Here is a 144179-nt window from a genome sequence, read left to right on the forward strand (position 1 = left end):
TATTTGCTAAGTGCTTACTTTGTGCCGAGCACTGATGATAACTGCGGTATTTGTTGAGTGCTGTGTGTCAGGCACCGTACTATCGTACAAGATAATTGGGTTAGCCCGCTGTTGCGCAGGGACCGTCTCTAGATGTTGCCAACTTGTACTTCCCAAGCGCTTAGTACAGTGCTCTGCACACAGTAAGCGCTCAATACATAGGATCAAATGAATGACACAGTCCCTGTCCCACGTAGGGCTCACTGTCTTTATCCCCATTATACGGATGAGATAGTTGAAGCACAGAAAAGGGAAGTGACTTGCCTAAGGTCTCCCAGCAGACAAGGGGCAGAGCTGGGATTAGAACCCAGGGTCATTCATTCATTCAATCGTATTTATTGAGCGCTTACTGTGTGCAGAGCACTGGACTACACGCTTGGGAAGTCCAAGTTGTCAACATCTAGAGACGGTCCCTACCCAACAGCGGGCTCACAGTCTAGGAGGGGGAGACAGAGAACAAAACAAAACATATTAACAAAATAAAATAAATAGACTATCTACAAGTAAAATCAATAAAATAACAAAATAAATAGAGTAATTCTTCTGATTCCCAGGCCCATTCTCTATCCACTGGGCCACGATGGGGCTCACACACTTCAGGAGGAAGGAGAACAGGTATTGAATCCCCATTTTGCAGATGAGGGAAGTGAGACACAGAGAAGTGTAGCAACTCACCCAAGGCCACATGGCAGGTAAGCGGCGGAGCAGGGTCTCTGACTCTCAGGCCTGCTCTCTTTCCATTCATTCATTCAATCGTATTTATTGAGCGCTGACTGTGTGCAGAGCACTGTACTAAGCGCTTGGGAAGTCCAAGTTTGCAACATATAGAGACGGTCCCTACCCAACAGCGAGCTCACAGTCTAGAAGAATCTAGGAGTTTGCTAGATTGCCCCACACCAAGCCCTACCTCCTTCCCCTCCCCACAGGACCTGTATATATATTTGTACAGATTTATTACTCTATTTATTTTACTTGTACATATTTACTATTTATTTTGTTAATGATGTGCATCTAGCTCTAATTCTATTTGTTCCGACGATTCTGACACCTGTCTCCATGTTTCGTTTCGTTGTCTGTCTCCCCCTTCTAGACTGTGAGCCCGTTGTTGGGTAGAGACCGTCTCTATATGTTGCCGTCTTGGACATCCCAATCAATCAATCAATCAATCGTATTTATTAAGCGCTTACTGTGTGCAGAGCACTGTACTAAGCGCTTGGGAAGTACAAGTTGGCAACATATGGAGACGGTCCCTACCCAACAGTGGGCTCACAGTCTAGAAGGGGGAGGAGACAGAGAACAAAACCAAACATACTAACAAAATAAAATCATCATCATCAATCGTATTTATTGAGCGCTTACTATGTGCAGAGCACTGTACTAAGCGCTTGGGAAGTACAAATTGGCAACATAAAATAAATAGAATAGATACGTACAGGTAAAATAAATAAATAGAGTAATAAATCTGTACAGACATCAGTAAAATGGGGATAGAGACAGTCCCTACCCAACAGTGGGCTCACAGTCTAAAAGCGCTTAGTCCAGTGCTCCGCACACAGCAAGCGCTCAATAAATACGACCGAATGAACGAAGGGATGAAGAGTAACTGTCCTACTCTCCCGAGTGCTTCGTATACGCTCTATAAATACCCCCGATTGATTTGGCCTCGCTTCTGAGAAACGGTCTCCGGTTACTGCCAGCTCTAGAGAATTTCCTTAATGAGGGAGAGAGAGCCCGGGAAGAAAGGGAGGAAAATGAGGAAAAAGGAAGGGCGGGAGAGGGAGCGGAGGAGATGGGAAGGCAGAGGTGTCCGAGGACGGCTGTCAGTGATAAATGGAGAGAGGAAGAGAGGGGGACGTCACCTTTAATCAACGCGGTCTCCAAAATGACCCAGCGCCTGCCCTGTGGGGAGGTGCCAGTGGTCCAACGGAAAAAAAAAAAATCCCTCGAAACCAGAGCTCATAATAACCAATTAGGAGGAGCTAGCGACTCAAATTATTTAATGAGCAGAACTAGCAACCAAGACAGCCCTAATGACTTAATCGCGGGATCCAGGGTGGTTTAATGAGGGCCCGGCGTAATTAGGCCGCGATATTAACGGAGCACGAGGGGCCAGTGCGGCTAATGGTCTCTGCCCCCGGAGAGCCCGGCTTCTGACCTCTTCACCCCCTGGGAGCGGCCCTTGACGACCCCGAGCCCACGGGCCTGAACTCTGGGCTCTGTTTTCTTTTCTGTTGTTGTTGTTAAGAGCTTCTTCTGTGGCAGGCACTGTATTAGACGCTGGGGTAGATGCAACTTAATCAGGTTGGACGCCGTCCGTCCCCTAAGAGGTTCACAGGTCCCATTTTACAGAGGAGGTAACTGAGGCCCAGAGAAGTGAAGTGACTCGCCAAGGTCACACAGGAGAGAAGGATCTGGGTTCTAATCCCGGCTCCACACTTGTCTGCTGTGTGGGCAAGTTACTTCATTTTTCGGGGCCTCAGTTACCTCAGCTGTAAAATGGGGATTAAGATTATGAGCCTTATGTGGGACAGGGACTGCGTCCAACTCAGTTACCTTGGATCTATCCCAGCACTTAGTACAGGGCTTAGCACATAGTAAGTGCTTAGCAAATGCCACAATTATTATTCTTAGGTGGCAGAGCAGGATTAGAACCCAGGTCCTTTTGACATCCAGGCCCATGCCTTACCCTCTAGTCCGAAAGCTCTTTTGTGGGCAGGGAATGTGTCTGTTGGATTGTTATATTGTACTCTCCCAAGTGCTTAGTAGAATAATAATAATAATAATGATGATGATGGCATTTATTAAGCACTTACTATGTGCAAAGCACTGTTCTAAGCGCTGGGAAGGTTACAAGATGATCAGGTTGTCCCACAGGGGGCTCACGGTTTTACTCTCCATTGTACAGATGAGGGAACTGAGGCACAGAGAAGTGAAGTGACTTGCCCAGAGTCACACAGCCGACAAGAGAAGCAGCATGGCTCAGTGGAAAGAGCCCGGGCTTGGGAGACAGAGGGGTCATGGGTTCAAATCCTGACTCCACCGCTTGTCAGCTGTGTGACTTTGGGCAAATCACTTCAGTTCTCTGGTCTTCAGTTCCCTCATCTGTAAAATGGAGATTGACTGTGAGCCCCCCGGGGGGACAACCTGATGACTTTGTAGCCTTTCCAGCGCTTAGGACAGTGCTTTACACATAGGAAGCGCTTAACAAATGCCATTATTATTATGACTGTTGTTATTAATTGGCAGGGCTGGGATTCAAACTCATGACCTCGACTCCAAAGGCTGGGCTCTTCCCACTAAGACACGCTGCTCTGCACACAGGAAGTGCTCGATAAATACCACGGAGGCCAAGCTGCTCCTTCCTCTCCCCCTCGTCCCCCTCTCCATCCCCCCCATCTTTCCTCCTTCCCTTCCCCATAGCACCTGTATATATGTATATATGTTTGTACAGATTTATTACTCTATTTATTTATCTTACTTGTACATATCTATTCTATTTATTTTATTAGTATGTTTGGTTTTGTTGTCTGTCTCCCCCTTCTAGACTGTGAGCCCGCTGTTGGGTAGGGACCGTCTTTATGTGTTGCCGACTTGTACTTCCCAAGCGCTTAGTACAGTGCTCTGTACGCAGTAAGCTCTCAATAAATACGATTGATTGATTGATTGGTTCAAGGGACCAGCCCCTCTGGGACACGAGGCCTCACGGAGAAGGTGGAGGGAGGGCGGATGGGGCTGCGGGGAGGAACCCGGCAGAAGATGATGGCTCCGCCACTTCACAGCATTATTTCCCAATGCCCAGATGGCAATCAATCAATCAATCAATTAATCAATCAATCAATCGTATTTATTGAGAGCTTACTGTGTGCAGAGCACTGTACTAAGCGCTTGGGAAGTACAAGCTGGCAACATATAGAGACAGTCCCTACCCAACAGCGGGCTCACAGTCTAGAAGGGGGTGACAGACAACAAAACCAAACATACTAACAAAATAAAATCATCATCATCATCATCATCAATCGTATTTATTGAGCGCTTACTGTGTGCAGAGCACTGTACTAAGCGCTTGGGAAGTCCAAATGGCAACATATAGAGACAGTCCCTACCCAACAGTGGGCTCACAGTCTAAAAGGGGGAGACAGAGAACAAAACCAAACATACTAACAAAATAAAATAAATAGAAAAGATAGGTACAGGTAAAATAAATAAATAAATAGAGTAATAAATATGTACAAACATATATCCATATATACAGGTGCTGTGGGGAAGGGAAGGAGGTAAGATGGGGGGGATGGAGAGGGGGACGAGGGGGAGAGGAAGGAAGGGGCTGAGTGTGGGAAGGCCTCCTGGAGGTGGTGAGCTCTCAGCAGGGCCTTGAAGGGAGGAAGAGAGCTAGCTTGGCGGATGGGCAGAGGGATTGGGGGCATTCCAGGCCCGGGGGATGACGTGGGCCGGGGGTCGATGGCGGGACAAGCAAGAACGAGGTACGGGGAGGAGATTAGCGGCGGAGGAGTGGAGGGTGCGGGATGGGCTGGAGAAGGAGAGAAGGGAGACTCTCGGGAACGGAGTCCCGGGCGTCGATGGCAAAAACCTTACCGAAGGCCCATCTCCTCCAGAAGGCCTTCCCTGACTAAGCCCCCCTTTCCTCTTCTCCCACTCCCTTCTGCGTCATCCTGAATTGCTCCCTTTATTCATCCTCCCTCCCAGCCCCACTGCTGTCATTTATCTGTCAATAATCTGTCATTTATTTATTTATATTAATAATAATAATAATGGCATTTATTAAGTGCTTACTATGTGCAAAGCACTTTAATGCCTGATCCCCCCCCAAGACCATTCGTTCATTCAATCATATTTATTGAGCACCTACTGTGTGCAGAGCACTGTACTAAGCACTTGGGAAGTACAAGTCGGCGACATATAGAGATGGTCCCTACCCAACAACGGGCTCACAGTCTAGAAGGGGGAAGACAGACAACAAAACAAAACACAAGGACAGGTGTCAAGTCGTCAGAATAAATAGAATTAAAGCTAAATTCATTCATTCATTCATTCAATTGTATTTATTGAGTGCTTACTGTGTGCAGAGCACTGTACTAAGCACTTGGGAAGTACAAGTTGGCGACACAGAGATGGTCCCTACCCAACAAGGGGCTCACAGTCTAGAAGGGGGAAGACAGACAACAAAACAAAACACATGGACAAGTGTCAAGTCGTCAGAATAAATCGAATTAAAGCTAAATTCATTCATTCAATCGTATTTATTGAGCGCTTACTGTGTGCAGAGCACTGTACTAAGCGCTTGGGAAGTACAAGTAGGCGACATATAGAGACGGTCCCTACCCAACAACCGGCTCACAGTCTAGAAGGGGGAGACAGACAACAAAACAAAACAAGTGGTCAGGTGTCAAGTCGTCAGAATATGTAGAATTAAAGCTAAATGCATATCATTAACAAAATAAATAGAATAGTAAATATGTACAAGTAAAATAGAGTAATAAAACTGTACAAACATATATACAGGTGCTGTGGGGAGGGGAAGGAGGTAGGGCTCATTGTGGGCAAGGAATGTACTTGTACTTCCCAAGTGCTTAGTCCAGTGCTCTGCACACAGTAAGCGCTCAATAAATACGATTGAATGAATGAATGAATGTGTCTGTTATATTGTACTCTCCCGAGTGTTTAGTACAGTGCTCTGCACACAGTAAGCGCTCAATAAATACGATTGAATGAATGAACGAATGAGCCAACAACGGGCTCACAGTCTAGAGGGGGAGACAGACAACAAAACAACAACAACAAAACAAAACACGTGGACAGGTGTCGTCAGAAGAAATAGAATTAAAGCTAAATTCATTCATTCATTCATTCAATAGTATTTATTGAGCGCTTACTGTGTGCAGAGCACTGGACTAAGCGCTTGGGAAGTCCAAGTTGGCAACATATAGAGACGGTCCCTACCCAACAACGGGCTGAGTAGGGGCTGAACTGCTCCTCGGGGGCTCTCTGGGTCTCCAGCCCGAGGAACCGTGGCAGTTCCCGCTTTCGGGGGGATCCAGGACCCCAGAAGCTGCCAGGAGGACAGAGCACAGACCTGGGAATTAGAAGGTCACGGGTTTTAATCCCAGCTATTCATTCATTCAATCGTATTTATTGAGCGCTTACTGTGTGCAGAGCGCTGGACTGAGCGCTTGGGAAGTCCAAGTTGGCAACATCTAGAGACGGTCCCTACCCAACAGCGGGCTCGCAGGCTAGACGGGGGAGGCGGACAACAAAACGAAACATATTAACAAAATAAAATAAATAGAATAAATATGTACAAGTAAAATAAATAGAGTAAGCTATGCCACTCGTCTGCTGGGTGACCGCGGGCAAGTCACTTGACTTCTCCGTGCCTCAGTTACCTCATCTGTCAAATGAGGATTAAGACCGTGAGCGCCATGTGGACTGCGTCCAATCCGATTACCTTGTATCTACTACCCCAATGCTTGGAAGCCGCCCCCTCAAAATGCATCATTTTGCATTTTGCATGCCCTCCCTCTGCCCCTCCGCCAAGCTAGCTCTCTTCCTCCCTTCAAGGCCCTGCTGAGAGCTCACCTCCTCCAGGAGGCCTCCCCAGACTGAGCCCCTTCCTTCCTCTCCCCCTCGTCCCCGTCTCCATCCCCCCATCTTACCTCCTTCCCTTCCCCACAGCACCTGTATATATGTATATATGGTTGTACATATTTATTACTCTATTTATTTTACTTGTACACATCTATCCTATTTATTTTATTCTGTTGGTATGTTTGGTTCTGTTCTCTGTCTCCCCCTTTTAGACTGTGAGCCCACTGTTGGGTAGGGACTGTCTCTATGTGTTGCCAATTTGTACTTCCCAAGCGCTTAGTACAGTGCTCTGCACATAGTAAGCACTCAATAAATACGATTGATTGATTGATTGATCATTCCCAGATCCCGGCTGCAAGGCAGGCCCAGGCCACTCCCAAGCCGGGCGGATTCCCCTTGGCTCCCGGCTCGCCGGCTCGGATGAGCAGCGATGGCCCGGGTTAGTATAAAACTCGTCAGGCAGCTCGGGCCCCTCGGGCCCTACTATGTGGGACACGGTACTTAAAAATACATTTAAGCACATCGGCTCTGGGAAAACACGCGCCGGGCTGCCGAAGGCGGCCTGAGCCGCCGAAGTCCGGGAGTTAATCTAGATGGCATCTGGGCCTGCCGCGGATTACGTACTGAGGGGGTGGCGGCTCGCACTGGGCCCGAGGAAGCTTTAAATAATAATAATAATACTTGTAATTGAAATAATAGTCATAATTTAAAGGACAGGCGGCTGCGCTTCAACGGCAGAGGCGGGGCGGTGGGCTGGGGAAGGATTTGGGGCTGGCTCCTGGCGGAAAGTATTGTGGCCGGGTGGAAAAAGCCCGGACCTGGGTTCTAATCCCGCTCCGCTGCTTCTCTGCCGTGTGACCTCGGGTGAGTCACTTCGCTTCTCTGGGCCTCAGTTCCCTCATCTGTAAAATGGGGATTGAGATTGGGCGTCCCACGTGGGACAGGGGTTGTGTCCAACCTGATTTGCTTATACCCACCCCAGTGCTTAGTAAAATACCCGCACATAGTAAGCACTTAATACTATCAATCAATCAATCAATCGTATTTATTGAGCGTTTACTGTGTGCAGAGCACTGTACTAAGCGCTTGGGAAGTACAAGTTGACAACATATAGGGACAGTCCCTACCCAACAGTGGGCTCACAGTCTAAAAGGGGGAGACAGAGAACAAAACCAAACATAATAACAAAATAAAATAAATAGAATAGATATATACAAGTAAAATAAATAAATAAATAAATAGAATAAAATATGTACAAACATATATACATATATACAGGTGCTGTGGGGAAGGGAAGGAGGTAAGATGGGGGGATGGAGAGGGGGACGAGGGGGAGAAGAAGGAAGGGGGTAGTAGTAGTAGTACTACTACTACTATTATTAAGAAAGGGAAGTGGCTCCCACTGCTGGGTAGGGACCGTCTCTAGATGTTGCCAACTTGTACTTCCCAAGCGCTTAGTACAGTGCTCTGCACACAGTAAGCGCTCAATAAATACGATTGAATGAATGAATGGCCGAGGGGGTGGCCATTCTGCTCTGCCAGTGGTTTCTCTTCCAATCTTTTGAAGCGTCACGGATTCAAGATCTGCTATCCGTGAGATTAAAATTGCACAGAAATCAATCAATCAATCGTATTTATTGAGCGCTTACTGTGTGCAGAGCACTGTACTAAGCGCTTGGGAAGTACAAGTTGGCAACATATAGAGACAGTCCCCAGAAAGGCAGTGTTGGGTAGGGACTGTCTCTATATGTTGCCAACTTGTACTTCCCAAGCGCTTAGTACAGTGCTCTGCACACAGTAAGTGCTCAATAAATACGATTGATTGATTGAGTGATAATAATGTTGGCATTTGTTAAGCGCTTACTATGTGCAGAGCACTGTTCTAAGCGCTGGGGGGGGGATACAAGCTGATCAAGTTGTCCCACGTGGGGCAACATTTTACAGATGAGGGAACTGAGGCGCAGAGAAGTGAAGTGACTTGCCCAAGGTCACACAGCAGACAGGTGGCGGAGCCGGAATTTGAACCCACAACCTCTGACTCCAAAGCCCGGGTTCTTTCCACTGAGCCACGCTGCTTCTCATGAAGCATAGTCAGTCACCATCGAAGACTACGGCTCGGCAAGAAGCAGCGGAGCCGAGAGGAAAAGAGAGTAAGTCTGGGAATCAGGGGTTCAAAACCCGGCTTTGTTCTTCACCTCCTGTGTGACCAAGGGCAAATCGGCCAATTTTTGCTGTGCCTCAGTTCCCTCATCTATAAAATGGGGATTAAATACCCGTTCTCTCGTTTAGTCTGTGAATCCCATGTGGGCCTGGGAGAGTTCACCTCCTCCAGGAGGCCTTCCCAGACTGAGCCCCTCCCTTCCTCTCTCCCTCGTCCCCCTCTCCATCCTCCCCCGTCTTACCTCCTTCCCTTCCCCACAGCACCTGGACATATGTATATATGTGTGTACATATTTATTACTCTATTTATTTATTTTACTTGTACCTATCTATTCTATTTATTTTATTTTGTTAATATGTTTGGCTTTGTTCTCTGTTTCTCCCTTCTAGACTGTAAGCCCACTGTTGGGTAGGGACCGTCTCTATATGTTGCCAACTTGGACTTCCCAAGCGCTTAGTACAGTGCTCTGCACACAGTAAGTGCTCAATAAATACGATTGATTGATTGCTCCTCTATTTGCCCCAGCGCTTAAAACAGGGCTTGACACCTAATGAGTGCTTAACAAATACTGCAATCGGTATCATTGTTCTCCTCCCCCTCTCCATCCCCCCGGCCTTACCTCCTTCCCTTCCCCACAGCACCTGGATATATGTATATATATTTGTACATATTTATTACTCTATTTATTTATTCTACTTGTACATATCTATTCTATTTATTTTATTTTGTTAGTATGCTTGGTTTTGTTCTCTGTCTCCCCCTTTTAGACTGTGAGCCCACTGTTGGGTAGGGACTGTCTCTCTATGTTGCCAACTTGGACTTCCCAAGCGCTTAGTTCAGTGCTCTGCACACAGTAAGTGCTCAATAAATACGATTGATTGATTGATTGATTGCTCCTGTATTTGCCCCCGCACTTAAAACAGGGCTTGGCACCTAATGAGCGCTTAACAAATACTGCAATCGGTATCATTATTCTCCCCCCCCACCTTACCTCCTTCCCTTCCCCACAGCACCTGCATATATGTATATATGTTGTATTCATTCATTCATTCATTCATTCATTCAATCGTATTTATTGAGCGCTTACTGTGTGCAGAGCAATGTACTAAGCGCTTGGGAAGTACAAGTTGGCAACACATAGAGACAGTCCCTACCCAATAGTGGGCTCACAGTCTAGAAGGGGGAGGCAGAGAACAAAACAAAACATATTAACATAATAAATTAAATAGAATAAATATGTAGAAGTAAAATAAATAGAGTAATATCTACGTACAAACATATATACACATATACAGGTGCTGTGGGGAAGGGAAGGAGGTAAGGCAAAGGGGATGCAGAGGGGGAGGAGGGGGAGAGGAAGGAGGGGGCTCAGTCTGGGAAGGCCTCCTGGAGGAGATGAGCTCTCAGTAGGGCCTTGAAGGGAGGAAGAGGGATGTATGGATTTATTACTCTATTTATTTTACTTGTACATATCTATTCTATTTTATTTTGTTACTATGTTTTGTTTTGCTCTCCGTCTCCCCCTTCTAGACCGTGAGCCCACTGTTGGGTAGGGACCGTCTCTCTATGTTGCCAACTTGGACTTCCCAAGCGCTTACTACAGTGCTCTGCACACAGTAAGTGCTCAATAAATACGATTGATTGATTGATTGATTGACTCCGGAGTTGAGACAGATCATCTCCCTCTCTCGCACCCGAGTTATAACGAGATTCTCAGAGGAGCCGACGTTGGATCCTTAAAAAAGAGTCTTCTGCCATTTTTTTGTGTTAAAAAAAGATGAACACCAGTCATAATTCAATTATAACTGGCTTGTTTCCATTACACAATGTGCCTGCCTTTCCCATAGGTCTTCTCTCCAAAGAAAATGAAATAAATAAATCTTTGAATATATTATGTTCCTGTAACCTTTAAAAATAATGAGGATGAGGGGGGCTCCTGGAGTCTGAACGACCGAACAGCCCCCTTAGGGAAGGGAAGGCGGGGGGAAGGGCGTGGGCTCAGCCCATCACATTAGGGAAGCAGCGTGGCTCAGCAGAAAGAGCCCGGGCTTTGGAGTCAGAAGTCATGGGTTCAAATCCCGACTCTGCCAATTGTCAGCTGAGTGATTTTGGGCAAGTCAATTCACTTCTCTGGGCCTCAGTTACCTCATCTGTAAAATGGGGATTAAGACTGTGAGCCCAACGTGGGACAACCTGATCGCCTTGTAACGTCCTCAGCGCTTAAAACAGTGCTTTGCACATAGTAAGTGCTTAATAAATGTCGTTATTATTATTATCTGGGGCCAGAACGGACTCAAGAGCGAAGCAGCGTGGCTCAGTGGAAAGAGCCCGGGCTTTGGAGTCAGAGGTCGTGGGTTCAAATCCCAGCTCCGCCAATTGTCAGCTGGGTGACTTTGGCCTGCAGAGTCGGGGGGACGGCAGGGGGGGAGAGAAGAGGGTGGGTTACCTTTGGGCAAGTCACTTCACTGTGCCTCAGTTCCCTCACCTGTCAAATGGGGATGAAGACTGTGAGCCCCACATGGGACAACGTGATCACCCTGTATCTCCCCAGTGCTTAGGACAGTGCTTTGCACATAGTAAGCGCTTAACAAATACCATCATTATTATTACATCCACGGGAAGGGAAGACCCTCCCTTTCCCACGAGCCACATTAGAAATGAAGGTTTTTCTCTGGCTCTCTCAACCCCGTCCCCCTGGAAAAGTCTCAGGAGGGAGTGGACTCTTGTGGGGGCTGCAAAACGAACGAGTCGGGAGACGGGCCGGGACAGAGGGAAGCGGTTCGAGCATCGAGGTCCGGGAGGCGCGCCGGACGATTCAGACAGACGAAAAGGAACAAGGTTAAAATGAAGTTTATTAGGTTTTGTTTTTTTTTTTTTGCTTTTTTTAAAGTCGTTTGTCTTTTTTTTTTATATATAAAACTGTTTGTGAAACAGCTATCTTATTCCCATGGCCGAGTGACCCCTGAAAGATGCACTAACCCCCTCTTAAGGCCTTAACAAGAATTGGTCTTTTTTTGTAGCTTTTTTTCCCCCCCTCTTTTTTTTAAAACTCAGATGTTTAAAAATCATACAATTTACAAAACGAAAACGACAGAGAGAGTCCACACTGACGTTGCCCCCTACCTTTATAAAAACGAAAGAAAAAGAAGAGAACAAGGGTCGGCTGGGATTTCTCCACCGGCCTTGGCCCCCAGCGTGGACTCCGCCGACCCGAACGCGCTCTCCGTCTCTTCCCTGTCCCGGCCCTGGTGATTCCAGAGGGGGGAACAGCTCCCAGGGACCCAGGATACACAAGCTTTAGTGGCCTGCGGAGTCGGGGGGATGGCAGGTGGGGAGAGAAGAGGGTGGGTCCCCCCCCCCCCACCGGGACTCAGGTCCCCCCCACTCGGGCACCTGGCCGTGAGGATGCACACGGGCATATCGGAGAGCTTGACACCCGCGGGCGACACTCGAAATCTCAGCAGCTTTCCTCTGGTTTCCCCAGTCTTGTGACCTAAGAGATCGCTGTTCTTTCGGGGAAGCTCTCCCCCCTCCATCAACTTTACAAAAAACGAACCCCAAACCTAAAAATAATAATAAATAAATAGTGTTCCTTGAAATGAAAAATTTATTTTTTTTTTCGTTTAAACAACATCCCCCACGCATGGAAGCCTGAACCCTCCCTCCCCCATCCCAAACGCCCCCCCTCCCCCCCCCCCCCGCACCACACACACACACACACACTCGCACGCACGCGCGCACACACACACCGCACACTCGAGACAAAATTCATCATGAAACAACGGTTTCGATGTGTTTGGTTCCTGGTGTTTTGCTAAGTCTTTCCTCTTTAAATCTTGGGTGTAGTGTTACAGAAATTGGTGGGGGGGGGGGGGGGGGGGGACGGACCAGCCTCGCGATCCACCCCGCATCCCCGTTCCCTAACAAAACCGGAGCTCTTTCGGGAGCCTCGGTTGGATTTCGCCTATGTCAATTTCACTGCGGTTGGAGCGAATTTGGAGTTCCGGTCATTTTAAAATAGAATCGATGGATAAAAAGGGATAGCGCACCTTTCCATTTAAACAAAGTCTTTCCAGACTAAAAATAGATTTATATATATATATTTTTTTATCCCTCCCCTTTTAACTCCCCCCCCCAAATGCCCTGCCACCCTTCCCTCCCCCTGCCCTCCCGCCCCACCCCACCCTCCCCAAACATTGTCACTATGGAGATTGTGTCCATGGAAACAGCCATTCCGCCTCCTCGGGCATTTCCTGTGATGTCACCAGTCAAGTGTGATGAAAGAATTTATGAAGGAAGTGCTGGCATGGGCAGGCACATCAGGGGTGGGGGTGGGAGGGTCGTGGCTGCACACAGTGGGACAGAGATTCCATTCAGTCACGAGCGTCCACCACCTTCTTATCTCAACAGCCTAACCTGCAAGACAGAGAGGAGACGGCCACGTGAGGACACGGCTGCGGCTGCCGGGGACCGCCGGTCTCGTCCCCGGGGGGAGACCGAATCACTGCTAACGCCGGGCGTTTTCCCGTGTTGGGGAAGCTGGACCCGATGGACCGAGGTGGGCGGGGTGGGTGGGAAACAGAACGCGTACATAAATAATAATAATCAAAATAAATAAATGTTGACATTTGTTAAGCGCTTACTATGTGCTAAGCACTAAGCAATTAGGTTGTCCCACGTGGGGCTCACAGTCTTAATTGCCCAGCGTGGCTTAGTGGAAAGAGCCCGGCACATCATCATCGTTATTATAGAGAAGGCAGCGCGGCTTAGCGGAAAGAGCCCGGGCTTGGGAGTCGGAGGCCGTGGGCTCTAATCCCGGCACTTATCAGCTGTGTGACTTTGGGCAAGTCACTTCACTTCTCTGTGCCTCAGTGACCTCGCCTGTAAAATGGGGATCAAGACTGTGAGCCGCAAGTGGGACAACCTAATAACCTGTATCTGTCCCAGTGCTTGGCACATAGTTAGCGCTTAACAAATACCAACATTAATTAATTTACAGATGAGGTAACAGGCCCAGAGAAGTGAAGTGACTTGCCCAAAGTCACACAGCTGACAAGTGGCGGAGCCGGGATTAGAACCCAAGACCTCTGACTCCCAAGCCCGGGCTCTTTCCACTAAGCCACGCTGCCTTCTCTATAATAATGATGATGATGGTACTTGTTAAGCGCTTACTATGTGTCAAGCCATGTTCGAAGCGCTGGGGTAGATCCAAGTTCATCAGGTTGGACACAGTCCCGGTCCCACACGGGGCTCACACTTCTAACTTAACATACACAACTTCTCTGAGCCTCAGTTCCCTCATCTGTAAAATGGGGATTACGACTGTGAGCTCCACGTGGGACAACCTGATCACCTTGTATCCCCCCCAGCGCTTAGAACGGTGCTTTGCACATAGTAAGCGCTTAACAAATTCCATTATTATTATAATGGATAATGGATTATCTCCATTTTACAGATGAAGGCACTGAGGCCCAGAGAAGTGAAGTGGCTTGCCTGAGGTCATGACGCAGACATGGGGTGAAGCAGGATTAGAACTCGGGTCCTTCTGACCCCCAGCCTGGGGCTCTATCCCCTAAATTACGCTGCTTTTCTATAATCCCTCTAAATTGAGGGGCTTTTTCCCCTTGATGCCTCTAACCATCCTCACACGGATCGATCCACCCGCTCGCCCACCCATGTACCCACCCAACCATCGACTCATCCCTCCATATGCTCAATCAATGGTATTTACTGAACGCCACAAGAGGGGAGGGGTTTAATCAGGGAAGGCCTCTTGGAGGAGATGTGGAGTGGGGGGGTCAGAGAGAGGACAAGGCCAAGGGATCGGCGGGAAGAAAGATGAGACTGGGGTACGGTGAGCGGATGGCATCGGACGAGCGAAGGGTAGGAGTTGGGCCGAGGGAGAGCGGATTAAGTGCCTTAAAGCCGATGGAAAGGAGTTTCGGTTTGAAGTGGAGATGGGTGGGCGACCACTGGAAGTTTTGGAAGAGAAGGGAGACGCGGATCGAGTGGCTTCGTAAGAAAAATGATCCAGGAAACAAAGGGAAGTACGGACTGGAGAGGGGAGAGACGGGAGGCAGGGAAGTCGGCGAAGAGGCTGATGGAGTAATCAAGGCAAGATATAATTATTTGGATCAGCACGGCAGCCAGCGATCTGGATGGAGAGGAAGGGGCGGATTCTAGAGATGTCGTGAAGGTAGAACCGACCGGATCCGAGACGGATCGGATGTAACGGGTCGGATGAGAGAGAGAGATGAGTCGAGGAGAACGCCAAGGTTGTGGGCTGGTGAGACAGGGAGGAGGGGGGTTTGTGTACAGTAATGGGAAAGTCGGGGAGAGGAGAGGGTGTGGGTGGGAAGATGAGGAGTTTTGTTTCTGATCTGTTGTCTGAGGTGGCGGGCGGGACATCCAAGCAGAGATGTCTTGGAGGCGGGAGGATATGTGAGACCACAGAGAGGAGTTGGGCCTGGAGAGGGAGATTTGGGAATCATCCGCGTCGGGGCAGTCGTTAAAGCTGTGATGAGTGAATAAGGGAGTAGATGGAGTGTAGTAGGGGGTGTAGATGGAGAACAGAAGGAGACCCAGAACTGAGCCTTAAGGGACTCCCCCAGTTAGGGGGTGGGAGGCAGAGGAGCCGGTGAAAGGAAGTGAAAAGGAGTGGCCAGAGAGCCAAGAAGAGGACCAGGAGAGGACAGTGTTAATAATAATAATGATGATGATGATGGTATTGAGTACAGTGCTCTGCACACAGTAAGCGCTCAATAAATACGATTGAATGAATGAAACACTTCCTATGTGCAAAGTACTGTTCTCAGCACTGGGGAGGTTAAAAGGTGATCAGGTTGTCCCACGGGGGAGCTCACGGTCTTAATCCCCATTTTACAGATGAGGTAACTGAGGCCCAGAGAAGTGAAGTGACTTGCCCAAAGTCACACAGCTGACAACTGGCAGAGCCAGGATTTGAATTCCTGACCTCTTTTACTTGTACATATCTATTCTATTTATTTTATTTTGTTAGTATGTTTAGCTTTTGTTCTCTGTCTCCCCTTTTAGACTGTGAGCCCACTGTTGGGTAGGGACTGTCTCTATATGTTGCCAACTTGTACTTCCCAAGTGCTTAGTCCAGTGCTCTGCACACAGTAAGCGCTCAATAAATACGATCGATCGATTGATTGATTGATTTCCACTGAGCCACGCTGCTTCTCTGCTGTTAATACACTGCTGTTAATAAAGCCAATCCAGAAGAAGGGGCTGCTGAGCGAGCCTAGTAGATTAGGATGGAGTAGAGGCCATTGGATTTGGCAAGGAGGAGGTCACTGGTGGACCATTTTCCACTGAGTGAATGGGCGTGGGAAGGTGGATTGCAGGGGAGCAAGGAGAGAACTGGAAGCAGCAGGTGCAAACAACTTGCTAAGGAACGGCAGGACGGAGATGGGGCAATCGAAAGCTGGAGGGTGATGGTGGGTCAAGCGAGGCTACGTGGACATATTTGAAAGTATGAGAAAGGAGCCACTGGAGAGTGGGAGGTTGAAGATACTAATAATAATGATGATGGCATTTGTTAAGCGCTTACTATGTGCAGGGCACTGTTCTAAGCGCTGGGGAGGTTACAAGGTGATCAGGTTGTCCCACGGGGGGCTCACAGTCTTAATCCCCATTTTACAGATGAGGGAACTGAGGCCCAGAGAAGTGACTTGGCTGACAAGTGGCGGAGCCGGGATTTGAACCCGTGACCTCTGACTCCCGAGCCGAGGGGGCACTCGGCCATCCAACATCCCACCCACATCCATATTCATCCATCCACCCACGTGCCCACCTGCCCTTCCAGCCAATGCCCCTAAAAACCAGGAGAGGCCTAGCAACAGCAGTCAAGCCAGGTTAGCTCTCAGGGCCCGTTTGAACGCAATTGGGCAACTGCAGTTTGGACACGCCTACGCGGTGATGTGAACTCCTTGGCGCGAGGTCCTATTTGTGAGGAAACATGACCCAGAGCAAGGCTGGAGTTACACAAAGGGTTTAGCTTGCCAGGCCTGCCGCTAAGGCAAGGACCCGCAACTAGAAGCTCCTTTGTCCCGGGAATAAATGTTTTCTCTCCCGCTCTCCGTGTTCTGGGCAATCGATCTGAAACCCCGATTTTTCCACGGTTCATCGGAATACGCCGGCGCCTCCGGAGACACGGCGGGAGGATCGACCGGCCAGGAGTGCCGGGATCCGTGCCTGGATTTGACGGTTTAATGGCGGGATTGTGTGTGAGATTCCCCCGAGGCAAAACGGTAAAAATTCCAAGGAATTCTGGCAATTCGAGAAGCCTCAAGCGAAGGAGCCAGAAATACAACCCGGGCCACACCCTCCTGCCAGCTTTCTAAAAACACTTCAATCTGCTGGCAAGTGGCCAGTGCAGAAATCACTCCCCGGTACTCCTCCTTCCCCCTCTCTCAAAGAGTGTGTGCGTGTATGTTTAAACTAATACTCTGGAACAACCCTCCTGCTAAACTAAGGTGCAGCTCTGCAAATGGTAAGCGCTTAATAAAGACTATTATAATGCACTTGGGACAATCCCTCCTGAGCACTTTGGTCCACACCCCACCGACAATCACGCACTTTCCTTATATTCTGTTGCTTCCCCTGTTTGGAATACATTTCAATGTCTCTCTTCCCGGCTAGATCGTACGGCCTCTAGGGCAGGGATCGCGTCTCCTTTTTATTATTCCAGTGTTCCCTTCCAGTACAGCGCTTAGTACAGTCCCATGGACCCAAGAGGTGCTCAATATATAGGGCTGAAAGAGTCTACTTTATGCCCGGTGGGAGGAGCGTGTGGGGCCCCAGATAACTAGAGAATGGCGCACAATTCCCACTTGTGACCAGAGAGGTGGAATGATGGAAAACTACCGGCTTTTCCGCTCCCTCAGCTCTAGCCTGGCTCCCGAGATGAGCCCACTACCGATATTCACGAGCCGGAGGCTGGCGAGAAGGTGGGGATCGGAGGGGCTGAAACCCTTCAACTTCTTACGGGGAAAGGGGGTTTTTTTTGACGGTATTATCGAAGCAGAGCGGCTTCGGGGCTCCAGGGCATTTCCATCGGGCCGGGCGCCGGGAGCCACGGATTCAGGCTCTGGATTCTCCCCGTGACCTGCTGGGTACCTTTGGGCACCGTCTTTTGGGTCACGTCTCCGTCCCCGTTTCTGCCCGGGGAAGATGGAGAGAAGGCTTGCCCTTTCCGACCTCCCGGAGTCAAATGAGACGGAGGGTGGGGAGGTGATTTGGGAAGAGTGATTTATACACTCGCTCAGGGAACTGTCGTGATTTCCGTCATCAATTTCAAAGACTAAGGCACCTCAGCGGGACATGTGACAAGCCCACTGTGAAAATCCTTCAAGGGGGCAGTAGGATGGATGGCCAAACCCTTGTCTGGAGCAGAGTATGACTTCATTCATTCATTCAATCGTATTTGTTGAGCGCTTACTGTGTGCAGAGCACTGTACTAAGCGCTTGACATCAGGATAGAGCCAGACTATGCTCCTTGCGATGTGGATGACGATGCAATTTATCCAGTGCTTACTGTGGGCCAAGTACTGTGCTAAGACCTGGGCCTCTGTCCCTCAGGGATCTTAAGGTCTCCCAAGGAGGGAGGGTGGGCTTCTCACCCCCATTTTAAAGAGGAGGAAACTGAGGGCCAAAGGTGAAGTGACTTGTCTAAGGTCCCACGGCAGGTCAGGGGCAAAGCTGGGAGTAGAATCTGGGGCTTTAAACTCCCAGCCCCCGGCACTCTTCCCACTGTGAACGTCACACGTCAATCTAGTAGCACAAATCATCATCACTACTTCACGGCATTCACTGTCTTTAAAAAAGGAGATGTCCGAGGAGAGGAATTCGGTGTCCTGTGCCGTCTTAAGCCATTACGGACAATAAAACACCCTGATCTTGGTGTGGCCACCCCGCTCGCTGACCTCAAAAATCGCCCTAGCGCGAGCTCTGTCTGGACTGTGACCCGGCTGGGCTGGGAGGCGGCTGCTCCACAGCTCAGCCACTCCTACTAGCCCACACCGGTTACTCTCAACTATTGTGCTGGGCATTTCAAGTATATGTAAAAAAAGAACACGTTTCAGAGAGATTATCCGCAAGCCCCGGTTTCTGGACCATTTCTTGCTCCTATTGGGCCTGCTCCCTCCATTCTGGCCAGGTCAGCCCATTCCCTCTCTATCCCCAGTTCATCTCCCGCCCTTCCCCCTCGCCGTCGGCCCCCTCAGGCTGGCCTAGTCTGTCTCGCTTGGCACCAGGGGACGGCGGGCTCGTTGCCAGCTGCCCAGACCCCGCCCTGAGCTTTCCCATTCCCAACTGGCCTGAGCTCTAGCGCTGGGTAGATACACACCCAACAGATACACACCCAACACCGTCATTTTCTCTATCTCCAAACTCTACCCTCTCTCTCTCTTCAGGGCCCTTAAAAAATAAAAAAAAATCCCACCCACAGGCTACTGAGGTATCCTCCTACTGGGAGACGTAAGGGGATGCGTGAAGACCAGTTTTGAATCTCTTCTTACCCAATCGAGTGAATCCCCGGGGCTCCCAGGACCCTGGGAGTGTCTGCCAAAAGCAGGGAGGGGTTGTTGCTCTTCCCTTTCCCAGGGACTGGAAGTGAAGGAGGGGAGAGCAGGGGTGCTGTTTAGAGCACAGACCACAGGTGCCCTCTGGTCAATGTCCTCTGCCAGGATCCTCTGCTTCCAGAATGGTGGGATGGGACGGCGGGTCTTGGGCCTTGCCCCGGTGAGGTCCCTGACAGCGGGCTGGATCCTGGCCACGGGCCCAACTTTAGCCCTACAGGTCCAAAATCACCACTGACCTCTGGGTCGCTTCCGCGACCGATCACCGTGATACGAGCAAACGCGTTCCGCGGGGAACTCACATTTCCGGAACAGCAAAATGGCCAAACCCCAACAGAGCGACAGGCCTGTTTCCCCATCGGCAGGCAAAAACTCCCGGGTTGTCCAAGGAGATGCCTTAGACAACCTGCAGAAGGGAAAACGCCTGACCCCTAAACTGATCTTCCTGGCCCACCTCCACAGAAGGTTTGTCGGGCTAGGGGAAACGGCAAAGCCCTTCATTTTTATTTACGTAACCACCTAACCTTTTTCTGAACCTGCCGGAGCCTCTTGCTCTAAATTTCAATCTGCAAGGGCAAGTTCAAGTTGTACAGGTTGCATTTTTGCGATCAAGGTGTTTCCTTTATTCACTTCTCGACATTTCGCCGTATCCCTCAGCGCTTTCGCTGTCGGGGAGGGTGGGGTCGGAGCCGCCCGCCAGTTCTAGCTGCCACAGAAACAAGTTCGGGCAGCTCCGGGCACAGGACACACCATCGCGGATAATGCCTCCGCCCGCTGAGAACCTGAGGGGTAAGATGAGGTCTCTAACCCAGTAAGGCTTAGGTTTTTAAAGAAAGAAAGGAAGTTGTAAAAAAAAATTCTACTCAGTGGGAATAGACTGGGGCTTCGGGAATGGGCAATTAGTAGAAACTTGTCCCAAACAGGTGGCCGCAGGGCTTGGAGGAAGAGGGGAATTTTTCAATGTACTAGTAGAGGATTTCAATCTACCAGCCCTCTCCTTAGAGGGCTGAAAGGCCCTGGGCCAATGGCAGATCCTTGGAAACGTGCCCTCATTTCCTGGCGGGAAGAGCCACGGACATGAACCACTCTCCTGGGTGGGGAGTTTGGACCTCACGGAGGGCGCAGCCCACACAATCGGAGAAGCTTGACCGCTCCCTCGCAGAAGGCGGCTCCTCTCTGTGCCCCCGCCAGGCTGAGGTGCCCTTCAGGGTTGCCTGAGGGTCAGACGACCCCCCCACTCTGGGTCTGGACTTGCTCCAAGCTAGCTCTCTTCCTCCCTTCAAGGCCCTGCTGAGAGCTCACCTCCTCCAGGAGGCCTTCCCAGACTAAGCCCCTTCTTTCCTCTCCCCCTCGTCCCCCTCTCCATCCCCCCGTCTTACCTCCTTCCCTTCCCCACAGCACCTGTATATATATATATATATATATATGGTTGTACATATTTATTACTCTATTTATTTATTTTACTTGTACATTTCTATCCTACTTATTTTATTTTGTTGGTATGTTTGGTTCTGTTCTCTGTCTCCCCCTTTTAGACTGTGAGCCCACTGTTGGGTAGGGACTGTCTCTATGTGATGCCAATTTGTACTTCCCAAGCGCTTAGTACAGTGCTCTGCACATAGTAAGCGCTCAATAAATACGACTGATTGATTGATTGATTGCTCCAGGCTGGACCGGCAAACTGGGGAGTAAGTAGGTCCTCCCTTCTCAGCCAGGCCCGAGCCCCCAAAAGCCCCGCAGCTCCAGCCGGACCTCCCTGGAAGTGACACCCTGAGTGACCCCTCCTGCCCCCCTGGCTCTCTGCCGGGCTGGAAAAACGGGTCCGGCCGGTTTGCGGGCAAGGCGGATTCTGTCACCTTGTGTCCCCCACCTCCTCCCCGCTCGAGGGACAACGGATACGAAGAAACCCGAGGGGAAGTTTTTTCAAGGGAAGGAGTGCGGGGGCTGACAGAAGGCAGAGCAACAGGGGACAGAGGTCAGTTGGGGAAGGTTGGGAGAAGAGAGCAGCCGGTCTGTGGCTCCCCGGGGCCAAGTGGAAAACCCGGGCCCCGATCAGATCCTCCGCGTGCTCTCCCGGGGCCCCGGCCTCTCTCCCTGCCCAGGAGAGAGAGACAGAAAGAGAGAGAGACCTGCTGGGGCAGTGGGGGGGAAACTGTCCGGGTTCCCCCAACTCACCTGTGCTTGCTTTTATTTCCATTCCCACGAGCACACTGCCCCCCTCACCCCCGCTCCGACTGCTCTGTGCTGAGGCTGCCTTTGACCGTCTTGTTCTGCAAGGGGGGAAGAGGGCAGGGGAGGAGAGGCTGACGGGCGGGGAGCCGACGGGAAGCAGGGGACAGCAGGCGGAAAGCGGAGGGAAAAGCACACGGAAAATGGAGGAAAAAGAAGAGAAAGTCAGTACGGGGAAGAGGCGCTCACGTTCGCGGGAGGTTTTCCGACAGGGTTTTCCAGGAGAAAAAGCAAGGTTAAAAATCCGAGGCTTGACTGGAAAGGGGAGCTGTACGAGGCCCGCGGCACAGGTGCCACCCGAACGCCTGCCCTTCGGGTTTTCATTGTGGGCAGCAAATGGGTCTGTTTACTGTTCCACTGGACTTTCCCAAGTGCTTGGTACAGTGCTCTGCACACAGTAGAAGCGCTCAATAAATACGACTGAATGAATGAAGGTGGGCAGAGACGGGAGCGGTTGACCTGGCCGGGCCCGACTGCTACGAACGAGCCGCACGAGGACCACCAGGTGTCAGCACAACCCTGGGCAGGGGAACACGGACCCTCGTCAACACCACAAGATCCCGGGAGTTTGGGTGAGCGGAGACACACGGAGACACACACGCACACACACTCCAGAAGACAAACCTCTCCCCCTCGATATCCAACCTCCCCTCTTCCGAGAGCTAACCCCACCCCAGCCAGCTCCTCTGCCCACCAAGGACCCGGCGGGCGAGTCCCACTGCCCCTCCCCGACTTCCTGGAACTCCAGGGTGCGGAAGTCGAGCGCTCCCATAATAATAATAGTAATGATGGCATTTATGAAGCGCTTACTATGGGCAAAGCACTGTTCTAAGCGCTGGGGAGGTTACAAGGCAATCAGGTTGTCCCACAGGGGGCTCTCCATTTTCCACATGAGGTAACGGAGGCCCAGAGAAGTGATTTGCCCAAAGTCACACGGCTGACATTTGGCAGAGCCAGGATTTGACCCCATGACCTCTGACTCCAAAGCCCGTGCTCTTTCCACTGAGCCATGCGGCTTCTCTGCTTCCACGCTGCTTCCCATCTTGGGGTCGCCGAGGCGGGAAAAGGATGGAGCTTTCCCGGCGCTCCAAATCCGCTCTTCCCATCTTTTCCCTCTCCGGCCAACTCAAGGAGGCCCTGGGCCCAACCTCAACGGCAAAGGCCGGTCCAGCCAGGCGTCCCCCGAGCCCCCGGCCCATCCGCGGGGAACGCTACCAGCGGCAAGGACCCCGGCTTCCCGTCTCAAGCTCAGCGGAAGAAAGGATTTGGGGAGGCAGGAACCCCAGTTCTCCGGATCTGGGCCCCGGGCTTGAGCCGGAGCCGCCAAACCCTCGCAACCGACCGGGTCGGGAAAGGAAACCTTAGCGGGGGAGGAGAGCAGAACTTTCTGAACCGGGTCCAGCCACTGAACCCCTCCTGGCTCACTTATTCTTCCACATCCAGGCAGGAAATGAAACTCACTCCCAACTCTCCACTGACAAGACAGCTCCCCTAAAACCAGTCTGCTGCAGGACGCCTAATCCCGGGAGGGAGCGGGGATTCCAAAAGCGGGAGGAACTGGGCGAAGAGATCTTACCTTGTGCTTGGGGCACCTCACTGAGAAATTCTCTTCGTTTAGTAAACAATCTGCAACAGAGAAGAGGCGAGTTAGCTGGACACTCGGTCCCCGTCACGGGAGTCGCGTGCGTCGCTTCCCACCTCTGGAAAATCAGAATCACTCTCTGGAAAATAATGACGTCGACGGGTGTCACGCTCCTAGAGCAATTCGGAAGGCCAAATCCAGGCCTTCTTCAGCCTGCACATTTCACACCAAAGGAAAGAATGAGACATGCTCCTCTTTATCCACCTTCTCCCCCGCCCCGCGTGGATTATCAAACCTATCGGGAAAGATCTGCTCCGATCTAGGGTCCCGCTTTCCGGGCCGAGCAGACTGGTCCCGTGGGACAAGCGCATCTAACACGAGACAGGAAGGTGAAGGTCCTGTTACTGTTCCTTGAATGAATCGATTGATCAGTGGTATGTACTGAGCATTTTACTGCGTGCAAAGCACTGTACGGAGCCCATGGGAGAGTGCAATAGAGTTGGCAGACCTGATTCCTGCCCTCGAGGAGCTTACAATCTTGTGGAGATAAAACACGACTAATTCCGACTTCCAAATTCGGGGATCGGCTTAGTTTTGTTCTTATACTAGCAGTGAGAACTCCGGGGGGCTGCCAGGCGAGGTAACAAGGGAACTTCGGCGAGCCAGACTCGGACATGGAATGAACGAATTCCCTTTGAAGATGATATCTGCTGGAAGTGATTAAGATCCAGCGGTCCCATCTGATTCCTGTCTGTTGAACTCTCTCCGGACGTCCGGCACCGTACGATGCTCTACCCCGCTGGGAAGCAGAACGGAGACCACGTGGTCCCTGCTCTCATGATGCGGACGCTTTAATCAGGGTTCAACCTGGAGCCTAGCCCTGCAACGATGCACTTAGTCAATCGATAGTACTTACTGACTGCTCGCTCTGTGAAGGGCACTGCATTAAACGCTTAGGAGAGTACAAAAGAGTATGGAGACAGATCCCCGCTCTCATGGAGCTTATGATCTAGTGGGGGAGACAGACGCTAAGATAAATTCCTAGCACATCTTGGAATCCCCCAAGGCGCGATAAAGTCGTTAGCACCCATAAGGCCTTAGAACACGTCGACTTAAACCCGTACCCTACTGTTTAAACGCTAACTCAAACACTGGTGCCCTGCCCCTTCTTCTTCCTAAGTTACCTTAGGTTTTGTCTTCCCCACCAAGCCATAAGATCCCTGAGGGCAGGGATTATACCTACTAACGTAATCTTCCAAGTGCACAGAACAGTGCTCTGCACACAGCAGGTGTCCAATAAATACCGATAAGGTTCCCAAGACTCTTTCTCTAATTTGGCCTTTACTGTTGGGTATCCAACCTGAAAAAGTCAATTTGGCCAGGTCTTTGACAGCTTCCCATCACATAACAACAATAATTATTGTGGCATTCATTAAGTGCTTATTGGATACCAGGCAGTAGGGTAGATACAAGATTATCAGGTTAGATGCAGTTCCTGCCCATAATAATAATAATAATAATGATATTTAAGCACTTACCGTGTGCCAGGCACTGGGGAGGATAAAAGCAATTTGGGTTGGACACAGTCCCTGTCCCAGGTGGGGCTCAGAGTCTCAATCCCCATTTTACAGATGAGATAATTGAGGCCCAGAAAAGTGAAGTGACTCGCCCGGGTTCACAGAGCAGAGACGTGGCGGAGCTGGGATTACAACCCAAGACCAGGCCTGTGCTCTATCCATTACTCCAGGCCGCTTCCCCCTCTTGGGGCCTTTAGTCTAAAGGGGGACAGAGAACAGGGATTTCTTCCCCGTTTTACAGATGAGGAAACTGAGGCTCGGAGAAGTGAAGTGACTTTCCCATGGTCACACAACAGGTAAGTGGCGGAAATCCACCAGTGGGTTCCAATCCCGGCTCCGCCAACAGTCAGCTGTGTGACTTTGGGCAAGTCACTTAACTTCTCTGAGCCTCAGGTCCCTCATCTGTAAAATGGGGATTAAAACTGTGAGCCCCCCGTGGGACAACCTGATCACCTTGTAACCTCCCCAGCGCTTAGAACAGTGCTTTGCACATAGTAAGCGCTTAACAAATCCCATCATCATCAAGTGGCGGAACCAGAATTTGAACCCGGGTCCTCCTTCTTCCACGCCTGTGCTCTTTCCACGAGGCCAAGCTGTTTCTCTAACCTCAAAATATCAACGCTACCTGGGCCGGCCCATCTCCGGGCCAGGGGCTCACAAAGTCAGCAAGTCCCTGCTAAACTCCAATCCCACCCCCCCAAGAAATAGCACGGCAGTAAATAACATGTGTTAATTTTAAACCCTCAAGTACGTAGCGTGACCAAGGTTTCCTGCTGTTCCAATCTGCCGGAAGAGTTTACGGAACAGCAGGAGACAGACAACCACAGCTCCAGGGACGGCGAGGCCAGCCTGGTCCCAAGTCGGGTTACTCGGAGCGAGGCGAGGGATGCTTTATCGTTAAATTAGCCAGAGACGCTGTCCTTCCCCAGGAGGTAGGAACGGATCGCTCGGTTCCCCTTCCACGACTGGTTCCCGTCACACCACTCAAAGGCCGCTATTCGGAATCAATCGGAATAAGCCGAGGAAGCTTCTCATTTGCTGCCGCTCCCCAGGCCGATATGAAGGAAAATTGAACCGGATCCAGCCCGACAGCTCTGGACACCCGTGTCTTCCGGCCGGAAGGGCAGCGTTAGCTTTTCTTCCGACCAGTCTCACTCCGTGAGGATCTGGGCAGGGAGGTCTTTCCTGCATCTTTCATTTCTACATCTCCGGTCTACGGGAGTCTGCTGTTAATACTACTGCTACTACTAATAGTAATAATAATTACAGTCTTTGTTAATAATAATAATGATGATGGCATTTGTTAAGTGCTTACTATGTGCAAAGCACTGTTCTAAGCACTGGAGGGGATATGAGCAGCATGGAGAAGCAGCATGGCTCAGTGGAAAGAGCACGGGCTTTGGAGTCAGAGATCATGGGTTCAAATCCCGGCTTTGCCAATTGTCAGCTGTGTGACTTCTAGACTGTGAGCCCGCTGTTGGGTCGGGGCCGTCTCTATAAGTTGCCAACTTGTACTTCCCAAGCGCTTAGTACAGTGCTCTGCACACAGTAAGTGCTCAATAAATACGATTGAATGAATGAATGACTTTGGGGAAGTCACAACTTCTGTGCCTCAGTTCCCTCACCTGTAAAATGGGGATTTAGACTGTGAGCCCCACGTGGGACAACCTGATCACCTTGTAACCTCCCGCTTAGAACAGTGCTTTGCACATAGTAACCGCTTAATAAATGCCACCACTATTATTACAAGGTGATGAGGTTGTCCCACGTGGGGCTCACAGTCTTAATCCCCATTTTCCAGATGAAGTAACTGAGGCCCAGAGAAGTTAAGTGACTTGCCCAACGTGCTTACTATGTGCCAGGCACCGTACTAAACTCTGGGGTGGGTACAAGAAAATCGGCTTGGACAGAGTCCCTGTCCCACTTGAGGCTCACAGTCTCAACCCTCTTTTTACAGATGAGGGAAATGAGGCCCGGAGAAGTGAAAGTGACTTACCCGAGGTCACACAGCAGATAAGTGGCGGAGTCGGGATTAGAATCCATGGCCTTTCGATTCCCGGGCCCGGGCTCTGGCGACTAGGGCAGGCTGCTTCCATCTGTACCTTGTCTGTGGGCGGGCTCTCGGCCTCCACATGTGAGGGGGAAGCCAGAGGCGAGGCGAGGCTCGCCCCATCTCAGTCAATACCGCGGAAATCAGAGGGTGGAAGGGGTGTGGCCCAGTGCCTAGAGCCCGGGAATCAGAAGGACCTGGCTTCTAGTCCCAGCTCCGCCACTTGTCTGCTGTGTGACCTTGGGCCAGTCACTTCACTTCTCTGGGCCTCAGTTACCTCATCCGTAAAATGGGGATTAAAACTAGGAGCCCCCCATGGGACAACCTGATCACCTTGCAACCTCCCCAGCATTAGAACAGTGCTTTGCACATAGTAAGCGGTTAATAAATGCCATCATCATCATCATTATTATTCTCTGGGAGAGTTCACTTAATAATAATAATGTTGATACCAACATTAGTTAGTTGATACCAATCTCTAGATGAAATTTCACATCTCTTCGCACAGTAATAATAATAATAATGATAACAAGCTCATCATGGGAAGGTAACATATCTAAAGAGTCTGTGGTACATATTTACTATTCTATTTATTTTATTTTGTTAATACGTTTTGCTTTGTCGTCTGTCTCCCCCTTCTAGACTGTGAGCCTGCTGTTGGGTAGGGACCGTCTCTATATGTGGCCAACTTGGACTTCCCAAGCGCTTAGTACAGTGCTCTGTACACAGTAAGCGCTCAATAAATACGACTGAATGAATGAATATTGTACTTTTCCAAGTTCTAATGTGCTTTGCATACAGTAAACACACAATACCACTGATGATGATGGTGATTTTTTTTAGGGTTTATTATGTACTCTATTATTATTATGCTTATATATTATTGTAATTATATCAATCATCATTAATATTATACTTATTATTAATTAATTATAATTATATTATTATTATTATCTTTATTATGAGAAGCAGCGTGGCTCAGTGGAAAGAGCCCAGGCTTTGGAGTCAGAGGTCATGGGTTCAAATCCCAGCTCTGCCAACTGTCAGCTGTGTGACTCTGGGCAAGTCACTTACCTTCTCTGTGCCTCACTTAACCTCATCTATAAAAGGGGGATTAAGACTGTGAGCCCCACGTGAGACAACCCGATTACCTTGTATCCTCCCCAGCGCATAGAACAGTGCTTCGCACATAGTAAGCGTTTAGTAAATGCCATCATTATTATTATTACTCTAACTAGCACTACTGCAGGGCTAAGCACTTAGTACAGTGCTCTGCACACAGTGAGTGCTCAATAAATACAACTGAATGAATGAACACAGGATAACCAGGTTAGACACAGTCCCTGTCCCACATGGGGCTCACGGTCTAAGTAGGACATATTTAATCCCCATTTTGCAGATGGAGAAGTTGAGGCAGTGAAGTGAACTTGCTCAAGGTCAAACCATGAGTAAGTGGTGGAGCTGGGATTGGAATAATCATCATCATCAATCGTATTTACTGAGCGCTTACTGTGTGCAGAGCACTGTACTAAGCGCTTGGGAAGTACAAATTGGCAACATATATCCAGGTCCTCTGACTCCCAAGCCTGGGTTTTATTATTTTTTTTAAGTAAACTCCTTAAGGGCTGGGACTTCATGCTTATTTTAATTTTGCCTTTCTGTTTAACTTTGTCTCATCGTCTAGGCTGGTGCTGAAAACCGAAGGGCTCAGAGAATGTCTTTTGATGGAGGAGGCCGCCAAAACTGGGAGGTGAAGGCTGGAGGAAATGAGCGTGAGTAGTGGTAATAACAGGGGCAATCATTCATTATGCGCTTTCTTTGTGCAGAGCACTATACTCAGCACTGGGAAAAAGTACACAGGTGGGAGTGAGATCCCCGTCCGCCTGAGCCGGTGGCCCCCTCTGCCCCCAAATCCATAAACACGTGGACACCGACAATCCGCAGGCCTCTGCCACGTGACGTTCCTGGGGTGATGGAGAAGGATTCGCCAGGAATAGTAGAGAGGGTGGTAATACATGCCCACTGAGTGCCCACCGTGGGCAGGGAACGTGTCTGCCAAATCTGTTGGATAGTACTCTCCCAAGTGCCTAGCAGGGTATGCTCTGCACATAAGAAGCGCCCAATAAATACCACCGACGACGATGAGTGCCCACTAGGTACAAAGCACCTTACCCTGCCCACCGTGGGCTTCCACTTTAACGGCCGAGACAGACGGACTGTTGAGCTGCCAGCGACTGCCTGGGGAGGGGAGAGGGGAGGAGTCAGTGGACTACGGGCCTGGATCGCCCGGGCCCCAGTAATAATAATAATGATAATAATAATGATGGCATTTATTAAGCGCTTACTATGTGCAAAGCACTGTTCTAAGCGCAGGGGAGGTTACAAGGCAATCAGGTTGTCCCTCGGGGGACTCACAGTCTTAATCCCCATTTTACAGGCGAGGTAACTGAGGCCCAGAGAAGTGAAGTGACTTGCCCAAAGTCGCACAGCTGACAATTGGCAGAGCCGGGATTTGAACCCATGACCTCTGACTCCGAAGCCCGGGCTCTTTTCTACTGAGCTACGGCTAAGTCCCAGCCAGCTACCCAGAGACCAAAGGCCCTTCTGTGGCCAGGGAAGTTTTAAACGGATCTCTGCGAGACGGCCGTACCAAGTACGATTCCCGCCTGGGTTCTTTCGGGATGGAGAGAGACAGGCTAGATCTTCCCTTTCTCCCGCCAAGGAAGACTCTTCATCTGGGGCGGAATTGTTCGTGAAAAACCACCTTTCTCTCCTTTTTCTCCTCCTCCTTAATCGGTACGGGAATCACAAGAAAACGGATTTTCACTGTCCACTCCTGTGCCGGTGACAGGACCGCCGTCGCGACAGTAACCAAACACACTACCAGGAGCAGGGGACCCTCCGCATCAGAGAAGCAGCGTGGCTCAGTGGAAAGAGCCCGGGCTTTGGAGTCGGAGGCCACGGGTTCAAATCCCGGCTCCGCCAATTGTCAGCTGTGTGACTTTGGGCAAGCCACTTAAATCCTCTGGGCCTCAGTTCCCTCATCTGCAAAATGGGGATTAAGACTGTGAGCCCCCTGTGGGACAACCTGATCACCTTGTAACCTCCCCAGCGCTTAGAACAGTGCTTTGCACGTAGTAAGCGCTTAATAAACGCCATCATTATTATTATTATTATCAGGCAGAGAAAAGAAGCTGCAGGAGCCACCAAATCCTCATGCGACAAAGACCCTGTTTCCATAGAGACATCCCTAGTAATAAAAGTTTTCCCCGAGATATCGGCAGCCCTTTAAAGGTTTGGGCGGGGGACGAAAACGTTCGCCGGGCCCAGCTCCGCCTAGACGCCGGAAGCCCCGTGGTACCGTTAGGTTTCGGAGACCCACTGATCTTCTAACGGGAGGGTTAACCGGAGAGCGCCTTGCCTATGGATGTGGTACTTGAAGAATAACTCCCGCACACCCTACAATAGAGGAAAGGCTCCCGCGGGAGATATGGAAACATTCAGTGGTCCCCGTGAAGCAACTCTCAGGCCCAACCCGAACCACGTGATCTAACAAACCAATAAACACCCAGGAGATCGTAATCTTCCTAAGCCGCCTTGGTTGGGTACGGCTCCCGGGGCGCCCAGGGCGGTGAGGGAGAGTCGTTGAGCAATCCGAGCACGGGACGGAAGCCAAGGATCCTGGGCTCTGCATCCAAGTTCTCCCTACAAGAGCCAACGTGGGGCGGGCTCTCTGCGGTTATAATAACAATAATAATGATGGCATTTGTTAAGCGCTTACTATGTGCAAAGCACTGTTCTAAGCGCTGGGGAGGATGCAAGGTGATCAGGTTGTCCCACGTGGGGCTCCCAGACTTCATCCCCATTTTACAGGTGAGGGAACTGAGGCACAGAGAATAATAATAATAATAACAATAATGACGGCATTTATTAAGCGCTTACTATGTGCAAAGCACTGTTCTAAGCGCTGGGGTAGATACAAGGTAATCAAGTTGTCCCACGTGGGGCTCACAGACTTAATCCCCATTTTCCAGCTGAGGGAACTGAGGCCCAGAGAAGTGAAGTGACTTGCCCAAAGTCACACAGCTGACAACTGGAGGAGCCGGGATTGGAACCCATGACCTCTGATTCCCTAGCTCGTGCTCCTTCCATTGAGCCACGCTGCTTCTCTTCTCTTGCACTCTGGTTATGAGTGCAAGCTCCTCGTGGGCAGGGAACGTTATCACCAGCTAATGTTCACTGCACCCGGGGGGGGCCTGTATTTCCTATGAGAACCTGTGGGTGCTCAATAAATGCCTTCTATCTACGACTACTAGCACGGGTGAAACGCCAGGGTCGAAATTTCCTTTTTTAACCCCGGGGGCCGTGGCCACTAACGGTCTGAATGGGTAAACTTACCATTATTACTGTGAATTCTGTGAAAATTGCCCCGATTAGTCTATGGGAGATGGGTTTAGCCTTCTAGGCCGGGCTTAGAACCAAAGAAAAATCTTCGTTTTCCCCACCCCTAGCAAAGGACCAGTCTTTCTGCCTTTAGAGGCCCAGCAGGCCAGGCGGAGGAGACTAGTAAACCAGACTGTCCGGCTCGAGTCAGAGGCCCGTAGGAGGTCTGCCATCCCCTTTCCTTTTGACTGACTGTTCTGGGGAGAGGGAAAGAGGCTGCTTGAGGGAGTTTCTATCCATTTGCTGCAATTTTACAAAATTAGCTTTCAAGGCAAAGTGCACAGGAAGAAGAGACACAGCCCAGTGTTCTTGCATTCTGCTCCTTGCAGTGCTGAGGCCGGAGTTTTTCTGATCGCTACTACGTTCTTCCGGCAGTGACGTCAGATTAGGAATTCTATCCCAAGGAGTGACGATGACGACGATGATGGAGCTTCCTGTTGAAAATGACCGTCGAGCGGTGGCCCCTCGGGCCCGTGCCGCACCTCGGTGTGACCCAGGCCCGGAGGACGCTGAGGGCTCTCACGGCCGAAGCGACCGCTCCGGTGCCATAGGGCCGCCCGCGTTGGCTTCTCTTGGGATCCCCGCCGGGTCTTGCCCGCTCGGGGCCCAAACCCAGGTCTCCAGCCCCCAGGGCCCTGCTCTTTTTCCACCGAACCAACTAAGGACCTACCCTGGGCAAGCTTAGAAGAATCTGGAATCTGGTTGGGCTCGACTCACCTTTTCGGCTCCTCCCCACGGGCTTGCGTGGGCCGTCTCGAGGCTGGGGATGGGGCGAGCGGGAAATGACCACCTTGAGGCTCTAAGGGGACCAGGCCTCCGGGGATAAACCCATCTGAGGGGACGCGGCGGGGTGAGTCCGCGCTGGAGAATCAGTCTCAAAGGCCCCGTGAGGGGAGGGAGGCGGTGATGCCCGCGGGTCCTCCTTGCTCTTACCTGCATCGATGGCACACGGGTAATGGTATCGGAAGGAGCAACCTTTGTTGTAGCAGCCTAGGGTGGCTCCCGGCTCCTGGCAGTGGGAACATTTCTGAAAGGAACAAAGGTGAGACGTCACTATTACTACCATTATAATGATCATTACGGTAGAAGCACGGGTCTGAGAATCAGAGGTCGTGGGTTCTAATCCCAGCTCTGCCACACGTCTGCTGTGTGACCTTGGGCAAGTCACTTCTCTGTGCCTCAGCAACCTCATCTGTAAAAACGGGGATTAAGACTGTGAGCCCTATGTGGGACAGGGACTGTGTCCAGCCCCATGATCTGTATCTACTTCGGGGCTTAGAACGGTGCTTGGAACATAATAATAATGGCATTTATTATGCGCTTACTATGTGCAAAGCACTGTTCTAAGCGCTGGGGAGGTTACAAGGTGATCGGGTTGTCCCACGGGGGATTCACAGTCTTCATCCCCATTTTACAGTTGAGGGAACTGAGGCACAGAGAATAATAATAATAATAATAATAATGATGGCATTTGTTAAGCGCTTACTATGTGCAAAGCACTGTTCTAAGCGCTGGGGGGGGATAGAAGGTGATCAGGTTGTCCCACGGGGGGCTCACAGTCTTAATCCCCATTTTACAGATGAGGGAACTGAGGCACAGAGAATAATAATAATAATAATAATAATGATGGCATTTGTTAAGCGCTTACTATGTGCAAAGCATTGTTCTAAGCACTGGGGAGGTTACAAGGTGATCAGGTTGTCCCACGGGGGGTTCACAGTCTTCATCCCCATTTTACAGATGAGGGAACTGAGGCACAGAGAAATGAAGTGACTTGCCCAAAGTCACACAGTTGACAATTGGCAGAGCCTGGAGTTGAACCCATGACCTCTGACTCCAAAGCCCGGGCTCTTTCCACTGAGCCACGCTCGCTTAACAAATACCACTATCGTTATTAATACCATTATGCCCTTATGTGGCAAACACCGTTCTAAATGCTGCGTAGATAAGATACCAGTTGATCAGGTCAGACCTGGTCCCTCTTATATGGGGCTCCCAGTCTACGCGGGAGGGAGGACAGGACATGGCAGCCATTCCGGGAAACCTGACTCCTTTTTTCCCGCTCTTTTCCCCCTTCAAGGGCCTCGACTCTCAGTCCCTGCACCCTGTGACTTCGTTCCTACGGGGGCCATCGACCGGGGCAAAACACGCCAGTCGGCTTCTGCCCGCTAACCACGGCTTAGACGTGACAATGGCCCACAGGTCACCTCCCTGGCGCTCCCCTCAGCTGACATTTCGGACCTCTCTCAGTCGCGTTTCCTGTGGGGCCTTGGCTGCCTCTGCCTCCTGGGCAACGCTCAGGGCTGGGGAGAGTCTGGGGTGGCAAGACAAAGACAAGGCAAAGAGTTCTAAGCCTGGCTCCGCCACTTGTCCGTTGTGTGACCTCGGGCAAGTCACTTCACTTCTCTAGGCCTTAGTAATCACAACTGTAAAATGGGGATGGAGACTGGGAGCCCCACGTGGGACTGTGAGCCCACTGTTGGGTAGGGACTGTCTCTATATGTTGCCAATTTGTACTTCCCAAGTGCTTAGTACAGTGCTCTGCACACAGTAAGTGCTCAATAAATACGATTGATGATGATGATGATGACCAGGACTGTGTCCAACCTGATTTGCTTGTATCCGCCCCAGCGCTTAGTCCAGCGCCTGGCACACAGTAAGCAGTTAACAAACAGCACAATGATTACTAAATACGACGGAGGGCCTGCACGGTTGCGGGAGGAGTGGATCAGTGGGAGGGTGACCCGAGATGACCGAGGCGGTCAGGTTAAGGCAGGGCATCGGGATGGAAGCTGACGGACCCCATAGGGTCAGTTTGGGGCACTTGTCCACTTCTTTCTCTCCCCACTAGCTTCGCTTTCCGGGGCCACCTGTGAGGACGGTGAGGCAAGGGAACTCAATTCACCACACTACACCGACTTCTAGCCCGCTGTTGGGTAGGGACCGTCTCTATATGTTGTCAACTTGGACTTCCCAAGCGCTCAAGTACAGTGCTCTGTTCACGACTGAATGAATGACTGACTTGAAATCTGGCCCCGTGTAGGTGTACAGACACTTCTGGGTGGCCCTAACAGCTTGTCCCCGTAGGTGCAACTAAGGCAGCTGCGCACTTTCCAGCACTTTGGGCCTCAGCCCAGCCCGATCTTGGAGGCCGGGACCAGCTCCGTACAAGGGTGGGGCTTGAAAAGCTGCCCAGGAGGCTGAGGTCGGGGGAGGTAAGTACTGCGAGGCAGCAGAAAGAACCCCTCTTCCCTCCCCTCTTCTCCAATCTTCCCTCTTCCTCCTGCCACCTTAATAATAATAATTATGGTATTAGTTAAGTGCTTACTAATGTACCAGGCACACTGCTCTAAGCTCTGGGGTAGATACAAGATAATAATAATAATAATGGCATTGTTAAGCGCTTACTATGTGCAAAGCACTGTTCTAAGCGCTGGGGAGGATACAAGGTGATCAGGTTGTCCCACGTGGGGCTCGCAGTCTTCATCCCCATTTTACAGATGAGGGAACTGAGGCCCAGAGAAGGGAAGTGACCTGCCCAAAGTCATACAGCTGACAAGTGGCAGAGCTGGGATTTGAACCCATGACCTCTGACTCCCAAGCCTGTGCTCTTTCCATTGAGCCACTCATCAGGTTGGACGGAGTCCCTGTCCCAAGAAGCAGCGGGGCTCAGTGGAAAGAGCCCGGGTTTGGGAGTCAGAGGTCGTGGGTTCCGATCTCGGCTTCACCACCTGTCAGCTGTGTGACTTTGGGCAAGTCACTTCACTTCTCTCTGCCTCAGTCACCTCATCTGTAAAATGGGGATTAAGAATGGGAGCCCCATTTGGGACAACCTGATTATACCAGTGCTTGGCACAGAGTAAGTGCTTAACAAATACCATCATTATTATTAACTCCCATTTTGCAAAGGAGGGAACTGAGGCCCAGAGAAGTGACTTTGCCCAAGGTCACACAGCAGACAAGTGGCAGAGTCGGATTCCCAGGCCTGCGCGCTAGCCACTACACCACGCTGCTTCTTCTTGCAGAGGGTCCTCTTTCACGTTACCCTCCGTGGCTTCCTTTTGAGACCGAGGACACGTAGGAGAGAGAGAGGAGAGCAGGCGGGAGAACGACTAGGGCCGGAGAGATGGGGTGGAATACAGACCAAAGGGAACCCCGGAGATTCGTCTCCAACGTAACAAGCCAACCACCAGAGAACAGGGCTTCTACACATCTCAGCTGGGTTTCCCTGGAACTCATGGCCTTCCGGAGTTAGCTACAGTTCTTCCCCAAGGGTTGTGTGTTAATCCGGAGCCTCCTCTCATTAGGTGGTTTTAGTTACTTCAACTGGCTCACAGGCAAGGGGCCACATTGGGGAGGAGGAAAGAGGGAGACAAACCAGAGCTGGGAGAAAGGCCAGGAGCCTCCCAGCTCCGCAGCCCCTAACCCAGGAAAAACCGTTAAGTGCCCAGGACTGCAGAACGGTCAATCAATCAGTGGTATTCATTGAGCGATTACGGTGTGCCAAGCACTGAACCAGGTGCTTTGGGAGAGAACGATACAGTCAAGTTGATAGGTACGCTCCCTACCAACACGGAGCTCGCGATCTAGAGGGGGAGACAGATATTAAAATAAATTTCTGATAGGGGAAATGGGAGTGTATAGGGTGTGTACTTCAGTAAATAAATTCATAACTACAAAAATAGCATTGATTGATCAATTAAGAAGTACTTTGGGGCAAATAATAAGTGTACAGGTGAAGCGGCATGGCTCAGTGGAAAGAGCCTGGGCTTTGGAGTCAGAGGTCACGGGTTCAAATCCCAGCTCCGCCACTTGTCAGCTGTGTGACTTTGGGCATGTCACTTCACTTCTCTGGGCCTCAGTTCCCTCATCTGTAAAATGGGGATTAAGACTGTGAGCCCCCCGTGGGACAACCTGATCACTTTGTAAACTCCCCAGTGCTTAGAACAGTGCTTTGCACATAGTAAGCGCTTAATAAATGCCATTATGCAGACGGAAGGGTGAATTAGAGAAATGAGAGCCTAGACAGGGCAGGCTCTCATGAGGAGGGATTTGAAAGTGGGGAGAGTAGTGGTGATTCATTCATTCACTCAATCGTATTTATTGAGCACTTACTGTGTGCAGAGCACTGTACTGAGTGCTTGGAAAGTACAACCCAGCAACAAATAGAGACAATCCCTACCCAACAACAGGCTCATGATCACAGTAACCTGACCCGTACGGTCAACACATGCTTTCCCACCACCCCACAACTTCCAACCCGCCCCATTTGAGACCCGAGGCTCTAGAGCCAAGTACAGACTTCTAGACTGTGAGCCCACTGTTGGGTAGGGACTGTCTCTATATGTTGCCAACCTGTACTTCCCAAGCACTTAGTACAGTGCTCTGCACACAGTAAGCACTCAATAAATACGATTGAATGAATGAATAGGGGGAGTGAGGCCTTTGCCTGCCAGCATTCACGGCGCTGCCCCACTGAAGGAAGGAGAAAGATGTGTGTACCCGGCTCACTTCAGCTGGTGACACTGTAATCAATCAATCAATCAATCACATTTATTGAGCGCTTACTGTGTGCAGAGCACTGTACTAAGCACTTGGGAAGTACAAGTTGGCAACATATAGAGACAGTCCCTACCCAACAGTGGGCTCACAGTCTAGAAGGGGGAGACAGAGAACAAAACCAAACATATTAACAAATTAAAATAAATAGAATAGATATGTACAAGTAAACTAAATGAATAGAGTAATAAATATGTACAAACATATATACATATATACAGGTGCTGTGGGGAAGGGAAGGAGGTAAGACGGTGGGGATGGAGGGGGACGAGAGGGAGAGGAAGGAGGGGGCTCAGTCTGGGAAGGCCTCCTGGAGGAGGTGAGCTCTCAGTAGGGCCTCGGGGGGTCGCGTAACTAGTTAGCATGCCAGAGTCTCGTTCGTTATCGGAATTAACCAGACAAATCGCTCCACCAATGAAGAACGGCCATGCACCACCACCCACAGAATCGAGAAAGAGTTACCGATCTGTCAATTCGGTTGAACATTCGGTTGAACCAGTGACGTTCTTTTTCACTGGACACTTGCTCGCCTTGACATCCCACTTGGCTTTAGAAAGCAGGGGCTCCTCCCTATCTGACCGCAGAACCGGTACCGGCATCTCAGAGCGGGCGAATCAGTAACAGAAAGTACATCTTGTCTTAATCCGCGTGAGAAGAATGCAACGCCAGTGCCTCTCTAACGAAGCAGCTGTTCCCCAGGATCCGGGATTTCCATTTGGCAAATGAGTCTCTCCCAAGACGGAGATCAAGAACTAAGGGTCGCCTGAACAGCCTCTGTGCAAAAAAAGCGTTCTGTGTTCTGGTTTTGGATGACAGCAGAGAGGCTGGGGTGGCCTATCATCTCCTCCCACGGGGTGAAGCCCAGCTAATTAAGGAGCCGGGGCTCTGGACGGGACTCCCAGGGGGCCCGGGCTCTGGAGGTGGCGCCTCCTTGGCCTTTTTGTACAAAATCTAAATCCATTTTGGAACTATTTCCATCTCGTCTGTCTCGCTGCCGACCCCTTGCCCACATCCCCACGGCATTTATGTACAGATCTTTAAATTATATATTATAAACTACCCTTAATAACGTCCGTCTCCCCCTCAAGATTGTTGTGGGCAGGGAATCGGTTAGCGTGTTCGGCTGTTAACTGAAAGGTTGGTGGTTCAAGCCCATCCAGGGATGATTTTCATTTCCCAGACTGAGCCCCCTCCTTCCTCTCCCCCTCCCTACCTCCTTCCCCTCCCCACAGCACCTGTATATATGTTTGTACAGATTTATTACTCTATTTATTCTACTTGTACATATTTACTTTTATTTTGTTAATATGTTTTGTTTTGTTCTCTGTCTCCCCCTTCCAGACTGTGAGCCCGTTGTTGGGTAGGGACCGTCTCTAGATGTTGTACTTCCTAAGCGCTTAGGACAGTGCTCTGCACAAAGTAAGCGCTCAATAAATACGATTGAATGAATGAATGTTGCTCTCCAAAGTGCTTAGTACAGTGCCCTGCACGGAGGATCCTTCTGACTCTCAGGCCTGTGCTCTAACCACTAGGCCACGCTGCTTCCGGAGAAGAAAGTTCCCACTGTGACAACCATATAGGCAACTCACTGAGTACTTTGGCCCTCTCTCCTCACCCCTACCCTCAAAGCAATCCATTAATCGTATTTATTGAGTGCTTACTGTGTTTAATGTTGGGAGAGTCCAATATAACAGAGTTCGGAGACACGTTCCCTGCCCATGACGAGCTTACAGTCTCGATGGGGAGATGGACAATAATATAATATCTGATCAGCTCACTCAGCTCTCTCTGCATTTGACGAGTCTAATGGAATCCCCTCCGGTTGAGCTGGGCAAAGGGAGGGCTACCATTTGCCCATCCCAACCCTCACCCACTCCCCACCCCCACAGAGCGAGGATAATAATAATAATTATAATAATGGCATTTGTTAAGCGCTTACTATGTGCAAAGCACTGTTCTAAGCACTGGGGGGATACAAGGTGATCAAGTTGTCCCACGTGGGGCTCACAGTCTTATCCCCATTTTCCAGATGAGGTAACTGAGGTTCAGAGAAGTTAAGTGACTTGCCCAAGGTCACACAGCAGACATGTGGCGGAGTTGGGATTCGAACCCATGACCTCTGACTCCAAAGCCCGGGCTCTTTCCACTGGGCGGAGGGGAGGAGACCCCCTCCACCACAGTTAGCCCTGAATGCTACAGCCAGAGTGAGCACCCCGCTTTCAACAAGTCACTCCCCCGAGAGGCAACGTGGCTCAGTGGAAAGAGCCCAGGCTGGGGAGCCAGAAGTCGTGGGTTCTAATCCCGGCTCTGCCACTTGTCAGCTGTGTGACCTTGGGCAAGTCACTTCTCTGGGCCTCAGTTCCCTCATCTGTAAAATGGAGATGAAGACTGTGAGCCCCATGTGGGACAACCTGATTACCTTGTATCTACGCCAGTGCTCAGAACAGCGCTCGGCACATAGTAAGCGCTTAACAAATACCAACATTATTATTATTATTACTATTATTATTGTTATTACCCTACCCATCAGGGGCAGAATCAAAACCCAATCTTTTGGAGCCTTTCCTAGACCACACTTGGTGCCTTTACTCCCTCTCCACTTTCCTGCTTTGCTCAAAAAATTCTTGGAATCTCACACTCCCTAGCATTCGGCCTTTCCCGGTTCTATCTTCCTCTTTCCACCTACTCTCCCCGTGCAATTAACTCCCATTACTCTCCACCGCACCAAACCTCTACGCTGTAATGGAAATTCAGGGGACTGAGTCTGGGGCCCAAGTTTGCCTTTATATGCGCGACTATCGGCCAAACGTAATCTTTCTGTGTTTCAGTTCCTTCACGTATAAAATCTAATATAAATAAAACCTTGGGCTTCTCCCCCCGAAATCCATTTGCGGCCAACTGTTTGGGGTATTTCCCGAGGCACCGCGGGAAGGGCATGGAGAGGGGAGAAATAATTGTTCAAGGGTTGGGATGAGAGTGGGAAGGAGAGGGAGAGAAGACGTGAGAAGACAGAGGAGAGAAGATGGGGGAGGAAGGGGAGGGAAGGAGAAAAGGAAAGAAGATGGACGGGTAGGAGGAGAGGAGGGAGAATATAGAATGGAGAAAGGAGGGAGGGAAAGGAGGAGAGAGAAGGGGGTGGGTGGGGACCGTGAGAAGAAACCGAGCAGCCAAATCTGAGGTGGAGAAGCTGGTCTGAGGATGAGCATGGCGTAGTGAATAGAGCACGGGCTTGGGAGTCAGAAGGTCATGGGTTCTAATCCAGCTCCGTCACTTGTCTGCTGGGCTTGTGTGCCTCAGTTACCTCATCTGTAAAATGAGGAATAAGACTGTGAGCCCTATGCGGGACAGGGACTGTGTCCACCCCGATTTGCTTGTATCCACCCCAGCGCTTGGTACGGTGCCTGGCACATAGTAAGCGCTTAATAAATACCGTAATTACAATTACGAGAAACAAAAAAGCTGGGCTGGGGTACAGGAGTCTCCCCTCTTGCTCCCCCGACCCCAGACCCCCGATTTCTTTTCTTGACGTCCCTCGCTGGGTAGGGACCGTCTCAGTATGTTGCCAACTTGTACTTCCCAAGCGCTTAGTCCAGTGCTCTGCACACAGTAAGCGCTCAATAAATACGACTAAATGAATGAATGAATCACTGATGCCTGGCTCCCAGAGGAGGGGGCCTTTCTCTGAAGCCAGCCTGCCCTTTTTGTTTATTTACTTCTAAGGGCAGGCTTATGTGATTATATGCTTACGTGGTATTTACTAGGGGCTTACTATGTGTCAAGCATCATTTAAAGTGCTGGGATACAGACACAGTCCCTGTCCCCCCCAGGGCTCACAGTCTAAATAGGAGGGAGAACAAGTATTGAATCCCCATTTTACAGTTGAGGAAACTGAGGCCCAGCAGGCAAGTGGCAGAGCTGGAATTAGAAGCCAGGTCCTCTGCCTCCCAAAATCTGGGCTCTTTTCACTAGGCCAAGCTGCTTCCCTCAAAAGGCAACCTCCTCTTCCTGGACACCAGCCAAAGGAGGCCAGATGATAAGACAACACAAAACTCAACCTCCACAAACCTCCTTAATAATAATGATGGCATTCGTTAAGCGCTTACTATGTGCAGAGCACTGTTCTAAGTGCTGGGGGGGATACAAGGTGATCAAGTTGTCCCACTTGGGGCTCACAGTCTTAATCCCCATTTTACAGATGAGGAAACTGAGGCTCAGAGAAGTTAAGTGACTCGCCCAAGGTCACACAGCAGACATGTGGTGGAGCCGGAATTCAAACCCATGACCTCTGACTCCAAAGCCGGGCTCTTTCCACTGAGCCATGCTGCTTCTCTGAATGGAATGCTTCTCTTCCTTAATGGAAGAGTAAAAATAATAATAATAATGATAAGATTGATATTTGTTAAGTGCTTACTACGTGCTGAGCACTGTTCTAAGCGCTGGGGGACACCACGTGGGGCTCACAGTCAATCCCCACTTTGCAGATGAGGTCACTGAGGCCCAGAGAAGGGAAGTGACTTGCCCAAAGCCACACAGCTGACAAGTGGTGGAGCCAGGATTAGAACCCATGACCTCTGACTCCCAAGCTTGAAATGCTGAGGGGAATTCACTCTGGGGACACCTGGAATGCCCAATCCCTTGCGTGCACTCAGCCTGGCGATGAGACCATACACTCCTCTGCTTCCTAGACCACAAGAAGCAGCGTAGCCTAGTGGATAGAGCAAAGACCTGGCAGTTAGGAAGGCCTGGGTTCTAATCCCAGCTCCGCCACTTGTCTCCTGTGGGACCTTGGCTAAGTCACTTCACTTCTCTGGGCCTCAGTTCCCTCATCTGTAAAATGGGGATTAAGACTGTGAGCCCCATGTGGGCCCTGGACTGTGTCCAACCTGATTACCTTGTATCTTGTACCTTGTACATATTCATATTCATATTGTACCTCGTATCTTGTACCTTGTACATATTCATTACTCTATTTATTTATTTTACTTGTACATATCTATTCCATTTATTTTATTAGTATGTTTGGTTTTGTTCTGTCTCCCCCTTTTAGACTGTGAGCCCACTGTTGGGTAGGGACCGTCTCTATATGTTGCCAATTTGTACTTCCCAAGCGCTTAGTACAGTGCTCTGCACACAGTAAGTGCTAAATAAATACGACTGATTGGTTATCTACCCCAGTGTTTAGAACAGTGTCTGGCACATAGCAAGTGCTTAACAAATACTATTAAAACTCCATCCCCCCAACCCTGATTACCTTGTATAATAATGATGGCATTTATTAAGCGCTTACTATATGCAAAGCACTGTTCTAAGCGCTGGGGAGGTTACAAGGTGATCAGGTTGTCCTGATCACCCTCCACAGTCTTAATCCCCATTTTACAGATGAGGTAACTGACGCACAGGGAAGTTAAGTGACTTGCCCAAAGTCACACAGCTGACAACTGGCAGAGCTGGGATTTGAACCCATGACCTCTGACCCAAAGTCCGTGCTCTTTCCACTGAGCCACGCTCTACCCAGTTCATTCATTCATTCAATGGTATCTACTGAGGCGCTTATTGTGTGCAGAGCACTGTACTAAGCGTTTGGGAAGTCCAAGTTGGCAACATATAGAGACGGTCCCTACCCAACAGCGGGCTCACAGTCTAGAAGGGGGAGACAGACAACAAAACATATTAACAAAATAAAATAAATAGAATATGTACAAATAAAATAAATAGAGTAACAAACATGTACAAACACATATACATATATACAGGTGCTGTGGGGAGGGGAAGGAGGTAAGGCAGGGGGGATGTGGAGTGCTTGGCACAGTGCCTGACACACAGTAAGTGCTTAACAAACACCATTAAAGAAAAGCTCTACAACCCTGATTAGCTTGTTTCTATCCCAGCGCCTAGTATGGTGCCTGGTACATAGTAAGCACTTACTAAATACCATTTTTTTTAATGAAAGGGGAAAAAAAAGGAGCAGGTTGGTTTAGTGGAAAGAGCTCGGTAGACTTCAGTAACTTTTCTTCCTCCTATTTTTTTTTTTTTAATGGTATTTGTTAAGTGCCCATCTAGGGGTACAAGAGCACTTGCATGTCTTTGTCCAATAGAGGGGCAAGGTGATTATCTAAAAAAAAAAAGAATTCAATCACTGGTACTTACTGTCTGCAGGACACTATACTAAGCAATTCTGCCAGATATGTTCCCCACCCACAAGGCACTTACAGCCTAGGTGGCAAAAGCCAAAGAGCAGGACAGTGAGAAAAAACTGAGTTTCAAAAAAGGTGTGAAACGGGAAGGGGTAACTCTGAGACAACGTATTTGACAATCTCGGGAAATGTTTCATGGGTCTTGGCTAGACGGGTCGATGCCTGTGTTCTTTCCAAAGTGTTAAGTTTGTTCAGTTTGACAAAGGCTGCTTTAGACAGTCAGGGCCTTAAGGGAGTGGCCCAAGCCGTTCAACCGCAAGATTGCTCCCAATGTGGGGCTCTGCACCCCTGGGGGTGCCCTGATAAAGGGGTGCTCCCCTCCCCACAGTGGCACATCCCTACCGAGAACCCACCTTCCACTACCCACCAATTATCACCCAGGTTCCATTCCCAGCTCCGCCACTTGTCAGCTGTGTGGCTTTGGGCAAGCAACTTAACTTCTCTGTGCCTCAGTTACCTCATCTGTAAAATGGGGACTACGCCTGCGAGCCCCCCGTGGGACAACCTGACGATCGTGCATCTACCCCAGCGCTTAGCACTGTTACAAGCGCTGGGGAGGTTACCAGGTGATCAGGTTGTCCCACGGTGGGGGGCTCACAGTCTTAATCCCCATTTTTACAGATGAGGTAACTGAGGCACAGAGAAGTGAAGTGACTTGCCCAAAGTCACGCAGCTGACAATTGGCGGAGCTGGGATTTGAACCCATGACCTCTGATTCCAAAGCCCAGAGCGCTTGGCACGGAGCAGGTGCTTTCCAAATACCACAATTATTACTATTAATAATTATTAAGTACCACAGGATGTTTGAAGTCCTCAAGTGGCTCAGAAGGGCCAGTTTGGGGGGCAAGGGGGAAGATTCGACCTCAGTACCGCTGAAGTGACGACGGGTCAGCTTCACATGACAGGCTGGAACACTGACCCCTAGAAGTTTCAGTCCGGGCCGCTTTGCCTCCCATTTCTGAGTCTTTTAGGTATATAAAACCCTGGATGTTTTGGGTTCCTGTCACCTTCGAGATAAACAATTTCCTCACGTTCTCTCCTAACAACTGAGATCAGCTGCTGCGTTTCTCCGCGCAGCTAATAAATTTCTCCGCCAAGGAGCTCGCGTCTGGAACTGCCCGCCACAGTTCCTGTTTGAGCTTTGGGGCCAGAAGGGGATTTAAAAAACCCCCCAAAACACACATACCAAAAAAAAAAATGGGGTGGGGTGGTGTAACCTACGAGGACAAGGCAGCAAAATCACGGCTCCTGTTTTTGTGGATTGCTTTATTCTCATTTTTTTTTTTTAAGAATCAAGGATGCGGCAGAGTCTTTCATCAATTTTAATGTTATTCCGTTGTGCTTGTCCCTGAGGCTGTTTTAACAAAGGGTGCTGTTTCAGAAATTATGTAAAATCTACACGCACACTAATGTGTGCATAAATTATACATATGGGGCGAAGGGTGGGTGTATGCAGGCGTGCCTACTCACCCAGGGGAGGGAGCTTAGAAACAGGTCTCCCCGACTGGTGGTCCAAGGGGGCAGATGTTATTAATAATAATAATGTTAATAATAAGTGTGGTATTTGTTAAGTGCTTACAATGCGCCAGGCGTCGTACTAAGCACGGGGGGATAACAGGCAAATCAGGTTGGACACAGTCCCTGTCCCACATCTGGCTCAGGGTCTTAATTCCCGTTTTGCAGATGAGGTAACTAAGGCCCATATAAGTGAAATGACTTGCCCAAGGTCACACGGCAGACAAGTAGCGGAGCCAGAACTAGAACCCGTGACCTTCTGACTCCCAGGCATCAAGGAAGAGGAGGGATCTGGCTCAGTGGAAAGAGCCCGGGTTTGGGAGTCAGAGGTCATGTGTTCAAATCCCGGCTCGGCTACTTGTCAGCTGTGTGACTTTGGGCAAGTCATTTCACTTCTCTGGGCCTCAGTTCCCTCATCTGTAACATAGGGATAAAGACTGTGAACCCCACGTGGGACAAACATCACCTTGGATCCTCCCCAGCGCTTAGAACAGTGATTTGCACATAGTAAGCGCTTAACAAATGCCATCGTTATTATTATTATTATCTTTTTCCACCCGTAGCTTCATCACCTCTTGGCCAGTCCTGGGTCTGTAGCCGGCTCGTCAGCCCCCACCATTCTCCATTGACCCTCACTGCCCCTGACCCTGAAACCCCGCCTCGGAGAGGGAAATTCTTTTCCAGGTTTGGAAGAGGCCCAGAAGCTCCTGGGAGGAAAGATGCGACGTAAATGGGAAGCGGGACAACGTGCAGATGCCGTATGCCGTTGGGTGAAAAGCCGCCGAAGCCCTGCAGGCTGACCCTGGCCACGAGGGGAGGGGCCGGAGCCCAACTGTAACCGCCACGAACAAGACCAAAACCAGGGCCGACACGCAAGGCTGCATTTGGGAAAAGGGTCCTCTCCTAAAAGCGGAACCGACGGGAAGGAGTCGGATGTCCAGTGAGTTGGGAGAGAAGTCGGATGTCCTCTCCCAACGGGCCCTGTCCCATCCTGGCACCTTCCCGCTTTTTTACGATCCCTCCTGTTTGGGTTGGAAAAAAACCGCCGTGTTGCCACCGGATCCCCAGTGCCACGTTACAGAGGCTGCTGCTTTTTATAATCCACTGAGAGCTTAATGGACCTATCCCCTCTGCGTCCTGCGATACAATCATCTGCTTCCCATCAAAAGGAATGAACACACGCACGCACACTAAGCAAATCTCTCTCTGCTCCTTTCGATCCTCCCCGTCCTTCTGACCTCACAACACAAACCGTCCCCGTGTGAAGCCAGATGCCGCGACCAGCCCCTCTTCCCGGGTAGATTTTCACTCCTAGCGACGGGTGGCCTTGGGTAACGATGCCCCACCAACGGCCAGGGCGCGGGCCGGCTTCTAGAACTGGTTCGTTGGCCCCAGTAAGAGGGCAACTTCCCATTGGGCAGAACCCCCCTGGATGGAGCCGACCTCTTCGGTCAAAGCGCGTGGCCGCACAACTGGCCACTCTGCTGGACGGGACGCGGATGGAGAGTGGCTGACGGCGTGGGGGGTAGGAGGGCCAGCTGCGCACTGACAGCCAGGCGGGGAGAAGCAACAACTCGCGGACCCGACCGGATTCAGCCTCAAGTAATGTGGTCAGGGGAGGATTCGCAATGGTGGTATTTGTGAAGCCCTCACAAATGAAGGTGGCCGCGGCAACTGAACCAGGGCTGGCGGCCCAGATCGGGCTTTCTAACGCTACCGTCCTCTCCCTCTGTGTCTTTTCTACCCCAAAAGATCTCCCCCAAACCTTCCTCTAAGCCCGTTTTGATGTTCCAGCCCCGTGACCGCTCCGGACGTCCTGCTCCGCTAGGCTGTAAGCTCCTCGATGGCCGTGACCGCTCCAGACGTCCTGCTCCGCTAGACTGTAAGCTCCTCGATGGCAGGGATTGGGTCCGCTCAACTCGATTACACTGTCCTCTCCCAAGCGCTCAGTACGGTGCTCTGCGCCCAGTGAGCGTTCAATAAATACCACCGACTAGCTGGAAGCCCAACAGGAGTCCTTCCTGTTGAACTGAAGCTCGCTTCTTCTTCCCCCCTGTGGCTCTCCCAACGAGAGCCCTTCATTTCATTCATTCAATTCATTCACTTAACTGTATTTATTGAGCGCTTACTGTGTGCAGAGCACTGTACTATGCTCCTGGAAAGTACAATTCATAGAGGCAAGCCCTGCCCACAATGGGCGTACAGTCTGGAAAAGGTTGTATTTCATTTCCTGGTGTCGGGCCTTGCGTCCTAGGGGGTGCTGCCTTGATTGGGCCTTTTCATTTATTTATTCACATTTTTTATTCCTATTAATGTCCGTCTCACCTTCTAGACCATACGCTCATTACGAGCAGGGAATGTGTCTGCTAATTCTGTTATATGGTACTCCCCCAAACACTAAGCCCTGACTCTCCCTGACTAAGCCCTCCTTTCCGCTTCTCCCACTCCCTTCTGTGTCGCCCTGACTTGCTCCCTTTATTCATCTCCCCTCCCAACCCTAAAGCACTTACATACATATCTGTAATTTATTTATATTAATGTCTCTCTCCCGTTTTAGACTGTAAGCTTGTTCTGGGCTGTGACTATTGTTATATTGTATTCTCCCAAGCGCTTAGTCCAGTGCTCTGCACACAATAAGTGCTCAATAAATACAACCGAATGAATGAACTTAGGACAGTGTTCTGCACATAATAAATGATCAATAAATGCCATTGATTGATTGATTTTAATAGTCACCCTATTTTCAATGGACTGTTCTTCCCAACTTTGAATTTTCTTCCCAACTCGCCAAGTACGAGCAACCCTGTCCAGTCACTCTCCTCTGCAAATAGGCGCAGACCTTCCAATCCCTTGTTCAGGGAGCTGATAGATATTAAATTAAAAACAACCCCAAGATCAAGCCCCGTGACACCTAACTCGATACCAACCTTTCAGGATGTCCCGGAGACTTCCAGCTCACCAGGTGACCTTTTAACAGATGTCAATAATTTCAATTTCTGCTGGGAGCGGCCCTTTCCGTTAATTCTTTCAAAACTGATCGAGTGTACGGAGGCGCCTGACTTCCACTCCAGGAAGGCATGGCGAAGACACCAGATACCTGAAGAGAAGGAGTTCCTGACTAAAAGCCATCTGTGGAGCTACTCCATCCCACTGGGATAAGAAAGGGCTGGGTGGTTTTCATCTATTAAATATGGGCATATGCCCTGCTTTCTTTTGATTGCTTCTAGGTACAATAACTGAATGAGGAAACACACACCTTTTCAGAATCTACAGCAGCCGAAGCGGGCCACTGGTGCTTCCACGGTTAATGGCGGAAATCAATAATACTTAGCCATTTGGCCACTTTTTAAAGTGTGGTTTAAACTGTCCAGTTATACCTGAAGAGGAGGAGGTAGCTGGAAGCTGAAAAAGCTCTGCCCCTCCTTACCCGCCTCCCTGATGGGAATGGAGCCAACGACAACTGTGGCAAGCTCCCACCTCTGCTCTACCGAACTCTTCCAAGTGCTTAGTACAGAGTTCTGCACATAGTAAGTGCTCAGTAAAAGACGATGATGATGGTGGGAAGGCTGGGCGGTTTGGAACCAGCCTGGGTCAAGAGGTGTCTGGGAGCTTCCCCCATTGCGGCCTTGCTTTAGCTATTTGCACGCTACTCTTTCTCGTCAGTTGGGTTTTTAACATCTGCTCTGACTGTTCTCGATTCACTTTGGAGCTTGTCCTAGGTGCCTCTCCCAATCAGAGAGTGAATCCCATGAGGGATGAAGCATTTCCAGCTATCTGCCCTAGTGCTTAGTGTGGGGCCTGGCACAAAATAAGCGCTAAATAATAAATGAGGAGGAGTGAATTTAGGAACTGGGGAACCGTGGTTCTAATCTCTCTAATGGACTCAGAAAATGTTTTGCTTTTTTCTGTATTTGAACCTTTAGACAACACAAGAATTATATCTAGCTTGACTAGCCCCAATTTTTGCCCATGAGGAAAGATACTTCCCGATAAATGTCCCTTTTCCTTCCGTTCCGCCAGCAGATGGTAGCCTGCCTGCAGCCTGTGTGGAGTTATGTTGCTTGGAGCCCAGGGAAGAAAGAGCACGGAAGAATTATTTTATTTTTTTTTTAGGGGGAGGGGGGTCCGGGGGGTGAAGAGACAGGGAGTGGGGGAGATGTTTCCGGAGGCTCCTGCTTAGCTCTGAAAACCCACAGGCTGCACTTTAGATACAGGCCTGAGTGTGTGACGAATTGTAATCGCAGTCAGATATCTAACTAGCCACTGGCTGGCATTAAGCAAAGACAAAGTGGTTAATTCCACGCTTCCCTTCTCTGCTAAATTAGAGAAATGATGTACTGGGTAGGCCTGTGGAAAAAGAAGAAAATCATCTGTACCCCCAAAATGAGTGGCTCTTTTCTAAAAGTCACTGCCCTTATCACAGAGGCCAGTCCATTAGGCCTGACTCTCTGGGTCCCGGCCAAGCCGAGCTCGTGAAGGGGAAACGGGGATGAACAGGAAGATGACCGCAAGGACTCAAATTTGGCTTTTTCCCATCAATATCGCGATCTGGATAGAAGAGGATAGGAGAATTAGGGGGAATTTTTACTACAACGCAGCTCCCAACCTTGCTCCTCTATAGCCAGCTTGTTCACTGCATCCCGACCTCTTTCCCACGTCCTCCCTGGAGCCTGGAAGCAGCGTGGCTCAGTGGAAAGTGCCCGGGCTTTGGAGTCAGAGGTCATGGGTTCAAATCCCGGCTCCGCCAATTGTCAGCTGGGTGACTTTGGGCAAGTCACTTCACTTCTCTGGGCCTCAGTTCCCTCATCTTGTAAAATGGGGATCAAGACTGTGAGCCCCCATGGGACAACCTGATCACCTTGTAACCTCCCCAGATCTTAGAACAGTGCTTTGCACATAGTAAGTGCTTAATAAATGCCACTATTATTATTATCTCCCTCAGTATACTCCAGACCACCACTCTCCCCACATTCAAAGCCTTACTGAGATTACATCTCCTCCTTCCCTGCAAATAAGCCCTCTTTTCCTTGACTGCCCCCTCCTTCTGTGTCACCCATGAACTTGAATTTGTACCCTTTGGGCACTTAATATTCACCCCACCCTCAGCCCCTATGTGCATAACATTTATATTAATGCCTGTATGTCTGTAGACCATAAGTCCATGTGGGCAGGGAACGTGTCTGTTTTGTTCTTTTTATTTTTTTTAAATGGTATTTTTAAGCTCTTACAATGTGTCAAACGCTATTCTAAACGCTGGGGTGGGTACAAGTTAATTAGGTTGGACACAGCCCCCGTCCCACGTGGAGCTCACAGGCTCAATCCCCATTTTACAGATGAGGCAACTGAGGCCGAGAGAAGTGAAGTGACTTGCCTAAGGTCATCCAGCAGAGTCCTGCTGAATCCCAGGCCTGAGCTCTAGCCACTAGCCCACGCTGCTTCTCAATCTCTTAACTCATGCATTTCCATTCAATCCACGGCTGCTGATGTCCTTCGAAAAGCCAACCCCCTCCTCGGAGAATTCCTTGAGCATCTTTCCAATTCCCCTGGAATGTTCGCCACCAGACCTGTAGAGACCCTCCCATCTTAACGGACGAGCGCCGCTCCATGGGTGACCACCTGCTGCCCAGGGAGGCCAAACGGCTACAGGGGATTTTTACGGCAGAAAGAACCCAGACGATGGACTTGCTGATTTTTTTCTCCCAGACAACTCCAAAGCGGCTGGAGACCAGGCGCTTAGGCGAGGTGAGAGAGGCGAGGGCCCGCAAAATCATCATTTACCTCGAAAAATCATCTTCCACAGCTGGGCAAACGGGGAGACTAAAGCCTTGGACAGCCAAGGATTTATACGGGCTTCGTGGGCACATCCCATTTTAGCTTACTTCTACAGACTCTCAATTTAATTTAGTATTTGTGGGCATTTACCCTGTGCAGAGCGCTTGTAAAATTAACCGTACAAATGGACAGCCAAGGATTTGTGCGGGCTTCGTGGGCACATCCCATTTTAGCTCACTTCTACAGGCTCTCAATTTAATTTAGTATTTGTGGGCATTTACCCTGTGCAGAGCGCTTGTAATATTAACCATACGAATGGACAGCCAAGGATTTGTGCGGGCTTCGTGGGCACATCCCATTTTAGCTCACTTCTACAGGCTCTCAATTTAATTTAGTATTTGTGGGCATTTACCCTGTGCAGAGCGCTGTAATATTAACCATATGAATGACAATAACCGTGATAATAAGTGTGCTATCTGTTAATCAATCGCATTTATTGAGCGCTTACTGTGTGCAGAGCACTGTACTAAGCGCTTACTATTTGCCAGGCACTGTACCAACCGCTGGGGCAAGATACAAGATCATCAGGTTGGACTCCGTCCAAGTCCCACATAGTACTCGCAACATTAATTTGTATTTTACAGATGAGGGAACTGAGGCCCAGAGAAGTGAAGTGGCTTACCCAAGGTCACACAGCTGACTAGTGATGGAGTTGGGATTAGAACCCATGACCTTCTGACCCCCCCAGGCCTGTGCTCTATCTGCTAGGCCATGCTGCTTCCCCACTAAGCTGTAGTAAGCACCTGACAGTCCAATAGTGTTAGTAGACATGATCCCTGCCCTCAGAGAGCTTCCAATCCAGTGGTCGTTTGGCACACCTGCTGCTGCTGCTAGCCCAGTGAGAGTGGCAGGAGCCACCCAACACAGAGTTTATTCATTCATTCATATTTATTGAGCGCTTACTGTGTGCAGAGCACTGTACTAAGCGCTGGGGAAGTAAAAGTTGGCAACATATAGAGATGGTCCCTACCCAACAGTGGGCTCACAGTCTAGAAGGGGGAGAAAGACAACAAAACAAAACATATTAACAAAATAAAATAGGATAAATATGTACAAGTAAAATAGAGTAATAAATATGTAAAAACATATCCCCTGGTGGAAGGGATGGAGATTGGCTGGGCCGAACAGAGCTGTGTGGACGCTGCTCAAACCAGCAGAAAATGGGGTTGCTCTGCTCGCAGCCGGGGACACCTCATCACCCTAATTTAATAATAATAACAATGGCATTTATTAAGTGCTTACTACATGATAAGCACTGTTCTAAGCGCTGGGGAGGTTACAAGGTGATCAGGTTGTCCCACGTGGGGCTCACAGTCTTAATCCCCATTTTTACAGATGAGGGAACTGAGGCACAGAGAATAATAATAATAATAATGGTATTTGTTAAACGCTTACTAGGTGCCAAGCACTGTTCTAAGCACTGGAGAGTTTACAAGGTGATCAGGTTGTCCCACGTGGGGCTCACAGTCTTAATCCCCATTTTACAGATGAGGTAACTGAGGCCCAGAGAAGTTAAGTGACTTGCTCCAAGTCACACAGCCGACAATTGGCAGAGCCGGGATTTGAACCCATGACCTCCGACTCCAAAGCCCGGGCTCTTTCCACTGAGCCACACTGCTTCTCCTGGTGGAAAGAGCCCAGGTCCGGGAGTCAGAGGACCTGGATTCTAGTCCCGGCTCCGCCATTTTCAGCTTGTGTGCCCTTGGGCAAGTCACTTCACTGCTCTGGGCCTCAGTTTCTTCATCTGCAAAATGGGGACTAAATCCTACGCCCTTCTACTTAGACTGCGAAGCCCGTGTGGGATGGGGATTCTTTCCAATCTGATTATCTTTTGTCTATGCCAGTGCTTAGTACAGTGCTTGGCTTATAGTAAATGCTTAATACCAGATTCATGTACATAGCTGTAATGTATTTACTTATTCATATTAATGTTGGAGAAGCAGCGTGGCTTAGTGGAAAAAACACAGGCTTGGGAGTCAGAGGATGTGGGTTCTAATTCCAGCTCCGCCACTTGTCTGCTGTGTGACCTTGGGCAAGCCGCTTAACTTCTCTGTGCCTCAGTTACCTCATCTGTAAAATGGGGATTAAGACTGTGAGCCCCACGTGGTACAGCCTGATTACCTTGTATCTACCCTAGCGCTTAGTATAGTGCTTGGCACATAGTAAGCGCTTAACAAATACCATTATTATTATTATTATCATTAATGTCCGTCTCCCCCTTTAGGATCCCAGTTCATTGTGGACAGGGAATGTGTCTCTTGTTGTACTGTACTCAGGCACATAGTATGGTGCTTTGCATCATCATCATCAATCGTATTTATTGAGCGCTTACTGTGTGCACAGCACTGTACTAAGTGCTTGGGAAGTACAAATTGGCAACATATAGAGACAGTAAGCTTGCAATAAATATGACTGAATGAATTATTATTATTATTAATAATAATAATAATAATAATAGTTATCTGGCTTTTTCGGACAGTCGGATCCTACCCTACAGAGCTTTCTCCAGCAGGGACTGAGGCGGTAACAGGCTTTCCCTTCATCCCTGATGGCTGTTTCTCTTTCCCTTTGCCAAAACCCCCCTATATCCCTCAGCTGAGTTACCCCGTACAGACGTGTGATACACGAGGCCCTTCTATCCTGCTGGTTCCAGCTCAGCTCCCATCTGTTTCCCCCACGGTTTCCCAAAATTAAAATCTGTCTCGGGCCTCTAGTTCCATCATCAGATAATATTTATTGAACACCTCCAGGTGTGAAGCAGCCCCTAGCAGGGTTGACAAAGACAGGTTCCCCACTTTCAGAGGCCCTGCACTCTTGATATCTTCCTCCTCCTTCTCCACCACCCTCCCTGCGGCTCCCGGCCCCTGGTTAAGTGACGAGCGTGCTGCAGACGCACGCTCCGCTGCTTGCGACCTGCTTCCCCTCCACAGAAAACTGTGAACGACTCCTTACAGAAAAGCAAACCCGATTCCCTGCTCTTAGTATTGGAGGAGAGAAGGGCTCATTGGGAAAGAGGGACGTATCAGCGTCATAATATGGCTTACTTTAGGGAGGCGAGGTGCTCGAGTATGGGTACGGAGAAGAGGGGGGCTTACTTTGTAGGGTTGTGAAGTTGTATTGTATTTACCCCTGGGCTTAGCACAAAGCCTGGCACATACTAAATCCTTAGATACCACAGTTACCATTATTACTCATTCAATTGTACTTATTGGGCACTCTGTGTGTGCAGGGCACTGTACTAAGCACTTTATTATTATTACTACTGTGGTTGTTGTCCTAAGCAGGACATCTCAGGAAGCAGCGCGGCTCAGTGGAAAGAGCACGGGCTTTGGAGTCAGAGGTCACTGGTTCAAATCCCGGCTCCACCAATTGTCAGCTGTGTGACTTTGGGCAAGTCATTTAACTTCTCTGTGCCTGTTACCTCATCTGGAAAATGGGGATTAATAATAATGTTGGCATTTGTTAAGCGCTTACTATGTGCCAAGCACTGTTCAAAGCGCTGGGATAGACACAAGGTTATTAGGTTGTCCCTAATTAAGACTGTGAGCCCCCTGTGGGACAAACTGATCACCTTGTAACCTCCCAAGCGCTTAGAACAGTACTTTGCACATAGTAAGCACTTAATAAATGCCATCATTATTATTATTATTATCTCAGTGGGATCAGTGGGGCCTTTGAGAGCAAGGAGGGAGCTTGGCAGATGGCAAACGGACAGCCGCTTCCAAGGGGACAGGCTCAGAAATCCCAAATAGAAACTTTAAATCCTTCAAGCGTCCTTCCGCCACCGGGCTTTCACTGCAGGGAAAATTGTGACAAGTTTGGGGCTTGGAAAGGTGTCGTCCTGACCCGGCTTAGAAACCGACCGCTTTTCCCCATCAGGGTCGGTCCCCCAAACCAGACTGAGGCGGCGAGCCGTTGGGGGATTATTTTGAGAGGAGAAATGTGTGGCGCGTGAAGCTTTAAGAAAATGATCCGTGCAGGGGCAGGGATTTATTAGCTCTAAGGTCGAGGTGTGTGACGCAAATATTTCAACTGCTGTCTGTTCAAACGTAGGTCCTTTTGCAAGCTGGCTCACTTGAGATTATAAGCTTCTTGAGGATCAATGCATGTGGTATCCCACAAGATACCACGGACTCTTGGGGACTTGATGTTTTCTGATTATGTATTTAATACAGTCTCTCTCTCGGAGTTGTGTTCCACAACACCCCTCTAGCCTCCAAAGCCAAAAGTCTCCAGGGAGGAAGCGGGGCAGGGGAGAAAAGGAGGAGCCTCCAGCTCATAGCCTCCCCAATCTTCAACCCAGCACCAAATGGGAGAGGGAGGGAGGGAGGGATGGAGGGAGAGATACTAGCCACCCCCAGGTCTGAAGAGCTTTTCACTGGTCCCAACGGCTCTGCCACCATTTCCTCCCTCTCCCTGGATTCGGCACCTTTCCAACAACCTAGTTTTTACTCCTCCATTCCAGCCCTGCTTAAAATGCTGCCCTATCCGGTAGTCTCACTTATCTCCCCAATCCCTGGGAGGGAGGGAGAGAGAAGGAATGCTTGATTGCCTTCTGGCGCTGGGAGTGGAGTGCTGGGGTGGGGGGTGGGGACCCCAGAGATTTGCCAGGGCTCACATCAAATTCGCTTTGGAAAGAGAAAATCAAATCAATTCAAGGGGGAAAAGACACAGCTCGGTCATTCGACAGAGAAACAGCCCGACAGGGAAATGCTCCTTCAGTTGAGCTGCTGAATTTTTAAAGCCGCCTTTACTTCGGTGAGTTACCCTAGAGTATTCCGCGGTAACGGGATGGATTCTCTTCTACGGTGGCGGAGAGTGATATAAGAAGAGGGAACTCGCGATAAACGGTACTACGTGCCCAACGTTGGGCTAAGCCCTGGGGTCGATAAGAGACGATCAGTCGGGACAAGGTCCCTGGGCCGCACCGGGTTCTCAAACAAAGAGGAACGGAGAGCGGGTGTCTCATCCCCATTTGACAGGGGAGGAAAGTGAGGTCTGGAAAGATGAAGCGACTTGTCCAAGGTCACCCAGCTGACCAGGGGAAGAAATGGCATAATAATAATACTAATGATACTTGTTAAGCGCTTACTATGTGTCCGTCACTGTTCTAAGCACTGGGGTAGACATGTTAGTCAGGTTGGACACAGTCCCTGCCCCTATGGGGCTCACACTCTTAACTGTCATTTTATGGATGAAGTAACTGAGGCCCAGAGAAGTTAAGCAACTTGCCCAGGGTCACACAGCAGACGAGTGGTGGGGTGGGGATTAGAAGCCAGATCCTTCTTATTACCAGGCCCTGTGCTCTCTCCACTAAGCCACACTGCTTGGTAATAATAATAATAATAATGATGATGGCATTTGTTAAGTGCTTACTATGTGCAGAGCATGGCTCTAAGGGTTGTGGGGGGATACAAGGTGATCAAGTTGTCCCACGTGGGGCTCACAGTCTTCATCCCCATTTTACAGATGAGGTCACTGAGGCTCAGAGAAGTGAAGTGACTTGTCCAAGGTCAGACAGCAGACATGTGGCAGAGTCGGAATTCGAACCCATGACCTCTGACTCCAAAGCCCAGGCTCTTTTTACTGAGCCACACTGCTTCTCTAAGTAGAGCTATGGTCTCATGGAGCTGAAAGGAAGTGGTACAGGCAAGGGGGGAACGTGCCGGGAATCGTATCGTAATAATAATGATAGCATTTATTAAGCGCTTACTATGTGCAAAGCACTGTTCTAAGCGCTGGGGAGGTTACAAGGTGATCAGGTTGTCCCACGTGGGGCTCACAGCCTTCATCCCCATTTTACAGATGAGGTAACTCAGAGAAGTGAAGTGACTTGCCCAAAATGACCCAGCTGACAATTGGCAGAGCCAGGATTTGAACCCCTGACCTCTGACTCCAAAGCCCGGGCTCTTTCCACTGAGCCATGCTGGGAAGGGTGGAAAGGGATTGTACCGTCCCCAAGTCGTTTAGTATAGTGTTCCGCACATAGTGCGGAATAGTCTCTCAATAAACACCACTGACTGACTTCCCTGTCGATGAGACATCACAGCTAGTTGAACCCAGGTTTTGGGAGAGGCCTTTCCTGACTAAGCCCTCCTTTCCTCTTCTCCCACTCCCTTCAGCAACACCCTGACTTACTCCCTTTATAATAATAATAATAATGGCGGCATTTGTTAAGCACTTACTATGTGCCAAGCACTGTTCTAAGCGCTGAAGCACTTTATTCACACCCCCCTCCCAGCCCCACAGCACTTATGTCCATATCTGTCACTTATTTGTTTCTATTAATGTTTGTCTCCCCCTCTAGACTTTAAGCTCATTGTGGGCAATCAATCAATCGTATTTATTGAGCGCTTACTGTGTGCAGAGCACTGTACTAAGCGCTTGGGAAGTCCAAGTTGGCAACATCTAGAGACGGTCCCTACCCAACAGTGGGCTCACAGTCTAGAAGAGGGAATGTGTCTGTTTACTGTTACAGTGTACTCTCCCAAGCACTTAGACAACGCTCTGCATGCAGTGAGCCTTCAATAAATAGAGAATAAATAGAGAAGCAGCATGGCTCAGTGGAAAAGAGTCAGAGGTCATGGGTTCAAACGCCGGCTCTGCCAATTGTCAGCTGTGTGACTGTGGGCAAGTCACTTCACTGGGTCTCAGTTCCCTCATCTGTAAAATGGGGATGAAGACCGTGAGCCCCCCCCCGTGGGACAACCTGATTACCTTGTAACCTCCCCAGGCGCTTAGAACAGTGCTTTGCACATAGTAAGCGCTTCATAAATGCCATTATTATTAATAAATATGGCTGACTGACGGGAAAGAAAAGAGGGAGCTTCAATGACCACAGGAAGAGGCCAGATCTTGGGGGGAGACCTACTCCTGAACAGTCAGCCGGGGCTAATAAAGGGGGCAGAAAAACCCACAAGCCTTTTTGACAGCCATGGGTAGACTTGCATAGATTATCACCTCATAAAGCCACCTCTGCCATACCCTGCCAGCAAGCTGAAGAAAGCTTTAATTTGGGTTACTTAATGAGGTGATAATGGTTTGAAGGGGGGGAAAAAAAACAACCCCGCACCCCAAACTGTCACAGACCACTTAAAGGCAGTACTGTGCGGCATTGTTTCCTAGAGACAACACACATGCTGTCGGCTTTCCTCCCACAGACCAATCGATTGAAAGAACAGGAGGGCTGGGATGCGGTCCGATTTTGCCCCGAGCAAAACTTCTGCCACGGATCCTGATGGTTGGCTTGGGTCTCAGTTGAGGGTCACTTTCCCTCCCACGCGGGTGGGGCTGGGTTCCCCCAAGGCCTGAGCCAAACCCCTCACTGGGGGAAGGCTTGTGTTCCCTCCTTAGAATTATATGGAAAAACCGTGCTCTGGCAGAATGGACTAGCTCTTAATTGTTATTTGTTTATATTAATTCACACAATCGTATTTATTGAGTGCTTACTGTGAGCAGAGCACTGTACTAACGCTTACCTCCCCCTCTGGACTGTGGGCAGGGAATGTGTCCCTTACTGATACACTTGTTGATATACTGTACTCTCCCAGATGTTTAGTAGTGTTTTGCACACAGTATGCGCTCAATAATTTTTTTTTAGGTATTTGTTAAGCGCTTACTATGTGCAAAGCGCTGTTCTAAGCGCTGTGGGGATACAAGGTGATTAGGTTGTCCCACATGGGGCTCACAGTCTTAATCCCCATTTTACAGATGAGGGAACTGAGACACAGAGAAGTTAAGTGACTTGCCCAAAGTCACACAGCTGACAATTGGCGGAGCTGGGATTTGAACCCATGACCTCCGACTCCAAAGCCCGTGCTCTTTCCACTGAGCCACGCTGCTTCTCTAGATGAATGGATAAATACGACTAAATGAATGGATAGCTCTTCTCTGGGCTCAGTCCATTCCCTGCCACATCAACTTCTCCACCTCTAAACTGTATATATGTTTGTACATATTTATTACTCTATTTATTTATTTATTTTACTTGTACATATCTATTCTATTTATTTTATTTTGTTAGTATGTTTGGTTTTGTTCTCTGTCTCCCCCTTTTAGACTGTGAGCCCACTGTTGGGTAGGGACTGTCTCTATATGTTGCCACCTTGTACTTCCCAAGCGCTTAGTACAGTGCTCTGCACACAGTAAGCGCTCAATAAATACAATTGATTGATTGATTGTAAACTCATTGTGGGCAAGGGACATAATAATGATGGCATTTATTAAGCACTTACTCTGTGCAAAGCACTGTTCTAAGCGCTGGGGAGGTTACAATGTGATCAGGTTGCCCCACGTGGGGCTCACAGTCTTCATCCACATTTTACAGATGAGGTAACTGAGGCACAGAGAAGTTAAGTGACTTGCCCAAAGTCACACAGCTGACAAGTGGCAGAGCCGGGATTTGAACCCATGACCTCTGACTCCAAAGCCCGTGCTCTTTCCACTGAGCCACGCTCTCATTCTATACTCTCCCAAGCGCTTAGTACAGTGCTCTGCACACAGTAAGCGCTCAATAAATACGATTGATTGATTGATTGAATAAATACCACTGAACTGATTGATTGATAGTACTTCCGAGGCCCTGTCAGCATTTTTCTCCCACCTATCTAAATTAGACTGTGAGCCCACTGCTGGGTAGGGACTACCTCTATATGTTGCCAACTTGGACTTCCCAAGCGCTTAGTACAGTGCTCTGCACACAGTAAGCACTCAATAAATACGACTGATTGATTGATTGATCTAAATAATTAGGGAGATTCATATGTGGAACTTGGAGAAAACTGAAGAAGCAATTAAGAACAGTTTTACGGTTCCATCTTCAATCAGTGGTATTTATTGAGTGCTTACTGTGTGCGGGGCATTGTGCTAAACAACTGAGAGAGGATGATATAACGTTCCCTTCCCGCAAGGAGCTTCCAGTCTAGTGACTTGAACGTCCTTGAAGAACTGGTCCACGTTTTAGGCTGAAACCACTACTTGGTGGTGAAATGGTAGGACCTCTTTGTTCTTGTCCTTCTGGCCCCCCAGAGAAATTTGCCTTTTGGGGCTTCACCTTCAGGGCTCTCATTGGTTCTTGGAGTACTGAGAAGCAGCGTGGCTTAGTCGAAAGAGCATAGGCTTGGGAGTCAGAGGTCGTGGGTTCTAATCCCGGCTCCACCACTAGTTTGCTGTGTGACCTTGGGCAAACCGCTTAATAATAATATTGATGGCATTTGTTAAGCGCTAACTATGTGTGAAGCACTGTTCTAAGCACTGGAGGGGTGGGGTGGACACAAGGTGATCAGGTTGTCCCATGAGGGGCTCACAATCTTCATCCCCATTTTACAGATGAGGGAACTGAGGCTCAGATGTGAAGCGATTTACCCAAAGTCCCACAGCTGACAAGAGGCGAGTCGGAATTAGAACCCATGACCTCTGACTCCCAAGCCTGGGCTCTTTCCACTGAGCCACGCTGCTTCTCTGTGCCTCAGTTCCCTCATCTGGAAAATGGGGAAGAAGACTGTGAGCCCTACATGGGACAACCTGATTACCTTGTATCTACCCCAAAGCGTAGTACAATGCCTGGCACATAGTAAATGTTTAACAGAAACCATTATTATTATTATTATTATTACTTTTGGGACTCTCTGGTTCTTCGAGTACTACCTTCACAGCTCTCATTCGACCTTGGGCTTCTCCATGGGTTTGAGCTGCAGATCTCATTTGAGCCCTGATCCCTTGGTCTAAATCACAGCCCCAATTGTTCTTAAACTACCCCTGTCAGCCTCTGCTGACTAGGATTGAATGCTTTAAAAATGTTGCCTTCCCCTCTAGACTGTAAACTCCTTGTGGGCCGGGAACATGTGAACCAACTCTGTTGTACTGGACTCTCCCAACCGCTCAGCACAGTACCCCGCAGACAGTCAGCCCTCTCGAAATCCCATCGATTGACTGAACAATTGATGGCGTTGCTTACGTTACGTCATGAGGAATCACTCTATGCTTGAAATCGCTCCCCCACCGATACTCTTCCCTCTCTAAATCCTCCTCCCCCATCTCTCTCAGATCCAGTTTTAAAATATAAGTGTGGGGGACGGAAATCAGATCCAAGCCTCGTAGGGCCTAGAGTTCTGTACAATTCAGACAGTAGAGGTGAAGTGTCATATTTTAAAAAGCTCACATTTCTGAAGTGCGCTCTCTTTCCTTGGGAGATCTTTTAGAATCCAGCCAAACTACGGATCATGTGGAGAAAAGGTTTGAGGTCTAAGTTTCCACTGTGAGGGGAGGTGGGGGGGAAGAAGTCGACATTAGATATATTTTCTCTCTCACATTTCTCCTTTCTGCTGGAAGATGGGTGTTGACAATTTTATTTCCCAAATGCAGAAACATAACTCAAAAAACAGATGCTCGCTTAGAAGTCTCCCCACCTTTCACGGTAATGACATCTAGAAGGTGTCTCTTGGCAAAGAGAGGAAGCCTGCAAGCTCAACTGTTCCCCACAGCTTGGCCTCTGTCTTTCCAGGAGTGAGGAGTTTTTGTTTATACAACTACCCTCTCCACAAATGTCCTTCTTGGGCTAATAATAATAATAATTGTGGTATTTGTTAAGTGCTTACTATGTGTCACCAGGCACTGTACCCACTGTAACATTGTGCTCTTGCAAGCACTTAGTAATAATAATAATAATAATAATGGCATTTGTTAAGCGCTTACTATGTGCAAAGCACTGTTCCAAGTGCTGTGGGGGGGGGGTACAAGGTTATCAGGTTGTCCCACGTGGGGCTCACAGCCTTAATCCCCATTTTACAGATGAGGGAACTGAGGCTTAGAGAAGTTAAGTGACTTGCCCAATGTCTCACAGCAGACGTGGCGGAGCCGGGATGCGAACCCATGACCTCTGACTCCAAAGCCTGTGCCCTTTCCATTGAGCCACGCTGCTTCTCTAGTACAGTTCTCTGAAACAGTAAGCGCTCAATACATAATAATTATAATAATAATAATAATGATGGCATTTGTTAAGTGCTTACTATGTGCAAAGCACTGTTCAAAGCACTGGGGGGATACAAGATGATCAGGTTGTCCCATGTGGGGCTCACAGTCTTCATCCCCATTTTAGAGATGAGGGAACTGAGGCTCAGAGAATCAATCGTATTTATTGAGCGTTTACTGTGTGCAGAGCACTGTACTAAGCGCTTGGGCAGTACAAGTTGGCAATATATATTGACAGTCCCTACCCAACAGTGGGCTCTACATGTTGCCAACTTGTACTTCCCAAGCGCTTAGTACAGTGCTCTGCACACAGTAAGTGCTCAATAAATACAATTGAATGAATGAATGAAAACCAAAGAGAAACGGTGATTAACGAAGGCTGCAGAAAACTCCAAAGGGCCAGAACAAGGAGCAGGGAGACAAGCAAGAGGGAAAATGCATTAATTGGGAATGGTTGCTTTTAACTAATGACTGGCCAAACTATAAGTGCTTACTACAGGTCTAGCATGGTGGTAGATACAAGCAGCAGCATGGTGGAATGGATGGAGCTCGGGACTGGGAGTCAGAAGGTCATGGGTTCTAATTCCGGCTCAGCCACTTGTGTGCTGGGTGACCTTGGGCAAGCCACTTAACTTCTCTGTGCCTCAGTTACCTCATCTGTAAAATGGGGACTAAAGCTGTGAGCCCCACGGGGGACAACCTGATTACCCTGTATCTACCCCAGTGTTTAGAACAGTGCTTGGCACATAGCACTTAAATACCATTATTATTATAATAGGAAGGTCGGACTCATTCCCTGTCCCACATGGGACTCCGGGTCTGAGCATGCTCACTGTGGGCAGGGAATGTGTTTATTATTATATAATAATACTAATAATAAGGATGGCATTTATTAAGCGCTTACTATGTACAAAGCACTGTTCTAAGTGCTGGGGAGGTTGCAAGGTGATCAGGTTGTCCCACGGGAGGCTCACAGTCTTAATCCCCATTTTCCAGATGAGGTAACAGGCACAGAGAAGTTAAGTGCCTTGCCCAAAGTCACCCAGCTGACAATTGGCGGAGCCGGGATTTGAACCCATGACCTCTGACTCCAAAGCCCGTGCTCTTTCTACTGAGCCACGCTGCTTCTCTCCTCTCCCAAGAACTTAGTACAGTGCTCTGCACACAGTAAAGCCCCCGATAAATACGCCGGAATGAAAGTACGAGGGAGAGGCATTTTTTAATCCCAGTTTTACAGAAGAGGAAACTGAGGTACATAAACTAGGTAGGGTCAGAGAGCTCACCTCCTTCAGGAGGGCTTCCCAGACTGAGCCCCTTCCTTCCTCTCCCCCTCGTCCCCCTCTCCATCCCCCCATCTTACCTCCTTCCCTTCCCCACAGCACCTGTATATATGTTTGTACATATTTATTACTCCATTTATTTATTTTACTTGTACATATCTATTCTATTTATTTTATTTTGTTAGTATGTTTGGTTTTGTTCTCTGTCTCCCCCTTTTAGACTGTGAGCCCACTGTTGGGTAGGGACTGTCTCTATATGTTGCCAATTTGTACTTCCCAAGCGCTTAGTACAGTGCTCTGCACACAGTAAGCGTTCAATAAATACGACTGATGATGATGATGATGAAAAGAGATGACAAAGTGAAGTTGGCTAGGCCATCTTTCAGTTCTCATTCACCACCTCTAACACAGAAAGGCGATCGATAACTCAATTACAGAAGGGAGGGGATTTGGAAAAAAAAAAGTGCAAGGGACCCACTAAGGAAGTGTAAGCCGAAGCCCAAAATCAAGACTATTAAGGCCCTGGGTTACTTTGAGATTTAGATTCCTACCGACTTCTGGCATGAGATCCCGCTTCGGGATCCCTCCAAAGAGAAGGGGCACCTCGGTTTGTGGTTGCCTCTGTGCCCAGAAGGAAGTCTTGGCACCTTGTTGCCGGGCGATAACCCAATCCTGCTTCTCGTTTCAGAGTTCTTGACTAAAACTAACTCCGATGGCCTCTGCCAAAACTGGGAGGGCAAAGGCAACGCAAAACATTTCAGGATCACTCCCGATTTCGGGCAAGAGTCTACCCGAGAATTACGGTGGAAAACGAGGGGTTCAAGAGAGTGCCACAGCTGCTTCCTTGCCTGGCTAATCAACCAACCGATTGTGCTTAATGAGCGAGACTTGGGGGCAGAGCACTGTATTAAGCATTACGGGGAAGGGACGTTGCAGATAGCCAGAGGTGGTTAACAATGGGGCAGGTGTCAATAGTGGATGGAGCTTGGGCCTGAGAGTCAGAAGGATCTGGGTTCTAATCCTGACTCCACCAGGTGCCGGTGGTGTGACCCTGGGCAAGTCTCTCCACTCCTCTGGGCTTTCGTTACCTCATCTGTAAAATGGGGATTATTCGTTCAATCATACTTATGGAGCGCTTACTGTGTGCAGAGCACTGTACTAAGCACTTGAGAAGTACAAGTCGGCAACATCTAGAGACAGTCCCTACCCAGCGACGGGCTCACAGTGTAGAAGGGGGACACAGACAACAAAACAAAACATGTGGACAGGTGTCAAAATTGTCAGAACAAGTAGAGTTATAGCTATACGCACACCGTTAAAATAAACAGAATAGTAAACGTGTACAAGTAAAATAGAGTAATAAACGTGTACAAATATATACAAGTGCTGTAGGGAGGGGAAGGAGGCAGGGCGGGGGGGGGATGTGGAGGAGAGGAAAAAGGGGGCTCAGTCTGGGAAGGCCTCCTGGAGGAGGTGAGCACTCAGTAGGGCTTTGAAGGGAGGAAGAGAGCTAGCTTGGCGGATGTGTTGGAGAGACCCAAGTGCTTAGTACAGTGCTCTGCACACAGTAAGCGCTCAATAAATACGATTGAATGAATGAATGTGTGGAGGGAGGGCATTCCAGGCCCCAGGGGAAGGATGTGGGCCGGGGGTCGACAGTGGGACAGGCAATAACGGGGCACGGTGAAGCGGTTAGCGGCGGCAGAAGAGCGGAGGATGTGGGCTGGGCTGGAGAAGGAGAGAAGGGAGGTGAGGTAGGAGGGGGCGAGGGGATGGACAGCCTTAAAGCCAAGAGTGAGGAGTTGGGAGTCCCATATAGAGAACCAGCGTGGCTTAGTGGAAAGAGCCCGGGCTTGGGAGTCAGAGGTCATGGGTTCTAATCCCAGCTCTGCCACTTGTCAGTTGTGTGACTTTGGGCAAGTCACTTAACTTCCCTGTGCCTCAGTTACCTCATCTGTAAAATGGGGATTAAGACTGTGAGCCCCATGTGGGATAACCTGATTTCCTCGTAGAACAGTGCTTGGCACATAGTAAGCGCTTAACAGATACCGTAATTATTATTATATAGGATGTGGAGTGGGTCCAACCTGATTAGTTTGTATGTGCCCCGGCGCTTAGTACATTGCCCAGCACACAGTAAGCACCTAATAAACACCACAATTACTATTATTATTATTATGGGAGCTGAGACCACAAAGAAATGATGAAGAGAGAGCGAAAACACAGCACCATTCCCGTCCTAGCCCAGTGGAACAGGTATTTCTTCTAGAAGTCTTCAGAACAGTAAACACCGAGTTGCGATCCTTCCAAAAAATTTGCCTCACTCGGTTCCGACTGGATTTTCTAAATCTCTCTGGTGGCCACAAGGCCAAAACCACCACTGAAATAGTCATATCTATTGGCATCCTAGTGTCCTTCCTAAAACACTAGATTCCACCGGACCCAGACTTTAATCACCACAGTCTCAAACCTCCGGTTTCCTCCAGTTGAGAGATTATTGAAAGCGTAATAATAGCAATAATAATCGTAATAACAATAAACTATGTGCCAAGGCACCGTACTAAGCGCTGGGGTGGATACAAGCAAAGCAGGGTGGACACAGTCCCTGTCCCATATGGGGCTCATAGTCTCAATCCCCATTTTACAGACAAGGGAATTGGGGCACAGAAGTGCAGTGACTCGCCCAAGGTCATATGACGGATAAGTGGCGGAGCCGGGATTAGAACCCATGACCTTCTGACTCCCAGGACTGTGCTGTATTCATTACGCCAGGATGCTCTCTAAGAGAAGACAAGACCAAAAAGCAGAGTGAAAACGGGAGGTGGAAGAGAATAGCTATGCCCAGAGTAGGCTCTCAGTAAATTCTTTTTATGATGATGAGGGGAAAAGGAGGGGGAAATTAACTTAAATCATCTTAAGTTCATATGACAAACTTGAATTTCAGTGATTTTTTTTTTCCCCCACCGTTAATGGTTAGCGCTCTCCAGAGTACTTCATTATCCTCATAATCACTCTGTCTATAGAGCACCTGAAAGACGCAGAATCTATCGGCGGACATATGGATGTAATTACTGTAGCACTGGGGCTGGGCCGGACGGGGAATGACAAAGAGCTGGGCTCTGAACAGCCGGGAAGACGGGACGCGGGAGATGAAAATGAAAAAAATAAAATAAAATAAAAATAAAGACAGAAGACAAAATGATGGGAGAGAAACACGGAGGAGAGAGCCAAGAAGCAAAGTGCATAAAGGCTGTGTGCGTCTCCACTATTACACGTTCCCTGGGCGCTCGATAATGCAAACTGATGACAGGGTCGGAGAGGGGAGGAGAGAGAGGGAGACAAATGGGAGTTTAGACTAGGAGCGAGAAGGCACTCTAGGCAACGCAGGAAAAAGAAAAAAGAAAGCCATCCGAGCAGGAGGGCCTTCTTGTCAGGGAGACGGGACCTGATCTCTAGAAAGGCTAGAATGTTAATATCGGGAAGGGATCGGAACAGATTCAGCTGAATTCTAGAAGCGATAGTAATAATAACAATAATTATGATGGCATTAGTACAGTCTACCTTTAGTTCTACCTCCTCTCCGCTTACCCCACACAAACGCTACATCGTAAATTCCTGGACTGTAAGCATCTTGAGGGCAGGGATCACGTCTACCAACTTTACCGTACTCTCCCAGGCGCTTAATACAGTGCTCTGCACATAGCAAACGCTCACCAAACACCACGGACGGACTGACTGACGGCCCAAGGATCCCTTTCCTTTCACCGACAAGGAGCTCTTAAATCCACCCGACGCACGCCGGTAGAACGTATTAATATTCCCGTGGCCAGATGATATATATATTTTTTATGTCATTTGTTAAATCAGGTCCTCAAGATGCTACTTGAGAAGCGGTGTGGCTCAGTGGAAAGAGCCCAGGCTTTGGAGTCAGAGGTCATGGGTTCAAATCCCGGCTCTGCCAATTGTCGGCTGTGTGACTTTGGGCAAGTCACTGAACTTCTCTGGGCCTCAGTTCCCTCATCTGTAAAATGGGGATTAAGACTGTGAGCCCCCAGTGGGACAACCTGATCATCTTGTAACCTCCCCAGCGCTTAAAACAGTGCTTTGCACATAGTAAGCGCTTAAGAAATGCCATTATTATTATTATTATTATTATTACTCCTGCAGAGCACCCAGGTCTGTAGCTCCTAGCTTAATAAATGATATTCGTTTAGCGCTTACTATGTGTTAAGCACTGTTCTAAGCGCTGGGGTAGATCCGAGTTAATCAGGTTGGATGTGGTCCCTGTCCCTCACAGGGCTCATAATCTGGGGGGGGCAGGGATTTTACAGATGAGGGAACTGAGGCACAGAGAAGTGAAGTGATTTGCCCAAGGTCACACGGCAGGCACATTACGGGTGATCACCGGGAAAACCCAAACCCGCTGCTTACCCGCTCCAAGGAAGCAGCATGGACCAGTGGTGAAAGCCAGCGCCTGGAAATCAGAGGATCTGAGTTTTAATCCCAGCTCAACCATGTTTGCTGTGTGACCACGGGCATGTCACTTCACTTCTCTGTGCCTCAGTAACCTCATCTATTAAATGGGGATTAAGATGGTGAGCCTTAGATGGGGCGTGGACTTGGTCCAACCTGATTATCATGTATCTGCTCCAGTACCTGGCACATAATAAGCGCTTAAATACCATTAAAAAAAAAATTGAAACAAGAAGCAGCAAAACAAGGTTTCCTGCTAGAGAAGAGGGGAAGGGAATCAGGCAGATCTGAAAGAAAATGCCAGCAGCTAAATGAAAGCCCCGAGTGTGTGTACGGACAAAATCAGGAGAGCCTAGACAAAAATAACAGAATGAACATGTAAGATGACCGCAGGAAAATATTCTCTCAATTCTCTAGGCCGAGGGAGACCCTAGGACAACCCGACTAGATTTGGAGGAGCAGCTAACATATGAGATCATGTAGCAGCTCATCGGGTGGAAGGCCTTCACCTCAAATAATAATAATGATGGTATTTATTAAGCGCTTACTATGTGCAAAGCACTGTTATAAGCGCTGGGGGGATACAAGGTAATCAGGTTGTCCCACAGGGGGCTCACAGTCTTAATTCCTATTTTACAGATGAGGGAACTGAGGCACAGAGAAGTTAAGTGACTGGCCCAAAGTCACCCAGCTGACAATTGGCGGAGCCGGGATTTGAACCCCTGACCTCTGACTCCAAAGCCCAGGCTCTTTCCACTGAGCCACGCTGCTTCCCGACAAATAGAGCTTGGGCAAATAGAGCTCACCTCCTCCAGGAGGCCTTCCCAGACTGAGCCCCCTTTGTCCTTTCCTCCTCCCCACCCCCCTCGGCCCTACCTCCTTCCCCTCCCCATGGCACTTGTATATATTTGTATAGATTTATTATTCTATTTATTTTACTTGTACATATCTACTACTCTATTTGGTTAATGATGTGCATATAGCTATAATTCTATTTATTCTGACGGTTTTGACATCTGTCTCCATGTTTTGTTGTCTGTCTCCTCCTCCTAGACTGTGAGCCTGTTGTTAGGGTAGGGACCATCTCTATATGTTGCCGACTTGTACTTCCCAAGCGCTTAGTCCAGTGCTCTGCACTCAGTAAGCGCTCCATAAATACAACTGAATGACCTTCCTCTCCCCCCTCGTCCCCCTCTCCATCCCCCCATCTTACCTCCTTCCCTTCCCCACAGCACCTGTATATACGTATATATGTTTGTACGTATTTATTACTCTATTTATCTTACTTGTACAAATCTATTCTATTTATTTTATTTTGTTAGTATGTTTGGTTTTGTTCTGTCTCTCCCTTCTAGACTGTGAGCCCACTGTTGGGTAGGGACTGTCTCTATATGTTGCCAGCTTGTACTTCCCAAGCGCTTAGTACAGTGCTCTGCATACAGTAAGCACTCAAATACGATTGATTGATTGATTGAATAATACTAATGATGGCATTTGTTAAGCTCTTGCTACGTGCCAAGAAGCACTGTACTAAGCGCCGGGACTGTCAATGAAGACTGACCGACTAGTTAAGCATTTCAAATTGTCTTCTCCAGCACCTGAAGACAACGGGGTGAGGAGAAAATGGTCTAAACTGTTTCAGAGAAGCACCGTGGCTCAATGGAAAGAGCACGGGCTTTGGAGTCCAAGGTCATGGGTTCAAATCCCAGCTCTGCCAACTGTCAGCTGTGAGACTTTGGGCAAGCCACTTCACTTCTCTGGGCCTCAGTTGCCTCATCTGTAAAAAGGGGATTAAGACCGTGAGCCCCCCGTGGGACAACCTGATCACCCTGTAACCTCCCCAGCGCTCATTATTATCCCCTTTTGGACTGTGAGCCCACTGTTGGGTAGGGACTGTCTCTATATGTTGCCAACTTGTACTTCCCAAGCGCTTAGTACAGTGCTCTGCACACAGTAAGCGCTCAATAAATACGATTGATTGATTGATTGATTAGAACGGTGCTTTGCACATAGTAAGGGCTTAATAAATGCCATCATTATTATTATTATAAACCCAAAGCGAGGGACTCTGAATCCCCAATAGCAGCATTAGGGAGAGCCCTCTTAGGATGGATGCCACCGAGGTTGAGGATACACCTGAGTCCATCTCCTCTGGCAAAAAGCGACAAACAGCTCACAGGGATCCGTTTAGCAATGCCTTAAATTGGAAGCAGGTTGCCAAGCCCAGTGAGGGTAAAAACGAAAACCCAGCCAGAGAGAAATATAAGGAGGTTGCTGTGAGCGAATGCCCATTTTAGCTCATCGGGGGAAGGAGCCCAGGAATTTAGGGAGGGTGATGTCGAGCTGGGGTGGGGGGTCAGCCCTGTTCAACTCCCAGCGAGTGCAAAGTAACGTGCCCCCTCCCCAGACACTGCTGGCCGGGTGTAACTGGGTCAGTCAGCCAATTGTATTTACTGAGCGCTTACTGTGTGCAGAGCACTGGACTAAGCAGTTGGGAGAGTACAATAAACACATTCCCGGCCCACAGTGGGTCTGGAGGGGGAAACAGTCATGAATAGAAATAACTAAATGACAGATATGGACATAACAGCTGTGGGGCTGGGAAGGGGGATGAATTTATTCATTCAATCATATTGATTGAACGCTTACTGTCTGCAGAGCACTGTACTAAGCAGTTGGGAGAGTACAATAAACACATTCCCGGCCCACAGTGGGTCCGGAGGAGGAAACAGCCATGAATAGAAACAACTAAATGACAGATATGGACATAACCACTGTGGGGCTGGGAAGAGGGATGAATTAATTCATTCATTCAGTTATATTTATTGAGCGTTTACTGTGTGCAGAGCACTGTACTAAGTGCTTGGGAAGTACAAATCGGCAACATATAGAGACAGTCCCTACCCAACAACGGGCTCACAGTCTAGAATCAATCAATCGTATTTATTGAGCACTTACTATGTGCAAAGCACTGTACTAAGCGCTTGGGAAGTACAAGTCGGCAACATATAGAGACGGTCCCTACCCAACAATGGGCTCACAGTCTAGAAGGGGGAGACAGATAACAAAACAAAACATGTAGAGAGGTGTCAAAACTGTCAGAATAAATAGAATTAGAACTACGTGGACATCATTTAATAAAATAAATATCTATCTATCGAATTTATTGAGCGCTTACTGTGTGCAGAGCACCGTACTAAGCGCTTGGGAAGTCCAAGTTGGCAACATATAGAGACAGTCCCTACCCAACAGTGGGCTCACAGTCTAGAAGGGGGAGACAGACAACAAAACGAAACACGTAGACAGGTGTCAAAACTGTCAGAATAAATAGAATTATAACTACATGGACATCATTAATAAAATTTCTATCAATCGTATTTATTGAGCGCTTACTGTGTGCAGAGCACTGTACTAAGCGCTTGGGAAGTCCAAGTTGGCAACATATAGAGACAGTCCCTACCCAACAGTGGGCTCACAGTCTAGAAGGGGGAGACAGGGAACAAAAGCAAACATATTAACAAAATAAAATAAATAGAATAGATATGTACAAGTAAAGTGAGTGTAAGTACGTACAAATAAAATAGAGCAATGATGATGATGGCATTTGTTAAGCGCTTACTATGTGCAAAGCACTGTTCTGAGTGATGAATAAAGGGAGCAAGTCAGGGTGACGCAGAAGGGAGTGGGAGAAAAGGAGGGCTTAGTCAGGGAAGGGCTCCTGGAGGAGATGTGCTTTCGAAAAGACTTTGAAGGGGAGAGAAAGAGGGGAGGCTCTCCGGGCCCATCTCTCTCCCCAGGTTCAGGGGTCGGAAGAGGTTGGAAGCTGGATCATCCGGGGCCGCTTCGGACACCAGGAGTCTACTCCAGGACCAGTGGCCTTTAGGGACGGCAGCCGAGAGGCAGCAAAGCCAATGCCAGCTGAGGTGGAGGAAGCGAAGGGCTGACTTTCAAGGAACGGAAAATCCAATGGAGGATCGTTAGAGGCAGTCCGAAACAGGCAGGGGAAAAGTCGTCATCACTCTGGACAAAACCCACCTCAGGAGGACTCTTTTCATGGAACCCTTCATAATTCAATCACATTTACGGCACGCTTATTGTGTGAAAAGCACTATAGTCTAAGTGATTGGGAGAGTACTCTTTTAGACTGTGAGCCCACTGGTGGGTAGGGACTGTCTCTATATGTTGCCAACTTGTACTTCCCAAGCGCTTAGTACAGTGCTCTGCACACAGTAAGCGCTCAATAAATACGATTGATGATGATGATGATAGACACATTCCCTGCCCACAATGAGCTTACCGTCTAGAGGGAGGAGATCACCAGCCACAATTTGCACACATTCTGTATATCAATGGTATTTACTGAAGTTCCCTATGTGCAGATCACTGTACTAAGCGCTCAGAGTGCAACAGGATTGTACTTCCCAAGCGCTTAGTCCAGTGCTCTGCACACAGTAAGCGCTCAATAAATACGACTGAATGAATGAAATAGCAGAAACATTTCCCGCCCTCAATGTGTTGACGGACAGCCTGGAGGGGGCTTCCACCTCTTTTGACCCCCATCCCTCGAGGTCAGGAGGTGTGGGGGGTTACGAGGTGCCCCCCACGGGGATCCACTTCCCTCCTCACAGGCATCGGGGGTTCTGTCCAACGACCTGTGACCTGAGTTTGCCGGGAGACTGGCCAATCATTCATTCATTCATTCAATCATATTTATTGAGCACTTACTTTGCACAGAGCACTGGACTAAGCGCTTGGAAAGTTCAATTCGAAAACAGATAGAAACAATCCCTACCCAGCAACGGGCTCACAGTCTAGAAGGGGCTAGGACTAGGAGTCCCACGTGGGATGGAGACTTGGGTCCGAGCTGATTAACTTCCTATCTACTCCAGGGCTTAGAACAGTGCTTGCCACGTAGTAAGCGCCACCATCATCATCATTATTATTATTATTCCTACTATCATCACCGTGGGCCCGGCTTTTGGCTCCCAAGGGCCTACAGGAGCTCAAAAGGCCACTGCCAGCCAAGGAATGCAAGCTGCCTGTCCCAGACGGGATCACCTGCAGAAACCTCCTTAAAATGCTACTCCCTCCAGGAAGCACGCCCTGATTGCCTCCCACCACCCTCACTTACGGACCTGTTTACTGAAATTGACTACTTCCCCTGCCCCTCTTATTCTGCCTGCAATGTGTAGCCGCTTCCTCGGTTTTTCAGCTCCTCGACGACAGAGACTGTGCCTCGCTGCCACTTCACGCTCTCAAGAGCCTACGGCATCACACGGTGCTCCCGGGAAGGATGGGTTTCCCGCACTTCCTAAGTGCGGGGCCCTTTAAGCTGTCGGTGTCATCGATACCCTGTGATTTCTTTAGCGTGTCCCCCAGCCCCAGTTAGGCGCTCGATAAATACCGTCCAAACTGTTCGGGAGCGGAGAGTGAGGGTGGATCCCCAAGGTGACCGCTCGCTCATCCCTGTCCCCTTCTCTGGAGGGGCTGCGGGGACCTGGGGGGGACGGGGTGGGGGGTGCCATTTCATTTCCCTGGGATTTCCGTTTCAGAGCGGTAACCGACTTTCAAGGGGAAACCCCAACGGCCCGGAAAACCGGGACGGACCGATTCTCGTCCCGACCCCCGCCGCCGCACACCCGGCCTCCGGTCCGGCCCCGAACGCGACGGAGGACCGACCTCGCCGGTGGACTGTTCCCACCCGGCCCCCGCCGATCGAGAACGGGAAACAAAGGCGGAAAAGAGGGGCCGGGGAGGGGGAAGAGAGAAGAGAGGAGGGGACGGACCGACGGACGGAAGGGGACTCACCATCTCTCTGGCTATTTCCAAAGCTTCCTGCAGCCCATAGAGCCTGCCACAGACCAGGTAGATCCCATTGGCCCAGAGAACGCAACCCTCGTGGACCCAAAATTCATTGCTGTCAAGAGGTAGTTCGGGAATTTGTAACTCCAGCTCAGGGCCACCTTCGGCAGCGGGCACGGGGGGTTTGGAGTCCAAAGGAGTCTTTTCGCCGCCGCCCTCGAGGGTCGCTTTTTTACAAGGGATGCCCCTGGATAGGGAGCGGGGGGCTCCGCCACAGTCCTCGGAGCGGTGTCGCCTCTTGAACCGGGGGTGGGCGGCCAGGCTCCGCTGCTCCTTTGGCCGCTCCTCCTCCTCCTCCTCCTCCTCCGTGTCGGTCTTGGAGCCGTTGGAAGCGCTTTTGTGCCGTACCTTGACCTTGCTCTGCATTTCCGTGGCTCTCTTGGGAGGCGGGTTCTTGGGCAGGGTGGCGGCGTAATCCTGGGGGTAGAAGGGGCCGAACAGGTCGCCCATGTTCCGGTAGCTGGCCCACTTGCCGCAGAGGCAGCAGACCAGGTGGCCCAGGACGGACGACTCGGTGACCACGGGCCCCTGCAGGACGAAGGACGAGGCGGGCAGGGCCTTGCCCTCGGCGCTGCCCGGCGGGGGGGTCAGGGAGCGCGGGCCCTTGCGGCCCCGGACCAGCTTGCTCTGCTCCTCCTCCTCGGCGTTGATGATGGTGCACACCGCCCCGATCTCGCATTTGTTCACCACGTGGATGTAGGGGAAGAAGGATTTGTTCCTCGCGTCCGTCTTGTCCAGGGGCTGGGTGGCGTACTTCAGCTTGATCTCGGGCTCCTGGGGCTCCACGATGGGGGCCGCCTGCTTGCCCTTCCGCTTCCTGGGCTGGGCCCCGGGCTTCCTCCTCTCTCTCCTCTGCCTCGGTTTCTTGGGCTTGGGCTCGCCGTCCCCCGACCCCTCCGAGGGCGGGGGAGGGGGCGGGGGCGGCGGAGGCGGCGCCTGCTGCTGCTGCTGCTGCTGCTGCTGTCTCTTTTGCTTGTTCACGCTGCCGATGGGCCGCCCCTTCTTCTTCCCCGACGGGAAGTAGCCCTTCGGGGGGAAGCCGTCACGCTTCGGGGAGACGGTCGTCGCCTCTCCGTCTTTCTCATCGGGCTTCGGGTGGGGCTCGGGGGGCAGGAGGCCCACGGGGGGCCCGCTCTTCGTCTCGGGGAAGGCCGGCGGGCCGGTGCCCCCGAGGGGGCCCTCCGGCCTGCCGAGGGGTTTCTGGGGGGCCGGGGCAGGCCCGGGCCCCGGCGTCTCCTTCCCGCCGCCGCCCGCGTCGGGGCTCTCCTCCTTCACCGGGTCCTGGCCGGCGCCGCGCCACTCTTCGGGGGCCCCGGGCAGCTGGGGGCCGGCGGAGGCGTGCCGCTCCGGGGCGGCCGGGCCCCCCAACGCCGCCACCGCTGCCTCGCGGGCGGCCTCCCCCTTCCTCTTCTCCGGCTCCGCCTCGGGGCCGGGGCCGCCCTCGGGCGGGCCGCTCTTCAGCGACAGGATGTCGTCCAGGGTCACGGTGTCCGCCCCGCTCTCGGCGCCGCCGGAGGCGGCCCCCCGCCTGATGTTGGGGGACGTGATCTTCTGGACGATGGCTTCCAGCTTCAAGCCCCGCCCCTTCCGGGGGGGCAGGATCTTGGTCTTGGCCGGGCTGGCCAGGGGGACGGCGGGGCAGCCCCGGCTCTCGGGGCCGGGAGGCTCCCTCGAGGCCTCCCTCTTGGCGACGGACTTGACCTCCTGGCCGTGGGCAAAGTGGGCGTAGGAGTTGTAGGCCCGGTCGGCTCCGTCCCTGGAGGCCTGGAGCAGGCGGCCCCGCTCCTGGGCGGCGCCGTGCTTCAGCTCCTGGGCCTGCCGCTTGCTGGGGATGGGGGAGATGAAGGAGCGCACCCGCCGCCTCATGATCAGCGGGTTCTGCGGCGACGCGTCCTCGTGGCCCGGGAGCCTCAGCAGGACGTTGCCCGGCTTGGCCACCTGGCCGGGCTCGGCCGCCCCGTGCCCGTCGGGCTCCGGCGGGGGGCCGTAGCGCTTCTGGCCGGACCCCCCGGGGGCGCCGCTCCTCCTGGCCGGGGAGGCCTGGCGGGACAGGTCCCAGCAGGCCTCGTGGGGCTGCGGCTTCTGGGGGCCGGGCCTCGGGTCGCCGCCTCTGCCGGCCGGGCCCCCGTCGCCCGCGAGGAGGCAGCGCGCGGCCTCCTGGCTGCCGGCGTCGTGGTAGGAGGGAGGGGGGCCGTACATCATCCCGTCCTTGTCGTTCTTCAGCGGGCTCCGCACCCGGTCCAGGAACTGCTGCTGCTGCTGCTGCTGATGGTGGTGGTGATGCTGCTGCTGCTGCTGCTGCTGCCGGGGGCTCTTCCTCGGGCCCTCCTGCCGGTGCTGGGCCGCGGCGATCACCCCCTGGGCCGCCCCACCGCCCCACTCCTTGTAGTCTTCGGGCCCCGGCGGCAGCTGCGGCAGCGGGGGCGGCTGGTAGATCTGCCGCTTGTAGTGCAGCTGCGAGTTCAGGGCCGGGTTGGGCTCCCCGTAGCCGTGGGTCCTGGCGTTCGGGTGGTAGCCCAGGCTGTCGGAGTTGGGGGCGAAGGGGGCGTGGAGGCCGCGGTTGGCCCGCTCCGAGAAGGCCAGGTGCGGGTTGAGGTGGTGGGCGTCCCCGCCGGGGCCGCGGCTCCGCCCGGGCGAGGCCTTCAGCTTCTCCGCCAGGTCGTGGTACTGGGAGGCCGATCGGCCCCGCAGGCTCTCCCGCCCCCCGCCCGCCCGGCCGGCCGCCCTCCTCGCCTGGGCCGGCCGGGCGGCCTCCTGGTGGGAGCCGTAGTCCGAGAGGGGGTCGTGGGCGGCGGCGCCCGGGCCGCCCCCGCCGCGGTGGGGCTCGTGCTTGACGCCCGCCGGGTGGCAGAGCTCGCCGGACTTGCGGTTGTTGAGCCCGGCCTGGGCTTTGGCCCGCTCCAGGTCCTCCTCCTTGATCTGGCCGCTCTGGGCCTTCAGCTTGGCCTCCAGCGACACCAACCCCCCGGGGAGGATGACCGACTGGGTCGGGGTGAGGCGCTCGTTCCGTCCCGGGTGGCCCAGGGGGTGCGCCCCCGGCTCCCGGACCAGCTGCCTCAGCGGCGAGATGTCGCAGATGACCGAGCGCCGCTCCGACAGCGGCCCCCCGGGCTCGTGGCCCGCCGCCTGGGCCTCCACGTCAAACTTCCTGGGGATGGGGTAGTCCGCCAGGTTGATCTGCTTCAGGTCGGGGACCGGGCCGCCTGCCTTCCTCTCCCAAGGGCCCCAGTGCGGGTGGTCCAGGAGGGAGCCCAGGCTTTTGTTCAGCAGGCCCCGGCCGGCCAGCTCGTTCGTCTGGCTGATCAGGACGTTGGGCCTCAGGGCCCCCTCCAGGCCCCCGGCCCCGCCCTGGTGCTCCTGGGCCGAGCGCGGGTAGCGGCGCTCGGGGGGGGTGGTGGTGGTGATGGTGGTGGTGGTAGCCCTGGAGGACCTCCTGCAGCAGGCTGGGGAACTTCTCGCCACGCCCCTTGCGCTCGCCGTGCCCCGCCGGCTCTCCCTTGTCCGGCCCCGCTGGGTAGGGGGGAAAGCCAGCGACGGGCCGGGTCCCGCCGCCCGCGCCGCCCTCCTTGTAGCCGTAGCGCAGGCTCCCGGGGGACTTGGACGGCTCCGCGCGGCCGGCCAGGCTCGAGCCGGGGCCCGGGTGGCCGGCGGGGCCGCTGCCCTCTCCGTTGTGGTGCGTGCTGGGCTCCCCGCCCTTGCCCGCCTTGGTCCCCGCGGGGGGCTCCGGCATCTGAAGCGGGCCGGGCCCGCCTTCCCTCGCCCCGCCGGCCCCCGGCGGGGTGCGGGATCCGGCCGGATCCTCCTCCGGGGCGCCTTTGTCCTGCCCGCCCGCCTTCTCCACCCGCCCGGCCATGGCCTCCCGGGAGACGATCACCCCGACGGGCTTCTCGTTGACTTTGAGGGCGCCCTCGGCGGCGGGGGCCGCCTCCTGCCCCTCGGGCGAGGGGGCGGCGGGGGCGGCCTCGTCCCTGGCCGCGGGGCTGGCGCTGAGCTTGGGCGGCTCGCCCTGGGGGCCCGGCGCCGGCGAGGCGGTGGCTTTCTCCGAGGCGGCGGCCTTGTAGGTGGTCGTGTCGGAGCCGGTGCTCTGACCGCTCAGCTGCCTCACCCTCTCGCCCTGGTCCTCGGAGCTGCTGGAGCAGCCCCCGTCCAGGGACTCGGCCAGGGGCGACTTGAGCTGCTCCTCGGCCTGGGAGGACCCTTCCGAGTTGGTCCCGCTGTCCCCCTTCTTGGAGGACGAAGACGACCGCTTGGAGTTCTTCTTCTGAGGGGCCAGGGCGTCCGAGAGGAGCATGTGCTGGACCGTGTTGGGGAGGTTGGCCACCTGCGTGCTCAGCGCGCTCAGGCTGCTCAGGCCCGGGTCCGTGAGCCGCTTCTCCTGCAGCCCCTCGAGCCCGGCGGACCCGCGGAAGCCGCCCGCCCCGTGAGAGTTCGGGCTGGGCAGCATGGACGGCGTCGGGCTGAGCTGAGGCATCATCTGCAGGATCCGGTTCCGCGAGCCCAGGGGCAGGTTGCCTTGGCCGCACTGCAGGGGCTCGCCGCCGGACATCAGCGGGGAGGGCGTGGAGCTGCAGCTGGGCGACTGGACCACCGAGGCGGCCGGCGACGGGTTGGAGATGGGGCTGAAGTTCTGGTGGAACTGCATGGGGGACCGCACGGGCACCTCGGGCTGGCTGTACTGGCCCACCTGACCTTGCAGGGACAGTTTGGTGGCGGCGTTGGCGTACTGCATTGCATGCTGGGAGGGATGCTGTTGCTGCTGCTGCTGCTGCTGCCCTCCCTGCTGCCCCCCACCCTGCTGCTGCTGCTGCTGCTGCTGCCCCCCTCCCGGAGGAATCTTGGACTGCTCGAAGCCTTTCATCGGCGGCGTCTGGTAGCTGTAGTTGGACTGCGTCCCGTAAGCCTGGGCGTTGGCGCTCACGGCGTGGCCCTCGTACTGAGAGCCGGCGTTCACCCCGTAGTTCCCGTCGTAGCTCTGCCCGGACTGGCCGAAACGCTGCGGGGAAGGGAACGAGGAGGAAGAGGCGGAGGACTGGTAGTGTTGGCCGAACTGGCCCACGCGCAACTGGTAGCCGGCGGCGGAGGAGGGCAGGCCCGCCGGCCTCTGCATGGGCTGCAGGTGGGCCGGGCCGGAGGCGGCCTGGCCCGAGGCCTGGGGCAGGGGCTGGTGGGATTGGTACAGCTGCTGCCTCAGTTGCTGGACCTGCTGCTGCTGCTGCTGCTGTTGCTGTTGTTGCTGCTGCTGCTGCTGCTGCTGCTGGCTGGAGGCCTGCTGTTGGTACTGCGAGCTCCCGGGAGAGAACGGGCCTGTGTAATCCTGCGGGTAATGGGACACCCCGCCGAGGGCCGAATGCTGGCCTTGAAACTGGCCCACGTGCCCCTCGCCCCCGTACTGGCTCCCGAAGCTGCTCCCCTGGGGGGGGCCGTAGCTCTGCACGGGCCCCGACGGCCGGCGCTGGGGCGGAGGCTGCTGACCTCCTGCTCCGGGGTCTTTATTGGCGGCCATGTAGTAGAACTCGCCCGTCTCCTTCCGGAAGCCCTGGTAGTTCTGGTGAGCGGAGCCTTCGCCGGCCATGGCCGCCGCCGCCGCCGCCGCCGCCGCGGCTCCGGCCGTCCCCCGCCGCCCGCCCCCGCCGAAGCTCTGGAACATCTGGGCCTGCTGGCGGGGGCTGAACTCCTCTAGCCGCGCCGCGCCGTGGACTTCCTGCGGGTAGCTCGGCTGGTTTCCGTGGTAACTGCTCTGCTCTCGGAAGGACTGCATGCTGTTTCAGCAGCAGGGCGGCAGGCCCGCGGCCCTCCTGGAAGAGGCGGGGGGGGGGGGGGGAGGAGGGAGAGAAAGAGGGGACAAGTCAGGGAAAAGGCAGGCACCCTGGGTACGGCTCATCGGTCCAACCTCACCCACCCCATTTTTCATTCTCCTGGGGCGAGGGAGGCCACGGCCAGACCTCAGGCGGGAGGGCGTTCAGGGCCTGAAGAGCCGACCGCTCCAAAGCCAAGGAGGGGATCGGAGACGGGGTGGACCTCGCACCACTAGAACCCGGCTGGCCACAGGCTCCATGGCCTAAAACCCCGATGTTACAAACAGGTCCGGACGTGGCTCAAATCCCCTGGTAAATGCCTTTTACCAAGCCCGGTTGCCATCAGCCCAACTAGCCCAAGTTTTGTCTCCTCATTGCCCACCGGCAAAGTTGCCAGTGGGCTTCTGGCGGGGCGGGGGTCAAAGGGGAAGAGGAGAAGCAGGGCCAGGCCCGGGTAATCCAATCCCTGGATTAACAGACCCGGAAGACCGAAGCGACTGGAAACCCTCAGACTCCACAAAATTTCCATCCCGCTCTTTTCGGTCAATCCCTAAACATCTCCCAAGTCCCCCTCCCATGAAGCAAGACCCCAGTGGGTCCCGAACCCTGAAATCCCTAAATAAAAAGATACCATACATCATCTCAGTCAGGCAGGCGATAGCACTTAATGAGAGTGCCTTCTGAGTGAGGGGAAACTTGACTAAGAGCCTGGGAAAGTACAGAAGAGTTACCAGACACAAACCCTACCCATGAAAGATCAAAGACCTAGAGGGCGGAATTCACCTTCAACATACTGGCGGATCGCGAAGGCTAATGTTCCCCGGCAGCATTTTTTGAAGAACTATTATTATGGTATTTGTTAAGCGCTCACTGCGTGTCAAGCACTGTTCCAAGCGTCAGGGTGGATACGAGCGGATACGGGTCGGACAGAGCAATAATCACACAGCAGGGAATGTGTCTGTTGTTGTATTGTACTCTCCCAAGCAGTTAGTACAGGGCTTTGCGCACAGTTAAGTGCTCAATAAATACAATTGAGTGAACGACTCTACTTCTCTGCTCTCACCTGGGGGCTCCTAGTTTAAGCAGTCAAAAATGGTTCCATGGGGGATCCAAAGTTCCAATTAAAAAAATCCCTCCTCTTGAGACGGGCTGGGGCTGTTAGTCATTTCCGCGTCCATCGACTGTACAGACAAACCCCAAAAAGGCAAAAGGGAGCTAGTGGAGAGTGAGTTGGTCAATCGTATTTACTGAGCACTTACTGTGGGCAGGGTACTATACTGAGCGCTTGGGAGAAGACGATACAACAATCAACAGGCACGTTCCCTGTCCACAAGGAGCTTACAGTCTAGAGGAGAAGACATACATTAGTATAAACAAATCAGAGGTGTGGACGGAGCTCGTCGTCGGGAATCAGCGAGGCCCGGTTCCATCCAGTTCATCTGTCCGAACAGGGAAGCCCAAAGGCCAAAACAAGATAGTAAATGGAAAAAGTGGTCCTTTTCCTTAGAAGATGGAAGGTAAATCTATTGTCCTACTAGATTATTGTTCTCAGATCACTTCCCTATATACTCTCAGAACAATAACAAAAAATCCAGCCCTTTCTCTACTCTCTAAAGTCTTTGCAATGGGCCTCTAGACCACAAGACCTTATAAGGTACGTTCTTGGTCCAAAGGTTAGAATTTGCTGGGGAACCAGAGTAGCGTAACGCTACTCAAATGTCCCACCGTGGCATCCACGTGAAAAAGTACCCTGGGAAAGCTGTCTCTAGTAGGATCGATTGGAAACCCAGTTCTGCCACCTGTCTGCTGTGTGACGTTGGGCAAATCACTTTGCTTTTCTGGGCCTCAGTTCCTTTGGTTGTAAAATGGGGATTAAGACTGTGAGCCCCATGTGGAATATGGACTGTGCCCAGTCTGATTATCTTGTAGGCTACCCCGGCGCTTGGAACAGTACTTGACACACAGAAAGCACTGAAACACCACAAAAAGAAGCCATGTGGCCTAATGGATAGAGCAAGGGCCAGGGAATCAGAAGGATCTGGGTTCTAGTTCCGGCTTGGCTATGTATCTGCTGGGTGACCTTGGGCAAGTCACCTCATTTCTCCGCCCCTCAGTTTCCTCATCTGTAAAATGGGGCTTAAAATTGCGAGCTCCATGTGGGACAGGGACTGCGCCCAACCCGATTTGCTTGTATCCACTCCAGCACTTAGAACAGAGCCTGGCACACAGTAAGCACTTAACAAGTACCACGATTACTATTAGTCAGCCAATCATATTTACTGAGTGCTTACTGTGTGCAGAGCAGTGTACTAAGTGCTGGGGAGAGTACAATAACAGTACAACAGACATATTCCCTGCCCGCAATTATCATTACTATAAAAAATGGAACAAAACACACCACCCTTCTTCCTTGTCACCAACCACTTTTTGGTCAAGGGCAAGGATTCCCCTGTGGCACGGGACCTCATTCATCTTTCCATTCCCTCCCGCAGGTCCCCTGGCTCCTCTCTGAACGCTGCCGGCTGCGGCCGCAGGTCTGTAAGCTTCCTCCTTCCCGTCCCCTCCCGTGGGGTTTCCTAGACTCCTGCCAACTCGGCTGCCTGCAAGCCAGATTGAGCACTCCCAACGTGAGCACAGAAGTAGAGTCATTCATTTATTCAACTGTATTTACTGAGCGCTTCACTGTGCGCAAAGCCCTGTACTAACTGCTTGGGAGAGTACAATACAACAACAGACACACTCCCTGCCCACAATGAGCTCGCAGTCCAGGGGGGCGTTCACAGAGGCGTGCTTGGATTTTACTGGCCTACCTCTTTTCCCTGTTCATTCATTCATTCAATCATATTTATTGAGCGCTTATTGTGTGCAGAGCACTGTACTAAGGGCTTGGGAAGTACAAGTTAGCAACATATAGAGACGGTCCCTACCCAACAGAGGGCTCACAGTCTAGTTACAATGTGTGGGAAGGGGAGGGGAATTTTTTGGGTGGTTTTCCACTATTATTGTTATTATTATATTTAAGTGCTTACTATGTGTCAAGCACTGTTCTAAGCATTGGGGTAGCTACAAGATAATCAGGGTACACACAGTTCATATCCCACATGGGTTCACAGTCAATCCCCATTTTAAGCACTGGGGTAGATACCATATAAGCACCCAAATGAGGTTCACAGCCTAAGTAGTAATAATAATAATAATAGATGGCATTTTTTAAGTGCTTACTAAGTGCAAAGCACTGTTCTAAGCGCTGGGGGAGGTTACAAGGTGATCAGGTTGTCCCATGGGGGGCTCAGTCGTAATCCCCATTTTCCAGATGAGGTAACTGAGGCCCAGAGAAGTTAAGTGACTTGCACAAAGTCACACAGCTGACAATTGGCAGAGTCGGAATTTGAACCCATGACCTTTGACTCCAAAGCCCGGGCTCTTTCCACTGAGCCACGTAGGAGGAGTAACAGGAGGAGGCCAGAGAAATGAAGCGACTTGCCCACAGTCACCCAGCAGATGGGTTGCAGAGCCGGGATTAGAACCCAGGTCCTCTTTCCCCCAGGCCCACGCTTCCTGCTAGGCCGCACTGCCGCTTTCCCCTCCAAGTTTTCAAGGAGCTGGGAAGAGCTACGAGGAGGGAGGTGGGGCCTGGCGTTCAGAGAAGAAACGGAACCTGAGCTGGCCCCTGGATGTCGAATGGCAATAGAGAAGCAGCGTGGCTCAATGGAAAGAGCCCGGGCTTTGGAGTCAGAGGTCATGGGTTCAAATCCCGGCTCCGCCAATTGTCAGCTGTGTGACTTTGGGCAAGTCACTTCACTTCTTTGGGCCTCAGTTCCCTCATCTGTAAAATGGGGATTAAGACTGTGATCCCCCTGTGGGACAACCTGATCATCTTGTAACTCCCCAGTGCTTAGAATAGTGCTTTGCACATAGTAAGTGCTTAATAAATGCCATTACTATTAACCTGAGCATCTGCTCTGCGTTTCTAGGATGGTGGTCTCCTGCTGAACCCTGGGCCGGCCTTCTTCCATTGCACACCAGGCAACTGATCCTGGGCCACCAGCTTGGCTACAACAGGGGAGCGCGAGGCACAGTCAAAGGGAACAAGCCGCCCCCCCGGCCTGACACGCTCTCACTCCCGGACGACGACGGACACCCACACACGTACCTAGCTAGGGGCTTATTACGGGTCAGGCGTTGTGCTAAGCGCCGGGTTGGTTACGAGACAGCCCAAAGCAGTCCCGTGATAATAATGATGGTACCTGTTAAATGCTTACCGTGTGCCAAGCTCTGTTCTAAGTGCTGGGGCAGATGGAAGTTAATCAGGTTGGACACGGTCCCAGTCCCCCATGGGGCTCACACTCGATCCCCATTTTACAGATGAGGTCACTGAGGCCCAGAGAAGGGAGGTGATTTGCCCAAGGTGACACAGCAGATGTGTGGTGGAGCTGGGATTAGAACTCAGGTCCTTCCGATTCCCAGGCCAGAGCCATCTTCACTATATTCCATAGGGAGAATGGACGAAGCGTACAGAGAAGCGAGAACTCGCCCTTCTAAGATGTAAGGAGGACAGGCGACAGACCATTGCTCTATGAGGGAGGAGGAAGCGATCCGGGGTAATGGCTTGGGACTGGAACCCAGGTATCCGGACTCAGGGTTCTACAGGAGCAGCGTGGCTCATTGGAAAGAGTCCGGGCTTTGGAGTCGGAGGTCATGGGTTCAAATCCCGGCTCCGCCAATTGTCAGCTGTGTGACTTTGGGCAAGTCACTTCACTTCTCTGGGCCTCAGTTACCTCATCTGGAAAATGGGGATTAAGACTGTGAGCCCCAAGTAGGACAACCTGATCACCTTGTATCCTCCCCAGCACTTAGAACAGTGCTTTGCACATAGTAAGCGCTTAACAAATGCCATTATTATTATTATTATTATTATTATTAGTGCTGGCTCCGCCACTCACTTGATGTGTTACCTTGAGGAAGTCCCTTCACTTCTCCATGCCTCAGATCCCTCATCTGTAAAGTGGCAAGTCAACACTTGATCTCCCTCCTACTACGTGGGACCTGATTGTCTTGTATCCACCCCAGCGCTCAGTACAGTGCTTGGCACACAGTAAGCGCCTAACAAATACCATAATCATTATTGTTACTTTTTTTATGCTGCCTCCTTCTGCTCTTCCAGGGCAATAATAATAATGGCATTTATTAAGCGCTTACTATGTGCAAAGCACTATTCTAAGCACTGGGGAGTTAAAAGGTGATCAGGTTGTCCCACAGGGGGCTCACAGTCTTCATCCCCATTTTACAGATGAGGGAACTGAGGCCCAGAGAAGTTAAGTGACTTGCCCAAAGTCACACAGCTGGCAATCAGCAGAGTCAGGATTTGAACCCACGACCTCTGACTCCAAAGCTCTTGCTCTTTTCCACTGAGCCACGCTGCTTCTCACTGTTCTAAGCGCTGGGGGTGGGGGTGGGGGGGAGGAGATACAAGGTGATCAGGTTGTGCCACGGGGGGCTCACAGTTTTAGTCCCCATTTTCCAGATGAGATAACTGAGGCTCAGAGAAGTTAAGTGACTTGCCCAAGGTCACACAGCAGACATGTGGTGGAGCCAGGATTAGAACCCACGCCCTCTGACTCCAAAGCCCTTGCTCTTTCCACTGAGCCATGCTGCTTCTCTGGAGTAGAGCAGAATGGGTGGGAGCTGGAAAAAGATATGCCCAGAAAAGAGACAGGAGAGGGAGAGAACCACTAGCAAACTAGCACGTTCACCAGAGAGCTTCAATTCCCACACCAGCAGGTGTGTCGCACATCAATACTTTAATGGAAGCAGTCAACCGACCAGTCAATCACCACTGGAAACACTAGAGTATAATCAGTGATTCTATTCAATCAATCGAGCGCTTACTGGGTGCAGAGCACTGCACTAAGTGCTTGGGAGAGTACAACGTAACAGGGTTGGTAGTCATGTTTCCTGCCACGCCAAGATTACAGACTAGAAGAGTCTAATTAAGGCTCTTCACCCCCAGTTCGGTGAAATTTCCAATCTGACAGGCAGTCCAGCCCCATGGCTTATGCCCGTATCTTTATACTCGACTATCTCCTCCACCCGTAGTTTATTTTAATGTCTCCACCCAGCCCCCCTCCCGTCCCCCAACAGACTATAGGCTCCTTGTGGGCAAGACCCGCATACTGTACTCTCCCAAGCGCCCAGTACAGTGCTCTGCCCACAGTAAGCACTCGATAAACACCGCTGAGCCATTGATTGATTTCCCTTGCCTTTTCAGATTGACCCTTGGCCACCACAGGCGTCCAGGCTCAGCAGGAGCTCGATAAATACCGTTGATTGACTGCCCTCCCAGCCGCTACTGCTGTTTCGGAGGGTAGAAACTACATAAGGTCTTGGGAGAGACTAGGAGGCAATTGGGGAATTCCTAAAAACCATAGAAGGTTTCTGGTCACTAGGAACGAGCTGGGCTGAGATCTCAGTCAGTCGGTCAATCGTATTTACCAAGCGCTTACTGTGTGCACAGCAATTTTTGGAATCACTCAGGAGAGTACAACAGCCACATTCCCTGCCTATGACCAGATTACGGTGTGTGTGTGGGGGGGGGAGACAGACATTAATATAAATAAATTACGGATAGGGACCTATTAGCCCTTGGTAGCAGTTCTGTGGCAAACTAGAGAGAACATTCCTGGATCCTCTTTCTTCATCGCCCTGCTGTGCCATCCTCTATAGCCCGGAGAGGAGGGGATCGTAATAGAACAAGTCAACCTCAGGCTGGTTTACGTGCAGGAGGCGTACCCCTTCCTCCTCCTTCCCCGACTTGGAAGCCGGACTCAACTGGGAGACCACGGTGAGTCAGGGAATTCCTCTCACTCCGACGGAGAGCGGAGACACACTTGAGGCTTGAAGAACTGTGGACTGAGAGAGATGTGGTTGATACCACAGGGGCAGTAAAGGATTTCACAGCTTCTCGTGTGAACGTGGAGGCCATCTGGATAAAACCAAACTGCCCCCAGGCTGTTACAGACGCCCCAGATCCAATCTCTGGAAGGCTCCGCCGAGGGTTTTTTTAAAATGGTATTTTTTAAGCGCGTACTCTGTGTCAAGCACTGTTCTAGGCGCTGGGGTAGATATGAGTTAGTCAGGGTGGCCACAGTCCCTGTCCCACATGGGGCTCACAGTCTAAGTAGGAAGAGAGTAGGATTCCCCCTTCTATCAATCAATCAATCAATCGTATTTATTGAGCGCTTACTATGTGCAGAGCACTGTACTAAGCGCTTGGGAAGTATAAATTGGCATCACATAGAGACAGTCCCTACCCAACAGTGGGCTCACAGTCTAAAAGGGGGAGACAGAGAACAGAACCAAACATACCAACAAAATAAAATAAGTAGGATAGAAATGTACAAGTAAAATAAATAAATAGAGTAATAAATATGTACAACCATATATACATATATACAGGTGCTGTGGGGAAGGGAAGGAGGTAAGACGGGGGGATGGAGAGGGGGACGAGGGGGAGAGGAAAGAAGGGGCTCAGTCTGGGAAGGCCTCCGGGAGGAGGTGAGCTCTCAGCAGGGCCTTGAAGGGAGGAAGAGAGCTAGCTTGGCGGAGGGGCAGAGGGAGGGCATTCCAGGCCCGGGGGATGATGTGGGCCGGGGGTCGATGGCGGGACAGGCGAGAGCGAGGCACAGTGAGGAGATTAGTGGTGGAGGAGCGGAGGGTGCGGGCTGGGCTGGAGAAGGAGAGAAGGGAGGTGAGGTAGGAGGGGGCGAGGTGATGGACAGCCTTGAAGCCCAGGGTGAGGAGTTTCTGCCTGATGCGCAGATTGATCGGTAGCCATTGGAGGTTTTTGAGGAGGGGAGTAATATGTCCAGAGCGTTTCTGGACAAAGATAATCCGGGCAGCAGCATGAAGTATGGATTGAAGTGGAGAGAGACACGAGGATGGGAGATCAGAGAGAAGGCTGGTGCAGTAGTCCAGACGGGATAGGATGAGAGCTTGAATTAGCAGGGTAGCGGTTTGGATGGAGAGGAAAGGGCGGATCTTGGCAATGTTGCAGAGCTGAGACCGGCAGGTTTTGGTGACGGCTTGGATGTGAGGGGTGAATGAGAGAGCGGAGTCGAGGATGACACCAAGGTTGCGGGCTTGTGAGACGGGAAGGATGGTAGTGCCGTCAACAGAGATGGGAAAGTCAGGGAGAGGACAAGGTTTGGGAGGGAAGACAAGGAGCTCAGTCTTCGACATGTTGAGCTTTAGGTGGCGGGCGGACATCCAGATGGAGATGTCCTGAAGGCAGGAGGAGATGCGAGCCTGGAGGGAGGGGCAGAGAGCAGGGGCAGAGATGTAGATCTGGGTGTCATCAGCGTAGAGATGATAGTTGAAGCTGTGGGAGCGAATGAGGTCACCAAGGGAGTGAGTGTATATTGAGAACAGAAGGGGACCAAGCACTGAACCTTGGGGAACCCCCACAGTAAGAGGATGGGAGGGGGAGGAGGAGCCTGCAAAAGAGACTGAGAAAGAACGACCGGAGAGATAAGAGGAGAACCAGGAGAGGACGGAGTCTGTGAAGCCAAGGTCAGATAACGTGTGGAGGAGAAGGGGGTGGTCCACAGTGTCAAAGGCAGCTGAGAGGTCGAGGAGGATTAGGACAGAGTATGAGCCGTTGGATTTGGCAAGCAGGAGGTCATTGGTGACCTTTGAGAGCGCAGTTTCCGTGGAATGAAGGGGACGGAAGCCAGACTGGAGGGGGTCGAGGAGAGAGTTGTTGTTGAGGAATTCTAGGCAGCGCGTGTAGACAACTCGTTCAAGGAGTTTGGAAAGGAATGGTAGGAGGGATATGGGACGATAACTAGAAGGTGAGGTGGGGTCTAGAGAGGGTTTTTTTAGGATGGGAGAGACATGGGCATGTTTGAAGGCAGAGGGGAAGGAACCAGTGGAGAGTGAGCGGTTGAAGATGGAAGTTAAGGAGGGGAGAAGGGATGGAGCGAGAGATTTCATAAGATGAGAGGGAATGGGGTCAGAAGCACAGGTGGCCGGAGTAGCACTTGAGACCCTTCTAGACTGTGAGCCCGCTGTTGGGTAGGGACCGTCTCTGTATGTTGCCAACTTGTACTTCCCAAGCACTTAGTACAGTGCTTTGCACACAGTAAGTGCTCAATAAACACAATTGAGTGAATTTAATCCTCATTTAACAGATGAGGAAATTGAGGCCCAGAGAAGTGAACAGACTTGCCCAAGGTCACATGGCAGGCAAGCGGCGGAGCCAGGATTAGAACCCAGGCCCAGGCTTTTTCCACTAGGCCACACTGCTCCTCGCTGAGTGCTTTTCCAATCTCGGCTCCGGCTTTAAGCAAGCCCCTTGCAGGTCCTCACAAATGGTTCACTCGGCAGCACGGCCTAATGGTCAGAGCACGGGCTTGGGAGTCCGAAGGACCTGGGTTCTAATCCCAGCTCCTCCACTAGTCTGCTGTGTGATCTTGGGCAAGTCGCTTCAGTCTCTGGTTATTATTATTATTATTATTATGATGATGATGATGATGATGATGATGATGATGATGCCATTTCTGCCCCTGGTCAGCTGGGTGACCTTGGGCAAGTTGCTTCATCTTTCCAGACCTCATTTTGTCTTTGACTTGGGTGTTCTGTCCCCCAATGGCTAATTCAGTTTCAGTGCCCTGCACCTATCGGCTCATCAATGGACACGGCTCCTGCTGATGACGCTTCTGTGGCCTGGCCCTTGGAAAGGAAAGCTTGGCTCGCAGGAGCGTTAATTTATTCAGGGGGTGAGGAGGGGAGTGGGTTTTCTCAGAAAACCTTTTTCAAAGTAGGGAAGCAGCATGGCACAGTGGATAGAGCACGGGCTTAGGAGTCATCAGAAGGTCATGGGCTCTAATCCTGGCTCCACCATGTCTGCTGTGTGGCCCTGGGCAAGTCATTTCACTGTGTGTCTCAGTTCCCTCATCTGTAAAATGGTGATTGAGAATGAGCACCCCAAATGGGAAAGGGACTGTGTCCAACCCGGTGTGTTTGTATCCACCCCAGCGCTTAGTACAGTGCTTGGCACACAATAAGTGCTTAAAGAGTACCACGATTATTATTATTATTCTCAAAGGGCATTCCCAGTCGCCTTTCCAACAAACGCTAGCATTCCCTGGGTTCAGCAGAAGGGAAAGATCCTGACTGAAATCCAAGGCAATCAATGTGGTCAGTGAGAGTCGAACTTGGTGATTTGGAATAGGGTCTGTTAAAATGTTGCAGATCTGAAAAGCCAGAAGGGGAAAGGAGGTGCTAGACACCACACCCAAAACCATAAAATAAACACCCCCAAACCCACTTTCAAGATCGGCTATGCACTGAAATTTATGACTCTATTAACCCGAGCCAAAATACAAAAGGGTGAGAAGCCATCCACCGAAGTAGTTGGGGTCTGTGCTTGTATCAACTCAATTACATGACTTCGATTTGTCCCAGATTTGGAGGAAAGTTATTACAGTGTCACCTGCATTACAGCGTAGTTTGTTTTAGATGGTGGTAAATCAATCGGTCAATGGTATTTATTGAGCGCTATGTGCAGAGCACTGTACTAAGCGTTTGGGAAAGTACATTACCAGACACTTTCTCGGCCCACAAGGAGCTTACAGTCTAGGGCATTACCCTGGTGGCGCTGGAATTCTGAGGAGGTTGCTAAGCATGTATTGCCTTCCACATTTTCTACAGCACTGAAGTGAAGCCATTTTGACTGTCAAGCAGCTTTCTACCGCTTATCTTCTCCTTCCACCCTATCAGATTCTAAGAATAATCCTGACACTCTGTGAATTAACCTCCCCTAGAGTGCTTCAAATTAGCCTCCTCCCATAAAGGGGATAGAATTGGAAGGACTGGATTAGCCATTGTCTGAGAGGAGGTTCACATTATTAGTCATTCTATTCCATTAACCCTCAACCCCTGAAAGGACTTGAACCAACTGGCTCAGGAGGGTTAGAAGAAGGTTTTAGTCAAGAGGACTCAAACCTTGAGCTTGGATTTGTTCCCTTTATTCACCCCTCCCTCAGCCCCACAGCACTTATGTAGACATCTGCAATTTATTTACATTAATGACTGTCTCCCCCTCTCGAAAGCTCGTTGTGGGCAGGGAACGTGTCTACCAACTCTGTTACACTGTACTTTTCCCCAGTGCTTATACAGTGCTCTGCACACAGTAAGCACTCAATAAATACCTCTGATTGACTGAGGGCAGTGTCAGAGCCGGTTAGGTTTGGGCTGAGATTAGCCAACCCTCTGGGTTTCTCATCAGCCCCTCCACCCACCACATTTCAGGTTGGGGGAGGAGGAAAACCAAGGTGCAGAAGACCAAAGAGGTAGTTCCCCACATCATCATTCATAGTATTTACTGAGCGCTTACTGCATGCAGACCACTGTACTAAGCACTTGGTAGACTCCGATGCAGGAGAGTTGGTAGTCACATTCCCTTCTGCAATGAGCTCTCTCTGTCTCTCTCTCTCTCTGTCTCTCACACACACACGCACACTGTCCGCTGAACACCGCACAAGCCAAAAGCACCTGCTTGACACCACTGCAAAGTGCTTGGCACATAGTAAGCACTTCGAGAAGCAACATGACGTAATGGATAGAGAGCATGGGTTCTAATCCCAGCTCCACCACTTGTCTGCTGTGTGACCTTGGGCAAGTTATTTAACTTCTCTGTGCCTCAGTTACCTCATCTTTAAAATGGGGATAGAGTTTCACTCGCATCCTGGGGGCTCAGCACCATCCCCTGCGAGTTCCTTCTGAACCCCCGGGCAGATGCCAACTGATCCTGGTGATTTGTTTTTGTTCGGTTTAATAAAAAAAAAAAAATCAGTCCACAAAACCTGTGGGGCCACCACAATCTGATCCAGGCCCTAGGCCCCACTTGTGATAAAACACAAATCTGCGGTGTCTCTGCATCTTCCTCGGTCAAGGCCAGATTAAGGAACTCATCAAGCCCCGCTGTTCCCTCCTTTTCACCTCCAAGAGTACATTTTACACCCCGGTCAACAAGTGGTCCCGATGACTTCCTAGCTGGTTTCCGCCTTTTGATATCTTTGAAACGTCCTTTTTATTAGCTTTGGCCTCATTTGAAATTCCTTTTTGGCCGGCCTAATTTCCTGTTTGAACCTGACCTTCCATTCTTCACTATATACGGATTCATTCTGGCCCGTCTACCTTCAAATGCCGCCTCAAAACCGATGTCTGTCCCCCCTCCCTTCACACAGAGTTTACTTCAGACCTCATTAATTCCTTGGCCATGGCCACGTTTCTGCCCCTGATTTAGCCAAACCCCCTTTTTTTGTCTGTCTTATGCCGTCAGGTCACCTCCGACCCACAGCGAAGCCATGGACACATCTCTCCCAGAACGTCCCACCTCCATCTGCAATCGTTCTGGTAGTGATTAAGCACCTGCTGTGATCGTCTGCAGCCCAAGTGTCCATGTCACTCACAAAGAAGAAGGGGGAAAAAGAAACCACCACCAGTTGCTGTCACCGAATAATGTCCACTCACAAACATTTGGGCCGGTGAAGCTCCATTTCAAGGCTCACACCCACATTTCCTCTCACTTCTGCCAAGACTTTCCATAAGACTGTAAGCGCCCCGGGGGGAGGGTTCACCTTTCTCTTTTGTCTGCTCCTCAAATATTCAGTCAAAACTTTCAAACATAGAAACGATGACGGTAGTCTTCCTTGCTGTTCACAACTTAAAACCCGTTTGAGACCGAGGTCTGATGGAGAACTCGTTGGCAACTCAACTCATCTCAAGAAGAGCATGACTGCTTTCGCCTTTTGCATATATTATCTTTTTGGTTACATCTAGGAGACAATAGGGACGCTGGGCAAATGATGGATCCTTTTCTGGGCTGGAAAATGTACCATTTCCTCAAACTACCAGCTGGGTATTTCAGCTGAGAAAACGCATCTGCCAGTGTTCTTTGCCAACAAAATGATCACAAGACCTGCTGGTGGCAGGATACTAGCAGTAGAGGGAGTAGAAAAAAGTACTTACTGAGCACCTGAGTGCAATATGCAGTACTAAGCGCCTGGTGAGCACACCAGAAGTCAAGACAAATCCCCTGTCCACAACAAACTTGCTCTCTCAGACCCACTTGCGGCAAGATGCTAGTAGCGCTTGGCACATAGTGAGCACTTAACAAATACCAGAATTATTACTAGTAGGAGTGGGAGAGGAAAAAGTGTTTACTGAGCACCTCTCGAGTTGCAATATACTGTACTGAGTGCTTGATAAGCACATCAGAAGACTAAGACATATTTCCTGCCCATAAGGAACTTACATTCTTGTCAGTCAATCGCATTTATTGAGCGCTTACGGGGTGCAGAGCACTAAGTGCTCAGGAGTGTACAATATAATAAACAAATACGTTCCCTGCCCAGAAGGAGCCTGCAGTCTAGAGGGAGAGACAGACATTCATATAAATAAATTATAGATCTGTACCTAAGTGCTGTGCAGCTGGGAGGGGGGTGATGAAGACAGAGAGCAAGTCAAGCCAGAAATAGAAGCACTTCAGAAAAGCAGCCTAGCTTAGTGGATAGAATACAGGCCTGGAATCAGGATATGTACTTTAATCCCAGCTCCGCTGCTTTTCGGTTGTGTCACCTTGGGCAAGTCACTTCACTTCTCTGGGCCTCAGTTACCTCATCTGTAAAATGGGGATTAAGCCTGCGAGATCCACGGGAGACGGACTTTGTCCAACTTGTTTAGCTTGGGTCTACCCCAGCACTTAGTGTAGTGCCTGGCACACAGTAAGTGCTTAACAAATAACCATTTAAAAGCAAAACAGAAAAATAAAATCAAAACACCTCATGGTCCTTGACCACAGCCCCACTGGGGGCAGGGGACACAGTCCCTTGCGTCCATCCTGATTATCTTGTACCTACTTCAGTGTTCATTCATTCATTCAATCAATCGTATTTATTGAGCGCTTACTGTGTGCAGAGCACTGTACTAAGCGCTTGGGAAGTACAAGTTGGCAACACATAGAGACAGGCCCTACCCAACAGCGGGCTCACAGTCTAGAAGGGGGAAGTGTTCAGCCCAGTGTCTAGCCCCTGGTAAGCCCTTAACAAATTCCACAATTATTCCTCTTCTTACTCACGGTCAGCAAAGTCCTCTGTGAACTCAGGCAGTGAGATGAGACTGCTGGCTGGCCAAGGAGAGAGGAGGGGGCTGTCTGCTTCACTCCCCCTCCAGCGTCGGCAAGCTGCCGCGGCGGGTCAAAAACCACCCAAGGAACAATTCCCTATTACGCGCCTGATACCTCGAACCAACTAGGTGGATTCCAGTGAAAAGCCTCTAAATAGCCAGCAATGTCAAAGGGCTGGGGGGAGTGCATTGACGAAAGGGTGATTGAGACCACTCTCTGGGGGTGGAGGAAAGATGAAAGGTGGGCTACGGTGACCCCCTGACCCTGAAGTATGGCCTGACGCAGAGGAAGAAAGGCAGCTACCAGAGGCAAGGGTCCCTCAAGACCTACCGCTCATTAGTCGGTCAGGTTAATAAAAAAAATAATAAATCATCCGGGGAGCAGTGGTTGACTAATAATAATAATGACATTTATTAAGCTCTTACTATGTGCAAAGCACTGTTCTAAGTGCTGGGGAAGTTACAAGGTGATCAGGTTGTCCCACAGGAGGCCCACAGTCTTAATCCCCATATTACAGATGAGGTAACTGAGGCACAGAGAAGTTAAGTGCCTTGCCCAAAGTCACACAGCTGACAATTGGCAGAGCCGGGATTTGAACCCATGACTTCTGACTCCAAAGCCCGTGCTCTTTCCACTGAGCCACACTGCTTCTCTGACTAGTGCTAGTGGTAATGAGCTAGTTACTAGGTAGCAGGGAAAAATTATAATAATAACAACAACTGTGGTATTTGTTAAGCCCCTACTATGTGCCAAGCACTGGGACAGATACAAGCTAATCACATTGGAAACAGTCCCGGTCCCACACGGGGCTCAGTCTTAATCCCCATTTTAAAGATGAGAAGTGAAGTGACTTACCCAAGGTCACACAGCAGACATGGGGCAGAGCCAGAATTAGAACCCACGTCCTCTGACTCCCAGGCCTGGGATCTTTTCACTAAGAGCAGGGGAAACAGCACGGAACTGGGAATCAGGTGGCCTGGGTTCTAATCCCCGTTCTGCGGCTCACTTGCTTTCTGTGTGACCTTGGGTGAGTCACTTCATTTCCCGGGTCCTCAGTTTCCTCATCTGGAAAATGGGGATGAAATAGCTGTCCTCCTGTCTGCTTACGCTACCTAGGCAACGTGTCCCTTCCCCTGACCAGCCAGCCTGGAGAACAAACAGATTAAGTGGGATAATTTAGCTAAACAGCCAGCTCCACAGCTAGAGCACTCCAATCCTCGGGGGTGCTTCTAAGGAAAAAAAGAAAAAAAAGTCACGCTCTTCAGATTCAGCAGCCAAGACTTAAGTGGAAGTTAGGCACTTGCTAATTCAGCAATAAATAATTAAATGTCACTTTTCTGGACTGAATTTTTGATTGCTCCAGGTAACTGGAAAAACAGATCTCTTTCTTCTAGACTGCAGCCCCTTCCAAACAAAAGCTCCCCCCCCACACTTTTTATTTCTTCCATATCCCCAAGCAACAATGGAATTCTAAATTGGATCGGGCAGGCTAGATTCCTGGATTATGAACCACGAGAAAACAAGACAGACAGAAGGTGGGGAGGGGAAGAGTTTCCCCGAGAAAACCAGGACACCCAAGGAAAAGTTGCCGCCTCCAGCAGAGTTCAGAAGTCATTAAAGCATCTTGAAGAGAACCTTCACCTGGACAGAGTGGAATTCTTAAACAATTTCAACATGGGCACGGACTACCCAAGGAAATGAGACATAAGGATCCACCCGAGAGACTTCTCCCTCAACGGTAATTTCACTTGAACAGGACAAGGAGCCCGCCACCCAAGAGTCTGCTTTCTGTTTCAGTGGAGAACTTGCTTCTACTGATGATCCATCTTTTATCTCTCTCCCCGCACCCCACCTCCCACGGCTCCCTGTCAGTTCCTCAAGGGAAGGCTTCGAGGGTCACGGAAAACGTATTTTCCTCTTGTAAGGAGGTGAGCGGCAAAGTGAAACCCCTCTTCTCTCAGAGGCAGCACAACAGTGAACAGAAAAATAAGCAATGGATCAAGATCAAAGTTCTCAGCTCTCCCCTTCCAATCCCTCTCTCATTCTTTATTCTGAAATATCACCTCTCCCCGGAGCAGAAAACAAATTGCGGGTTGACTTCCACCCCTTCCACAGGTGGCTACACACAATATGTATGGCGAGACAAAATCTGTAAGCGACAACTGATGGAATTCATGGAAAATGAAATTAAGCTGACTGCAGGATTTTCAATGGTATGTAGATTAGGTCGCTGGCTCCAGAAATGCAGCGGCCGAAGAGGTTTTGTTCTGGGACATTTTGCTGGCCCATATCAACCCATCAGTCAGTGGTATTTATTGAGCGCTTAATGCGTGAAGAACACTGTAACAAGCACTTGGGAAGAGTATAATGTAACAGAGTTGGTAGACATTTCCCTGCCTAGGAGGAGCTTACAGTCTGGGAGGAGGGGCCGTGGCATTAGTGGATAGAGCCTGGGGCCTCGGAGTCAGAAGGTCATGGGCTCTAATCCCATCTCCAATACTTGTCTGCTACTTGGCCTTGGGCAACTCACTTCCCTTCTTTATGCCTCAGTTACCTCACCTGTAAAATGGGGATTGAGCCGGTGAGCCCCACAGGGGACAGGGACTGAGTCCAACCCAACTGCCTGTATCCTCCCCATCATCTAGTACAGTGCCTGCAGGTAGTAAGTGCTTAACAAAAACCACTATTATACATTATAGCCCTGATAGACACCCACCAAATTCATCCCAGAGTCATTCATTCATTCAATTGCATTTACTGAGCGCTTACTGTGTGTACTGTACTAAGCGCCTTGGAGAGTACAATACAACAGGCACATTCCCTACCCACAAGAAGCTACCCGACACGGAAACAGCCTCTGCGACACGAACCGATCGGGATGAAATCATGACTAGAGGTTACATCCAAACAACTACCGTACTGTTTTGGGAAGATCCATTAGCTGCCCTGTCAATCCATAGGAGGAAGGGACTGGGGGCGAGGGTGGATGTGGGATGTTCAAATGCCTGGGATGGATTTGAACACGCCCTCGGCCTGCCGCGAGGAGCGCGGTCAACCAAGCCACGGAACGTTGATTTTATTGGCCAGTACCGACGCCATAGGTCAAACTGTCAGCTGAGGCAAGAGTTTGAACTGAAGTTCTAAGGGGATAGTCCACTCCAGATAAAAACCAATGGACCTTTTTACAGTTTACGGAGCTCTCTCCGAACGGTTGGCTACACAGGCATGGGAAGGGTATTGGCAGGATGATTAATTTCCACAAACCCAACAGGAGTTAGAAGGAATGTGAAGCGCGTGCCAAGCCTTAGACCACCTTTTCACCGCTGCCTAAATTAAGCACATCACGAACACCAACCACGTACGGAACTTCTTGGCAAAAAGCAAAAAAAAAAAAAAAAAAAAGTCACTGTTCTTGACCCGTGGTTCCACGCTTTCCCAACTGCAACTCCTGGGCTTCACGAAAGCTCAAAATTTGAGTCTGTCACTCCAACAGGAACAATTCCACGGCACAAGGCTCTTCAAAAATCTGTGCGATCAACAGAATTTACGGAGCACAAAGCGGTGAACTAAAGTGCTTGAAAGAGCAACGGCAGCAAGATGCTTTTTCCCTGCCCTTGAGGAACTTCTGATTTAAGGTGTAGAAACTAAAGAGAACGAGAGAGCTGTCAAATCAACCCATAAAACTGGAATCCGTTCTTGAAAAAGTAGTTTTAACTCCATAAAAGACTAGATATGCTTTTAAATGCAATACCCCCAAACACTCCCATTTAAAGAGCAGTCCACTGGGTTCAAATACGCTCCATCTATGGTGTTCATTGAGCGCTTACTCTGTGCAGAGCACTGTACTAACTGCTTGAGAGAGTACAATATAACAGAGTTGGTAGACATGTTCCCTGCCCACAAGGAGCACAGAATCTAGAGCTCTGTGCTAAACACGTGGGAAAGTGCTACAGAACGGAGTGGGTAGACATGATCCCACTCATGAGAGAGAAAGATGTGACTGACACGGAAATTTCATCTACGGGAGCATATGTTCCTAATGAGGGTATTTGTTAAGCATTTACTAGAAGAAGCATGGCACAGTGGATAGTGCAAGTCAGAAGGTTATGGGTTCTAATCCTGTCTCCGCCAGTTGTCTGCTGTTAATATGTTTTGTTTTGTTGTCTGTCTCCCCCTTCTAGACTGTGAACCTGCTGTTGGGTAGGAACCGTCTCTATATGTTGCCAACTTGTACTTCCCAAGCGCTCAGTACAGTGCTCTGCACACAGTAAGCGCTCAATAAATACGACTGAATGAATGCTGTGTGGCCTTGGGAAAGTCACTTCACTTCTTTGTGCCTCAGTCACCTCATCTGTAAAATAGGGACTGAGACTGTGACCCCTCGTGGGACAGGGACTGTGTCCAATCCGATTAGCTTCTATCTACCCCAGTGCTTAGCACATAGTAAGCGTTTACCAAATACCACTATGAAAGCTATTCAGGTTGGATACAGTCCTTATCCCAAGGGGTGGGGCTCACAGCCTTAATCCCTATTTTACAGACGAGGTACAGAGGAAGTGAAGTGACTTTCCCAAGGTCACACAGCAGACAAGTGGTGGAGCTGGGACTAGAACCCAGGTCCTTCTGATTCCCAGGCCTGTGCACTATCCACTAATCTACACTATGACATTGGCCCAGGAAAATAGGAGGATTTGAAGGCAGTCTTCAGCCCCGGGGCAGCCGCTGAACATTTCCCGATCCAGTGGGCTCCGGGGCGGGGGCTGACAGCCGGTTTCGATCTTCGTCAGGCTAAACTTAAAAGTTAGAGATCACGCCTAGAAAGCAAATCTGGATAGAAATGGTCCGCCTTTCACTTAACGAAATGATTTAGGGTTTTCTGGTTACCAAGGAGGTTGCTCAGCATAAATAGCATCTGTACCAGCAGGAAAGGCAAAATTTCACCTGGCAGCGGCTCGCTGCCTCGGAAGATTAGAGGACTAACATTTGTCTCCATCATCAAAAGGCCATAAACAAAGCCCCAGTCCCTTCTCAACCTGGGCCTGATCCTTTTTTTATTGTATTACAGTGAAAGACTGGGGAGCCTGAGGGAAACGGATCAGCCATCACAAGTCTGCTTCACACAAGGGAAAAGGCACCAATCAATGGTATTTAATGAGCGCATACTCTGTACAGAGCACTGCACTAAGCACTTAGAGTACAATGTAACACAGGTGGTAGACATGTTCCCTGCCCACAATGAGCTTAATCTCAACAGAACGCTAATCAATTCTAGATTATCCCCAGAAATAGACGTAAGTGAAAACCTCAGATAAAAGAAAAACTGCTGCCTCTCCCGATGCTTTTTTAAAATTTATGGTATTTGTTAGTATTTACTAGGTGCCAAGGACTGTACTAAGTGCTGAGGCAGCTACAGGTTTATCAGGTTGGACACAGTCCCCGTCCCACATGCTTAATCCCCACTTTAACTAGTTTTGGCAACACTGACGGGAAAAGTGGCCTCGTATTTTTCCCTTCTCATCCCCAGATGAAGGTGAAAATTAATAGTCGAATGAGAACCAGAGGACCTGGGTTCTAATCCTATCTCCACCACCTGCCTGCAGTGTGACCATGGATGGGCAAGCCACTTCGCCTCTGGGGGAAGCAGCATGGCGTAGTGGATGGAGCACGGGCCTCGGAGTCAGAAGGTCGTGGGTTCTAATACTGGCTCTGCCACTCATCTGCTATGTGACCTTGGGCAAGTCACTTCACTGGGCTGTAAAATGGGGACGGAGACTGTGAGCCACACATGGGACAGGGACAGTGTCCAACCTGATTTTCTTGTATCTACTCCGGTGCTTAGTACAGTGCCTGGCATATACCAGGTGCTTAACAAACACCATAATTATTATTATTATGAGGATGACCATCATATGGGCCAAAGAAGAGAATAATAATGATGGTATTTGTTAAACGCTTACTATGTGCCAAGCACTGTTCTAAGTGCTGGGGCAGATACAAGGTAATCAGGTTGTCCCACGTGGGGCTCACAGTCTGCACCCCCATTTTCCAGATGAGGGAACTGAGGCTCAGAGAATCAATCAGTCAATCGTATTTATTGAGCGCTTACTGTGTGCAGAGCGCTGTACTAAGCGCTTGGGAAGTACAAGTTGGCAACATATAGAGACAGTCCCTACCCAACAGTGGGCTCACAGTCTAGAAGGGGGAGACAGAGAACAAAACCAAACATATTAACAAAATAAAATAAATAGAATAGACATGAGAGAAGTTAAGTGGCTTGCCCAAGGTCACATAGAAGACAAAGTGGTATAGGTGGGATTAGAACCCATGGCCTCTGACTCCCAAGCCCATGTCCTTGCCTCTAAGCCATGCTGCTCTCTGGAGCAGAAGCCGAGCCGCGAGAGGCAGAACATCTCTGTTGTCAATCAGCCCCCGCATGATCTCCAACAACCCTTCGACGTGCCTTCTGAAGAAACGGATGGTACTGGGCCACTGTTTCTATTCCTTGGGCTTTCCGCAACGCGGTTCGTTCCGCTGCGTTACCCGGGGTATACAATCCACAGGCCTTTGGTGCGCAATTCGAACAGATCAGTGGTACTGTCTTCTCGGCCTGATGGTAACGACCCAGAGTGCCTCCGGAGCACAGGAGGAGTCCACAGTGCAACGACTCCCAGCGGAAACCGCGAGATTCTGTCTCTCCCTCTTTATGTACAAATGGAGTAGCCTAATTGCATCAGAGACACATTTGGAGATAGTAGGTCTCCGAAGTGCATGTTGGAGGGTACTCATTTCCAGGCTGCTGATGTGCATATTAAATTCCTGGAAATACCTGCGTGTGGAGCCCTATTACAGAGAATTCTCATGCAAGATGCATTGTGGCTGTAATTTGGTATCTGAGGATGGATGTTCTTTCCTAATTGTGACTTTGGGCAAGTCACTTAACTTCTCTGTGCCTCAGTTGCCTCATCTGTAAAATGGGGATGAAAACTGTGAGCCCCCCGTCGGACAACCTGATCACCTGGTAACCTCCCCAGCGCTTAGAACAGTGCTTTGCAAATAGTAAGCGCTTAACAAATGCCGTCATTATCATTATTATTATTATTATTATTAATTGTGACCTCTGAAGGCAAACAAACCCTTGGGTCCCAGAGAAGGGGTCTCAATCAGCTGCAGGTGGCAAAATCTCTCTCCCTCCTCATAGCTGACGATTACTCTCACACCCTTCAAATCCTTGTTGATGGCCCATCTCTTCCAAGAGGCCTTCCCCGACTAAGCCCTCCTTTCCTCTTCTCCCACTCCCTTCTGCGTGTCCCTGACTTTACTTCCTTTACTCAGCCCCCCTCCCAGGCCCACAGCACTTATGTACGGACTTGTTATTTATTTACATAAATGCCTGTCTCCCCCTCTAGACTGCAAGCTCGTCGCGGTCAGGGAATGTGTCTGATTATTGTTCCATTGTACTCTCCCAAACGCTTAACTACAGATCTCTACATAATAAGCACTCAATAAATGACTGAGTGCCCTACACAAGACTGTGGATGTGGCAATCAATCAATAAGATTTATTGAGTGCCTTCCGCGTGTAGAGCACTGCACTGATCAGGCAGTGGGATTTATTGAGCGCTTACTGTGTGCAGAGGACTGCGTGTACGATGGGAGCGTACGAGTTGGTTGACATGTTCCCTGTCCACAACAGAGCTCACAGTCTAGAGTCCAGTACACAATGGGACATCGAATGGAAAAAAACACAAAAGTTGTGGATAAACTAGTCAATCAATCAAGGCTTCCTAGATGAAACCCCCTAACCCTGGTCATCCTATAACCTCTTTATGCCCAGGTTCCCCAGCTTACCTCTTGCTGATCCATACTCAAGAAGCAGTGTGGCTTAGTGGAAAGAGCACGGGCTTAGGAGTCAGAGGTCGTGGGTTCTAATCCCACCTCTACCAATTATCAGCCGTGTGACTTTGGGCAAGTCACTTCATTTTTCTGTGCCTATTACCTCATCTGTAAAATGGTAATTAAGACTGTGAGCTCCACGTGAGACAAGCTGATTACCTTGTATCTACCCTGATGCTCAGAACAGTGGTTGGCACATAGTAAGCCCTTAAATATCATCATTATTATTACTATTACTACTCAAGACACACAGGCTTGATCCTTGCTGAAACCAAAGCCAATTTACTGATCTACATCAACTCAGCTACAATCCTAGAAACTGGGGACCAAGATGACAAGCTGACCATTCCTGCTCCCCCCAACATTTTTTAAAAATGGTATTTACTAAGTGCCTACTATGTGCCAGGTATTTTACTAAGCGCTGGGGTAGATATAAGCTAATCAGGTTGGACACAGTCCTGTCAAACATGGGGCTCACAGTCTTCATCAACATGGCCTAATGGATAGAGCATGGACCTTAGAGTCAGAAGGACATGGGTTCTAATCCGGGCTCCAGCGCGTGTCTTCTGTGTGACCTTGGGCAAGTCACTTTACTTCTCTGTGCTTCTCTCACCTGGAAAACGGGGTAAGAGAGTGAGCCCCAGGTGGGACAGGGACTGTGTCCAACCTGATGAACCTGAATCTACCCCAGTGCTTAGAACAGTGCCTGGCACATATGAGGTGCTTAACAAGCACCACAATTATTTTTTTTCAGATGAGGGAACTGAGGCCCAGAGAAGTGAGGCGACTTGCCCAAAGTCACACAGCAGACAGGTGGTGGAGCTGGGATTGGCACCCATGTCTTTCTGATTCCCAAACACATGCCCTATCTACGCTGCATGCAGAGCACTGAATTAGGTGCTTGGGAGACAACAACATAACAGAGATGGTAGATACATTCCCTGCCCACAGCTAGCTCACAGTCTAGAACACCTTCTTACCAGGTGAAAACCTTTCGGGAGGGGCCTGTGTCAGAATACTACACATCCCCTCCCCACAGCCTCTGAAGTAGCCGTGCTTTCACTGAAGGCCCCAGTACAGCTCAACTGCTTTAAAGCTTGCAATTTAAAGGTGAAATCCACAGCTCCAAACAAAAGAGAGTTTTCTCCACCGACTGAGAGAAGTTGTGCAAGGACCTAAGGGGTAGGAAGCTGTGGTTTCCAAGTGCTTAGTACAGTGCTCTGCACACAGTAAGCGCTCACTAAATACGACAATGAATGAATGAATGGTAGCCAGAGGGCTTAAGCAATCTTTCACAGACTACACAACTTGCTTCATCACTTCTCAAACTTTTCCCGCCTGAATTTTTGCTCCTCTAGTGTTATTTGAAAAGCACTTATGTGCCAAGAACTGTACTAAGCACTAGGATAGATGCCAAATAAGCAGATGAGGTACAGTCCCTGTCCCACACTGGGCTCAGTCTTAGAGGGAGAACACAAATATAATCCAGATTTTACTGATGAGGAAACAGGCACAGAGAAGTGAAATGACTCAGCCAGGGTCACACAGTGGGCAAGCGGTGAAGACGGGATTAGAGCCCAGATCCTGACTTCCAGGCTGGTGCTCCGTCCAATAGGTCACACTGCTTCTCAGCCTTTCTTTTTTTTTTTTTTTAAATTTTCTCTCTCATTTCCCTCTGAAGTCCCTCCAAGATGTAACCCAGACTGGCCACAATAACATTAGAGCGACCGACGGCAGTCGGGTCGACCCATCGGTGGAGAAGCAGCGGGGCTCAGTGGTAAGAGCACGGGCTTTGGAGTCAGAGGTCATGGGTTCAAATCCCGGCTCTGCCAACTGTCAGCTGTGTGACTTTGGGCAAGTCACTTAACTTCTCTGTGCCTCAGTTACCTCATCTGTAAAACGGGGATTAAAACTGTGTGTCCCCATGGGGGACAACCTGATCACCTTGTAACCTCCCCAGTGCTTAGCAAATACCATCATTATTGAGCGGCGACTTGTGCGCAGAGCACTAGAAAATTTTAGAGAGCAAAAAGCTCCCCCCCCCCAAAAAAAAAGTTGGGTAGCCCCAAACACGACGCTCTTCTTGTTGTCCATTGAGGGTTCAGAACTCTAGCAAAACAGAGGGCCAAGGTCTCAGAGCTAAAAACCTACATTGCTAATGGCGGGAGGAGAAGAGTCATTTCAGGACTGCCAAGGTGCTTCATTTTAACAATGAAAGAGGCTTTGAATGTACATAATCTGTCAGTTAGCGTGAGTGCCAGCTTCGCCGATGAAGTAACCAGCAACCAATCAGAAAACTGCAGGGGTGGGGGTGGTGGAAAAGACGTTTCTCGGCCAAGATTTGAGATCGAAGTCGGCAAAAGGGAAACGTTGGGCTCTTGACCCTGGCCTGAGAAGCGGAGGGAAACCTAGCTATTTCAGGCCATGATCCGGGAGGGAAGGAAGCCAACGGGACTGTTTAGATGGTGCAGTGGCAAATGCGAGCCCAACACAAAAAGCCTAAAGAGTATCAGAAGCCGATTTCACCCCATCGAGCGAAAGGTCCCAAGGAATTCCCGGCGGATCCAGGGTCAGGAGGGCTGAAGAGGTCCGGTCCGCTCGGCGTCGAGGTAGCTCCCGAGCCTCGGAACGTAGCACTGTAGCAGCCATGGGTGACCAGGGCCCAGGCATGCGCTCACAGCTTGGTAACATCAGGCGGCTGTTCACTACAGAGCTGGCCAGCGGCTCGGGGCCGTCAGTTGGCAAGATGCCACTGGCTCCAGAAAAGCCTTGCTCCTGGGATTTCTCAGGGCTGGAAGGATGTGAGGGGGCAGCATGGGATCCCAGAACCGGCTTGGTCGAGTGGCACATCGTGAGCAAGTCCAGAGCCCTTGCCGCTGCTGAAGCTGCAGGGGCAGAGCAATGAGGGTCCTGTTTATTGTGAACCCCTCCATCTGGGCCCAAGACGGGCAGCCTGGTCCACGGAAGGTGGTGCTCCTACCACAGACTGCCTGGTGGTCCCTTGGCATTCTCCCATTTTTTAAGTCACTGTTTTGCCCATTTGCGGTGGGGCCCCGGCGTTGCTTTGGACCCCTCGTTGTCTCTGGCTGCCAGAAGCTGCTGCCCCACCTCTCCCCCTCTAGACCATCAGCTCGTTGTGGGCAGGGAATGTGTCTGTTTATTGTTGTATGGTACTCTCCCAAGCTCTTAGTACAGTGCTCTGCACACGGTAAGTGCTCAAAGAATATGACTGAAGGACTGCCTTAGCATCCAGAGGGCCCAGCCGGCTGGGAGTTGTCGGACAAGCCCTCTGGGCTGCTGCCGTCGGGCACATACGATATTCCCAGTCACCTCACTTCCTGGGATTCCTCTAAACGAGCCCCAAGCAGCCAAGGGGTTTCCTAGTATTCAACTGTCCTGGTATCCACCAGTGGAGGGGGGCAGGGGGGACAAGGGGAAGAAGTCATGTCTGGCGAGTTGAATGGCTAACCAAAACAACTGTCTGGCTTCCTGGCAAACCATCCCAGCTGAATTTCTTAGCCTAAATAATAATAGTAATGGTATTTGTTAAGCACTTCCTGTGTGTCAAGCACTGTTCTAAGCGTTGAGGTAAATACATGATCACCAGGTTGGAAACAGTACCTATCCCACCAGATCAGTCTAGCCCATGCCTTCCCTAGTGGCACGGAGGGAGCTGGGGGAATCCTGACCCAGAATATCTTTGGTCAATTAGTGGTACCTATTGAGCACCTACTCCGGGCGGAACACTGTACTAAGCACTTGGTACAATATAACAGTACAATAACAGTAATAATAATTGTAGTATTAAGCACTTACTATGTGCAAGGCACTGTACTAAGCATTGAAGTAGATACAAGCAAATTGGGTTGGAGTCAGTCCCGGTCCCACGTGGGGCTCAAAGTCTCAACCCCCATTATTCAGATGAGGTAACTGAGGCTCAGAGAAGTGAAATGGCTTGCCCAAGGCCAAACAGCGGACGAGTGGTGGAGCCGGGATTAGATTTGATTCTGAATCCCCAGACCTGAGCTCCATCCACCATGCCATTTCTCATAACAGAGAACACAATGTAACAGAGTCGGCTGACACGTTTCCTGCCCACAATGAGCTTACAGTCTAGAGGCAGGGAAATATCCCAAAGACCCCAAGGAGATTCACTGGACTGTAAGCTCCCTGAGGGCAGGGATCTGGTCTCCCAAGCCCAAGCACTCTATAGTCAGGAAGCGCTCAATAAACACCACTGAGTGATTGCCTCATTAAGGAACGTGGGTTCTGATTGAGTTTTAAGTGGGAGAGCAGTGTGGCCTAATGGAGAGAGCACGGGTCTGGGAGTAAGAAGGATATGAGGTTTAATTCCAGTTCTGCCACTTGTCTGCTGTGGGATCTTGGGCAAGTCACTTCACTTCTCTGGGCCTGTTACCTCATCTGTAAAATGGGGATGAAGCCTGTGAGCCCCACATGGGACAACCTGATTACCTTGTATCTACCCCAGTGCTTCGAATAGTGCTTGGCACATAGTAAGTGCTTAACAATGCCATCATCATCATCATCATCATTATTATTATTCTCTGGGTCTCAGCTGCCTCATCTGTAAACTGGGGATTAAAACCGTGAGCCCCATGTGGGACACAGACTCTGTCCAACCTGATTAGGTTTTAACTCCCCCGGCACTTTGTACGTGTCCAGCACATAGTAAGTGCTTAACAAATGCCATTAAACAACAACAACAAAAAAACCCCATTCTGGGCCAGATCAGGCAGAGCACGGGTCCCTAGGGGGTTGGGCTGGAAGACCAATTAAGTCCAGACCAGGCAGGCTTGGCCACCGCCGTGGCACCCCGCAGACTTTCCGTGTGAGCTGGCGGAGAGCGGGGGAGTGGGAAGGATGCGGAAGAGCAGCGAGGAAACCACCCGCTCCAAGTGAGCCAAGGCTGACGTGTCAGTGGCTCGGGTCTCACTTCCGAAGTAGCACTGCCATTCGGGCAAAGTGGGCTCTGTGGGTGCTGGGATTACAACTCCCAGATGCCCTCGGGGGAGCCAAGCTTGATCATTTTCTACTCCATTCTAGCTCAGCTCCAACTCGGTCTCTGGTATGGACAGGCACGGGCTGGGACTGGGCTGCGGATTTTGGCAACCTGTGAAGGACTCTGGGTTCTGCCTCCCCACCCCGAGAACCCCCCGCTCACAGAACAGGGGCCCAATTCCTCTGGGGCAAAACTGAAATGGACTAGTCTCCCCCAAACCAGGGAGGAAGGCCGACGGTCACCAAATCAGGTTTGACTCGTGGTTTTCAGCAGTCGCAGACCAGCAATTTTCAACCACCGCCTTCTGGATCTGCCAAGAAATCTACACCAAGATGTAGTGCTGCTGATTTTCTACTCCAAAGTGAGCCTATTTCACTGGGAATTTTGACAAACACCACTTATTTCACAACGCGTCGCCAAACTCCATAACTGAAAAACTGAACTGAATGCGCAAAGACTCCCGAACGGAACTGGCCGGTTTGGAACGGCCAGACTGGCTGGAAACTTCGATGTCTCCCGAGGCTCATTCCGGTAGAGCCTGGGCTAGTAAAATATACTTCCCTTCCGGGGCGTTAGACAAGGCCCAAGACCACCTCCGTGATCTGGTTAGAAATGGGAGGACCGGGGAATCCCCAAGCTGGTGCAATTCCAGTGAGCATCACCGGCCAAACAGAAACAGGACCCAATAGTCTACTCCTTCCTAAGATTTGCCTCCAGATGCTCTAAATATTACAAGAAATTCTATTAAAAGAAACTCTCTTTGAAGGTACCCCCACCCAGAATTGTTATTTTTGGCCCTAGACTTGAAACAGTATTACTGTTTCTCATTAAGCCATCCAAAAGTGGTCCCTTTCAGGGGAGGGGTTTATGTGTGTGTGTGTTGGGGGGGGGGGGGGGCAGGGGCAGTGTTGAAGCCATCCACCTGCTTCCCACAACTCTTATAAGGGGAAGCAGCATGGCCTAGTGAATAGAGCATGGAACTGGGAGTCAGAAGGACCTGGCTTCTAATCCTGGCTCTGCTACTTTTCTGCTGTAGGATCTCAGGCAAGTCACGTCATTTCTCTGTGCCTCAGTTACCGCATCTGTAAAATGGGGATTACAACTGTGAGCCTCATGTGGGACAGGATCTGTAACCAACCTGATTAGCTTGCATCTACCCCAGCACTTAGAACAGTGCTGGACACATAGTAAGCGCTTAAATACCATCATCATCATCTTTATTATTATTACAAGTTTCACCTCTATTCTTTTTCCCAAAAAGAAAGTATCTTCCTTGAACAGGTCAGCTTCAGTCACTAGGTACTAAGTAGAGAAGCAGCGTGGCTCAGTGGAAAGAGCCCGGGCTTTGGAGTCAGAGGTCAAGGGTTCAAATCCCTGCTCTGCCGATTGTCAGCTATGTGACTTTGGGCAAGTCACTTAACTTCTCTGTACCCCAGTTACCTCGTCTGGAAATGGGGATTAAGACTGTGAGCCCCCTGTGGGACAACCCGATCACCTTGTAACCTCCCCAGTGCTTAGAACAGTGCTTTGCACATAGTAAGTGCTTAATAAATGCCATTATTATTATTATTATACTGTACGATTAGAGCCCAGCAGACTCAAGCACATTTTCTCCATCACCTCTTATTTCGGATTTACCTCCTCTCCCCCGACTGGTAGGACTTCACAGGATGGAATCGCCACACCCGAAATGAGTCTTTTATATTACGCCAGTATATGGGATGCATAGACAATTTGGGGAGTAAGAATTCAAAGCATTTTATCTCCACGACATCTCCAGGATGTAGAGAGGAGAGAAACAACTTGGGTAAGATAAAAGTGCCCTAGTTCATCGCCAAATCAACCCAAGATCATTTCCCATGTCCTTTTTTCAGTCAGATATTCTTTGTTCAGTCTCATTTTAAAAATGCTCCAAGCAGTAGCACTTTTAAAATTTCCCTCAGAAGGATGTTCCCCACAAACTCTGCTTCCTGGAATTTTTTTCCCCAATAACTCCACCTTCTTCCTCTCTTCACGTCTCCCAACGAAGAAAGAGCAAATCATTTAAGGCCCGGACTTACGACTAATCCACACAGCACAGTCCTTCCCTCTCTCGGTCCATTTATAATACCTTCCTCCGGCAAACACGCAATCCATGAACTGAAAACCCTTGCAGGAATCGGGTTCTTCCCTAGCCCAGCTAAAAAAACATCAAAATGTCATCCAATGCTTGAAGATGAGGCTTTGAATGCCATTTAATGCCAGGTTTTTCTGCTTTAACTGATTTTAATTTTAAAAAATTTGGAGAGCCAGAAGTGAAATGTTGCTGGGAGAACTTCTCTCGCCCACACCCCGAATACACGATATAGTAAAGGGCTCGAACAGCCTAACTAGTAATCAAAAATACTACCTATCTTATGCAGGACGTGGGCTAGTTGCTATGAGAACCTTCACTTTGGCATCTTCGCTTTCAAAATTCGCAACCTTGGTAGGCCTTCTTCCCCTCCCACGCCCCCATGCCAAAAAAACTTGGGAAATTTAAGTGACGAGGAGGGAGGTGGAAATATCCGGTGCCATCCTCAGTCATTCAGCATGTTCTTAGAAATCATCCCCATTGTTGCCCTACAAAGTATACAATTTACATACAAGGCGACAAGGCTTCGGGAGATGATTTTGGGAAGTGCTTCCCTGCCCCTTTTCCCTTTGCGCCTCTGGCCCAGTAACTCTCAATGTGGACAGTCTTTTGCCTGCTGGGAAGGTGGCAGCTTTCGGCCAGTGCTTCGCTGGTGCTCGCAGGTCCCAAAAGACGATCCCGGGTGCCCGATGGATGCCTTGTACTGACGAAATCCCGTTTCCCTCCTATAAGGGAGACCGGGCACCCCTGCACCCGGCTGAGACTTCCAACGGGGCCCAGCCGCCTTGGGGCCTGGGGTCCCCGCAGAGTTTGGCAGCTGGGATGGGTGAGGCAGAGACTAGGCCGCTGGGCCTAACCAACACCACGCCTGCACCCACAAACAATAGGCCCTTCGCTGCCCCCCGTGCTATGGCTGACAAGTGCTCAGCCACTTGTCTGCTGTGTGACCTTAGTCAAGTCACTTCCCTTCTCTGGGCCTCAGTCACCTCATCTGTTATAAATGGGGATTAAGACTGTGAGCCCCATGTGGGACAGGGACTGTACCCAAACTGATTTGCTTGTGTCAATCCCAGCGCTTAGTACAGTGCCTGGCACACAGTAAGTGTTTAAGGAATACCACCATTATTTTTATTATGATTATAATTTCTGATTCTGTCTCCCAGGGTTCCAATCTCCCAGCTCCAACTGTGAGGCTCCAGGGGACCAGAGATCCAGGCTGATCCGGGACTTCATCCCGGGGCCCAAGCTGCCATGCCCCCCTATATCCCTGGACAGCCAAGCTACTAAGGTGTCCCCACTTCTACTCAATCAAGAAATGATGTAACCTAGTGGACAGAGCACAGGTCTGAAATAGTAATAATATTAATTGTGGCATTGAGCGCTTGCTATGTGCCCAGGCACTGTACTAAGCATTGGGATGGACACAAGCCAACTGGGTTGGAAACAGTCCCTGTTTCTGGGATTCCCAGTCTTAATCCACATTTTACAGAAGAAATAACAGGCACAGAGAAATGAAATGACTTTCCCAAGGTCACACAGCAGACAAGTGGGGGAGCCAGTAGTAGAACTCAGGTCTTTCTGACTCCCAGACAGACCCTGCTCTACCTACAAGTCCAGGCTGATTCAGAAGGCCTTGGGTTCTAATTCCAGCTCTGCCACTTGTCTGCTGTGTGACCTTGGACAATTGACTTGATTTCTCTAGGGCACAGTTAAAATGAAGATTAAGATGGTGAGCTTCATAAGGGACATGGACTGTGCCCAACCTGATTAGCTTGTATCTCACCCCAGCACTTAGTACAGTGTCTGGCACCTAGTAAACACTTAAATACCATTAAAAAAAGGTATTTACTGAGCACTGTGCACGAAGCACTGTACTAAACTCTTGGGCAAGGTGGTTGTTTTGAAATTTAGGACCTGACAACCCCGAGTTTGATCTGCTGCAGTTCCTGTGATCTTCGGATTAAGCTTCAAACTCTTGGAACACAGGGAGCCCAACTTTTACTGTATCTTCACCAAACTGCTCAGTGTCCTGCAGTGTGACCTTGGGCAGATCGCTTCTCTTCTCTGTGCCCGTTACCTTACCTGTAAAATGGGCATTGAGACCATGAGCCCCATTTAGGACAGGGACTGTGTCCAACCTGATTAGCCTCTATCTTCCCCAGCAGTTAGAACAGTGCACATCACACAGTAAGTGCTTAACAAATACCATCATCACCAACATCAGCTCCATCAGTGATGCTGAAGATGACGAGAAGGTGAACACTCCCTTTAACAAGAATTTTAACAACATACATAAAAATGGTATTTGTTAAGCACTATGAATCATGCAGGTCGAAGACCCCACCATCTAAATAGGAGGGAGATGTGAGACCATCCCCATTTCACACAGCAGGCAAGTGCCCAAGCCAGGATTAGAACCCAGGACCCCCCGACTCTCAGGCCCGGGTTCTTTCCACTAGGCCCCGCTGCTTCCCAGACCACTCGCTCTAAAGTTCTTGTTCAGGTCAAGCTGACCTGGCGGAACCATAGGTGAGCAAAAACAAAAAGGAACTCGACTGATTTGGGCTAAACTTGCTATGCTACAGCGTAGCTTTGCTCTAATAATCACGGTTCTGTTAAGCGCTTACTATGTGCCAAGAACTGTTCTAAGTGCTGGGGCAATAATGATGATGATGATGGTGGCATTTATTAAGCGCTTACTATGTGCAAGGCACTGTTCTAAGCGCTGGGAAGGTTACAAGGTGATCCGGCTGTCCCACGGGGGGCTCAAAGTCTTAATCCCCATTTTACAGATGAGGGAACTGAGGCCCAGAGAAGTTAAGTGACTTGCCCGAAGTTACACAGCTGACAATTGGCGGAGCTGGGATTTGAACCCAAGACCACTGACTCCAAAGCCCGTGCTCTTTCCACTGAGCCACGCTGCTTACCCAGCTGTCCCTGTTGGTATTCTCACAGTTTCCCTCGTCACACGGTGAAATGATTTAAAACAAAGCTAGTTCCTCCAGGTTAAAGGAGAATCAATCTACTAAGCACTGTGTGCAGAGCACTGTACTACACGCTAGGGAGAGTGCAATAAAATAGAGTAGGTAGACACCATCCCTGCCCACAAGCTTACAGACTAGAAAAAGGAGGAGCCCCACATCCAAGAATCTACCTTTCAGTATAATTTTACTAAAACAGCCTTCACTTCATGTTTTTCTCTTCACAAGGGGTTGTTTCATAGAGAAGATTTAGGGCAGCCATTTGGAGAACTTTGATGATATAAAACTCCCATCAAGTTTAACCAAAATCATCCTGAGAATAAAAAGGGATTCTTGTACAAAAGCCTGACTGCCGATGCATATGGTGGGCCCTCAGAGAGAAAGGTGTGTGGGGCTCAAAAAAAACTTGCTTTCCTCACAGAGGCTGCCCCAGTTAGAAAAAAATAAGCACCCAAAGCCTAATTCCACTATACAAAATAAGCTCCGGTTGCATCTAGACTGTAAGCTCGTTGTGGACGGGGAGTATGCCCGTTTACTGCAATAATGTACACTCCCAAGTGCTTAGTACAGTGCTTTGCACAGAGTAAGTGCTTAATAAGTACAACAATGAATCTAGAACCCTGTCCTGGCAGGACTATGGCTGAGTACTCTGGAGAAGCCTTCTCCATGCCTGCCACTGCTTATCCTGTTCTAGGGAAAAAAAAAAAAAAAAGGAATGGAGGTGGAGGGTGGGGATAAGGGACTTTCCAATCTCCCAGGCTTTCATATCGGCAACCTAAACATATTGAGGAAAAGTTGAAAATTAAAAACTTTTATCTCTGAAGCTACTCAGGCTCTAGAGAAAGAATCTGCTCAGCCTAGAGCTCCAGTAAGGGAGGTGACAACCAGTCACCAGAAGAATGAGGCTAAGAACTTTATGCTCCCAAAGCCAGTTCATCCTAGGCCATAAAATCCAGGAACGGCAAGCACCAGGAACCCGATTTCAGGATTCCAGACGGATGAAGTCTGGGAACCAAAAGCCAAGTTCCTGAGGGCCATTTTACGTCAGAGTCCAGAAGGCTGGACAACCAGACCTGAGGGACATGCCCCAGAATTCCACTGGTCAGTCAGTCGATCATATTTACTGAGCGCTTACTGGGTGCAGGGCATTGTATTAAGCGCTTGGGACAGTACAATATAACAGACACAGACTCAGAAGGCAGCTAAACTCCAAGTGTAACTCGACCCCCTCCAAGAAGCAGTTTCTCCTCAAGGAAAGTGATGCAATGGGAATCATTTTGGCAACTCGACAGACAGTGGTCCCACGGGAGACATTCACACATCACCTTCAGCCACGTGTCCCTCAAAAGGCACCCAAATTCACGATAGGACCCAAAGGCCAACCCCTGATGTCTTGCTCCCTCCAAGTCTGAACCTGGCCAAAGTGGAAATTAGCCAAAACACGATGTGTGGCCCTCCGACCCCAAGAGCTCACCTCCTCCAGGAGGTCTTCCCAGACTGAGCCCCCTTTTTCCTCTCCTCCTCCCCATCCCCCCGCCCTACTTCCTTCCCCTCCCCACAGCACCTGTGTATATGTTTGTGCAGATTTATTACTCTATTTTACTTGTACATATTTACTATTCTATTTATTTTCTTAATGATGTGCATCTAGCTTTATTTCTATTTATTCTGAGCTGGGCTTGGGTAGATATAAGACAATCATGTTGGATACAGCTCCTGCCTCTCGTGGGGCTCACGGTCTAAGTAGCAGGAAGAGCAGATAGTGAGCCCCAGAGGAGTGAAGCGACTTGCCCAAGGTCACGCAGCAGACAAGGAGTGGAGCTGGGATTAGAGCCCAGGTTCTGTGACTCTCTGGCCTGGGTTCTTTCTCCTAGGCTCCGCTGCTTCAGGCATGACACCACCTGTTTTCGCTAAGACAGGACAAGTCTGACACACAGCACAATCTAGTGGAAAGAGTTTAGTACAGTACTTGGCACATAGTAAGCACTTAAATACCACTAAAAAAGAGCACAGGACTGCAAGCCATAGGTCTGCTGTGACCTTGGATGAGTCACAGCCTCCCTGGGCTTCAGTTTGGTCATCGGTAAAAACAAGAATACGAGTGACTGTGAGCCTGACAAGACCACTTTGTATCTACCCCGGCATTTGGCATGTAGTAAGTGCTTTATTATTACCGTAATTACCTACAGAACCAAGGACCCAAATGATAGCAGCCTGTAGACGTTCATCCAAACTATAAATGCACCCAAGGTGGAAATCTCTCTTTTTATTCATTTTAAATTGTCCCTTTTAAACAGCCTCCCTCCCCACCTGGTCTCCTCAGCACTGAAAAGGGACCCTCACCATCAAAATCCTAGCAACTGCAGTAGCCAGAAGCTCTCCAAAAAAAAAGATATCTGTACCCTTAGAAGCCAGGGATTTGGAAATATGGCTATCCTCACCATCAGAAGCCTAGCAACTGCAGGAGCCGGAAGTTCTCCCCAAAAAACTCTAATCCCTAAAAGACAAGGATTTGGAAATACGGTCACCATCACCATCAAAATCCTAGCAAATGCAGAAGTCAGAAGTCCCCCCCCGCCCAAAAAATATCTGTACCCCTAAAGATCACAGATTTGGAAATAACCTCGGCATGGATCGTAAAAATATTAATACTAAACCCTACAAGAAAAGGATTATGTTTAAATAGGGAATAAGCATTTGGGAAATAAAGTTCCCTATGTTCAAAATTCATTTGATCTCCGAGAACAAGAGGCTGATAACCAGAGCAGGACAGGCTTCAAGCCCTCTACCAAAACCGGGTCAAGGGAGCAGTTTACATTTCCCAAAGGAACAGACTACACCCTAATCATCATCATCATCAATCGTATTTATTGAGCGCTTACTGTGTGCAGAGCACTGTACTAAGCGCTTGGGAAGTACAAATTGGCAACCTAATGATAGAACCTATCGAAATCAAGTATGAGACGGAGAGGTTCTCTTCTCCCTCCTGTTACTGATTTTTGTACCCACCTCCCCGACTCCTTGAAGGCCCCGGGAGTCAGAAGGACCTAGGTTCTAATCCGAGCTCCACCCCTTGTCCGCTGGGTGACCTTGGACAAGTCACTTCACTTCTGTGCCTCGGTTTCCTCATCCGGAAAAAAATGGGGATGAAGACTGTGAGCCCCACGTGGGGATAGGCTGGGTCCAATCCGATTGGTTTGTATCTCCCCCAGGGCCTAGTATAGTGCCTGGCACATAGAAAGCACTTAACAAATACCATAAAAACGGGGCAAGAAGCACATCTTCAAACTCTCTGGTCCTCTCCCAAGCACTCAGTACCAACGCTATCGATCGATTTGCCTGGCCCTATTCTTCACCTTTCTGCTGAGCCTGCCACCGCAAGGATATAACTTTGATACCAGCTGCAGAAACCCATCCAACGCACTTCGGCGGTCAAAGACTTGTGGTGCGCGGACCATATGTCTTGAGTTGCTAAATCCAGCGCTTAGTGCAGTGCCCGGCCCATAGTAAGCACTTCACAAGTACCATTTAAAGAAACTGGAAGCCAAAAAGGCTCTACGGATTGTGTCAGAAGTCTAAATCCAAAACTATACCAGTGCTCCCCAGGTCCATCCCTTCCAAGAAAAAAATTGGGAGGGGTAGGAGAGAATGCAGGAAACGGCCAGGGAGGGCCTCGATCAGTCCATCAAGATATTTGCTGAGCGCTTAACGGTACTCTCCTGATCATTTGGGAGAGTACCACGCGATACAGTTGGAGGAACCGACTCTTGCCTTCGAGGGGCATAGAGTCTAGTGGTTAGAATCTCCAAATTGCACCCTCCCTTCTTCATAGGCTAGGCATGAGAATCAGCATGGTCATGAGAAGCAGTGTGGCTTAGTGGAAAGAGCCCGGACTTGGGAGTCAAAGGTTGTGGGTTCTAATCCCGCCTCCGCCACTTGCCTGCTATGTGACTTTGGGCGAGTCACTCACTTCTCTGAGTCTCAGTTACCTCATCTGGAAAACAGGGATGAAGACTGTTAAGCCCCACATGGGACAACCTTATCACCTTGTATCTACCCCAGTGCTTAGAACAGTGCTTGGCACATAGTAAGCGCTTAACAGATACCAACATTATTATTATTAGGCGCCTCAAGACAGCAGACAGGCCACAGGCCCACCTTTCTGCCTTCCAAAACTTCAAAAACAGGCCCTGATGGCCAACCTCCACGCTGATGATGGCCTGGACATCCTCCATCATCACTTGATCACATTCCCACTCCAGTCTCACCTCCCGGGAGACCCTGAGGGACACAACTCTCCGCCTCCCTAAAGCCCGATGGCTAGGTGCCCCACTTTCCCTTTCTTGTCCCCACCCCCACCCCCCGCCTCCTTGCCTACACCCATAAATAAGAATAACGATGATGGTATTTGTTAAGCGCTTACTATGTGCCAAGCACTGTTCTAAGCGCTGGGGAAGACACAAGATAATCAGGTTGTCCCACGTGGGGCTCACAGTCTTAATCCCCATTTTACAGATGAGACAACTGAGGCGCAGAGAAGTTAAGTGACTTGCCCAAGTTAAGTCTGGAAAATGGGGATTAGGACTGTGAGAGCCATGTGGGACAACCTGATTACCTCGTATCCCCCCAGTGCTTAGAACAGTGCTTTGCACATAGTAAGTGCTTAACAAATGCCATTATTATTATTATTATTGTTATTATAGAGAACACCTCAGGGATGGGATTTTCACCGGAAGAGTGGGAAACACTTCCTGGGGAGGGAATTCCCCCCCCCACCTTTTCCTTTCCTTTCCTTCCTCTTCTCCTCCACACCCTCCCCTCCTTCCCTCCCCATGGGACTAAGTGGACTGGACTAAGTGCTTGGGAGAGTACAAATCGGCAACATATAGAGACGGTCCCTACTCAACAACGGGCTCACAGTCTAGAAGGGGGAGACAGACAACAAAACAAGTAGACAGGTGTCAATATCATCCTATGAATAGAATTAGAGCTATATACACATCATTAATAGAGTAATAAATATGTACCAATAAAATAGAGTAATAAATATGTACAAACATATACAAGTGCTCATCTGTAAAATGGGGATGAGGACTGTGAGTCCCCTGTGGGACAACCTGATCACCTTGTATCGTCCCTAGTGCTTAGAACAGTGTTTGGCACATAGTAAGTGCTTAACAAATGCCACTGCTATTATTATTAAGTGCTGTAGGGAGGGGAAGGGGGTAGGGTGGAGGGAGGGTGATGACGGGGAGAGGAAGGGGGGGGCTCGGCCTGAGTCATTCATTCATTCCATCTTAGTGATTGAGCACTTACTGTGTGCAGAGCACTGGACTAAGCGCTTCCTTCATTCATTCATCCCACCACACTGATTGAGCGCTTACTGTGTGCAGACCACTGGACTAAGTGGACTAAGTTCATTCACTCGTTTTGAGCGTTCACTGTGTACAAAGCACTGGACTAAACCCTTCATTCATTCACTCATTCAATCGTACTGATTGAGCACTGCGCTAAATGCTTCATTAATTCATTCAATTGTACTTATTGAGCACTCGCTGAGTGCAGAGCACTGCTCTAAGCGCTTCACTCATCCAACTGTTGACTGCGCGCTCACTGTGTGCACAGCACTGCTCTAAGCGCTTCACTCATCCAACCGTCCTGATTGAGCACTGTGTGCAGAGCACTGTGCTACGCCCTTCATTCATTCAGTCATACTTATTGAGCGCTCACTGTGTGCACAGCACTGCTCTAAGCGCTTCGCTCATCCAACTGTCTTGATTACGCGCTCACTGTGTGCACAGCGCTGCGCTAAGCCCTTCATTCATTCAATCACACTTACTGAGCACTCACTGTGTGCAGAGCACTGCTCTAAGCGCTTCGCTCACTCATCCAATCATCTTGATTGGGCACTCACTGTGTTCACAGCACTGCACTAAGCCCTTCATTCATTCAATCATACTTATTGAGTGCTCACTCCCTCACCCCACCGCCCGGACTGCATGCTTACTGGGTGCGGAGCAATGCGCTAAGCGCTTGGGAAGTACAAGTCTGCTGGGCAACTTTGGGCAAGTCACTTCACTTCTCTGGGCCTCAGTTCCCTCATCTGTAAAATGGGGATGAAGACTGAGCCCCCTCCTCCCCTTCCCCTGCCTTACCTCCTTCCCCTCCCCAAAGCACCTGTATATATGTATATATGTTTGTACATATTTATTACTCTATTTATTTAACTTGTACATATTTATTCTATTTATTTTATTTTGTTAATATGTTTTGTTGTCTTTCTCCCCCTTCTAGACTGTGAGCCCGCTGTTGGGTAGGGACCGTCCCTAGATGTTGCCGACTTGTACTTCCCAAGCGCTTAGTCCAGTGCTCTGCACACAGTAAGCGCTCAATATGAATGAATGAATGTTGCCAACTTGTACTTCCCAAGCGCTTAGTCCAGTGCTCTGCACACAGTAAGTGCTCAATAAATACGACTGAATGAGTGAATGACTGTGAGCCTCTCGTGGTACAACCTGATCACCTCGTATCCCCCCCAGCAGCGCTTAGAACTGTGCTTTGCACACAGTCAGCGCTTAAATTGAGAAGCAGCATGGCTCAGTGGAAAGAGCCCGGGCTTTGGAGTCAGAGATCATGGGTTCAAGTCCCAGCTCCGCCAATTGTCAGCTGTGTGACTTTGGGCAAGTCACTTACCTTCTCCGTGCCTCAGTTCCCTCATCTGTAAAATGGGGATTAAGACTGTGAGCCCTCCAACGGACAACCTGATTCATTCATTCAATCGTATTTATTGAGCGCTTACTGAGTGCAGAGCACTGTACTAAGCGCTTGGGAAGTCCAAGTTGGCAACATATAGAGAGACGGTCCCTACCCAACAGCAGGCTCACAGTCTAGAAGGGGGAGACAGACAACAAAACAAAACATATTAAAATAGAATAAATATGTACAAGTAAAATAGAGTAATAAATATGTACAAACCTATATATATATATATATATATATATATAAAAATGCCCTCCCTCTGCACATCCGCCAAGCTAGCTCTCTTCCTCCCTTCAAAGCCCTACTGAGAGCTCACCTCCTCCAGGAGGCCTTCCCACACTGAGCCCCCTCCTTCCTCCTCCCCACCCCACAGCCCTACCTCCTTCCCCTCCCCACAGCACCTGTATATATGTTTGTACAGATTTATTACTCTATTTATTTTACTTGTACATATTTACTATTCTATTTATTTTATTTTGTTCATATGTTTTGTTTTGTCGTCTGTCTCCCCCTTCTAGACTGTGAGCCTGCTGTTGGGTAGAGACCGTCTCTAGATGCTGCCAACTTGGACTTCCCAAATGCTTAGTCCAGTGCTCTGCACACAGCAAGCGTTCAATAAATACGATTGAATGAATGAATGAGCCCGCTGTTGGGTAGGGACCATCTCTATATGTTGCCAACTTGGACTTCCCAAGCGCTTAGTCCAGTGCTTTGCACACAGTAAGCACTCAATAAATATGATGGAATGAATATAAGAGAAGCAGCGTAGAGCAGTGGAAAGAGCTCGGGCTTTGGAGTCAGAGGTCATGGGTTCAAATCCCAGCTCCATCTACTGTCAGCTGTGTGACTTTGGGCAAGTCACTTCACTTCTCTGGGCCTCAGTTACCGCATCTGTAAAATGGGGATTAAGACTGTGAGCCCCCCCATGGGACAACCTGATCACCTTGTAACCTCCCCAGCGCTTAGTACAGTGCTTTGCACATAGTAAGCGCTTAATATATGTCATCGTTATTACTCTCAACTGTAAAATGGGGATGAAGACTGTGAGCCCCCCGTGGGACAACCTGATCACCTTGTAACCTCCCCGGAGCTTAGAACAGTGCTTTGCACATAGTAAGTGCTTAACAAATGCCATTATTATTATTATTATTATTTTATACAGGTCCCGTGGGGAGGGGAAGGATGGGATCATCCTGTAACCTCCCTAGCACTTAGAACAATGCTTTGCACATAGTAAGCGCTTAACAAATGCCATTATTATTATTATATACAGGTGCTGTGAGGAAGGGAAGGAGGCAAGGCGGGGGGGGGGGGGGGGAGGGGAACGACGCCTTGTAACCTCCCCAGTGCTTAGAACAGTACTTGGCACATAGTAAGCGCTTAATAAATGCCATCATTATTATTATTATTCTCTGTGCCCCAGTTCCCTCATCTGTCAAATGGGGATGGAGACTGTGGGAGGTTGTCCCCGTGGGACAACCTGACACCTTGTAACCTCCCTAGAGCTTAGACCAGTGCTTGGCACATAGTAAGCACTTAACAAATGCTATTATTATTATTATTATTATTATTATTATATACAGGTGTTGTGGGGAGGGGAAGGATGGGATCACCTTGTAACCTCCCCAGCGCTTAGAATAGTGCTTTGCACATAGTAAACGCTTAACAAATGCCATTATTATTTTATACAGGTGCTGTGGGGAGGGATCGCCTTGTAACCTCCCCAGCGCTTAGAACAGTGCTTGGCACATAGTAAGTGCTTAACAAATGCCATTATTATTATCATATACAGGTGCTGTGGGGAAGGGAAGGAGGTAAGGCAGGCGGGGGGGGGGGGATGGAATCACCTTGTAACCTCCCCAGCGCTTAGAACAGTGCTTGGCACATAGTAAGCGCTTAACAAATGCCGTCATTTTTATTATTACATACAGGAGCTGTGGGGAGGGGAAGGATGGGATCACCTTGTAACCTCCTCAGTGCTCAGAACAGTGCTTGGCACATAGTAAGCGCTTGATAAATGCCAACTTTATTATTATTAACAAACACCACCATTACTATTATTATTAAACCACCATTACTATCATTATTAAACCACCATTACTATCATCATTAAACCACCATTGCTATCATTATTAAGCCACCATTATTATCATTATTAAGCCACCATTATTATCATTAAGTCACCATTATTATCATTATTAAGTCACCATTACTATCATTATTAAACCACCATTACTATCATTATTAAACCACCATTACTATTATTATTAAACCACCATTACTATTATTATTAAACCACCATTACTATTATTAAACCACCATTATTATTATTAAACCATTATTATTACTATTAAACCACCATTATTATTATTATTAAACCACCACCGTTATTATTATTAAACCACCACCGTTATTATTATTAAACCACCATCATTATTATTATTATTAAACCACCATTATTATTATTATTAAACCACCATTATTATTATTACATCGCCATTATTAGTAGTAAACCACCATTATTAGTAGTAAACCACCATTCTTATTAAACCACCATTCTTATTATTATTAAACCACCATTCTTATTATTATTATTAAACCACCATTCTTCTTATTATTAAACCACCATTCTTATTATTATTAAACCACCATTCTTATTATTATTAAACCACCATTCTTAGTATTAAACCACCATTATTATTAGTATTAAACCACCATTATTATTATTATTAAACCACCATTATTAGTATTAAACCACCGTTATTATTATTATTAAACCACCATTACTATTATTATTATTAAACCACCATTCTTATTATTAAACCACCATTCTTATTATTATTAAACCACCATTACTATTATTATTATTAAACCACCATTCTTATTATTAAACCACCATTCTTATTATTATTAAACCACCATTCTTATTATTATTATTAAACCACCATTCTTATTATTATTAAACCACCATTCTTATTATTATTAAACCACCATTCTTATTATTATTAAACCACCATTATTAGTATTAAACCACCATTATTATTATTATTAAACCACCATTATTAGTATTAAACCACCATTACTATTATTATTATTAAACCACCATTCTTATTATTAAACCACCATTCTTATTATTATTAAACCACCATTCTTATTATTATTATCAAACCACCATTCTTATTATTATTAAACCACCATTCTTATTATTATTAAACCACCATTATTAGTATTAAACCACCATTCTTATTATTATTATTAAACCACCATTATTATTATTATTAAACCACCATTATTAGTATTAAACCACCGTTATTATTATTATTAAACCACCATTACTATTATTATTAACCATTCTTATTATTATTAAACCACCATTCTTATTATTATTATTAAACCACCATTATGACGACGATGATGATGATTAAATACTAAATCGGCCGCATGCTCGTTGCGGCCGCGGCGCGTTACCTGGGGGAGGGGCCTCCGTCTCCTCAGGGAGGCGGGGAAGGGGACGAGGAAGAGGAGGAGGAGGAGGAGGAGGAGAAGAAGAGGCGTCCAGCCTACTCCTCCTCCTCCTCCTCAGCCTCCTCCTCTGCCTCCTCCTCCTCCTCCAGGCAGTCCTCGGGCCGAGACGGGAGTGGGGGGTGGTCGTCGTCGGCTGAGGCGTCGTCGTCGTCGTCTGAGGAGACCGCGACGGCAGCCGCCTCCTCCGCCGCCTCCGCCGCCGCCTCTCGCGGCCTTTTCTCCCTCCGCTCCCCGACACACAGGAAATAACACCGCGTCACGTGACGCCGCGCGCCCAATCACGGGGCGCCGGGCCGGCGCGCGCGGGCGCGGGCGCGCGAGGGGAGGGAGGAGCGCGCGCGCTGCGCGCCTGCGCGCGGGCCGTGAGGGGAAAGGCCGGGCCCGCGTGCGACGCCCGCTTCAGTCATTCATTCATTCCTATTTATTGAGCGCTTACTGTGTGCACAGCACTGGACTGAGCGCTTGGGAAGTCCAAGTCGGCCACAGATAGAGACAGTCCCTACCCAACATAGGGCTCACAGTCTAGAAGGGGGAGACGGACGACTAAACGAAACATGTGGGCAGGTGTCAAGTCCTCAGAATAAATAGAAGTGAAGCTAGAGGCACGGCATTGACGAAATAAACAGGAAAACAGAATAGTACATATTTGTTCATTCAGTCGTATTTATTGAGCACTTACTGTGTGCAGTGCACTGGACTGAGCGCTTGGGAAGTATAAGTTGGCAACAAATAGAGACGGTCCCTACCCCCACAGCGGGCTCACAGTCTAGAAGGAATATTTATTATATACATATTATCATATAATAATATGATGGCATTTGTTAAGTGCTTACTATGGGCAAAGCACCGTTCATTCATTCATTCAATCGTATTTATTGAGCGCTTACTGTGTGCACAGCACTGGACTGAGCGCTTGGAAAGTACAAGTTGGCAACCTAGAGAGACGGTCCCTACCCCCACAGTGGGCTCACAGTCTAGAAGGGGGAGACGGACGACTAAACGAAACATGTGGGCAGGTGTCAAGTCCTCAGAATAAATAGAAGTGAAGCTAGAGGCACGGCATTGACGAAATAAACAGGAAAACAGAATAGTACATATTTATTCATGCAATCGTATTTTATTGAGCACTTACTGTGTGCAGAGCACTGGACTGAGCGCTCGGGAAGTATAAGTTGGCAACAAATAGAGACAGTCCCTACCCCCACAGCAGGCTCACAGCCTAGAAGGAATATTTATTATGTACATATTATCATATAATAATCAGAATAATAATATGATGGCATTTGTTAAGTGCTTACTATGGGCAAAGCACCGTTCATTCATTCATTCAATCGTATTTACTGAGCGCTTACTGTGTGCAGAGCACTGGACTAAGCGCTTGGGAAGTACAAGTTGGCAACATATAGAGACGGTCCCTACCCAACAGCGGGCTCACAGTCTAGAAGGAATATTTACTATATATATATGATCATGTTATAATAATTATTATATGATGATGGCATTTATTAGACTGTGAGCCCACTGTTGGGTAGGGACTGTCTCTATGTGTTGCCAATTTGTACTTCCCAAGCGCTTAGTACAGTGCTCTGCACATAGCGCTTAATAAATACGATTGATTGATTGATTGATTATTAAGCGCTTACTATGGGCAAAGCACCGTTCATTCATTCATCCATTCATTCAATCGTATTTATTGAGCGCTTACTGTGTGCACAGCACTGGACTGAGCGCTTGGGAAGTACAAGTTGGCAACCTAGAGAGACAGTCCCTACCCAACAGAGGGCTCACAGTCTAGAAGGAATATTTACTATATATATATGATCATATTATAATAATTATTATATGATGATGGCATTTATTAAGCGCTTACTATGGGCAAAGCACCGTTCATTCATTCATTCATTCAATCGTATTTATTGAGCGCTTACTGTGTGCTCAGCACTGGACTGAGCGCTTGGGAAGTCCAAGTTGGCCACATCTAAGGACGGTCCCTACCCCCACATTGGGCTCACAGTCTAGAAGGGGGAGACGGCCGGCCAAACAAAACATGTGGGCAGGTGTCAAGTCATCAGAATAAATAGAAGTGAAGCTAGATGCACAGCATTGACGAAATGAACAGAATAGTACATATTCATTCATTCAATAGTATTTATTGAGCGCTTACTGTGTGCAGAGCACGACTGAGCGCTTGGGAAGTACAAGTTGGCAACCTAGAGAGACGGTCCCTACCCAACACCGGGCTCACAGTCTAGAAGGAATATTTACTATATACATATTATCATATAATAATAAGAATGATAATATGATGGCATTTGTTAAGCGCTTACTATGAGCAAAGCACCGTTCATTCATTCATTCATTCATTCAATCGTATTTATTGAGCGCTTACTGTGTGCACAGCACTGGACTAAGCGCTTGGGAAGTACAAGCTGGCAACATAGACGGTCCCTACCCCCACAACGGGCTCACAGTCTAGAAGGGGGAGACGGCCGGCCAAACAAAACATGTGGGCAGGTGTCAAGTCATCAGAATAAAGAGAAGTAAAGCTAGATGCACAGCATTGAATAAACAGAATAGTACATATTCACTCATTCGTATTTATTGAGCGCTTACTGTGTGCACAGAACTGGACTGAGCGCTTGGGAAGTACAAGTTGGAAACATAGAGAGACGGTCCCCACCCCCACAACGGGCTCACAGTCTAGAAGGGGGAGACGGCCGGCCAAACAAAACATGTGGGCAGGTGTCAAGTCATCAGAATACATAGAAGTAAAGCTAGATGCATAGCATTGTCGAAATAAACAGAATAATACATATTCATTCATTCAATCATATTTATTGAGCGCTTACTGTGTGCAGAGCACTGTACTAAGCGATTGGGAAGTGCAAGCTGGCAACATATAGAGACAGTCCCTACCCAACAGTGGGCTCACAGTCTAGAAGGGGGAGACAGAGAACAAAACCAAACATACTAACAAAATAAAATAAATAGGATAGGTACAAGTAAAACAAATAAATATTTATTTACATAAATATTTATATATTTATAAATTTATATATTATATGTCCCACAGTGGGCTCATAGTCTTCATCCCCATTTTATAGATGAGGGAGCTGGGGCACAGAGAATAATAATAATGGCATTTATTAAGCGCTTACTATGGGCAAAGCACCATTCTAAGCGCTGGGGAGGTTACAAGGTGATCAAGTTGTCCCATGTGGGGCTCACAGTCTTAATCCCCATTTTACAGATGAGGGAACTGAGGCACAGAGAAGTGAAGTGACTTGCCCAAAGTCACACAGCTGACAATTGGCGGAGCTGGGATTTGAACCTATGACCTCTGACTCCAAAGCCTGGGCTCTTTCCACTGAGCCATGCTGCTTCTCTATTAGTAATAATAATAATGATGGCATTTATTACTAATGATAATAATTATGGCATTTATTAATAACAATAATAATAATGATGGCATTTATTAAGCACTTACTATGGGCCAAGCACTGTTCTAAGCACCGGGGAGGTTACAAGGTGGTCAGGCTGTCCCGGGGGGGCTCACGGTCTCCATCCCCATTTGACAGATGAGGGAACTGGGGCACAGACAATAATAAATAATAAAAATAATGGCATTTATTAAGCACTTACTATAGGCAAAGCACTGTTCTAAGCACTGGGGAGGTTACAAGGTGATCAGATTGTCCCACGGGGGGCTCACAGTCCCCATCTCCATTTGACAGATGAGGGAACTGGGGCACAGAGAATAATAATAATAATAATGGCATTTATTAAGCGCTTAATATGGGCAAAGCACTGTTCTAAGCGCTGGGGAGGTTACAAGGTGATCAGGTTGTCCCACGGGGGGCTCACAGTCTCCATCCCCATTTGGCAGATGAGGGAACTGGAGCACAGAGAATTATAATAATAATAATGGCATTTATTAAGCGCTTAATATGGGCAAAGCACTGTTCTAAGCGCTGGGGAGGTTACAAGGTGATCAGGTTGTTCCACGGGGGGCTCACAGTCTCCATCCCCATTTGACAGATGAGGGAACTGGGGCACAGAGAATAATAATAATAATAATAATAATAATAATAATAATAATAATAATAATGGCATTTATTAAGCGCTTAATATGGGCAAAGCACTGTTCTAAGCGCTGGGGAGGTTACAAGGTGATCAGGTTGTCATCAGGTTGTCCCAAGGGGGGCTCACAGTCTTCATCCCCATTTTACAGATGAGGGAACTGGGGCACAGAGATGTGAAGTGACATACCCAAAGTCACACAGCTGACAAGTGGCGGAGCCGGGATGAGAACCCATGACCTCTGACTCAAAAGCCCGTGCTCGTTCCACTGAGCCACACTGGTTCTCTAAATAGAATTAGACATATTCATTCGGACGTATTGATTGAGTGCGTACTGGGCGCAGAGCACTGGACTAAACGCTTGGAAAGGCCAATTCATTCATTCAGTCGTGTTGATTGAGCGCGTACTGGGCGCAGAGCACTGGACTAAGCGCTTGGAAAGTCCAATTCGGCAACAAAGACGGTCCCTATCCAACGACCGGCTCACAGTCTAGAAGGGCGAGACGGAGAACAGAGCAAAACCAGTAGACGGGTGTCAATACTGTCAGAATAGATAAATAGAATTAAAGATATTCATTGAGTCAGTCGTATTGATTGAGCGCTTACTGGGAACAGAGCACTGGACTAAGTGCTTGGGAAAGTACAATTTGGCCACAGAAAGAGACAGTCCCTTCCCAAAAGCGGGCTCACAGGCTTGAAGGGGGAGACAGACATTCATTCATTCATTCAATCGTACTTATTGAGCGCTTACTGTGTGCAGAGCACTGTACTAGGCAATTGAGTTCAATATGACAGAATTAGTAGTAATTTCATTCATTCAATCATTTATTGAGTGCTTACTGGGCGCAGAGCATTCATTCATTCATTCAATCGTATTTATTGAGCGCTTACTGTGTGCAGAGCACTGTACTAAGCTCTTGGGAAGTATAAGTTGGCAACATATAGAGACAGTCCCTACCCAACAGTGGGCTCACAATCTAGAAACTGGACTAAGCATTTGGAAAGGACAATTCGGCAGCAGATAGAGACAGCCCCGACCCAACAACAGGCTCACAGTCTAGAGGGGGGGGACAGACAACAAAACAAACCATGTCGACAGTCGTCAATGCCATCAAAATAAATAGAATTATAGATATTCATTCAGTCAGTCGTATTGATTGAGCGCTTACTGGGAACAGAGCACTGGACTAAGTGCTTGGGAAAGTACAATTTGGCCACAGATAGAGACAGTCCCTTCCCAACAGCGGGCTCACAGGCTAGAAGGGGGAGACAGACATTCACTCATTCATTCAATCGTACTTATTGAGCACTTACTGTGTGCAGAGCACTGTACTAGGCAATTGAGTTCAATATGACAGAATTAGTAGTGATTTCATTCATTCAATCGTATTTATTGAGCACTTATTGTGTGCAGAGCACTGGACTAAGCACTTGGAAAGTTCAATTTGGCAACAGATAGAGACTGTCCCTACTCAACAACGGGCTCACGGTCTGGGGGGGAGACAGACAACGAAACAAAACAAGTAGACAGGGCAGACCCTGGGGGAGGAGGGAGACTCTGGCCATGGTTTTCTTTAAAAAAAAAGCCCCAGATGTCATCCAGGCAGGCAATTTACCGTGCCCCTGCAAATCGGGGCATGTCAGGGGCTTCCCCCCACCCCGCAGCAACTGCAATCCCACGCCACGAGCTCTAGGCCCACCCTCCTCCATCCCGCCAAGCTCCCTCAGAGGACTGGGCCGCAGGCCAACTTTCTGGGAGGTGTCGAAGCCCTCGAAGGACTTGGCTTCATTTCCCTTCAAGGCTCCCAAATTTCCCTCGGGGCCGCCGATCCCGATCCCGGGCCTTATTTTCACAAATTAATCCGACAAAGATTTCCTCTATGGAGGGGGAAGAGGCCTTGTGACCCCCCCCCTTCCTCCAACATAATAATAATAATAATGATGGTATTTGTTAAGCATTTACTATGTGCCGAGCACTGTTCTAAGCACTGGGATAGATACACGGTAATCAGGTTGTCCCACGTGGGGCTCACAGTCTCAATCCCCATTTTACAGATGAGGTAACTGAGGCAAAGAAAAGTGAAGCGGCTCGCCCAAGGTGACACAGCGGACGAGTGGCGGAGCTGGGATTAGAACCCACGTCCTCTGACTCAATCAATCAATCAATCGTATTTATTGAGTGCTTACTATGTGCAGAGCACTGTACTAAGCGCTTGGGAAGTACAAATTGGCAACACATAGAGACAGTCCCTATCCAACAGTGGGCTCACAGTCTAAAAGGGGGAGACAGAGAACAGAACCAAACATACCAACAAAATAAAATAAATAGGATAGAAATGTACAAGTCAAATAAATAAATAAATAAATAGAGTAATAAATAAATATGGACTCCCGAGCCCATGCTCTTTCCACTAAGCCACACTGCTCCTCTAACCTCGTTCAGCCCCCCACAGCAACACCCCAACTTCAGCCCACTGAGGCAGGTTATTGTCTAGACACCCCCCGGCTCGGCCTTGTTCGGGCTGCTGTGGAAGGAAGTGAGGCCGGGGTTGGGTGTTTTCTTTTTTCAAAGCGTTTCCAGAATAAATACGTTGAATGATTTAGAAGTTGCCCGGCGGAGGGACTCCTACTGTGTGAGTGATGTCCCCCGTGACCTTGTTGAGAACTAGAAGCATATGTCACAGGGCGATTTCGTAGCTGCTGAGGGTTGGTTTGTGGGTGTGGTGGTGGCGATGTGTGTGTGTTTTAATATTACCACAGGATTTTAACTTCTGAAAGCTTAGTATGCAGTGCAGAGGTCGGCTGGGAACACGGCTCCCCCCTCTCCCTCTTGATCGAGGTAATCTTCATTATCAGATTATTTTTTGAAAGTAAACCCGTTCCCGCGTGTGGTGCCCGGTTTTGAAATCCCTGTTTTCCCATTCTACCCCCCCAAGCAGTCCTGGTTTCTAATCAGGGCGTCCTTTGGATTCAGGGCTGTCGCTGGCTTTGGGGTCAACAGCATCGCCTTCAGGGGTGGCGGTGGGGGGGGGGGGGGTCTATTCCTTAGGCTCACCCCACTACATCATGCTGCCAAGATACCCACTTCAGCGGCTTCCAGAGACCTCAACCTGGCCCCAAGAGGCGGTTGCTGTGACTACTGAGGATACAGTGGGTTAACAGGCTGAAGGCAGTGAAAGCATATGTCCATACACGCACGCACACACTTACCTCTCATGGAATCTCTTCGCCACTTATCTGTTGCAAACAAAAGTTGAAATTTAATTTGAGTTTCATTCCCGGCACTGTCCTCCAGGCACTCGAAACCAGACGGGTCAGTTTGCAAAAGTGAATTCCCTTCTCTGTGTCACGCATTTCAGACAAGTAACTGAATGATGCATCTATCTACCTATCTATCTATTAATCTATCACTGCACTGCATGTAATGATACGCCATACCATAATTGGGCAATATATGGAATGCAATAACATATATTATTGTGCAAACATTTCTCTGTTCGTTCACCGCTGCCACTTCCCTGATTTAAAAGTCACATTTGGTTTGTTGCATTAGACGACCCAAAAAATTCTCATCAGGAACAAGGAGCTTCGGGCTCAAAGGTAAACTCCCTAGGAGAACAGTGTACTCGTTCCTCAATTCGTATTTACTGAGTGTGGGAGATAGAACTTGTAATGGAGAAGGCTGTATTAGAGTTGATCTTTCTACCTTTAAAATACAACTTCCTGGGCTCTGCTTTCCCCAAATTAAAGAATTTTAAAATATAAGCTCCATCCCAATTCTTCCCCACTTCTTAAACTGCTCTTCCTATCCCCATTTATCTGGGTCTGAGGGAATGACTGGTAGGAATCCAATCCAATCAATCAGTCAATCGATGGTATTTATTGAGAATTTACTGCGTGAAGAGCACTGTCCTGAGCTCTTGGGAGAATACAATATACTAGAGTTGGTAGACATGTTCCCAGTCCCCAAGGAGCTTACAGTCTAGAGATGGATAGCTGGGCCAGCTAACAATCTTATTTTTAAAAAGCAACGTTCAGGAATATCAGGTAAACCCCGAGCCCTCGCTTCCCCCCGCTACATCTTTACATGGCACACAGACCCACAGCCTAGCCTTCCTCCCGGCATCTAATCATGTTCAGGAGGCAAGAGGTAAAAACGTTTTGGCATTACGATTGCTCTGTGAATCCCGTTCTACCTTTTCTCCCAGAAGGCTGGGCAAATGTGGCACCACAAAGACAGATCTTTCAACTTCCAGACTGTTTGGACTGATGAAAAGCAGTAGCCCCGCTAGACCGTAAACTCCTTGAAGACAGTGATCATGTATCTTGTTGGAGTCTCCCGAGCACTTAGTGTGGTGTTTTGCACTCACTTGGGTGCTCAATAAATAGCATTGATTGATTGGTGGGAGTTAGGGGAAATGGCGCTCTATTCTAGGGGCAGTCAGTAGTATGTCAGAGGCTCCATTATTCTCTCATTCTCTCTCTCTCTCACACACACACACACAGAGGAGCTTCATTTTTTTTTAATTGGTATTTGCTAAGCGCCTACTATGTGCTAGGCACTGCACGAAGTACTAGAGTAGATACAAGCTAATCAGGTTGGACCCAGCCCATGTCCCACTTTGGGGCTCCCAGTCTTAATCTCCATTTTGCAGATGAGGTAACTGAGGCCCGGAAAAGCGAAGTGTCTTGCCCAAGGTCACAAAGCAGACAAGTGGCAGAGCCGGGATTAGAACCCAGGTCCTCCGGCTCCCAGGCCCGTGCTCTTTCCACTGGGCCACGCCGCTTCTCCTTTCGCCCTCAACTGGCTCCTTTTCCAGCAGCCTCGTCAGAAACAAAAGATGGAGAAATCAGAGCCCCAAATCCCTTTTAACTCCAAGAGAGGTGGTCCGCTCCCATTAGCTAGGTTTCTCATGTTCTACAGATAAAACGTGTGTCTCTCCAATCAATCAATCAATGATATTCCAAGAGGACAAATATCAAGCACTCTCCGACCACATCCGACGCTTCTGACCCACCCAACAAGGAGGAAAACCTTTTGGGAAAATTGCAGGCTGCTGGACTAGTTTTCAGGGGTCCTGGTAGATGGGATGACCTGGTCAATGTCTTAGGGCTCCTTTAAATTCCTCTTTCAAGCTCCTCCAGGATATTCAGGAAGAGGTGGAGTATGTCAGGATGCGTCAGGCCAGGAAAAGAGTCTTTCCTTCATAATTCCTGGACGGTCGGCCCCCTCCCGGGCTTGAGTCCAAAAAGTGCCCCCCTTCCCTCCAGGCAAACAACGCAACTGTACTTCCCAAGCGATTAGTACAGTGCTCTGCACACAGTGAGCGCTCAATAAATACAATTGAATTAACTCGGGGAGAACCTAGCTAGGGCCTGTGTTTCCGCGAATGCCCGGGAGCCGAGACCAGCTCTCGGTCTCATTCCCCTCCGCTGGTCTTTGATTGAAGGGGATTTGCTCAACTGGAGAGTTCCTAGATGTAATAAGAACCCATGCTGATTCCTGTGATGCAACTTGTGCAGTCACCATGGAAAGAACTGGGTAAAGGTTTCTAGGGCCGAGGGTGGATCAAATTCAAGGGGAGAAATTGGGATTTGGAGGTAGATTCTCTATCTTGAGTCATCCTCTCCCCAGTTTTTAAATAAGATACATAAAGAAAATAAATCTCGCCCAGAACACGGAGGATCCGGTTGAAAGGAAAACTCCCGTTAGAATAAACGAGAGCCGGGCAGGCACGTCACCGTTTCCTCCGACCCACGTTGCGTTTTATCCAGATAAAACAGGCAGGGTTGAAAGAACGTTTTCCAATTCCCTAAGAGCGTCCTATCCAAGATGCGTTAATGGAAGAACCGAATGTGCCACTGCCTGAAAAGAAGATCAGGTTCTTGGAAATATGTATATATGCTTGTACATATTTACTACTCTATTTATTTTACTTGTACATATTTATTCTATTTTGTTAACATGTTTTGTTTTGTTGTCTGTCTCCCCCTTCTAGACTTTGCGCCCGCTGTTGGGTAGGGACCGTCTCTAGATGTTGCCAACTTGTACTTCCCAAGCGCTTAGTACAGTGCTCTGCACACAGTAAGCGCGCAATAAATTCGATTGAATGAATGAATCTGACGTTTATTAGGAGTGCCACGGTATCTCCCTGGGAGCGGGAAGGGATAATTGAAGTGTACATGCGTGTATGTGTGTGTAAGCACACAATGAATGGGCTCTGAATGGCCCATGGTCATTCACAGGAGCGTGGCTCAGTGGAAAGAGCACGGACTTTGGAGTCAGAGGTCATGGGTTCAAATCCCTGCTCTGCCAGTTGTCAGCTGTGTGACTTTGGGCAAGTCACTTAACTTCTCTGGGCCTCAGTTACCTCATCTGTAAAATAGGGATTAAGACTGTGAGCCCCACGTGGGACAAACCGATCACCTTGTAACCTCCCCAGCGCTTAGAACAGTGCTTTGCACATAGTAAGCGCTTAACAAATACCATCATTATTATTATTATTATCTAGAACGTATTCAGTGAGCCCCTGAGTGAACACAGGGCTAGAGGGTGTTTGCCCAGGGGCTGAGGATGGGGAAGGGAAGAGAAAGGGAAATGGGCACAGACCAGTGATGTTTGCCCAGGGGCTGAGGGTGGGGAGGGGAAGAGAAAGGGAAATGGGCACAGACCAGTGGTGAGGCTTTTTCCAGACAGGGACGGTACCTTAACACTAATAATAATCATGATGATAATAATAATAACAATAATAATGGTAATTTTTAGGCACTTATTATATGCCCAGCACTGTTCTAAGTCCTGGGATAGATACAAGGTTGTCAGGTTGGATGCAGTCCCTGTCCCACATGGAGGTCACAGTCTTAATCCTCATTTTACAGATGAGGGAACTGCGGCCTAGAGGAGTTCATTCATTCATTCATTCAATTGCATTTATTGAGCGCTTACTGTGTGCAGAGCACTGTACTAAGTGCTTGGGAAGTCCAAGTTGGCAACATATAGAGACGGTCCCTACCCAACATAGTGAGCTCACAGTCTAGAAGGGGGAGACAGAGAACAAAACAAAGCATATTAACAAAATAAAATAGAATAAATATGTCCAAATAAAATAGAGTAATAAATACGTACAAACATATACACATTTATACAGATGCTGTGGGGAGGGGAAGGAGGTAAGGCGGGGGGGATGGGGAGGGGGAGGAAGGGGAAAGGGGGAGAGGGGGAGGAGTGAAGTGACTTGCCCAGGGTCACCCAGCAGACAAGTGGCAGAGCCGGGATTAGAACCCACGACCTTCTGATTCCCGGGCCCGGGCTCACGCTGCTTGTCTGAGATCACAGATGCACTGCAGATGGGATTCGAATCCACAATCCCTGGGTTAGAAGGCCAGTGCCTTATCCGTTAGGCCTTATTTCTCCTTATGTCCCCGCCAACCCTAGGCTCTGCTCACCATGGGGGCTTCATAAACCCCAGACCCCTGAGTCAAGGGGAAGAGTGGGGCTCCAGAGGGGTGGAAACTGAGGAAAGCTGAGGGCTGGGAGCGAGGCGATGGAAAAATTTAAGGGTAAAAAAAAAAATCAAAGATGGTAGTCTAAGAAATGAGTCAGGGCCACAAAAAACAGGGGGGGAAATCCCTGTTAAAGATCCCCAAACTCATTTCCTCCTTCCAAAGCCACATTCACACTAAAGCCCTGTTCAAAGTAAGTGCATGCGGGAAATGCCGTTCGTTACTGGATGCTGCTTGCCTTAGTACAGCCTTCTGGGAAAAACCTAAGCAGATGAGGGCCAAAAGTGGCTTTCGGTGGGGTCACCCCGACGTGACTTGTGGATGAATCCCACGGTTCCTCCACCAGACAGTCCAGCCCACCTTTGGTCCCATCCTCTTGAAACTTCGTTAGCACCTACGACGAGCGGATCGCGCCAAGAGCCCTGTTTCCCGGCGTAATTAATAATCATTTTCGGCAAGGCCGCGATCCACATACGGCTGGTATGCTGGTGAGCGCTTCAAAGGGCAGGCGCTATATAAATCCAAGATGTAATTATTATTATTGTTGTTGTTATTACGGGCCCTAATGTGGATAGGTCTTAAAAGAGATTCAATTAATAATATCCACGCGCAGCTCCTCAACAATTACAGGGGCACTAATTTTACAAAGGACAAGGATGCCGTAAAACATACTGCATCGTATACATCAGGCATGCAAATGTATACAGGAAAGCCTCGCTAATACCAACCTGAGGGGACCGAAAATTTACACTTCGGATTAATGAGGTTTGTATTATCTAAACTACAGTTCGCAAAAGCCTACGCAGGTTCAGGGGAGGGGAACACGAGCTAACTTAGAGAAAGTCGGTATACAGGGTACGGCTGGTGGAGGGGGAGAGGAATGTCTTAAATAAGGCATTCGGCTTGAAGGGGGAGGAAGGGTTTTTGAACGAGTGCTGGGAAGAAAGAGAGATGCCTTGGGGATGGACCAGATCCCACTCCTAGGACCGCTGCCCTCCCTTTTCATTCATTCAATCATATTTATTGAGTGCTTACTGTGGGCAGAGCACTGTATTAAGCGCTCTCCTGCCCTCAGAGACCTTGAGACTTGGGGCCTGCCTGCAGAGCCCAGGGGAACCTTTTAATAAGAAGAATATTATTATTATTATGGTACTTGTTAAGCGCTTACTATGTGCCAAGCACTGTTTTGAGCACTGGGGTAGATTCAAGTTACTCAGGTTGGACACAGTCCCTGTACCACATGGGGCTCACATTCTTAATCCCCATTTTACAGATGAGGTAACTGGGGCCCAGAGAAGTGAAGTGACTTGCCCATGGTCACACAGCAGGCAGGTGGCGGAGCGGGGAGGAGGCTGGGGGGACTTGGCAGGATGGTGGAACAGCCACGGCTGGCGGGGAGAGGGAGGCGGAGGAGCTGTGTCAGGCAAGGGAGGAGGTGATGCCCACCCAGATGATAAGATTATTATGAATAACAATAATAATAGTAACAATAATAGTGCCAAGTATTGCACTAAGCGCTGGGGTAGATATGAGAGAACCAGTTCATGGACAGTCCCTGTCCCACACAGGGCTCACGGTCTAAGTAGAAGGGAGAACGAGGATTTCATCCTCATTTTAAACATGAAGAAACTGAGGCCCAGAAAAGTGAAGGGATTTGCCCAAGGTTGCTGTGGACAGGGAATCTGTCCGTTTACTGTTGTATTGTACTCTCCCAAGCGCTTAGTACAGTGCTCTGCACACAGTAAGCGTACAATAAATACGAATGAAAGAATGAATGTCCCATAGCAGACACGAGGCAGAGGCAGGATTAGAACCCAGGTCCTCTGACTCCCAAGCCCAGGCTCTTTCAATCAATCAATCGATCAATCAATTGTATTTATTGAGCGCTTACTGTGTGCAGAGCACTGTACTAAGCACTTGGGAAGTACAAGTGGGTCTTTCCACTGGCTCACGCTGCTTTTCAGTCAGTCAGTCCACCGTATTTATTGAGCGCATACCGTGTGCAGAGCACTGCACTAAGCGCTTGGGAGAGTACAACAGAACAATATAACAGACACATTCCCTGCCCACAGTGAGCTGACAGTTTAGAAAAGCTGGTGCCCAGGCCCCGATCCCTTTGGCGATCGCCATCCTCCCCCTAAGCTCTGCCCAAATCTGGTCATCGGGAGCGAAGATACGGAGTGTCAGCGGGCACAGTGCCTTGCGGCCGGGGAGGACACCGCCCTTACTTTCCGACCCATCGGTTATCTACCACCCGTGGGGAAATTACCGACTCGGCCACATAATCACCATGTTTCGTAATAAAACAAACCTTTTAATATGAAACTATCTTTTTTTCTGCTGGGGATTTCGCTCTCCCGTGCTTGGTTTGGCCGCTTCAAAGAACTACGGTAATGGAGCTCTGTTGCCTCACCCCAGAACCTTCCCGTGAATTTAAAGAGGACCCCGCTGTGTGGCCTAGCGCAAAGAGCACGGGTCTGGGAGAAAGAGGACTTGGGTTTTAATCCCGGCTCTGTTGCTTGCCTGCCTGGTCACCTTGGGCGAGTTGTTTCACTTCTCTGTTGTCTCAGTTCCTCACCTGGAAAATGAGATGCCTGTCTTCCCCCGGCCTTAGAATGTGAGCCCCAAATGGGACAATCTGATTTGGTTATCTGGGATCCCAGCACTCAGGACAGTGTGTGGCACATAGGTTTAAGAAATGTCACAATTATTATTAATAAGGTTTCCCAGCTACTTTCCACTGTCAATCCCTTCCTGTCCCTGGCAACTACGTCAACATGATCACGGGGCTCTCTGCGGAGCTTCATTCCCCAAGTGGGAAACTCTGATTTTGAAAGTCGGGGCACAGGCGGCAGAGTTGTAAGTTACTGCATTTCCTATATCCTTAATAATAATAATAATAATAATGGCATTTATTAAGCGCTTACTACATGCGAAGCACTGTTCTAAGCGCTGGGGGGATACAAGGTGATCAGGTTGTCCCATGGGGGGCTCACAGTCAACCTCCATTTTACAGATGAGGTAACTGAGGCCCAGAGAAGTTAAGTGACTTGCCCAAGGTCACACAGCTGACAATTGGCAGAGCCGGGATTTGAACCCACGACCACTGACTCCAAAGCCCATCCTCTTTCCACTGAGCCACGCTGCTTCTCAGCGTGGCTAATCTATTTTAATATCTGTCCTCCCCTGTAGACTGTAAGCTTCTTGAGGGCGGGGAATCACGTCTACCAATTCTGGTTTTTCTGTACTTTCCCAAGCGCTTAGTACAGTGCACACAGTAAGCGCTCAATAAATTCCATTGATCGATTCCATTTCTGGGGGCTCCCCCAACCCCAGGACGTTCCCACCCTCAACAAGTTTGTCCCCAATATAAACCTTTGCTTCCAGTTGGAACAGGGCTGCATGGAAAAGCGGTTGACATGGTGGGAAAGGCAAAACTTTTTCTTGGCTCTTGACTGGCTGATGCGTGGCAAATGGGAGAATGCTTTTTTTGTGTGGAAAAATCACTGAATAAATTCACCTTTTTAAAGCCACTGCTCGTATCTAGGGTCATGGGTTCTAGTCCCATTATTTTATTTTGATAATATGTTTGGTTTTGTTCTCTGTCTCCCCCTTCTAGACTGTGAGCCCGCTGTTGGGTAGGGACCGTCTCTATATGTTGCCAACTTGTAATTCCCAAGCGCTTAGTACAGTGCTCTGCACACAGTAAGCGCTCAATAAATACGATTGATTGATTGATTGATTAGTCCCAGCTCTGCCACTTATCTGCTATGTGACCTTGGGGAAGTCACTTCACGTCTCTGGGCCTCAGTTACCTCTTCTGTAAAATGGGGATTGAGATTATGAGCCCCACGTGGGGCAGGGACTGTGTTCAACCCAATTTGCTTGTATTCACCCCAGCACTTGGTACAGTGCCCGGGACATAGCAAGCGCTTAGCAGATAGCACAATCTAAGTGATCACGAGAGAAAAGCAAAATGCTTAAAAGGATAAAATAGATACTCAGGCATACTTGATACTTTCTCAGACACAGGTTTTCTTTTTTTCCACTGAGCCACAGGTAATAGAATTCTCTCTTTGTAGATGCTGCTGGGTTGAATTTGGGGGTGAGGGGCGGCGCTGGGGGTAAGGACGGCTTGAAATAGTGGGGTCTGATCCTCCAAACTCACGTTTCTTCCCATGCCTTATTTTCCCCTTAGTCCCCGAAAAGGAAAAATCTACAAAATGACAGGAACAGGACCATTTTGGTGACCCCAAATAAGGGGCGCCTCAGGACGGCAGAGAGTGGAAAGGTTCCAGCTCCCAATCCTGGTCAATCAGAAACATTCATTACCATCAGCTAATGTGAAGCAGCGTGGGGGGCCTAGGAATCAGAGGACCTGGATTCTAATCCAGGCTCTTCCACTCGTCTGCTGTGTGACCTTGGGGAAGCCAATTAACTTCTCGATGCCTCAGTTACCTCATCTGTAAGACTGCGAGGTCCACGTGGGACAACCTGATTACCTTGTATCTACTCCAGCGCTTAGAACAGTGCCTGGCCCAGAGTAAGCGCTTAACAAATACCCTTATTATTACTATTATCATTATTATTAATCCTGGCTCGGCCACCTATCTATGTGACCTTGGGCAAGTCACTTAACCTCTCTGTGCCTCAATTACCTTATCTGTAAAATGGGGATTAAATCATACTCCCTTCAATTTAGCCCCATGCGGGACAGGGATTGTGTCCAACTTGATTATCTTGTATCTACCCCAGAGCTTAGTACAGTGCCTAGCCTAGAGTAAGTGCTTATCAAGTACTATTTAAAAAAAATCAGGAAACCAGGGGGAGAGAGGTACGTAAACAACAAGGTGAATTAATCAACAATCTCCAGGCACCTTTAGGATGGACATCGGAGGTGACGCGTCAGAGGATATTGGAGGAGGGGCTGTGGATGGAAGTGGAGAGTTAAGGAATGGAAAGAACACAGGGATGGGAGTAAGGAGACCTGGGTTCAAGTTCCAGCTCTCCTCCTGGTCTACCATGTAACCTTGAGCAAGTCACTTAACCTCTCTGGTCCTCTGTTTCCCCATCTATAAAATGGGGATAAGAGTGTGGCTCAGTGGGAAGAGCACAGGCTTTGGAGTCAGAGGTCATGGGTTCAAATCCCATCTTTGCCAATTGTCAGCTGTGTGACTTTGGGCAAGTCACTTCATTTCTCTGTGCCTCAGTTACCTCATCTGTAAAAAAATGGGGATTAAGACTGTGAGCCCCCTGTGGGACAACCTCCCCAGCGCTTAGAACAGTGCTTTGCACATAGTAAGCACTTAATAAACACCATCATTATTATTATTCCTGCTCTCCCTCCCTCTTAGATTGGTTAGCCTCATCTAGGGCAGTGTGTTTTTTTTATCTTTTTAAATGGTATTTGTTAACTGCTTACTATGTGTAAGGCACTGCACTAAGCACTGGGGTGGATACAAGCAAATCAGGTTATGCACAATCCACGCACACGGGGTGTCACGGTCTTAATCCCCATTTTACAGATGAGAAAACCAAGACGCACAGAATTTACAAGACTTGCCCAAGGTCACAGAGAAGGTAGGAGACTTGCCCAACGTCGCACAGCAGACAAGTGGCAGAGCCGGTTCTCTGATTCCCAGGCCTGTGTACTTTCCATGATTGATCTGATTCTTTAGACTCTTACTTTAGCACTTAGCACATAGAAAGTGCTTAATAAATGTCATATTATTTTTTCACTGAGTTGGGAACCTAATTAGAAATCCTGAAGAGTAGGGTAAAATGATGATGGTGGGCGAGGGGGACACTAAGGTCTCATAGCATTTAGAGAAGCAGCGTGGCTCAGTGGAAAGAGTCCAGGCTTTGGAGTCAGAGGTCACGGGTTCAAATCCCGCTCCTCCACTTGTCAGCTGCGTGACTTTGGGCAAGTCACTTCACTTCTCTGGGCTTCAGTTCCCTCATCTGTAAAATGGGGATGAAGACTGTGAGCCCCACGTGGGACAACTTGATCGCCTTGCGCTTAGAACAGTGCTTTGCACATGGTAAGTGCTTAATAAATGCCATTATTATTATTATTATTATTATTGTTTAAAGGTGTAAACAAACCCGGGGGATGAGCAGTGATTCTCCCCAAGAATGAAATGCGCAATTCCTCACACCGAAAGGAGGGGCTGGGGGTGTGGGGGTGTGTTTAGGGGGGCGAGGAGAGTGGAGGGGGTACAAGCTGTAAAAAGAGGGCTTTCTCTCCCGCTGGATGGGGAGTGAGGGGGCAGGCTTCATTCAGCCGGGCACTGAATTGGTGAATTCCCCTTGCCCCTCCAGGGACCATGTTCCAATCCTGCTACAACAGCAGGGAAATGGGGTGCGGGGGAGTGTTTCAGGGAGGTTCAAGGAGGGTGTTTGCAAGCAAGGGGGAAAGAAATGGTAGTCTACAGGGTCGAGGGGCGGGGGGCTAGAGAGGTTTGGGACCCTGAAGGACAGAGAGATGAGCTGCAGGACAGTGACCTGGGGGAAGGATGGAGAGGCTAACCCTGGACTAGGAGGGGAGGAGAGAGAAAGGTGGGGGTGAGGAGGGGGCTTGGGGGGCTAGGGCGGGGGCCTGTCAATCAGGACTGTCAGCTGCTGGGAGCTGCTAGGAAAGGATGGGGAAGCGCCCTTCAGGATGAAGAAGCATCGGCAGAACCGCAGTGGGTGAGGGAGGAGAGATTGCACAGTTATCAGCCATATCGTGTCTGCCCGTCTCCAGCGCTTCACTGTGAAAATCAATCCGAAAACCGCCAACCAAATGGAAAAATACCCACCCAACAACACACACACACACACACACACACACACACAAACAAAAAAAACCCACATCTACCAAGAAGCCCGGACGAATGCGTATCCTAGGGTTTCCTCTCGGCTGATTTCTTGGGGATCTTTTTCTTCCCCCCCAAATTTGCATTCAGAGACAAAACAATATCATATATCCTTCTACTGTCATTCTCACCCTCCCTCCCTCCTTCCACCTAAACACACACACACACACACACTAACAGAAAATGACAGCTCCCTCGACAGACTGAATGAGCCCAACCCTCTTTAATTGTGTGCATTTTCCTCTCCCCTCTAGGTGTATCAAAATCACAAAACTCCCAACAACTCCGACCCTCCCCCTTGACCACGTTCGTCCCAGATCGCCTCTTGGTTACCAAGAAATGGCCAATCTTTAGCAGGAAAAAAAACCCCAACAACCTTGAAAATTGGGGGGGAGGGGTTGTCCCCTCCCGCCCACACACAGAGACACACACTCACAAACACACACTGCTACAGTTATCATTTTTCCACTGCACCCTATTGTACCATCCCAGGCTGGGCAGGCGGAGATATCAAAGGAAATCATATCTTTCAACTCATGGGAATTTGACCCCAGGCCCTGCCCTCCTCTCTTACTCTTTATACATGGGTTGTATTGAAATACAGCTCCTACCCCCGACCCCCAACCTTTTTTTCTTCTTCATCTCTCTCTCTCAGCACCCTGAGCCTAAACCGGCGCGCACACAAGCCCCACACTACACACACGGCACACAACCCCCTTTTGATGTCAGTTTCCAGGCTGGAGACCCCTCTGAGCAGACAGCATCCCAGCAGCTGAGGCCTTTGAAAGGGGTCCTCAGTAATGGCATTTTGAAGCTGCCTTCTGGCTCCCTCCCCGCAAGCCCGCCCAAGGCGACACTGTGCGGCCCGCCGCATCCCTGGGCGCGTACTCTCACACGCGTAAACACAATCACACGCGCGTTCTGCGAGGATGCATCCACCACAGGCCCATTTTCCACCGGAGAAAACTTTCCAAGAAGGAGAATCGCCATAAAGCCCATTTACCTTTCCAGAGGCATCGTCCCCCGCTTTCCCGGCTGCTTTCAACGCCCCCCACTCCCCCAAAAAACCAACCCTCTCCTAATCCCAGCCCCTCTCCAGGCCCCTGATGGTGGTTTGGGAAAAGCTTTGGGGGATGAGGGATGGGGATGGGGGGATTCCTCCTGCTTCAACCTCCTCTGTTCCTCCTGCCCGAGCCGGTAAGTGAAGTCACCAGGCTGTGTCCATGACGTCAGCCGGCCCTCTGACGTCACAGGCCGGGATGGGGAGGGGGCTGCAGGGTGGGGAAGGGGCTGCCAATGTGTGAGAGAAGAACAAAGCCCTCTTTCAAACCTAGCTCTGCAATCACTGTTGGGTAGGGACTGTCTATATGTTGCCAACTTGTACTTCCCAAGCGCTTAGTACAGTGCTCTGCACACAGTAAGCGCTCAATAAATACGATTGATTGAATGATCACAGCAGCCAGACTGGGGGAACAAGAGGCGTGGGAAAATTCTATAATTCTATTTATAATGATGGCATTTGTTCAGTGCTTACTATGTGCCAAGCACTGTCCTAAGCGCTGGGATCTATTTGGATGGTATTGACACTTGTCTGCTTGTTTTGTGCTCTGTCTCCCCCCCTTCTAATAATAATTTCTAGACTGTGAGCCCGCTGTTGGGTAGGGACCGTCTCTGTATGTTGCCAACTTGTACTTCCCAAGCGCTTAGGACAGTGCTCTGTGCACAGTAAGCACTCAATAAATACAATTGAATGAATGATGATAATGACGTTTATTAAGCGCTTACTATGTGCAAAGCACTGTCCTAAGCATTGGGATCTATTTGGATGGTATTGACAAATTGTCTGCTTGTTTTGTTTTCTGTCTCTCCCCATCTAATAATAATTTCTAGACCGTGAGCCCGCTGTTGGGTAGGGACCGTCTCTGTATGTTGCCAACTTGTACTTCCCAAGCGCTTAGTACAGTACTCTGCGCACAGTAAGCGCTCAATAAATACGACTGAATGAATGAATAATGATAATGACGTTTATTAAGCTTACTATGTGCAAAGCACTGTTCTAAGCGCTGGGATCTATTTGGATGGTATTGACACTTGTCTGCTTGTTTTGTTTTCTGTCTCCCCCCTTCTAATAATAATTTCTAGACTGTGAGCCCGTTGTTGGGTAGGGACCGTCTCTGTATGTTGCCAACTTGTACTTCCCAAGCACTTAGTACGGTACTCTGCGCACAGTAAGCGCTCAATAAATACGACTGAATGACTGAATAATAATAATGACGTTTATTAAGCGCTTACTATGTACAAAGCACTGTTCTAAGAGCTGGGATCTATTTGGATGGTATTGACACTTGTCTGCTTGTTTTGTTTTCTGTCTCCCCCCTTCTAACAATAATTTCTAGACTGAGCCCGTTGTTAGGTAGGGACCGTTTCCGTATGTTGCCAACTTGTACTTTCCAAGTGCTTAGTACAGTGCTCTGCACACGGTAAGCGCTCAATAAACACAATTGATTGATTGATAGTAAGCGCTTAACAGGAACCATCATTATTAATTATTAAGAGCTCTGGTCAGGAGAGTGGGCTATGGCGCTTAAGTAAGCGCTCAATAAATACGGTTGATTGATTAAGATGCCACAGGTGCCAGGAGAGGAGAGTTGAGGGCTAGAGGGCACAGCGTCCTTTCCTCCCTGCCGAAGTGAACCATGCCCATGGGACGGGGGATCCAGTTGACCGCTGGTCTTGGGTGACCCCGACCTCCCCAAGTAGGGCTCCCGATCCCCGCTGGTCACCTTAGCTCCAAGATGCCCGGGTGGGTCCTTACTCCCCCCAATTTACGTCTCCCAAAACAGGATACTGAGGGCTGCTTGGGGGACCCAGTGATGGGGGGACGGGTCCAGAGCCCACGCTTCCGTGGCATTGCCCAAAGCTCTTGTCAGTGGCCCTCAATAATAATAATAATGGCATTTATTAAGCGCTTACTATGTGCAAAGCACTGTTCTAAGCGCTGGGGAGGTTACAAGGTGATCGGGTTGTCCCACGGGGGGCTCACAGTCTTAATCCCCATTTTACAAGATGAGGTAACTGAGGCCCAGAGAAGTTAAGTGAGTTGCCCAAAGTCTCCCAGCTGACAATTGGCGGAGTTGGGATTGGAACCCATGACCTCTGACTCCAAAGCCCAGGCTCTTTCCACTGAGCCACACTGCTTCTCTCAATCAATCAATTAATAATAATAATAATAATAATAATGGCATTTATTAAGCGCTTACTATGTGCAAAGCACTATTCTAAGCGCTGGGGAGGTTACCAGGTGATCAGGTTGTCCCACGGGGGGCTCACAGTCTTAATCCCCTTTTTACAAGATGAGGTAACTGAGGCCCAGAGAAGTTAAGTGAGTTGCCCAAAGTCACCCAGCTGACAATTGGCGGAGCCGGGATTGGAACCCATGACCTCTGACTCCAAAGCCCGGGCTCTTTCCACTGAGCCACGCTGCTTCTCTTAATCTATCAATTCTGCTTAGAGAAGCAGTGTGGTCTAGTGGAAATAGCCAGGGGCCCCGGCGTCAGAGGGCTTGGGTTCTAAACCCAGCTCTGCCAATCACCTGCTGGGCACTTATGTGTGCCCCCATGGTACTTATGTATATACCTGTAATTTATTTATTTGTTCATTTATGTATATTAATGTCTGTCTCCCCCTCTAGACTGCGAGCTCATTGCGGGCAGGGAATGTGCCTGTTTATTGTTACATTGTACTCTCCCAGCGTTTAGTACAGTGCTCTGCATACAGTAAGAGCTCAATAAATACGACGGAATGAGTGAATGAATGAATTGAATGTAACATTAAAGTTCCACGAGAAGCAGCGTGGCTCAGTGGAAAGAGCATGGGCTTTGGAGTCAGAGGTCATGGGTTCAAATCCCGGCTCCACCAATTGTCGGCTGTGTGACTTTGGGCAAGTCACTTCACTTCTCTGTGCCTCAGTTACCTCATCTGTAAAATGGGGATTAACACTGTGATCCCCTCCGTGGGACAACCTGATCTCCTTGTAATCTCCCCAGCGCTTAGAACAGTGCTTTGCACATAGTAAGTGCTTAATAAATGCCATCATTATTATTACCTGGGAAGGGCCGGGCGTGGTGGAAGATCAAAGGTCTGGGGATGCCCAAGACTGCCAGCAGTTAAAAATTCTGTCCAGCATCTCGCACAGAAGGGAAAGAAGGGGAGTGGATTTTGGGTTTTTTTTTAAAAAAAGGTATTTGTTCATTCATTCATTCAGTTGTATTTACTGAGCGCTTACTGTGTGCAGAGCACTGTACCAAGCGCTTGGGAAGTACAAGTCAGCAACATCTAGAGACGGTCCCTACCCAACAGCCGGCTCGCAGTCTAGAAGGGGGAGACAGACAACAAAACAAAACATATTAACAAAATAAAATAAATAGAATAAATATGTACAAATAAAATAGAGTAATAAATATGTACAAACATATATACAGGTGCTGTGGGGAGGGGA

The 144179-nt window shown here is 49.5% G+C and overlaps 1 protein-coding gene across 1 annotated transcript; it reads right to left on the bottom strand.

The window, feature by feature from the left end:
* Positions 1-12997: 12997 nt before the first annotated feature.
* Positions 12998-121234, bottom strand: TCF20 (transcription factor 20). The gene is given in 7 exon segments (XM_038756225.1): positions 12998-13219; positions 21580-21674; positions 23210-23259; positions 32219-32312; positions 72915-76355; positions 76357-78763; positions 121185-121234. Coding segments are annotated over 5 exon segments (6006 nt in total). The 5' UTR covers positions 78727-78763; positions 121185-121234; the 3' UTR covers positions 12998-13219; positions 21580-21623.
* Between the last annotated feature and the right edge of the window lie 22945 nt (positions 121235-144179).

The sequence above is a fragment of the Tachyglossus aculeatus genome, chromosome 14, assembly GCF_015852505.1.
Source record: "Tachyglossus aculeatus isolate mTacAcu1 chromosome 14, mTacAcu1.pri, whole genome shotgun sequence".
Taxonomy (NCBI): Eukaryota; Metazoa; Chordata; class Mammalia; order Monotremata; family Tachyglossidae; genus Tachyglossus; species Tachyglossus aculeatus.